This window comes from Glycine soja, chromosome 20, assembly GCF_004193775.1.
Source record: "Glycine soja cultivar W05 chromosome 20, ASM419377v2, whole genome shotgun sequence".
Taxonomy (NCBI): domain Eukaryota; kingdom Viridiplantae; phylum Streptophyta; class Magnoliopsida; order Fabales; family Fabaceae; genus Glycine; species Glycine soja.
Genome location: NC_041021.1, coordinates 27780784 through 27924962, shown reverse-complemented (window position 1 = coordinate 27924962; position 144179 = coordinate 27780784). Strand labels below are relative to the sequence as shown.

Sequence of the window (144179 nt, the reverse complement as noted above, 5' to 3'; positions counted from 1 at the left end):
TGAATGATTTTTAATTTTTCTTATATCAATCCTTCATTTTTTAAAATTTGAAATTAAGAAAAAACTATTTTATGTCCTATTTATGTTGTGTTAATCCATCTTTATATTTATCCGCCACACATGTAACGATAATAGGACAAATTCATTGGGTTGATTTTTTTTTTTTAAATCATTTGTTTTATTTTTATGTCAAGCACTCTTATATATTTATATTTAATTTTAATCTATGCATCTTTTATATAAATGGCATTTATATTTTTTATAAGGAAACATGCTTCATTATTTATAATTTGAAAGTTTAAAAGTTTATATTTTAAAATAATTATATATTCTATTTTGCACTAATTCATTTTGATATTCATCATTTGCACAGGTAACTAAGACAAATTTATGTCGATTTTTTATAATAATTATTTTTTTATATCAAGAGACTCTTATATATTTACATTTGAATTTAATGTATACAACTTTTATTTGAATGATGTTTAAATTTTTTTAAAATCAAATCATCCTTCTTCTGCTTTTTTAAATCTGAAAGTATTAGAAATTATATTTTTTATACAATTATATATCCTTTATTTATGTTATTGTAGTCCATCTTTTTATCTATTTGTCACAAGCTTAATCATATCATTGAGATGATTAATTTTTTATAACTATTAAATTTTTATGTTAAGAGACTTTAAATATTTATATTTAATTTTTTATATCAAAATATCCTTCATTTTTTTATTTAAAATTATAAAAAAATATTTTTTTCAACGATTATATATTCTATTTGTGTTGTTATACATATTCATATTTATATTCATCTGTCATACATGCAATCATACTATAACAAATTTATTTGGGTGATTTTTTTATACATTGATTTTTTATGTCAATAGACTTCTAGATATTTATATTTAATTTTAATGTATATAAATTTTATATGAATGATGTTTGAATTTTTTTGTATCAAAACATCATTCATTGTTTTTTTTAATTTGAAAGTATGTAATATTATATTTTTTAAACTATTATGTATTATATTTTTATTGCACTAATCCATAATTATATCCATGCATTGCATGAGTAACCATATACTAGGGCTAATTGATTTGAGTAATTGTTCATTTTTATAATCACGAATTTCTGAAAGGATGTTACAATATCTTTATGTATAAAGAAAGTTCCCTAAAGAATTTATTAACTAAAATTCACAAGCCTAAAATTTAATATTTTTTATATAAAAATAGTAGTTGTAAGAGAGTAACTATAAGACAAATATGTGAAAATACACTATTTTTATCAGCTCAAAATTTTATAGTGGAGTATTAAATGTGATGATTTTATAACATATATCAAGTTTGTTCTATATTTTTCTTCTAGGCAAATAAATCAAGACATTTAATCATTGCAAAAAATGAAAGAAATAATTAATGAAGTTTTTTTCTTTTCAAAACTCTTATGAGTTAAAATTCATAAAAATAGTTAATTTTGAAATAAAGTTAATCATTTTTTTAAAATATACAATTAATATTTTATATTTTAAAAAAATGATTACAACTAATATTTAACTAAGTGATTGGACACAAGTGGTTAATATGTTGAAGTTAAGGTTGAATCATTATGATACTATTCGAGTTCGATCCTTAATGAAAATAATTCTTAATTAGACTTTACTTATCTCCTCGTCTAATTCCGGATTAGTTAGGGTTCCTTTTTCGAGAGAACCAGAGGATTAAGAACGAAAAATATACAATTAATATTTATTTTTAAATTATATAGTACTACATTTGTTATTACATAAGAAACAAATGATAATCATTATTAAAAAGCAAATGAAAATATTTTTTCTTCCTAATTACAAGAAACATATGACCACTTATAAACTAATTTATGGTGAAGTCTATAAACGAGATATCATCATTTCCTATAAAAATGTATTTGAAATATTTTCTTAATAAATATTGTTCAATTGTTCACTTTCATGAAATAAAAGTAAATGTATTTAAGATAAAATGGTGTATCAATTATATAGAAAAATAAATAAATAAAAGTTAGCGTAAATAACCACTTTTGTCCCTAAATGTGTAATTTGTTGACAAATACGTCTTCGAAGGATAAAAATATAAAATTTAATCTCTGAAAGTATAAAAAGTATGACAAATATATCCGGCCGTTAACTTTCATTCATCATTGTTAATAAAATAGCCTACCTGGCACAATGGGACAAACAAATTTGTTAGTGAAATGATTGCCAACGTGACCATCTCTAATTGTCATCATATGAACATATTTGTTTTATAATATTTTTGTGACTTTTCATCTTCCCACTCTACCGACAAATATGTCTCTGAAGAAAGTATAAAAAGTGCGACAAATATATCCAAACGTTAATAGTAGATTGTGACTAATTATTATAATTTGAAAAAATTTATAATGATTGCGATAATTTTTTTTAACAAACTCGTAAATTAAATTGAATCTAAAATAAAAAAGAATACTCGTTTTATAAAATATAAATAACTTTTTACACTCTCATGCTTGATTAAAGGTTCAAGTAAAAAAATGCTTATTGTAAAGCATTATAATTAAATTAGATCTATGAATAATTTTTAGGGAAAATTATAATTAGAATGACACTTTTAATTTGTAAAAAACACTTTCCTCCTTTGGAATGATTTTTTTAAGGTTATGATTTTTTAAATGATCAGTCAATAAAAAATAACTGTGTATAATTTAAAAAAAAAATTAAAAATTAACAAACTTTTATTATAATTTGTAATTTGATGTCATTGCATATACTAATAGACATTTATATTTTATTATCAAAATTTATAAAAAAATAATCAAATAAATAGTGTTTGATTAAACAGAAATAATGTTTTTTCTTATCGTTTTACGGTAACATTTTTTTTACTGAGTTGATAACATTTATTCAAGAGTTAACAACCAAATGATTGATTTTTTTTTTGTAGTTGAAGAAAAGTAAGAAGAATTTGTCAAAACAATAAAAATTCATTTCCATTGATAATATTTTATGCATGTCTCAACCGTTGATGAAGCTTAAAAATTATATAACGAAAACAAACAATTACCAGTGTGATATACCTCTTCCAAAATTTTGTCGCAATAATTATAAATTTTTTAAAATTATAATAATCAGTCACAATCTATTATTAACGTCCGGGTATATTTGTTGCATTTTTTACATTTAAGACTAAATTTTACATTTTCATCTTTCAGGGACGCATTTGTCAGCAGAGTGGGAAGACGAAAAATAAAAAAAAAATATTATATGACAAATATACTTCTTTATTGGCAATTAGAGATGATCACAATGAGAATCATTTCAGTGACAAATTCGTCACTCTCTACCCCATAAGTTATTTTATCAACTGTGACAAATGAAAATTAACGGTCAGATGTATTTGTCGAATTTTTTACACTTTTGAAAACCAAATTTTGTATTTTTATCTTTTAGAGATGCATTTGTCAGCAAATTACACATTTAAGGAGAAAAATGACTATTTATCCTAAAAGTTATCATATTCTTTGATAGACATTTATGTCTATTTTTATGGTTAAATAAAAAAAAGTTAAATTTAAATAAAAACACTCAGAATGAACATGTAAAAATCTAGTTGTGTCTGGAATTAGATGTTTGACCTCATTTTAAAGGTCATCCCATGACGTCATCTTTTATCAAATTATTCAACTTGAAATTGTTGAAGATTTTTGTACTGAGAAACTATTCAACTCAATATACTATTAATCCAACTACCATATTGTAAGATTAATGTTGGTATATTATATATTGTTTAGCTGTAACTGAATTAATAGTTTTTTTTGGTAACAAACTGAAATTTTGAATAATATTATTAAAATTTTCGAATAATCCTACGAGCAGGGATTTTAAATTTCTACAATTTCATTACCTTTCTATTATTAAAATGATCATATATTAAACTTACTAATTTTTCATTAAATAATTTTTTATATTGGTTTTTTAATTCGCTTAAATTTTGATGAATACAATTTTTTTGAAATATTAAACAATGTCTTGCGAAAGCTAAAAGTAAATACACAAAGATTCAACGTAGAATATCAATACATAATTAAAATACAAAAAGATACAATAATCGTTGCAAAGAGGATTCATTCCAGCTTTCACTGCTATAAAACAAAGGATCTACATCGGTTAAAATCGAAGTTCTACGTCGGGTCAGGCACCGACTTTGCTTCAGATGTCGTTGTATGCCGACAACGATTACGACGGGCAAGCCATACCCGTCTTTGTAATAAAAGAAGACAACGTCACGTCCACCCTATGACAGTCGTCATAAACATCAAAGCAACGACGGGTATTCCGTAACAGCCGTCGTTGTCTTAAGCATTCAACGTCGCGAGTTAGGTTAAAGCCGGCGTTGTATTCATGATATCAACGTCGTGGATACGTTAACGCCATCGTTGTATTCATGATATCAACGTCGTGGAATTCGTTAGGCTGTTGTTGTTGGGCTCATTTTCAACGTTTGTCTATACGGCCCACCGTCGTTGACTTCGTTCATGTCAACGTCGGGCGGATTATGAACGTCGTTGAATTATGGCAATCAACATCGGGGCGGTTTGTGACCGTCGTTGTATTCACGACATCATCAGATAACGACGGGTCTCTTTTTGACCGTCATTGAATAATAGTCCCTGCATAACAAAATTTGGATTAACCCGTTTAAGCAGAAAACATAATTAAAATAGGAATTTTCTAAATAGGTAAGTACCCAATTAAAACCACCCTATTATGACTAACTACTTTCTAAATCTCAAAGGTAAATAATGGAGGGAATCAAAAGTATGCTTTAGGACCTGTAGCACATAAAATAAGGCAACATCAAATATAATATAAAGCTGAGAACATAAAATAAGGCATAAGCAAAACTGCATTAAGGAGAATGAACTCACCTTCATATTATAGTCACATCCATATGTATAGTGGATGATAAACTTATTCTCAACATTTAAGTCCCAAGGTGGCTGAAACATTCCAATGATGCATGTCATTGACTTGTGTATAAATTCCTTAAGTAACAAATACAAAACAACACAAGCAATTCAAACCTGAACCATAAAGTGTACGATACAATTTAAAATCATATTTATCATGATCTTTTATTAGTAGATCGCATAAAAAATTTAAATTGGCAGTATTTTTTTTTTGTGCCAATATATGGAAACTATCTTTTCTATACATGATAATTCAATTTTCCGGTAAGATAAGTATTTTCTAACGATTGCTTTTCTATAAATAGAATCTTCAGGTGTCCAGTTAGCGTAATCGTGTTATTGTTATCGTTGAGAAATAGTAGTGCTTCGCTATTAACAACGCACAAACAAAATAATTGGTAGGGTTAGTAGGGTGGGTAAAGAAAACTGCATTTATCCATGTGTTATTGTTTATCCAGAAAGGTACCTAACTGAAATTTGAATCCTGAAAACAAACAAACGCGTACGTTACATGTCGTACAGTAACATCTGGCAGTTACAGGAAAGTCTACTTAAATTACACAATATCCTATCATCAATCTCATCCACCAAAATGCTTTGCAAAGATCAATGATTATAATAAGCATGTTTCAAAGTATAGGACCAAGGCACTTACACAAATGAGCAACCAGACCTTCTATGACTTTTCTTCCATGCCATTTGTTTCCTCCTTGGAGGTTCCAGAACAACCTTAATTGCAGTGTCAAACACTGCTTTGACATTCTAAATCATGAAAATATAACTTTATCAAACTCTGCATAAGCTAAGTTTATTGATTTTAATAATAAATATTTAAAAGTCATATCAACGATAATTCTTAGTGATAGACGGTGTAAAATTGTATACACTGATAGTGCATCAAATTTAAACTCACTACCTGTTGATTCTTTGAACTGCACTCAATGTAAGCAGCTGCACCAATTTGTTTCCTCATTTCTTCCCCCTATTAGCAATGTGCCATGATTGATAAATGATATCCTTTTCTTTACTTATATACGTAATACATAAAGTGCTTCATACTTATCAAATAAAATAAACTGAAAGAAGCTAATTTAAAGAATAGAAACCTCAGCAGATGTTATGACATTAGATCCCATGTGATCAGCTACATAACCCCGGTCTTCACGAAGATGCAGAATCAATAAACTTATACTTTATGTCAATAACTTCTTCTCTCTATTCAATTAGCAAAACAGCATAATAATAAAATTACAAAAGTTTGCATGTGCTACTGCTTACCTAACTTCGTACCAACAAGAACAATTGGAACATTAGGTGCAAATCTACGCAATTCCGGCATCCCCTGAAACAGAAAAGAGATAAAGCAGAAATCAGTAACTCCCAATAGAAGGGTTGCCTCATCAATTTTGTACTTTGTGATTATTCTGTTGGGCGAATTAGAGGATGTGAAATTAACTAGGTAAGGAAAAGATCTACTTTAATTTTCTAACATTTCTCAACCCCGTTATAGTCGATTAATGGGGTTGGATATGTGGAGGGCATCTGGGTAGGTCCTATGGACTTGCTAAGTGAGAAGAGAATTAATTTCATACAGAGCAGAAAAATCATACCTTACTAACTAGGTTTATAGCTAGCTTCACTTTATTAGTTGAATTTTTTAGGTGCACAATAAATCTCAGCTTAAAAGAATTCAGGCTATATAGTTCTCTCCCTTGAAGTTGTTTGTGGAGCATGGATTGTGTGTCTTTGTGGTAGGAATAACTGATACAGAACTGGGTTATGTGGTAATACCGACTTACTTGTTGGAATTGGGTTAATTGGCAGGCAAGAGCTTTGGGAAATTTGGAGAAATCGCAGTTCACAGGCATTTATGGAATATGCTATAAATTAATAGACAAAACTTGTGATCATATGGAAGAGTTTAGATCTATAGATTTGCAAGTTGGGTAGACTAGATGTATTTTGTATTGTCAACTGCTTGGTACTCCTTGGACTAAATCTGATCTTGTATTGGGTCAATTGAAAAATTCATACTCAGTTTTATCATGAATGATCATTTTAATTAATAAAGAATGGAGTGAAGGGAATCTAAAAGTGAAAACTAGAGGGACTAAATCTGATCTTGTATTGGGTCAATTGAAAAATTCATACTCAGTTTTATCATGAATGATCATTTTAATTACCTTTTTGGGGTGAAGGAAATCTAAAAGTTAAAACTAGAGGCAGAGAATAAGCAGAGATAGCAGAGGAGGAGAAATGGTGATAAATTGTACATAAATTCCAGAGTCGAGAAAATATGCAAGCAGTTTTTTTTCTTTAATTGCTATATTTTATGCTTCATGGTTTTCAGTTCCCTATAAGGGTTGATAATATTGTTGGTTATTCATGTCTGTTCTTGTATCATGCATTTTCCTTTTAATTTGTTTTATTATATGGTACAACTAGTATGTCCTTTTATACTCTTATCTTGAGGGTTGTCTTTATAGATCCAGCACGGCAAAGTCCTGTAAGTCAGACTTCTTTGCAAATTGTCCTAGTACAGGTCTAAGGGATTAATAACAGGTGGTTAAGTGAATCATAAAAATAATTTGATTATACTCTTATTTTTGTTCTATTTTTCCAAAACAGGTTGTTATAATTCAAAGGTTTGATCGATAAAAATCATATCACATTAAAGCTATTTATTGGATCAATGTTACTAGTGTAAACCAATAAACCTATTTCTCCTTATATATATCAAGTAAGAGTGTGAGACATTATAAGATTTAATCTTTGTTGGATAATCAAGATTAGTTTGACGTAAAACAAATTTTGATCATAATGTCTTGTCTATGTATTAATACCATGAAATAAATTTTTGGTTGGCAGTATATCGGAATAAAACTACTAATAAACTTGTTTGCTACTATCTTGACAGTCTTAATACTTAATACTGATGCGTAAAAATATGTATGATGCAGGAACAGGGGGATAAACTTTGTTGCTATTGATCTAAACAAGCCACTACCAGAACAAGGTCCTTTTCATATTATGTTGCATGAGTTAGCTAGTAAATAGCTCAGGATCGAGGTATAATGCTGGCCTAGTAAAAAGCTGCATAGGTACCAAATTCACAGGTCAATTTGGGGATTTAATTGCTGACTTAGCCATTGAAGCTACTACAACAGTAGGTGTTGAGATTGACCAAGGTTTGACAGATATAGATATTAAAAATTATATTAAAGTTTAGAAGGTCCCAGGTGGGCAGCTGGAGTATTCGAGAGTTCTCAAGGGAGTCATGATAAAAAAAAGATGTGGTTTCCCCTGGCAAAATGTCCAAAAGGTTGTTAACCCACGCATCATTCTTCTTGATTCTCCCCTTGAGTACAAAAAGGGTGAAAACCAAACAAATGCCGAACTGCTCAAAGAAGAAGACTGGATTCTCTTATTGAAGATGGAAGAATAATATATTGAGGAGCTATGCATGCAGATATTGAAGTTTAAACTGGACTTGGTTATTTTGGACAAGGGTCTGACTGATTTGGCAACCCATTATCTCAGCAAGCATGGAGTTAGTGCAATGAGGAGGCTGAGGAAAAGTGATAATAATAGAATTGCAAAGGCTTGTGGTGCTGTTATTGTGAACAGACCAGATGAATTGCAGGAGTCTGATGTTGGTACTGGTGCTGGGTTATTTGAGGTTAACAAAATTGGAGATGAGTACTTCGCATATATTGTTGATTGCAAAGAACCCAAGGCTTGTACTGTTCTACTAAGGGGTGCTAGTAAGGATCTATTCAATGAAGTTGAAAGAAACCCACAGGATGCCATGTCTGTTGCAAGGAACATTATAAAAAATCCTAAACTTGTTCCTGGAGGTGGTGCTACAGAGTTGACGGTGTCGGCTGGCTCGAAACAAAAGATTTCATCTATTGAGGGCATAGAGAAGTGCCCTTATGAAGCTGCTGCCGTAGCTTTTGAAGCCATACCACGAACTTTGGCTCAAAATTGTGGAGTAAATGTCATCCGGACTATGACTGGTCTACAAGGAAAGCATGCAAATGGAGGGATGGCAAGGGAGTGAAGGGACAAAGTGTTCGTGTATGCTTATGAGGATTGATGATATAGTGAGTGGGATGAAGAAGAAGCAAGCCCCTGGAGCTCCTCCTTCAAAACCCAAGGTTGAGACCGAGGCAGATGCTGACAGTGAGCAAATCCTTGCTGACTGAGAATCTCGGTTCAACAGACATTGTTGTTTGGTAGAGTTGATGATGTTGTGCTAGGTTCTTTATCTTCCTTAAATCTTATCACTATGCTTAGGAGTTTTGAGTCGTTTATTGGGATGTTGTTTTTTGTGCCTTCTACTGTTTGCAAGAGCAATTTGTGTACTTTGTTGATGTTAAACACTTAATTAACTGGCGTATGCTTTAAAAAAAAAATGATCTAGCAACTTAGGAAAGGAGACAATTATAAAAATAACCTAAGCAGACAATGAGTATTCATAGTACAAAAAAGTACCCCAAAATATATCAAAATTTCATTCTCCTAAATAGCTCAAATGAAATTATTAGCAATAACCAAAAAAATAAGTTTTTCTTCTACTCAATGCTGGAAATTAATACCATGCTAAAATTCTTAACATTAGCTATATGTCATCAAAGGAACGTTATTTCGTATTTACTACCATGCTAAAATTATAATGAAGTTTTGTATTGTAATACCTGTGGAGGAAAGAATGCGAAGATAGGTCTTGAATATAGTCAACACCCACGCCTTTCAGTCAAAAACCCTGCCAAAAAGCCTCTCAAACATCCTGGCAAAACACCTTAAGGAAAGCAAGTTAATGTCATACAAGTTAAAGGAGAAGGCTTTAGCACGTAGAAGCCCAACAAAACACAAGTGAAATCCAGATCATATCATATGTGAATGACTAGCTAATACTAAAAACAGAAGACCATGAAGTTTCAGCACATGACCATTATAGCAATTGTCATTGGTCACTGTATTAGTACCATCACTCAAAATTTCAAAAGTGCAGACTAAAAATAACAAAACCAATTGTCTGAAATACAAGAATAGAGATTAGTCGCTAGCTCATCATTAGCCATTTTTACACGCTGTCTTAAAAAAATATCTTGCCCATTTCTTTCGAATTGTTGTGATGTTGTCCTTGTCCAATGGTGTGTCATCACCAAACCACTACATGTATTAATATTTAAAAGTTAGTACTGCAAATAACAAATTTCAGTTTGAATGATACCGAACACTCTTAGAAAGTCAAGTTTATGTATACCATGGACCAATCACTCTTGATGTCGCTGGTTATGATGTTCCACATCCAATGCATCATGTAATATCCACATTCATAACATCCGCTTTGAACGTGACTCTACAATGGAAAGAATTTGAATATTGTAAACATTACAAAATTAAATGATTATCAGTAGACAACAATAACACATGGTACATATCACTAACCTTAACTTCAATCCACTTAGGTGCAACTGCCTTACTTTCAGGAGATGAACTCGTCTTTAATTTGGTCATTACACTGGTTTAAAAAAAGCATATCAACGCGTATAGAACAACAACATATTCAATGATGACCATTAAAGAAGGCATGGAAAAAGTAATATGTTAAGAGTTAACCTATTAATTGCGGCTTTAATATGCATATCAGGTTTCCTACGCAACGAACACAACCAAACAACAACATGTTGCCTAGGACACAAAAGTAGGAGCTGCCAATGTGCCCTGCATCTCATACACATTACATACATATAGAGCCAAACATTGGTTAAAGTATTATTGTTAAACATGACTTACTGATGGAAGTAAGGTCCAACGTACACCTCTCGGTCAAATTCCTTCAGCCATCTTTCAAGATATTCTTCGCATTCGCCATGTGTATCCTTTGAAACCACCAACGACTGTGGCTCAAGGATGCATAGTTGGAACCTTGACCCAAGGTTTCACTCCACTCATGCATATACCTAATGTCATCATTTGAAATTTTTGGAGTGGATCATGATATACAATGAATGACGAACAAATAAAATAAGGATTTCACTTACATCAACCATAATTGTTGTACAAATATGTTCAAACTTTTGTCTCCTGCTATTATTTCACTAACATCAGAATATGTTAGGAATATCGATGTAGGTGCATCTACAATTCCAAATTTACTCTCATCAAATTTGAATTCCACTGGTTGTCGTAAATATCATAGCTGTACTTTATCAGGCCACACATTGGATCATCTGCGTCCACATTAGCCGGCTTATCTCCATGTGCATCCACTTTGTGCTGAATAATTTCTTCATCCTACATGGCAAATGAATGTGGGTCAGTGTTTCATGAGTAATGTACGAATGTCTTAATTCATGTATGTGAAAGCAAAGGTGTTACCTCATCTAATACAAGTTTAACAAGGTCTGTGGGCCAAGCTACAAATGTATGAAGGGCCTGCTTCACATACTGCATAGGGGATCTCAGCGTCAAGATCGATAACTGTATCCACACTTACCCTTACAACATCATCTGCACAAGCCACAGTGTGTATCACTGAATCCCCATCCATTATTTTCCCCATGGCCACCAACCCTAGTGTACCATCCTTACACTGCACATACAGTCCCATCTTTGGTATCACATCACCATCATTTTCCCGTGAAGGCTGGGCATTGCTTTGAGCATTACTTCCCTTAGTGCTGACACACGCGCCTAATTGTTGTATGCCCGGCTGAATTATTAGTGACTCTGGGGATCCTTTATGTGACAACTCTATTTTAATAGCCTCTTTCAATGTCATAGTCATTCTTTCCAAGCTCCTTTTATTTTCCTCTTCTAGATAGGTGCTCAATTCTTCCTTAATCTGACTCCTCAATTCTTCCCTAATTTGACCACTCATGTCTTCCCTAAGCCTTGCAACAACTTCATCTAATTATTGTTGAGTGATGGATGTGGATGAGTTGCTGCATGTCCTTGATGCCCTTCTATAGTACTGAGTAATAGTGACACCTGAGCCCGCTGCACGAACGCGACCCCTATGGTCAGGTCGCCCAATGGCAGTGTTCAGTATGTCTTGCCGACCATGGGGTACAAATGAGCCCTGCGTAACCTGCTCTTCTAAGGAGTCCTATGCAATACAAGCCACAAAGACAAACAAAACGTGCGGTGATTGTGATTACAACATATTACTAGACATATGAACAGTGCACCATATTGTTCAACTTACAATTTTATTTGCGATTTCCTGTGCCGACTCAGATGCCATATTGCCAGAAGCCCTGGTCTGAGCAACCTTCCACTTAACATGTCTTTTAATTGGAGATGGGGGGTCGTCAACACTTGCTGAATTTTCACTCAACAATGCTTCCTCTTGTACTCTTTTTCTCTTCTCGTCTAATAATTTCTTCTCAAGCAAATCATATCCCCCACGTGAAAGTAGGTGAGGGCAGTCGTTGTGTTTTTGAATTGCTTGTGCTCGTTTCCTAATACCCTGTAATGTGGCATACATAATTTCAACATGACATTCACACTTGATTAATAGTAAGATTATCAAATCAAACGTTTAAAAGAATACAAATAAAAATAAAAAAATCAGTTTTGATGCATGCATTTTGATCACAATAAAACTCAGGTATCAAGCAAAATCAAGTTCTAAACTGAGAGAAGAAAAAACATTAAAAAATATATAATATCTTTACCTCAAACAACAACTATCTACATGCTATTTGTACGTAAATATTTTAATCAAAGTGTTATAGTCAAGGATCTATTTAGCGCAATAAATGCTGACAGACCACAGAACTATACTGTGTACATTCAATTGAACAAATATATGCATATCATTTGTGCTAATGTGTGTGATTTCTCCTGCCTTAGTTGATTTTGAGAAGAGAGATTTAACAACATATAACAAAAGCAATTGGACATGAATAATTTAATTATTTTTGTCTCATTTTGCTTCTCTCTCTATACATATAATATAAATCATCATGCTTTATTTATCAAAAAAAGGGTAGGGCATATAACAGGAGCCTGCACAGTGCATATAGACAAGAGTAGCAGTTGCAACTCAAACCAAATAGGAATAGGGGATCAATTAATCATTCTGTTTCATCACAATCACATTATAGTTCCAAGGTCTAGCTTTTTTTATTTTTGGTAAAAACATGTTATACTCCATACTATGTCAGCATAATGGTTTTACTACCTTACATTGTTTATCTCATGCATGCCCACTATACCCTTATATAATACATTGTAACTTGATTCCATTTTCTTCTGCATTTGCAATAGTTGTAACAAGTGCACAACAGAGGTGAAATCCCCTAATTTGAACCTAAAGCTAAAGGTTTCACCTGCTAGCAAAAGCTAAATTGCACATCATGCACTTTGAATTATTTTAAAAAGTATATATTGATTTTTTTAATATAATAAATGGTTTTACATTAAATATCATTGTATAATTGCTTAGATTGATTTCTACCAAGGTTGACATTAGTTGGTTTAAGAGGATATAAGAGTTTGAATTTTTATGACTTTATTCCTTTGAGTGGGTTAACGTTGGAACTAGTAACTTTTACTCAATTTAATTTGACACGTTCATTTCGGCACTTGAGTGATGCTATAATAAAGTGAATGGGGTAAATGTGAATTCACAAGTGCTTAAAGATTTGGAGTTTTTTTTTAATGCTTTTTACAGATACTGTGACACCCTCTACCCCTCACATATATACTAATAAGGAAAAATACAATTCAAATATTAATTAAAAGTATTTTTAAAACATTTTTTTTACAAGTCTTTCAAAGGGGAAAAAGACTCACATTCATTTTCTTCTACATCATATTCAAACTTGTCCAAATAAATAATAAAGTATTCTCGACTCAAACAAAGTCGTCTAAGCTTCATACAATTAATATAGAACCTATATCCTAATGTCACATCCTATCAGAGCGTTGTGTTCCCGTGTCCTCTAGCATGAGGTTCTTCATAGTCATCCACCTATTCATCTGCTCCCCCGAACACAAGTTCAAGATCATCATAGGATCCAAACACAACAACACACAGGGAGTGAGTTATCACATTCCTAGCTAATAGAGAAACAAGACAATTAAATATACATATTATATAAATGAGATACCACTTGCTTAAACATAGCTCACGTAACTTCACCACTTCGTCATTCAAAATTCACTTTTCAATCATCAATCACATTACACAAGAATCCCACACTTCGATCAAGATATAATAACACATCAATTAGCAAGCATATGCAACAGTTATGCTAAGACTCAATCCTATATGCAATGTGGTACCATGTTAGTGAAAAACCACCCTGGGGCGCTTAGGAGTACATAACAAGACACACCACACCATGGGTTTGTCAGGTCACTCTCACTAAGTAAGATCATAGGGAGACCAGTCAGGGTCACGATGTTTTGCAAGAATGTTCCAACCATATGGGATCAACATAGGCTTAAAGGAGCACTCAAACCCGATGACCCCCAAGGCCTACACTCCGAAGAGTCCGTCAGGGCCTCTCCCTCCTGATTCAGGTCCAACCCCTAAAATAATTTTTGCATGCAGACACTGCTCATGAATTATACAATACCCATGACCTTACACCCGTGTTTTAAACACGTTCAACACAATTGCGCTACGATTTAACACTGGTTCCTAAATAGGAAACCTACATTTTCTCTTTAACACTGCACATCAACGCTTTTCTCAAGATAACGATGGTCGGGTTATTGTACAATTCATAGCTTACAACACAAGTGATTTCACATCAAGTGTTAACTACACATTTATCCACAACTAGAACTCATTCACAATTTCACATCTCATAGTGTCACAATCCACCATCACATGTTTACACGTATCTCACAAATTAACACATGTTCAACTTTACACTTATACTCAATCTCAATAGCAATATTATAATCTCAAAGCAATATGTTATTCTATAATTCATCACATACTCACAATTTGAATCATCATTTCATATCCTCAATATAACAATTTATATAAAAGACTATCACAACATGAGGACTAAAACCCCTCAAATAATATTACACAATTATATCAAAATCATAGGTCGAAATATACAAATATCAAGAACACAATTTATCAAGCAATTTTCATTAGGACATCAATATTTTATTTATAATCATAAAGGAAAAATTGCAATTTAACAAACATCCCAAAATAAAATCCCAATTTAATCCTCTAAGGATCCCTACACATGTTCTCACTAATCCCCAACTGTGAATAACTCATCACTTACCTCTAAGCGGACTCACATGTCTTCCGATGGCGATAGTAGCATTTCTAGCGGTTCCCTAAGATTCCTTCAGTTTCTCCTCTGATAGAGTTCTCAAACGTCAGGGAAACGTAGAAGGGATTGAAGCCTCCATTTGAACTATCTTCATGCGATCCCTTTTTCTCTCTCCACGAACATCATCTCAAATATCCCAACGGTCAAAGCGTGTGCAATTGAATTTCGAACAACATATCCAAATTTCACAACAATCCAACGGTTAACGAAACCGGGATCGTAGTTTTACCAAGACAGCTCTGGGTTTCTGCGGGAAAGAAAAAGGCTACAATGCGAAGGGTATTTCTCTCAGTTCAGATATGATATCAAAATTCCCAACGGTGAGAATACTTGGAATTGGGTTGCGAACATGGTGCTCAAATTTCACGACGATCCAACGGTGAATGAGTCCAAGATCATCATTTTTCTAAGACAGGTTGGGTGGGCTGCGGGAAAAAGAAAGGGTTTTGAGAGGGGAAGGGAAAAACAAAAATGAGAGAAAGAAGAGACAGCGTCAGTGTGAAAACTGACCTAACACTATTTATATCTAGGTTTACTCTATTTATTTATTTATTATTTTATAAAAATAAACTCTATTTTATTCTCTATCAAACAAATAAATAAAATACCTCTTTTATTTTCTCTCAAATCATTATTTTAATTAATAATTATATCTCCTTATTTATTTATTTATAGAATCTCATCATTTTTCTAAAACTCTATTTATTTATAAATAAAAATTATTTTTTTAAAATTAGCTTACGAAAAATGGGATGTTACAGATACGAGTTTGATTTTTTTTTAGGCTACTAAAATTTTGTTTGGTGATGGATAAGCATTCTCAAGAAAATTTTCTGGTGCATTCAGATTAATTGATTATGTGTAGGTCAAATGGTCCTACACCTACACTAGGCCCGGTTATACCAGAGGATGTGTCCGATCTTAACATAGATCTTTTCAGGTGCATATTAATGGCTATTAGATCAACTTATGTGCTCCCACCACAGCTTATTGGCGAAGCTCTGCATGTCTATGCCTGTAAGTGGCTACCCAGCATCACAAAGCTTAAAAGTTCATTCAATTCAGCAACACAAGCAGAACAATCTAAAGCTGTGAGCCGAAAAATTCTGGAGACAATTGTCAGCATGATTCCTGCTGATAGAGGGTCGGTTTCAGCTGGCTTCTTGTTAAGGCTTCTCAGCATTTCAAGCCCTCTTGGTGTCTCCCCAGTGACCAAAACAGAACTAGTAAAGAGAGCCAGCATACAGTTTGAGGAGGCAACAGCGAGTGACCTGCTTTATCCTTCAACATCCCCTTTGGACCAAAACTTTTATGACACGGAATTAGTCCTAGCAGTGTTGGAAAGTTACTTAAAGTTTTGGAAAAGAATCTCCCCTGCTGTTGTGGATAACAGACACTTGATAAAATCAATCAGAAGTGTTGGTAAGCTCATTGATTCCTATCTTCAAGTGGTGGCAAGGGATGATAATATGCCAGTGTCAAAATTTGTCTCCCTGGCTGAAACTGTGCCAGCTATTGGCCGATTAGGGCATGATGATCTCTACCAGGCTATAAACATCTATCTTAAGGTGAATTTTCCATGACATACATGCAATGTCTTAAAACAATGTCTACACTTTTGTTTAACTTTCATGGTAACTTTACTGAATACATAACAAATGCTCATGAAACACAAGATACTTCAGCACCTTTTGAGGACCTTTAGATGCCAACTTATACACACTGTTCACATCAAAATACTAAAGTGACTAAATTAGCATTAGGCATTTTTGAATATAAGAAATTTAGGCCATATTTGAATAAACTTCTCGATAAGTACTTACAAGAGAAGAAAAGAAGAAGTTACAAGAGAAGAAAAGAAGAAGGGAAAATGAATTAAGTTTCTCCCATATATTTAACTACTCAAAAAAGCTAATTTTAAATTATGTATAAATTATTTTTAACTAACAAGAAAAGCTTATTGAAAATTATCCACACAGAACTTTAGTGGTCAGCTTTTATATTTTTGGTAATTTAGTTCTTATTGTGGTGTATTCATGATGTGACTTATGTTCATTGCATACAAAGGTGCATCCTGACCTAATCAAAGCAGACAAAAAGCGCTTGTGTGGGATTCTGGAGTGCCAAAAGCTGACCCCAGAAGTGCGTGCACATGCAGTCAAAAATGAATTTCTGCCACTGCGAACTGTGGTGCAGCTCCTCTACTTTGAACAAGAAAAAGATTCTAAGGAAACCACTAGTTCCAAGCTGCAAAAGTCTCATGATCTACTTCTAGGAGCAAAGAAGAGAACAGCCACTAGAGATAGCCATGGCAAGCGATCTTTAGTAAACAAAGAAGAATTCAAGAGAGAAGAAGTCACAAGAAGAATCTCCCATGCTGAAAGTAGAGAAAAGAGTCAACACAAAACTAAAAGATCAGATGGTAAGTTGGCATTGGACTTGGAAAAAAAGATGGTTATAAGAGGAGACAATGAAGATATAGGATCAGAAAAGTTAAGGGGAGCCAAGGAAGAAAGAATGTCAAGCAGCAAGTCAAACTTGGATGCTAAGAAAAACATACAAAGGGCAAGAAAGAATGTGAAAGGAGAAGATAGAGATAATAGTGATTATACCCTTGAAACACTCAGAGCAATCTTCATTTCCCTATATATGAACTTAGTAGCCTCTATTCTTATCATTTCTTTTTTACATGTGTCATAAATGTAAGCAAGGTATTGTCCTTTCTACTATCTGTCATTGTTAAAGAGTTGTGTTGATCAAAGATGTCATTGCAACAAATGCATATGACTTCTGTCTGATACTATTTTCAAATTCAAGTCATGCTCACATCATGGCCCAAAGTTGGATGTGTTTTTCCTAATTCACTATCCCTTGCCTCCTTCATTTTAGTTGTTCTCATCCAATTTTCAACTTGTGTTTCAATTAAAACTAACTCTTAAATAAAACACTTGGAATTGAATTCCAACACTGATATGTATAGAAAACTACTTCTCCAAAATTAACTTTTTTTTTTCCACACCACTTTGAAGGCTTGAAAGGAATACATTACTCAATCATATATAACAACTTATTTATAGCCTAACCTGAAGGACTGATTATGTCAGTTTTCAGTTGCACTGCTAGCTAAATCAGAAATTTGAACTGATTATTAAGCAAATGACAAGCTCTTCTAAAGAGAAAGAGGAAAACTATAATGTGGTGGATGTGCATTAATCACTGCTAATCAGTTTCCCTCACTGATAAAAGAATTCTATATGTTTTTCTTTCTAAAACTAACTTGTTGCTTGCTGTACGTTGTTCTTCTAAGTAAAATAGGTGAAGCTATGAAACAAAATGGAAGGAATAAAAATGCAAACAAACCTTAAAACAAGAACCCGAATGCTAATCCTCAGTAGTTACATGAAAACCTTTGTTCTCACTTTTATATATTTAGTGGTCAAAATTATCAAGAAACTAGGTTAGAAACATTGATAATAAAAAAAGTTATCCATTCTCTACGACCTCTACAAAGCCTCTATTTTCAATGTTGTAACTACCACCCTCACTGATTTAGAGTAGAGAAGCTGATAAAAGAATTTATGACTTGTATCAAAAAAGATAGTTATAGTTAAAATACCACGTGGACTAAAGTTACAGCAGAGGACCCTACATTAGCACATTAATTATAGTGGTAAAAGACTGACGGTGAACAGAAGGGGAGTGACCACATCTAATCTAATAATGTACATTTCCAAACATCTTATTTGTATTGGTACAAAGAAATTACATTTTATTTTGCTTGTCTCTTTGTATGAAATTACATTTTATTATGCTGATAAAAAAAAAAAAAGCTATTGGCTCTCCACACTTCAATCTTTCTCACCAAAATCTATACACATGCACACGCTTAATTAATTTATTTCTTATCATATTGTGAGGAAGGTAGACCAACACGAACAACTCAGTTCTTGGAACCAGAAGCTGGAGGATGAAACAACTGCTGATCATACAGGGAAGCTATCTTACTGTATGCATCCATGGTCACGGACTGCATGCATGCAGTTAATCCTTTTTAGCAATCACTAATTTTATATATAACTCATAGGAATTACTTATTATATGTAAAAAGTAACTCAATCATTACACTATTATCATATAAGCTAAAATACATATATACCTTAATGATAAAAAAAACATATTCAAAGCTCATGTGGATCTTTGACTGAGTCGACATTGAAGTTAGCCTTGCACATAAATCCCTCACTGCCAATCCTAGGTATTGCTTTCATATGGATGTTCAAAGCTCATGACATCATGCTCACATTATGCATGTCAACAATTAATTTAGAGACTTAAGTTTAAGGGCCAGAAGTTGATTATTAAATATAAAGTTTAAAATCAATTTTTCAAAGAATAAAAAGCAATTATATAAAAATACTATATTATAAACCCTTATTTGATATTTTTATTTATTTATAATTCTTATTATCAAATCATCTCATACAGGACCTATTAACTCAACCAATATCGTCTATAACACATAGAACAATATAAGAAAAGATCAGTAACATTGAATTTACTATATAAGATCAGTATATTTGTGAATGTCATGTTGAAAATAATGAAATTGTTGTAAAAATATTCATTTCAAGTTACGATGCCATGCAAAACTAACCTCCCAGTTAGGTGTCACTCGAGTTGCTTCAAATTGTTTCCAAGCTTCGGGATCTAGTCCATATTTTGTAACAACATCCTGCGTTTGTTGCCCTTCAGTGTTACCAAAGACAAATTTGCTAGTCAATGTGGACTTAAATTGTTGCCATCTCGTCGCAACCGTAGACATAACCTTCGTCTTCACCTTTGCGGCTTCTGGGATATCAAACTTTGCCTGCATACATACATTAGTTACTTTGCATTCTGTCAATGTAAAGATGGACTTTCAAAATATAACATGAAAATAAATCAAACACAAACATGAGGACTTACTAATATGTCATTCCACACTATCTCCTTAAGCGTTTCAGGTACATCTTTCCAATTGTTGTGGATAATGAGAACCTTTTCTCGTGCAACTACCCCTAGATAGCTGTGGAACTTTTCACGCATAGGTCCCGATGCTCTCCCGGTAGCGGGATCGACATAAACTGCCGGTCTGGGCTGATCCATGGTTCTTAATGTCAATGTTCTAAGCCGTGTCGTTGTTCTACTCCGCTTCAAAGTGGCCTCTGATTGACCATCAGACTATGGAGGAGACCTCAGAGGTGTGGCCATGATCATGTGAAAAAATAACATCATTAATATTACAGTGCAATGCAAAGAAAAAAAGGCGTAATAGTAAAAATAGTATTAGATTTAGACATAAAAAATGATTACTTTCAAACAATTCCTGTAGGAATGTTCTCCCATAAACCTTCATCATGGTCTACACGATTTGCATCTCCATCATCGACTTCATCAGGTTCATTCATTGGAGGTAGGTTTTTTGAAAAACCACCCATTTCACCGATGTCAAGGCTTGAATCATCATTATGGTAATTGATTCCAGTTGGTCTTCCTTGGAGAACCACAAACAAACTTGAATTACATGGATCGTCGACATAGAAAACTTGTCTGGCTTGTTTTGCCATAATGAAAGGTTCCTCCATATATGCCACCTTACTAAGGTCAACCAAAGTAAATCCCAATGGATCTTGATGCACACCCGTTGTCCCGTTGACCCACTGACACTTAAAAACAGGCACTCTAAATGCAGTGTAATCAACCTCCCAAATTTCTTGAATGACGCCATAGTAACACATAGATGCTCGAATGGGGTTGTTTTCCGATGTACTGCAGAAGTGATCTGAATCAGCATCAACACTGACCCCACTGTTTTGTACAGAACTTTTATCTTGCGACTTTGTGTAGAAGGAGTAATTGTTAATGTCATATCCCTTCCAAGTAGGGACATTTAGATTTGGGCCAATGGCTAACAATGTTAGTCTTCTGGAAACACTATTATCAGCAAATATTGTTTGTCTAAACCAATTTATGAAAGTTTTATTGTGCTCTTGCAACACCCTCATCAAGTTCATTTTGGGGTGAGTTTCTCTAACATGTTTTTTGTGAGCCTCTACGTACGGTAACACCTCTGTTGTGTTGTTTAATATATACAAATGAGCTTGTGACACGTCATGTCTAGTCATTGTCACAACATTGTATCCACGTGTGCCCTTCCCTACTTTTGGCTGGTCATGACGAGATGAAGGAAGCCCAACTGGTTTCAATGACTCAACGTACTGTGAGGCAAACTCAATACATTCTTTAGCAACGTATCTTTCCACAATTGACGCCTCTGGTCGATATTGATTATTGGTATAACCTTTTAAGACCTTCATGTACCGCTCAACTGGATACATCCATCTTAAAAACACAGGACCACAACACCATATTTCCCTTACCAGATGAACAACTAAGTGTACCATTATGTCAAAAAATGAAGGAAGGAAATACATCTCTATTTGACAAAGGACCACAACAACCTCATTTTCCAAATCATCTAACTGTTTAGGGTAAATGACCTTTGCACATATAGCATTAAATATGAAACAGAGGCGAGTAATTGCAACACGGACCTTTTCAGGCAACGTCCCGCGAATTGCCACAGGCAAAAGTTGTTGCATTAACACATGACAATCATGTGATTTCAAGCCAACCAACTTAAGCTCAGTCACAGACACAAGGCTCTTGATGTTTGAAGAGTATCCTTGTGGGACTTTCATAGTACGCAGACATTGACAAAAACTTCTCTTCTCCGCAGTTGACATTGTGTAACATGCTGGGGGGAGATATGTACGTGGACCTTTTGAGATAGGATGCAACACCTGACGTATACCCATGTCAACCAACTCTTGCCGACACTTCAAACCATCCTTTGTCTTGCCTTTAATGTGTAGGAGGGTCCCAATTAAAGAATCACAAACATTTTTCTCCACATGCATGACGTCTATACAATGTCTGACATGATGATCAGACCAGTATGGAAGATCAAAGAAAATAGACTTTTTTTTCCACACGTATGCATTAGATGATGGTTTTTTCTGGAACTTGCCAAACATATTTACAACATCCTTCACCTGGTCATAAACTTCATCCCCACTTAATGGATTTGGCGCTATTTCATGTTCCTGACTTCCATCAAATGCCTTCTTCAATCGTCGATACGGATGATAAGGTTTGAGAAATCTACGGTGCCTGGTATATACAGTCTTCTTTCCATGTTTAAGTTGGCGGAAACTAGTATTCTGCTCACATATAGGACATGCGTGATGTCCTTTGACACTATATCCACTTAAGTTCCCATAGGCTGGAAAGTCATTTATGGTACAAAAAACCATGGCATGCAACAAAAAAGACTGCTGCAGATTTGTGTCCCATACATGAACCCCTTCTTCCCACAATTTCCACAAACCGTCAATTAAGGGTCTTAGATATACGTCAATATCTTTACCTGACTGTCTTGGACCAGATATCATCATACTCAGCATTACATACTTTTGCTTCATACACAACCACGGAGGGAGATTATAAATGAACAGTAAAATGGGCCACGAGCTATGGTTAGTTCTTAAGTTTCCATATGGGTTCATTCCGTTCGTTGCAAGCCCAAGCCTTAAATTTCTAGGCTCGGCCCCAAAGTCAGGATATAGACAATCAATTGCCTTCCATTGTGGACTATTTACAGGATGTCGTAGCAATCCATCTGATTTTCTGCTATTTGCATGCCATGTCAGGTTTTTTGCATCTTCGCCATTAGCAAACAACCGCTTCAGCCTTGCTATTATTGGGAGATACCAATACACCTTTGCTGGATGCGGGTTGCCGGCATTTAGATGTACACTAGAATCCTCGTTCTTCAATTTGTACCTTGATACCCCGCACACAGGGCAGCAATCAAGTTCAACAAATTCATCTCTGTACAAAATGTAGTCGTTACAGCAGGCATGGATTTTTTCGTACTGCATCTTAACTGGACATAAAATCTTCTTTGCTTCGTAGTGATTCTTTGGCAAAATGTTATCTGCAGGAAGAATGTTTTTCAGCAACATCAGCAGCTCACTGAAACTCTTGTCACTCCACCCAAATCGTGCCTTCAAGTTAACCAGAGCTAACACAGCAGACAACTTGGTGAAAGATGTGCAGCCAACATACAAAGGCTTCTTCGAATCAATTTCTATGGTGTCATACAAGGCTGTATGTGCCTGTTGAAACCCCTCTTGCCCAAGATCGCGAATCATTTCTTCTATAGGATTTCCAATTTCTACATTACGCTCCCCAGCCTGTGACATGTCAGCTGTATCGGGGGATTCCCCATGCCATATCCATTTTGTGTAGCTACGAATTATTCCCTCACAAATAGGATGAGTCCTTATGTCATCAACTGTTTGACGCCTCCCATTTCCACACTTGACACATGGACAAAAATATTTTCCCCACATAGGTTGCCCTTTACTTTGAGCAAACTGCAAAAACTCTTCAACACCATCCTCGTACTGTTCACTGATACGTGATGCGTTCATCCAACTTCGATCCATGATACACGTTGCAGCAGAAAACACAGCAACATTGCACCTTTCATACAAAACACTGCAGTAGAAAACAAAGCAGCAATTGTAGTTAGTTGGAGCACAATGCTGACCACTTGAATGGTGCATTGCTATTTCAAGGGATTTGACATTTCTCACTTTGCTGTGTTGTATACTACAACTTTGGTACTTAACTGATTTTGGTATGTTGAATTGTAGCTCATGTCGTACCAATCCCCCTATTTGGATATAACAATTATTCCCTCTATGATTTAACACTATTTTCTATCTAAAAAAAGGGATCATGCAAAAATTGCTCAAATTATGGCCATCAAATGATGAATTCAGGCCCCTACCATATATAACATTTTATTTCTGTCACTACTTATATGAGTTCAAAGTCCAGAGGCTAGTGACATGAGTTCACGTCATTGGGTAGTAATTGAATGTTGCCTACAGCTAAGACATGGGCATTGAATTCTGTCAACAAATGACAGAGGTAAAACAACAATAACTTATACACCTAATGCAGTTACTACATATAGTACTGAAGAATACAATGTCCAATGCTTTGGTCCCATTCTTATAAGCATATAGGCAACAAGCAACGGGCTTGGTTTGTATATTGATTAAACAACATATATTTTAAAAAGGATATAAATGTCTAATGCATATGAACAAAAGTAAAAAACCTACGGAATGAGGTTATACAATTCATGAATGAATCACCTTACTCCCTACACGTTTCTGAGAAGCAAGCCTACTATGATGAAAAAACCCTTCAGCTTCAAAAATCATGGATGAAATGAGTATGTTCAGAATGTTCTTGCCATAAGTTACAGACCAATTTTCATGATTAAATGACAGTCTAGAAGCTGACAATAGTAATTGAACCTAGTGCCTCATATGACAGTCTACAAAACCATATGATGATCAGTACCACAGAGCAATCCTAATTTATAAGTTGGATCCAGTGACAATGTCAGATCAATAACTTCAACCAAACTTAAGTTTAATTAATCAAATATCATTGTATTGTGACTAACTTAAGTAAGTAAAATACAATGGTGTTTATGTGCGTATCAAGATGTGCGTATTCATGGGAATTTGTGTATTCATGCATTGGTATAGTTGTGGTAATGGTGTTTATGTGCGTATCAACATTAGTTATTTGTCCTCTACGGATTACTGATTCCTTGGTTTTTGTTTATTTTTTAAGCGATTTAATCTAATGTTGTTAATTCATTGTTCTTCTTTGACTTCTGTAGTTAAACTAGAATGATTGGATAATTTTGGATAAAGTATTTTTTTGAAGTTGAATGAGCCATAGTGCATGGCTGATATATGCTTGTTTGGTTTTTGTAGTAGATAGGAAACCGATACTATTTTCACCTTTATTTCAGTATTCCAACATCTTCTAAACTATTATTAGAATCATTATTATCTGGGGTGAAACAGAACTATAATAGAAACTCGATTTCTTGCCAGGTGGTTGGAAAGTTCCAAGTGCCCTATTTTGTTAGTGATTATCTATGTTTGGTAAATGTTGATAACTAATTATTTTCAATGAGATATGAATTTGATTCTTTTTAATTGTTGGGTATATAATTCTTTACGAGATATATGGGTTGAGGGAGTATGTTTTCATATTCCTGATGTTGAGTTTATTGCTTTTGTACAAATAGTTGATTATTTCATGGACAATGAACAATCAAGATGGAAAACCAGTCACTCAGCCTGACTAGAGCAGGATTGTCCCTATGGCAATCATATTTGTGGTGCTATGTGGATCTTCTTTCTATATGGGTATAATCTTTTGTTCTGAGAAGGACAAATTTTTGTCAATTTACAGTGAGAAATCAATTGAATCCCACAAGGAGTCATCAATAATTCCTCTGCAAATTAAATACATCAGTTATCCTAAATGCAGCATTGACTTTCAAGATTACACTCCAAGCACAGATCCAAGGGTAAAATTACTAATAATAGTCTTTTTTTTTAATGTTATAGGACTTATAGAAGAATGTTTCCTTATTGATTAAGTATACTTAAATTTTCAGAGATGGAAGAAGTACATCTCCTATCGGCATACTTTGTTGGAACGCCATTGCCCTCCAAAATTGGAGAGGAAAGACTGCTTAGTTCCTCCCCCGGATGGATATAAGCTTCCAATTAGATGGCCAAAGAGCAGAGATGAATGTTGGTACAAGTATAATTTATGTCTTATAAGTTAAGAAGATAAAGTTCGCTTAATTTAAATTCCCTTTAATTGATAGTTTGCCAATCCTTCATGTTTTCTGTTATGTCTAATTTCAGCAATGTTCCAAATGAGTGGATTAACAAGCAGAAGTCCAATCAACATTGGTTGAAAAAGGAAGGGGAGAAATTCATTTTTCCTGGTGGGGGTACTATGTTCCCCAATGGTGTTGCTAAATATGTTGATTTAATGCAAGATCTGATCCCTGAAATGAAAGATAGAACCATTCGAACTGCCATTGATACTGGATGTGGAGTGAGTGTTTTGTTTTTTTCCTTTTTCTTTTTATTTATATTGGGAATGGCTTGCAAAATAACCATTCTCAAAGTTCCTTCATTACTAGTTTAATTACACATGCTGATTCATTTAGTTGTTGGTTTTTAACTACTGCAGGAATATATTTTAAAATCATTTTATTTTGTACCCCAAGACAGAAAAACCAATTAATTTTAATTTTGCAAGTAAAATACCTATCAAGAGGGTTTATAGTAGGAAGCATAAGGATAGGAACGGGGTATTAAAAATACTTTCATTGTATTCTTCACTTACATCAATGTTCTTGTATCTTCCTGATACAAAAATAGGGGTTTGGGAAGTGCCGCTAATATATTTCCTATTTCTTGACTCTAATTCTGAACTAGTCCTATTACTCAAACATGTTGAAAAACAAATAATGTGTGGTTGTGCCAAATTTTCTTGAAGAAAAATCATCAATTAACTACAAAATGATGCCAACACTAAGATTGCAAATTGGTAACATTCCATTCCACAAAACTAAAGCAAGATCAATTTGACAATGAATAGTACTTGACTGATTTGTTTGAAAGTTTTTACCATGAAATTTATTTGGCATGGAATAGTTTATACACAAAATAAAGTGAGGAGGAAAATGATTTTCTACCAAAACAACAAATTGTGGCTAAACATGCTTTAGAAGAGAAGATGTGAGCACAAAATATGATAACAGCACAAGGCCTGGGCAGAATTCACAGTGTACACACAGCCGAATATGAATATATGACTTCAAACATTTGCAATAAGTACAAAAAATTAGAAAGCAAGTTTGGTAATAACCAGAGATATTCCCATGTACCTTTATGCGAAAATAAGGAGCTGCAACATGCTCTAATGAAAACAAAATGGGTGCGCTGAATGATGATGTCACAGGGTAAAGCTGTAAAACATGGACAAAAAACATAAGTTAGGTACTTAGGCATTAGAAAAGCATAGAAGAATGGAAAAAATCAAAATATTTTATACATATCATAATTAATACCTCGTTCTGTATATCTGGAATCTTCTCCTCTCCCAAACGCTCTACCACATATCCAATTGCACTGGTTCTTTCCTCAACTATCTTCAGGGTTGGATGCAAAGAAACAAAGTCACCATAGAGGCCTCCATTATACTTGTATTTGGGAAAATGAATACATCGCCAAAGTCCTTCAAATGCACCACAAACCTAAGGTTAGCCAATAAAACTGCCACTATCATTAGCTAAGGTGTAGGAGAAGCAGTTCACTTCATCATAATAAATCAGAACCACAACAACAACAAGAAAGCCTTATCCCACTAACCAACACAATTTGTTACATGGAATTAATCATGCTCTTGTTCTAAAGGAACCGAGGGATTAAATTAAAAATCTTATACAAATTTCGCAAGCAATGACCTTGTTATTATGGAGTAGTATAGACTGTGGACCATGGTCCTAGATCAAAGTGGATACATCTAGATGTAGGACTATACCAAAAGAAGGTAGCACCAGACCCTTCTTTCCCACAAACATTCGATCCCTCTTATTTTATGTCTCTTTATAAGCTTGGGATCCAAACAAAGAGGCCATTGGGATCAAAACACAGGGCAAAAGCACACCAAATCTAGCACTCAATACATGTACGCCCACTCTACTGAAAAGGAAGCTGCTAGCATACTAATAACAGGAAGCATAAATACACACACAGAGAGTTGGATGGGCTAGGTCCTGAACAAATGCACTGGGTATACCAAATGGCAACTGGCTTTGATTTAAGAAACTATGGGAGCCCAAGTAGATGTTACACTTGCAATGCCTAGCATAGGGGCTAAACCCTAAACACACAATACATGTCTAGGTATACCAAATGCGAAAGTAATACAAAACTTCTTCAACTCAACAATTGCAAGTGAACCCTTAATACTATCACTTCTTCAAGCAATACAAAACAACAAAACAAAAACATCTTACCTTCACGAACAGTTGCAAGTGGTGACACCACTCAAAGGGGCACGACTTCGGCAACGTGGTGGTGGTGGGACCAACACGACGTTCGGAGGTCGGCAAACGCGACAATGTCAGGGAAAGGGCACAATGTGAGGGTGGTAAAGAGGGACACAGTCGATGGGAGCTTTTGGTTTCGTCAGACAATACCTTTCTGGAGGTACGCCCAAGTATATAAATCATAGCCTTTACGACGGTGTATATCTAACACCGTCTTTGTAGGTTACTAGGTCAACGACGGTGTCTAGTAAGCCACCATCTTAGATAAGTTCCAAAATGCCCCTGCCCACGATACAAAGATGGTGTTTCAAACAAACGACGTTGTACAGTACATCCAGCACATAAAATAGTTATATATTTACGTAAATGCCACCGCGTTCACTACTACGACGGGTTTCATACGACCGACGTAGACTGTGCGATGTAAAATAGGGTTTTTTAGTAGTATTTTATGTTCTAATTCTTTTCTTTTTATCTTGCATTTATGTCTTGAATTTCTTTTGGGTTTTATTTGCTCGGGAGAGGGTATTTCCTAATAAGGATTTAAGAAGTAACGCATGCATCAGTTTTAGGGGTTATACGCTTGGAAAAGGGTAACACCTAATAGAACAAACTAAGAAAAGGATCGTCGGGCTAGCATTGCTAGGCATAGAATGATGGCCCAATGCCTATGCATTTAGCAACATCTAGAATTTACCCTTAATGCATTTTAATTATTGAATCTTCACAAAGGCATTTGGGAGATAGGTAGTTAAAATAGGTTTGTCATCGTGAGGCATCAGGGGTAAATAAAATTAATAGATGAGGGTAGAACTAATTCAACTGCATTGATAATGAACATCATAATTACATGCATCGTAGGCCAATTTGGTTTGTCCGGTCTTGGCATTTCCATTAATTATATTTCTAAACTATTTGATCTAGTAGTAGCAATTTACTCTTACACTTATTCTTGTTTTTACTATTTATTCCTTACTTGCAAATTGAAGAGTATTCAATAAAGTGCAATAAAATCCCTGTGGAAACGATACTCAGACTTCCGAGAATTACTACTTAGAGCGATTTGGTACACTTGCCAAACACCTCAACAAGTTTTTGGCGCCGTTGCTGGGGATTTTTTTCTCGCACTTAATTGCCATACTATATTAGTTTGTAAGCTCAATTCTTCTTTTCTTGGCTCATTCTTTTAGTATTCTTTACTTTCTCTTCTATCCTTTCTTTCTTCTCCCATAAATTGCACGGGTAATGCCTTTTTGTTTTTATGCGAAGTAGAACTGCATCTGGAGACGTTGTTTCTATTAACCTAGAAATTGAAGCTACTTGCCGACGTAACAACGCTGCAAGAAGAAGCAGGGAGCAAGACACAAAAGGAAGCAGTTAGACCTCACCTCCTCTTTCTCCAGATCACACTCTGATGGACGGGGAACCGGCACGAAGAGTCACACTTGAGGACTTCTCTAATATTGTCACTCCTCAGTTCTTCACAAGTATTGCAAGGCCGGAGGTCCAAGCAGCCAACATCTCCTACCCGTATTCTCTTATTCAGTTAATTCAAGGGAACCTCTTCCATGGTCTTCCAAGTGAAGATCCATATGCGCATCTAGCCTCATACATAGAGATATGCAACACCGTTAAAATCGCCGGAGTTCTAGAAGATGCAATACGCCTTAACCTCTTCTCATTTTCCCTAGCAGGAGGGGCAAAAAGATGGTTGCACTCCTTTAAAGGCAACAACTTAAGAACATGGGAAGAAGTAGTGGAAAAATTCTTAAAGAAGTACTTCCCAGAGTCAAAGACCGCTGAAGGAAAGATGGAGATTTCTTCTTTCCATCAATTTCCGGATGAATCCCTTAGTGAAGCACTAGAATGTTTCCACGGATTGCTAAGAAAAACACCAACACATGGATACAGTGAGCCAGTACAGCTAAACATATTCATCGATGGCTTGCGACCTTAATCGAAACAGCTACTAGATGCATCTGCAGGAGGGAAGATCAAGCTGAAGACTCCCGAAGAAGCGATGGAGCTCATCGAGAACATGGCAACTAGCGATCAAGCAACCCTTCACGATCGCACTTATGTTCCCACAAAAAGAAGCCTCTTGGAGCTCAGCACGCAGGACACAACTTTGGCACAAAATAAGCTGTTGACGAGGCATATAGAAGCCCTCACTGAAACCCTCAACAAGTTGCCTCAACAATTACAAGCAGTAAGTTCTTCTCACTTTTCTGTTTTGCAGGTAGAAGGATGCCCCACATGCGGAGAGACACATGAGCCTGGACAATGTGTAAGCCAACAAGACTCCTCACGAGAAGTAAATTATATGGGCATACCAAATCGCCATGGATTCCAAGGCTACAACCAGGGAAATTCATCTGGATTCCATCAAGGGGCAACGGGATTTAATCACGGGCCACCAGGATTCAATCAAGGAAGAAACTTCATGCATGGTTCAGGTTGGAGGAATCAAGGAAACCAATATAAGGAGCAAAGGAACCAACCACCATACCAACACCCTAGCCAAGGTCCGAATTAGCAAGAGAAGCCCACCAACATAGAGGAACTACTGTTGCAATTCATCCAGGAGACAAGATCACATCAAAAGAGCACAGATGCAGCCATTCGAAATCTGGAAGTTCAAATAGGCCAACTGGCGCATGACAAAGCCGAACGGCCCACTAGAACTTTCGAGGCTAACACAGAGAAAAACTCAAAGGAAGAATGTAAAGTAGTACTGACTCAAGGGCAGAGAAGAGCGCAGAAGGAGGGTAAGGTAGAAGGAGAAGACCGGCCAGAAGAAGGAAGGACAGAAAAGACAAAAGAAGAAAGGACAGAAGAAGAAGAGAAGGTGGCATCACCACCTAAGACCAAGAGCCAGAGAGCAAGGGAAGCCAAGAAGGAAGAACCACTAGTCCTTCCACAGGATCTCCCATATCCTACGGCACCCACCAGGAAGAACAAGGAGCGTTACTTCAGATGCTTCTTGGAAATATTCAAAGGGCTAGAAATCACTATGCCATTCGGGGAAGCCTTACAGTAGATGCCCCTCTACTCCAAATTTATGAAAGACATCCTCACCAAGAAGGGGAAGTATATTGACAACGAGAATATTATGGTAGGAAGCAACTGCAGTGCGATAATACAGAGGAAGCTACCCAAGAAGTTTATGGACCCCGGAAGTGTTACCATCCTGTGCACCATTGGGAAGAAAGCGGTAAACAAGGCCCTCATTGATCTAGGAGCAAGTATCAATTTGATGCCCTTGTCAATGTGCAGAAGAATTGGGAATTTGAAGATAGATCCCACCAAGATGACGCTCCAACTAGCAGACCGCTCGATCACAAGACCATACGGGGTGGTAGAAGATGTCCTGGTCAAGGTACGCCACTTCATTTTTCTGGTGGACTTTGTTATCATGGATATCGAAGAAGATATTGAGATTCCCCTTATTTTAGGTAGACCCTTCATGCTGACTGCCAACTGTGTGGTGGATATAGGGAATGGTAACTTGGAGTTGAGTATTGACAATCAGAAGATCACCTTTGACCTTTTCAAGGCAATGAAGTACCCACAGGAGGGTTGGAAGTGCTTTAGAATGGAGGAGATTGATAAGGAAGACGTCAGTATTCTCGAGACACCACAAACTTCGCTGGAAAAAGCAATGGTAAATGCTTTAGACTGTCTAACCAGTGAAGAGGAAGAAGATCTGAAGGCTTGCTTGGAAGACTTGGATCAACAAGACAACATTCCTGAGGGAGAAGCCAAATTCGAGATGCTAGAAAAGGAAGCTCCGTCTGAGAAGAAGAAGCTAGAGTTGAAGATATTGCCGGATCATCTGAAGTATGTGTTCTTGGAGGAAGATAAGCATGTAGTGATCAGTAATGCACTCACAATCGAAGAAGAAAACAGGTTGGTAGACGTCTTGAAGAAACACAGGGAAGCAATTGGATGGCACATATCGAATCTCAAGGGAATTAGCCCTACCTACTGCATGCACAGGATAATGATGGAAGAGGACTACAAGCCAATCCGACAACCCCAGAGGCGACTGAATCCAACAATGAAGGAAGAGGTAAGAAAGGAGGTGCTCAAGCTTTTGGAGGCTGGGCTCATATACCCCATCTTTGACAGCGCTTGGGTAAGCCCAGTACATGTGGTTCCCAAGAAAGGCGAAATAACAGTGGTACGAAATGAGAGGAATGGCTTGATACCAACACAAACTGTCACTGGCTGGCGGATGTGTATCGACTACCACAAGTTGAATGAAGCCACACGGAAGGACCATTTCCCCTTACCTTTCATGGATCAGATGCTGGAGAGGCTTGCAGGGCAGGCATACTACTGTTTCTTGGATGGATATTCAGGATACAACTAGATCGCGGTAGACCCCAGAGATCAGAAGAAGACGGCCTTTACATGCCTCTTTGGCGTCTTTGCTTACAGAAGGATGCCATTCGGATTATGTAACGCACCAACCACATTTCAGAGGTGCATGTTGGCCATTTTTTTAGACATGGTGGAGAAGAGCATTGAGGTATTTATGGACGACTTCTCAGTTTTTGGACCCTCATTTGACAACTGCTTAAGGAACTTAGAGATGGTACTATAGAGGTGCGTAGAGACTAACTTGGTACTAAACTGGGAAAAATGTCATTTCATGGTTCGAGAGGTAATAGTGCTGGGCCACAAGATCTCAGCCAGAGGGATTGAGGTTGATCGGGAAAAGATAGATGTCATTGAGAAGTTGCCACCACCACTGAATGTTAAAGGCGTCAGAAGTTTCTTAGGGCATGCAGGTTTCTACAGGAGGTTCATCAAGGATTTCTAGAAGATTGCCAAGCCCTTAAGCAATCTGCTGAATAAGGACATGGCTTTTAAGTTTGATGAAGAATGTTCAACGGCATTTCAGACACTGAAGAATAAGCTCACCACTGCACCAGTAATGATTGCGCCAGACTGGAGTAAAGATTTTGAACTAATGTGTGATGCCAGTGATTATGCAGTAGGAGCAGTTCTGGGACAGAGGCATGACAAGGTATTTCACGCCATCTATTATGCTAGCAAGGTCCTTAATGAAGCACAACTGAATTATGCAACCATAGAAAAGGAGATGCTAGTCATTGTCTTTGCCTTGGAGAAGTTCAGGTCGTACTTGATAGGGTCGAGGGTCACCATTTTCACAGATCATGTTGCCATCAAACACCTGCTCGCCAAAACAGACTCAAAGCCGAGGTTGATTAGATGGGTCCTGCTGATACAAGAATTTGACATCATTATCAAGGACAAGAAAGGATCCGAGAATGTGGTAGCCGATCATTTATCCCGATTAAAGAATAAAGAATTCACCAAGGAAGAACCAGAGGTAAAAGGAGAATTTCCTGATGAGTTTCTTTTGCAGGTTACCACCAGACCTTGGTTTGCAGACATGGCTAACTACAAAGCCACGGAAGTCATTCCAGAGGAGTTTAATTGGAGTCAGAGGAAGAAATTCTTGCATGATGCACGCTTCTATGTGTGGGATGACCCTCATTTGTTCAGGGAAGGAGCTAATAATCTATTAAGGAGATGCGTCACAAAGGAGGAAGCACGGAGCATTCTTTGGCACTGCCACAGTTCGCCCTATGGCGAACACCACAGTGGGGACAGAACAACAGCAAAAGTGCTACAATCAGGTTTTTTCTGGCCCTCTATTTTTAAAGATGCTTATGAGTTTGTGCGTGTTGTTGTGATAAATGCCAGAGAACAGGGGGGATATCTCGAAGGAATGAGATGCCTTTGCAGAATAACATGGAAGTAAAGATCTTTGACTGTTGGGGCATAGACTTCATAGGGCCCCTTCCTTCTTCATACGGGAATGTCTACATCTTGGTGGCTATGGATTACGTCTCCAAATGGGTGGAAGCCATAGCCACGCCGAAAGACAACGCCAGGGTAGTGATAAATTTCTGAAGAAGAACATCTTTTCCCGTTTTGGAGTCCCACAAGCCTTGATTAGTGATGGAGGAATGCACTTCTACAATAATCAGTTGAAGAAAGTCCTGGAGCACTATAATGTACAACATAAGGTGGCCACACCTTATCATCCTCAAACAAATGGCCAAGCAGAAATTTATAACAGAGAGCTCAAGCGAATCCTGGAGAAGACAGTGACATCATCAAGAAAGGATTGGGCCTTGAAGCTCGATGATACTCTCTGGGCCTATAGGACAGCATTCAAGACTCCCATCGGCTTATCACCATTTCAGCTAGTGTATGGGAAGGCATGTCATTTACCAGTGGAGCTGGAGCACAAAGCATATTGGGCTCTTAAGTTGCTCAACTGTGATATCAACGCATGCGGAGAAAAGAGGAAGCTACATTTGCTGGAACTAGAAGAGATGAGACTAAATGCCTATGAGTCATCCAGAATTTACAAGCAAAAGACGAAGGCATATCATGACAAGAAGCTACAAAGGAAAGAATTCCAGCCAGGGCAACAAGTACTACTCTTTAACTCGAGACTAAGGCTATTCCCAGGTAAGCTGAAGTCCAAGTGGTCAGGGCCGTTCATAATCAAAGAAGTCAGACCTCACGGAGCAGTAGAATTGGTGGACCCGAGAGAAGAGAACTTTGAGAAGAAATGGATCGTCAATGGACAGTGCTTAAAGCCTTATAATGGAGGACAATTAGAGTGATTGGCGACCATTATCTACTTGAATGACCCGTGAAGAAGGCCCAGTGTCTAGCTAAAGACAATAAACTAAGCGCTGGTTGGGAGGCAATCCAACATATTTTGTATAAATGTAGTCATTTTTCTGTATTCATTTTAAAAAAAAAAAGCCCAACAGGTGCAAATAGAAAATAGGAGCTGCAGAAAGTAAAGGCCCAGCAGGTGAAGTCAGCAATAAGAGGGGTGCCAATAGCAGAATAGAAGTGGGCTGCACGAAGCCACGCACTTAGCGCGCATCCAAGCGCTAAGCGCCCAGGTACATTTTCAAATTTTAAATTTTAAAAAAAATTGAGGGAAAACCAAGGGACGCTGCCCTTGGTGCGCTTAGCGGCCACTTGCGCGCTAAGCGCGAGAATCATAAATTGTTGGACAGTTTTCGAAATTGTCCAACCCCTCAGCTGCCTTTGTATTTTAAATTTTAATCACCTCATTTTTTTTTCTTCCCTTCTGTGCACCCCCACTCCTTATACCCTCTTTCTCTTTTCTAAGCTTACTTGCTTCCCTGTTCCTTTCTCACGCAGTTTTCACGCAAATAGGTAAGATTTGGAATCTGGACTGTTGATGTAATGATTTGCAGGTAGCATCACGCTAAGCCCTACACAGAGGCTTAGCGAGAATAGGCAGCAGGGACAGAAAGGAAGAAGAGCGCGCTAAGCCTGCGCCAGACAATACACAAAAACGCAGCACGCGCTTAGCCGGCACCTAGCGCTAAGTGAGCTCATACATCTCAGCGAACGCGCTAAGCGCGCGCCCGTGGCACTAAGCGTGTGCCAGCAGCACCAGGAGGAAGGCGCTAAGCGCGGGGCTGGGCCTTTGGGCCCGTTAGCCCTTGCGCTTTACTTTTTGCACCCATTTTTCACTAACTACACTCCCTTCTAAATTTCTTTTTGCACCCTCATCTTCACTAACTACACCCCTATTCTGAATTTCTTTTTGCACCCCCCCTGATTGCTAACTACAGCCTGTTTGCTCCTGTTTTTGTTTTTTTTTTTCAGATGGCTTCCCGCAAACGCCGAGTTGTGCCCACACCTAGGGAAGCATCAGGCTAGGACTCCTCCCGCTTCACCTCGGAGATCGCTTGGCACAGGTACCAGGACAACATTCAGCTCCAAAACATTCTTCCGGAGAGGACTGTAGAGCTCGCACTTGGGATGTTTGATGAGTTCCTCTAGGAGCTCCAGAGGTGCAGATGGGACCAAGTTCTGACCCGATTACCCGAGAAGAGGATTGATGTTGCTCTGGTGAAGGAGTTTTACTCCAACCTATATGATCCAGAAGGCTGCAGTCCGAAGTTTTGCAGGGTTCGAGGACAGGTGGTCAAATTTGACGCTGAGACGATTAATGATTTCCTCGACACCCCGGTCGTCCTGGCAGAAGGGGAAGAGTACCCAGTCTACTCCCAGTACCTCCGCACTCCTCCCGATCACAATGCCATCCTTTCCACCTTGTGCACACTAGGGGGCGTTTTGTGCTGAATGTTGATGGTGCCCCTTGGAAGCTGTTGCGGAAGGACCTTACAACACTCGCTCAGACATGGAGTGTCCTTTCGTATTTTAATCTTGCTCCTACTTCTCACACTTCTGATATTAATATTGACAGAGCCCGACTCATATACGGCTTGGTGAGGAAGATGGACCTGGACTTGGGCAGCCTCATTTCCCTACAGATCAGCCAGATCGTCCAGTCCAGCACTTCCAGGCTCGAATTTCCAGCGTTGATCGCGACACTGTGTGACATTCAAGGGGTTGTCTCTGATACCCTAATTTGAGTCACTCAGTCCTGTGATCAACCTTGCTTATATTCTGAAGAACTGTTGGAACCCCACAGACCCTTCTATCACATTTCCAGGAGTCCACCGTCCACGCACCAAAGCCCCAGGGTCAGCATCAGAGGCTCTTCTTCCTCCTCATCCCCCTTCTCCGCCTTCTTCCCAGGGACCGCGTCCTTCACTTGCATCCACCTCAGCACCCCTGGACTTGCATGGTCAGATGCTGAGGTCCATTCATATGGGACAACAACTCATTATGGAGAACATGCACAGGCTGTCCCTGCACCTGCAGATGGATCCACCGCTCATCACTCCAGTGACTTATCGTCAGCAGGTCGCCTGGCCAGGAGACCAACCCTCCATTGACAGGGGGGAAGAGCCTTCTGGAGCCACTACTGAGGATCCTGCAGTTGATGAAGACCTCATTGCTGACTTGGCTGGAGCTGATTGGGGCCCATGGGCAGACTTGGGCGGAGGCAGCACATGATCTTACTTTATGTTTTGATGTTTTGATGTTTTATGTCTTTATGTTTTCTTTTATGTTTTTATGTTTTAATGTAGTCTATTTGGGAATTTAAAAAAGTAGTAGTAATAATATTAGTATTCAGTATGTGTTTTCTGAGTAATAATTGCATGATAACTTGAGCAGTCATAATTCTTTAGCTTGTTCTGAAAGGTCCAACACTTGAGATGTTACTGATCCTTGGAGAAACACTGGTTCTGGAAGCACAAGTCAGGTCAGGAAATGGAACATGAATAACACAGAGTGGAAAAGATTAGCTTGATGGAACAAGGTAATAACTGGTACGCCGAATACTTACTTAGTCCCGGTGAGAGTGTGAACTTAATTGTGAGAGAAAACGCCTGTTATTAAGTTCCTAATTTTGTATCATTCTTAGACTGTTAGATTAGTTACTTTAGGTGGATATGATCAAGGCCATGTTTGTTTTGTTTAGCTACTTAGCCAAAAAGCCAACCCAACATAATTTTACCCCTTTCACCCATGATTGAGCCAACAGATTATTTTGAATTAACCCTTGAGCCAAAAAATGATAGTCCTGACCCTTTAGGATTTTAAGAGAGCAAAAAGGGGTTATAAAGGTCTTAATTTGGGGGATTTTGGATAAGTGGCCAAGACAATAGTACAACATATAGTAAGACACCTTTTACAAATTGTAGGCCCAATATAAAAAAAAAAAGAGAAGAGAATTCTTAAATAGAATTTTTAAATAGAGGGTAGAAAGAAAAGAACAAGAGAGGTGTCAAAAGAAAAGTGTTGTGGAGAAATAAACGGGCTAAGTAAAAGGCCTAGGCAGAATTGAAAATTTTGCTCTCTTATAATCCTAAGTTTGAATTTCCAAGAAAAACCATGATTCTTTTTAGCCAGGCCCCGATACAAGCCAATAAAGTCCTTAGCGATCCACCGAAGGTAACTAAAGTTAACTATAACTGAGATGAAATGTAAAACTCTGGAGTCTTACTTGCAGGTTATTATTAAATTGCAAACACTAAACAAGACACTTGTGAGTAGAGGGAAACACCAGCCTTGTGAGGAAAGTAAGGCAAGCCAAACTCAATTGAATTCCTGATGACTAACCGATTCAACTCTTGTGTTTTTATGCTTTCATTTTGAAGATGTTGACAGATGTGGAAGGGACTAGTCAAAGAATAGAGGAACTAAAGTCATTGATAGTGTTGGAACATTTAGAACTTGCTTGAGAATTTATTTGCTTTTATTTTTGGTTTGCTTGGGGACAAGCAAAGTTTAATTTGGGGGATTTTGATAACTGCTACTAAAACATAAAATTCTACATAAGACAAATCAAAAACTGAATTTAAAACTAATTTGATTCAAAACAAGACCTAAAGTTGACTAAAATGCCAAATAAATGTCACAAAATGCATATGAAAATCTGATAAATTTAATGTTTATCAAGACTACCTTACATAATGTGATTACTATCAAAAGTATGCTTAGGTGCTTTGAGCTCTTTTCGGTCCTAAAGGTGAATTTTCATAAAAGCTTTTTTTGGAGCTTTGGTATTGGAACAAAGAGTTTTGGAGAGCTATGCAAGTGCGATGAATTGAAAAATTATAAAGTTTCCTTTCATATACCTTGATATTTCAATCAATGCAAATCCTAGGAAGGAGGAGACTTAGGGGCTAATTGTGGAAAAAAATTACAAGGAGACTACAATCTTGGAAGCACAAAACTCTATCTTTTGCAGGAAGGATTTGCCTAATAAATTTGGTAATATCTTCTCTCCCTCTCTTTTATATGTCTTTTTTTTAGGATGCCTAGAGGTGTGATAAAAAAGATTAAGAGATTGCAAAAAAAATTTCCTTTGGGGTGTGAGAGAGTTTGAGAGGAAACTTATGTGGGTGAAATGGTCTACGGTTTGTAGGCCTAAAGGTCATGGTGGTTTGGGGGTGAGGGACTTGGCTTCCTTTAATGAGGCTTTGTTAGGAAATTGAAGATGAAACCTTTTTTTTCTTAAAATGAGGCTTTGTTAGGAGAGGATGAAACCCTTTTTTCTTAAAGTGAGGCTTTGTGGGTAAGAGTCTTAGAGTTTAAATATGGGGGATGGAGGGAACTAGTGGATGCTAATTCCTCAAAGAAGACATCCATTTGGTGGTGAGATTTGTGTATAGTGTGTGGGGGCAAAACCCATTGAAGTGGTTTGACTTATTGATGAGGTGGAGAATTGGTAGTGGTGGGAGGGCAAGGTTTTGGCAAGACAATTAGTTGGGGGATAATATTCATGCTTTTATTTTTTCCTAGATTATTTGCCATGTCTTCACAACAAATGGATACATTAAACAAGATGGAGGAGTGGAGGGGTGATGAGGGAGAGTGGAACATTAGATGGAGGAGAAATTGTTTTTTGTGAGAGGAGTCCTCGAGGGAGGAACTTTGTGAAAAGCTAAGTCATATTTCTTTAAAGAGGCACGGGGAGGATTCATGGCTATGGCTATGTGATTCTAGTGGTGTCTATTAGGTGCATTCGGCTTATTTGGCTATTACTGAGATGAAGGAGGGGAACCAAGCCTGTCCAATGTTCTCTTCCATTTAACAAGTTCAAGTTCTGCCAAAGGTACAAGTTCTTATTTGGAGGACTCTTCTAAACCGTTTACCTTCGAGAAATAATTTGGCTTTGAGAGGGGTTATGCTACAATCAAATCTTTGCCCCTTTTGAGTATCACAAGAGAAAACTAGTGATCATGTTCTATTCCTATGCAAAGAGATCTATAGGGTATGATACGCTTGTCTTGGTTGGTTTGATGAAAGCTCTGTCCTCCTGGGAACTGCAGTATCTCATTGGAGCTATCTCGAGCAATAAAGTAAGGTGAGAATGGTGGTTTGGGGAGCAACTCGTTGGAATATCTGGTGTGAGAGGAATATCTGTGTTTTTAGACAACAGGAATTTAATGAGCAAAGATTGATCCAAAATATTATGTTTTATTCTTGGCTCTGGATAAAAAAAAATTATCTCTGGTGATGTTCCATCCTTCGTTCTGTGGCAGCTGAATATAACCTCTTGCATCATGGGTGTTATGAATGGTTAGAAGCGGTGAGGGTTGGAGCACTTACTGGTTTGGGTTTGGTTGCAATTGGTTGTTATTGGCGGTACCTAGTTTCATGTGGGCGTGCAAGGGACCATTTTAATTGTTGTTCATGGAATTGGTTGAGTTGGGTGAGAAACGGGACAAAATCTTATGGTTTCGATTGGAGCAGGCTTCATTCTCCATGTCATAAATACTCTGGTCAATCCCGATGCTGTTTAATTGTTTCGTGCATGGATGCATAACACTTACTCGGTACATATTAGGGACTGCTGGTGTCAAATGTTATTGGGGATAGATCTGACCATTGGTTGGTATAATTTTCGGGCTGTTATTTTGTTATTGGTGGGTTAAGCCTTTGGTTACATGATATCTATTACAACATGTCAGTTTTAAATGCCTTGTAATCAAGGGAGTTGTTATGTACATTGACTCACTGGTACTTGTGGTACCTCTAATATATACAAAGTTGTTTATGCTTTAAAAATATATATTATAAAGGTCTATACTATACTATTATAATATTATTCTAATATAAACATATAAAAAAAGTAATAACAGTACGATAAAAGTCATAATAGTATGCTGTAAGAATTAGCCATGACTTGTAGATATATAAATGACGTATCAATGAAGAAAAAAAGATTTATAAACCAAGTATTTCCTAGAAGCAATTGAATGCTTCCAATTAAGCCAATCCTTGTTTTTTTTTTTTAAAAAAAATTACCTTCTAAAAGGATGACATTTTGATAAACTTCAAAATAGTTTAAAATGTTATTTAAATGCTAATGGTATATCTCATTATTGAAAGACATGATTTGTTCGAATACGAACCCATAATATTTAATTCTACCACGTCTAGCGGTAAAATTATATATCAAACATATTTAGTTTGGCAATCCCCACTGAATAGTACGAAGGAATCCCCACTGAATAGTTTAAAATGTACTTTGTAAAAAGAAAAATAATAATAAAGAAAGAAAAGAAAAATTATCAGACACAGTTATTTGCAATCCCCACTGAATAGTAAGAAAAATCCACGCTGAATAGTTTAAAATGTGTTTCGTAAAAAAAAAAACGCGGAAGCAAAGATAAAATTACATTTGTCATTGGGGACGTGGCCACCCAGTTTTTATTTTTAAATTTAAAAGGTACTTTAGTTAAATTTCAGAAGATCATGAAGGGTAGAACATGATTTATTTTATGGCTTAAAGAACAGATAAAAAAATTTATAAGGTTCAAACAATTTTTTAGTTCATGTAAAATATATGATTTTTTATTCTAATCTTTTAAAGATTTTTATTTTGATTTCAGTTGCTGCAAAAAAAAAAAAAAAGAGTTTTAGTCTTTTAAGTATTAGAAAAAGGATTTATAATGACACTCTAAAAAATTTACACATTCAATCAAAACTCATAATATATGAAACTCATAATATATGATAAATTTATTGATTCTTAAACTAAATATTTTAAAATAACTTAAATGATGATTTATTATTGGATAAGCTTAAAATTACTTTTATCCGTTCAATGCATAAACATTAAATTTTTTAAACATAATTTTGTATAATGGTTGTACCAATGTTTAAACCTAGGACCTCATGCATACTACCCCAAATCCCCCACCATTAAAATAGTATTTTCAAATTCTCATTTGTTTGAAATAATTGATGAAATAAGACTAATTAGTAAGGATTTAAAAATATAATTTATTAAAAAATAATATTAAACGAGTTAAATTCTTTGATAATGTAATAAGTCAATTTACCGTCAACATTTGATTAAAACACAAAATTAAATTTTATAGGAACTACAAATATATTTAAAAAATTAAAATAAAAAATATATATTTTATAAGAAGTTAAGAATCAGAAAGGTTAGTTAAGCCTATTTACAAATTGTCTATTAACAAGTTTGAATTTCACATGGGTAGTTGAATTTGAATTTATGTCACTGTGAGATATGAGAATCATTTTTACTAACCAGACCAATTTTTACTGGCTTTATTTTTAATTTTAAAACATAAAGTTTCAGTTTCAAATATTCATTTTGCCCGCAGAGAAATTTTATGCTTGCTTTGCTCATGGGATTGTGTCATATCGAAAATGAAATTTTCAGATCATTCTTAAAAAGTTTGGATATTCTATTGATTACTGTTTAAGCTTAACTTTCCACGTCCTCCTTATTTAACTTCATTGGAGTCCACCTATATACAACTGTGAACACATCCAGTCATGCCCTAACCAGGATAGGGCTTTCGAGGATTCTCCTTTTGGCTGTATTGAATCATCCCCCTGTTGTATGTTATTACATCCAGTCATTTTATAAGCATTTTTAATCTCAACCAACAATAATATATAATCCATATATTTTTTTTACTTCAAATTAGTGTACGGGAACAAAAAGTGTATGAATAAAATAAGTGAAATTATATTTTAGTCCCTTTACTATTTCATTTCTTGAATTTAATTTCCTCATATTTTTCATAAATTTGTTTCTGCTATTTTAATTGTATAATTTTGATCGATTTATTAATTTGACATTTGATATTAACATGACTGTGCAATAAAGTTTTGCTTTAACATGACTTTAATATTATTGGAAACGATGCTAAAGATCACGGTTCAGGGGCATATATGACTACTGTCTTATATTACTTATTTATGGTATCTCATGCAAGTCTTTCAGGATATCTTTCAGGATATGACAGAAACTCCTCAGATACATTGACGCTACAAAACTGGTAAGGATTAAAACTTGAATCCAGGAATATAGAAGAATACAAAGGAGGAGAAGAGAGGATTTTTGTCGATGTGTCTAAAACAGCGTGAGGAGAACTTTTTATATAGAGCGTTAGGTAGCATGTAGCCATTGGATAACTAAATAAAAGAATTGCATATTAAGACCGTAATAAAACATAATTGATATGTTTTTTAAACGATAATAATAACAAAAACGTAAACCCCATAATTGATAAAAAAAAAAAAAAGCATTAAGGCCGGAAATCCCGTAATTGGACCTTATTGAAATATGTCACATTATTAAAACCAAGAATTTTCCGGTAAGCTTTTGAATTTTAAAATAATCTCAAAAAGAATTTTATTAAATCAGTAAAAGGATTGCACAACCCATGATCATTTTTCTCTCCACTTAGTTACTTCTTACCAAAGAATAATTAATGTTTGAAAAAAGAATAATATAATTAATTAAGGGTATATATTATATGATAAAATAATTCATACATTAAACTTTTAGAAGAGGGTCTTATAAAAAAAAGACAACTAATAAAATGAAAAATATCTTATGTATAAAAATAAGGGTAATATAAACTAGCGAGTCAAAGCTATCAAGAAAATATCAGACTTTGTCTTTTATAATTCCTATCAAAACTACAACAAATGTTAACATACTATTGCATTAGAGATTTAGAGTGTTAACTTGGTATTGCTATTATATATTAATATCAAGTTAATATTTTGAAGGGATTAACATCAAATTAATAAGTTGACGAAAATTGTCCAATGAAAATAATCAGATCAAATTTGGAAGAAAACAATGGAGAAAATTAATAGAAATAAAAAATTAAGCCAAAAAGTTCACCAGAAAACACATTCCCATAAAATTTGGCTGAAATAATAGATACGTTTTAACAAGTTAATGAAGAGGTTTATGTTGAGGTTTCAACCGTAAAAAACTAGATTTTAAACTAGTGTTATAATTAATAATTATATATATATATATATATATATATATATATATATATATATATATAATAGTTGTGTAATACCTGTATAAAAATGTATAAATTCAAAATGAACGTAAAAGTATTTAAACACAAATATAATTATTAGTTATAAAATAAATTATTAGTTTTCAAAACGAACGGATTTACTCACAAATATAATTATTAGTTTTTAAAACCTTTTAGTAGTATATAAAATGAAATTATATTAAAACTAAGAAAGATGATTAGTTAAAAAATATTAAGCCTATTGAAATTTTGTTATGTTCTATATTATGTCCAACTAATAATAGTTATGTAATACCTATATATAAAAATGTATAAATTCAAAATGAATGTAAAAGCATTTAAATTTGAGTGATAATTTTTGTTATTGTGGATATTATGTTAACATGTGCTTGATTTTTTTTTGTAATTAATAATTTTAAATGTGTTTATATTTAATATTAAAATTGTTGAAATAGTATGATTTTTATTTAATAGAATAATAGATGTAGTTGTTAATAATTTAAATAATATTATTATTATTTTTAAAGATATTAATTTTAATTATGTAATAATAAATTGAGCACTCTTGATTACAATAAAATTGAGCTATTATTGTTATTATTATTAACATTGTTATTATATGTTTCAGAGCTTACAATTTAACTTTTTTTTCCTCATTTTATGTAAATATAGTTATAAATAATTTGAGTATACAATAATAGTGTAATTATTACTGATAAAGATTATATAAATGGTCGGTGGTTATGTAGTGTTAAAGTAGTGTATTGGTTCTCAATCTTTATTTTTCATTCATCACAAAATTCATTGAATAATGTATTGTTGTAAGAATTTTCTCCTCTTACCTACACAAAAAAATATCACAGCTAGTTGTAAATAACTAAGATAGAAGTGTGCACTATTAGAAAAAACATTTTCTACGGCACCAAAATGAAGATGGATCCTCAAAAACCGTCTTAGAATATAGGTGGTGACAGTTTTGTAAATACGAAATTTGTCAACGAGGACGATTTTACGAAAACTGTCTTAGAAGATTGTCATTCTAAGACGGTTTTGTAAAATTTGTCAACAAAACCGTCTTAGAAGGTTTTATGCTTTTTTTGATATTTGATGTCTAGCTCCCTATATTTTTTCATGCTCTGTATTCTCACTCTTTAACTCCCCTCTAGGGTTCTCAAGCCGTCGCGAGAGGGACCAAGGTCACCTCTCCATCAATGCCTCCAAGACCAGATTCATTGTGATGATGTGCTCGTGTTGAGCTTGCACCGTGCTGCAAGATCATCCAAGACTAGATCCTCAAGCTTCACGCGTGCTGCGAGCTCACCGACGCTGAAATTGATATGAACCTTCATTGCACAAGGGCTGACCTAGGATTGTCTAGGATTAAACCTTGATGGAAAATTCAGAAATTGATTAAGAAAAGGATGGGAAATTGGCAAGACTCAAGGGTTGGGCAGTGGCTAATTTCCTGGGTCTTAATTAGGGGTGGGAATAGGTCAGGCCAGGCTTTAAAAGGCCTGAGCCTAGCCTATGATGAATTTTTTAGGCCTGAGTCTGGCCTATAGCCTATCACATGTTTTTATTTTGGTTCGGCCTGACCTTTTTAAAAACTTAGCCTGACCTGATAGCCTTTTTAAAAGTATTCTTCACATTAAGTCTTTAATATTTATTTCATAATTGTTTTTACCAAAAAAAAAAAAATAACACACCTTCTATAATAGGCTAAACAAAGCCTTAATATATAATTTGTCTTAATTTTTAATCTAATATTAATTTAGTTGATAGTCCTACAAATATATGAATAATATAAACAGAGATTACCAGATGATATAAAATAATTCAAAATAAAAGAAAACCTCTTTCTTTTAATTTAAAATATTATAAAATATAAATATCATATCACATACTTTTTTAATTGATTTTTAAAATTACTTATTTATTAAATTAAAATTTTTAATTTTGTTTTTAATTTTTTTTAAAGAAAAATACCAATTCATATCATTTAAGCAAAAAATAACTATTAATTAAATATCTTTAAAGATATTTTTAATATATTTTTATTATCAAAAATAGCTCATATTTAGCCGTTATTAGTATCTTTTGGATATTTTAATCTTTTCTTTTCATATCTGCACAAATAATAAAAATATCAATTCATATCACTTAAGTCTAAAATAACTGCTAAATAAATATTTTTAAAGATATTCTTAATATATTTTTATTTAAAGATATTTTTAAAGATATTTTCAATATAGCATTTACTACTCTTTGAAATTTTATGTCTATTGTATAAGATAAATGTATAAATTATTTTTTTACTGTATTTTTAGTTTATTTTAATACTACTAATTAATTTTCTTATGGAGCAGTAATGCGTAATCAAAGTTTGCTAGTTTTAAAAAAATATTAATTGTACCCAAAAGATTATATATATATATATATATATATATATATATATATATATATATATATATATATATATATATATATATATATATATATATATATATATAGGCCGGCCTACCAGGCTTTATGTAGGCCAGGTCATAGGCCCCTGTAGGCCGACCTGGCCTATTCCCACCCCTAGTCTTAATAAGGTGGATCTTGGCATAAAATGGATGAATGAGATGGTAAAAACGTAGGTTAAGTGGTGGCTGAACAGAAATGTAGAAATGGTTATAACTCAAGCTACAGGACTCCAAATGAGGTGATTCCAAAACGAGGTGAAAGATCTCGTTTTGAATTTCAATTTAGGCTCACGAATAACTTAATTTGAATGGGTAAACTGAGAGTTATGGTCACGAGATAATTCTGGGCAAAATTGGATTTTCTGGAATTGTGGTTTGAAAGAACAAGGTTGAAGATGAAATGGTGGAAGGAAAGAATCACTCTTTCCGATGAGGGCAACACACAAAGGATGTGAAAGATCTTTGATATAGCTAGGGTGTTCTTGAATCACTCAAGAACTTAGGAGAATCACTCTCACTAAGATAGAAAAGATAAACTCTAATTTTTCTAAATAAAACTCAACTTGTCTTTATTGATAAAATGGTTCAGCTTATAAAGATGCTTTACCATCAGATTTTACATATGTTTCATTAAAGGCAATTACAATCCACTTAGATTTAGTAATGATCCACTAACCTAGGGAATTAAAAGAACTTAATGGCTGAGTGTAACTGAAATTGTGGCAACCAAAAGTCACCCCAAAATCCATCGAGCCAATCACCATTTGGTCTCCCAAAGGTTGATGCCTAAACTAACAACTGGGCCCTTATTACAACTTGAACTAAACCAAACTAAAGTCCCTTTAGTTTATTAACCCAAAACATATTTTTGGTCAGCCAACTTTACAAGGATTGAGCCATTATTTAGACAAACTAAACACTCTAAAATTGGGCCATTTTTAGTCCTCCTCCATTTGGGCCATGATACAACTCACAACCTTGGACTTTTCTCCTTGAAACTTGGGCTTGTATTCAAATAGTATGGACAACACTTGTTGAAGATCTTCCTTTGCTTTCCTTGCTCTAGCCCTTGTCATAGGTCCTCCAAGTCCTTCAAGTGGATCCTTGCCCTTGCTCTTGGTCATGTCCTCATCATTCTCTCCCTCTTGAGAAGGATTTGTCCTCAAATCGGATTCTCCATCTGCATCAAAAAGAGATAAGTCAGATACATTGAAGGTGGAACTAACATTATACTCACCGGGTAGCTCAACTTTGTAAGCATTGTCATTGATTCTTTCAAGCACTTGAAATGATTCATCTCCCCTTGGTTGAAGCTTTGATTTCCTTTGTTCTAGAAATCTTTCTTTTCTCATGTGCACCCAAACCCAATCTTCGGGTTCAAAGACAACCTTCTTTCTCCCTTTGTTGGCTTGTTTAGCATAGCTTTTATTTTTCCTCTCAATTTGATCTTTGACTCTCTCATGAAGCTTCTTCACATAGTCCGCCTTTGCTTGACCTTCTTTATGCTTAAAAACAGAAATATTGGGCATAGGCAAAAGATCAAGAGGAGTTAGTGGGTTAAAACCATAAACAACTTCAAAAGGAGAACAATTAGTAGTGCTATGAACAACTCTATTGTATGCAAACTCAACATGGGGTAAACAAGCTTCCCAAGTTTTTAAGTTTTTCCTCAAAACTGTCCTAAGCAAAGTTCCCAATGCCTTATTAACAACTTCCGTTTGCCCATCGGTTTGCGGGTGACAAGTGGTTGAAAATAATAATTTAGTGCCCAACTTGCCCCACAAAGTCCTCCAAAAATGGCTTAGGAACTTAGAGTCCCTATCACTAACAATGCTCCTTGACAAACCATGGAGTCTCACAATCTCCTTGAAAAACAAATCAGTCACATGGGAAGCATCATCAACTTTTTTACATGGAATAAAATGAGCCATTTTAGAAAACCTATCAATGACCACAAAAATGGAGTCTCTACCACTGCTTGTTTTTGGTAGCCCCAAAACAAAATCCATGGATAAATCAATCCAAGGATACTCCGGAATTGACAATGGAGTATAAAATCCATGAGGCTTTACCTTTGACTTTGCCTTTTTACATACAATGCAATGTTCACAAAATTTCTGCACATCCTTTTTCATATGAGGCCAATAAAAATGTTCTTGTAATGTTTCTAGAGTCTTTTGGACCCCAAAATGCCCCATTAAACCTCTTTCATGTGCTTCACAAACAAGCAAGTTTCTTGTAGAACATTTAGGCACACACAATTTGTTTTCTTTGAAATGAAAGCCTTCATGTCTAAAGAAACCATTTTCTGAAAAAATTTCACAATTTTTAAAAATTTCACCAAAAGTTTCATCACTTTCATACATGCTTTTCAAACATTCAAGACCAATCAATTTTGTTTCAAGCATAGAAAGTAGTGCATGACGCTGAGAAAGAGCATCAGCCACAATATTACCTTTTCCCTTTTTATGTTTGATAACATAAAGGAATTGCTCTAGGAATTCCACCCACTTGGCATACCTTTTATTAAGCTTGCCTTGTCCCTTGATATATTTGAGGGACTCATGGTCACTATGAATGAAAAATTCCTTGGGATAAAGGTAGTGTTGCCATGTTTTCAAAGCCCACACTAAGGCATATAACTCCTTATCATAAGTTGAATAGTTAAGAGTAGGACCACTTAACTTTTCACTAAAATAAGCAATTGGGTGGCCTTCTTGCAACAACACAACCCCAATCCCAACATTTGAAGCATCACACTCAATTTCAAAAGATTTTTGAAAGTTTGGCAACACAAGTATGGGGACATTAGTTAGATTTTGCTTAAGAACATTGAAAGCTTCTTCTTGTTTCTCTCCCCATTTGAAACCCACATTTTTCTTGAGCACTTCATTGAGAGGTGCTGCCAATGTGATAAAAATCCTTCACAAATCATCTATAGAAACTTGCTAAGCCATGAAAACTCCTCACCTCGGTCACAGACTGAGGTGTAGGTCATTCTTGAATAGTCCTAACCTTTTCCTCATCAACTTGCACTCCTTTTGAACTCACAACAAAACCAAGAAACACAGCATGGTTAGTACAAAAGATGCATTTTCAAGATTGGCATACAATTGTTCTTCTCTAAGCACACACAAGAAAAATTTTAAATGATCAACATGCAAATCAAGTGAAGTGCTATATATAAGAATATCATCAAACTCTCTCAAGATATGGTTCATTAATCTCATGAAAGTGCTAGGAGCGTTAGTTAGGCCAAAAGGCATAACCAACCATTCATACAAACCATATTTGTTTTTAAAAGCGGTTTTCCATTCATCCTCTTCTCTAATCCTAATTTGATTGTATCCACTTTTTAAATCAATTTTAGAGAAGTAACATGCACCATGCAATTCATCAAGCCTAGGTATAGGATGCCTATATTTAATGGTGATGTTATTAAGGGCTCTACAATCAGAACACATGTGCCACGTCCCATCCTTTTTAGGGACCAAAACCATCGAGACAGCACAAGGACTCATACTATCTCTTACCCAACCTTTGCTAATTATTTCATCCACTTGTCTTTGAATCTCTTTGGTTTCTTATGGATTACTTCTATAGGCTGGCCTATTGGGCAAAGAAGCACCCGGAATGAGATCAATTTGATGCTTAATTCCCCTCAAAGGTGGTAGTCTACTTGGCACACTTGATGGAAACATGTCTTGAAAATCCTACAAAAGGGATTTAACACTAGAAGGCACTTCAAAATCATCAAAAGTGTTAGTGGTCAAAATCTGATTTTTGCAAAAGCAAGATGTATAGTGACTGTTTAGCATGAAACAACCTCTTGACGTCACTTTTTGTGGCTAAATAGCTATCCCTCACTTCAAGTGTTTCATTCTTCTTTTGTTCACTCTTTTTCCTCTCAAGTGTTTCCCTCTTTTTCTCACTCTCAAGTGTTTTGCTCACTTTTTCTTTTTCTCTCTTCTCTTGAAGAAGTTTTTCTCTCATTTTATTTTGTTCCTCACACACTTCTTGTTAGACAAGTGGCCTCAGATATCTTAAGAAGGGGGGGGGGGGTTGAATTAAGATATTCCAAACTACTTCCCCTAATTAAAAATCTATTTCACTTTTTATTTAAGTTATGAATTCCCTTAATGACAATCTTCTTAAATATTAATTCAAATAAAACAATTTGAATATGAATATAAAGCAATAATAAATAAAGGAGATTAAGGGAAGAGAAAATGCAAACTCAGTTTTATACTGGTTCGGCCACACCCTTGTGCCTACGTCCAGTCCCCAAGCAACCCGCTTGAGAGTTCCACTATCTTGTAAATTCCTTTTACAAGTTCTAAACACACTAAGACAATCCTTCCTTTGTGTTTAGAATTCCTTTACAACAAGAGACTCACAGTCTCTTAATTCCTTAGAGAATGAGTAGAAGAAGAAGAATGAATCTCTCTAGAAAGAGATAGATTTTTACAGATTGAGCGCTCAAATAATTCCTTAATGAATTGCAATTGAATTGGCCAAGGAATTCTTAAGAGGATAAAATGAATTTGATCTCTGAGAGGATAAACACTTTTTGTTCTAAAAAACTCTGTCAAAATCGTGTCTCAAGTCACACATATATAGGCCTTATGAAAGCCATTCAATAACCACATGAAAGGATGTGACTGCTGGGAATGTTTTCTGAAAAACTCCTCTAGTAATCGATTACAATAAGTGTGTAATCGATTACACTCTTTAAAATTTGAATTAAAACATTCAGAAACTGCTGGTAATCGATTACCATATATGTGTAATCAATTACACAGTGCAAATTTTGAATTCAAATTTTAATAGCTGTTGTAAATCAGTTTTGGCCACTGGTAATCGATTACATCCTCTGGTAATCGATTACCAGAGAGTAAATTTGTTGAAAAACACTTTTTAGCTTAAAATTCTTGGCCAATACCTTTTGTTAATCCAATTGGAATTCCCTTCCATTTTAATATCCTTTCTAAGACTCTATAGACTGTCTTGATCATCCATCTTGATTAACTCTAATTTGCTTTGTCTTGAGTAAATCTTTGAGAAGCATATGATTCATGTAATCCTTTGGCATCATCAAAACTTTCAGCTTGATCCTTTGTCTACAATCTCCCCCTTTTTGATGATGACAACACCTGAAATCAAGACAAGCTATATACAAGATGATAGCACGTTCTCACAACCCTTACTCCCCCTATCTTTTGGCATGTATGCCTAAATTTTTCTTAACGATAAATTTCTAATTGATTTCTAATTGATTTCTAACCCATGTTCTCTCCCAAGTTCTCTCCCCCTTTGGCAACATAAAAAAGAACTAGAGCAAGGCAATCAATAGCCAAACATTAACACAATAAATATCCAAACACAGCCAACCATGAAACCAAAATAAAAACATACATTTGCAGAATCAACAAAAGCAATGTCTAGAAATATAATTATAGTGCAAGACTACGATAACTAGAGCAATAAAAAGCCAAATACACGGCGTTAAAACAGAGTACTAATAATACTTAACCACTAATAATACTTATTCTTAATAACATATAATCTAAGAGGATGATGGAGGCGGTGGTGGTGGATCAAAGCAAGTACGGATGAAGGAGACATCTTCTTCAACTTTGGTGATCCTTGATTCCATTGCATCAAACCGCATGTCGACTTGCAATTCCATATTATCAAACTTGTCACCAACAAAAGTTTGAAGACCATCGAACTTTTCCAAAAGCTTTCAAAGAAGAGAGGAATTATCTTCAACTGGTTGGTTGCCTTCATCATCAGCGGGTGGAGCACCCTTTTTGACCCAAGAGCCATCATGCTCTTTGCGGTAACCAAAAGAAGCAATCACAGCAGCACCAATTAAAAAGGATCTCTTGATTGGAACGTAAGGTTCAGAATCAAGAGGAATTTGAAAATGGCGGAAAAAGAGTGACAAGCTGTGGATATGGTAGTGGAGCATTTAATCGCAATGCCTTATGCATGCGATATCTGACTAAGTGTGCCCAGTCAAGTTGACGCCCTGTATGAAAGGCCCACATGATAATTAGATCTTCCTCAGAAACCTGGGCAAGGTTGGAAGACCGTGGAAGCAAAATACGCACAATTAAATAGTGAAGGATGCGGCTTTCAAAAGCCAATGACCCGGCAAGAAGACGTCCGATCATATCCGCATTGTTGGTGCAAACCAACTGGCGGGCATCATGGGCAGAGAAATCAAATTTCCAGTCATCATTCAGTGTACCTTCAAATGGTACACCGTCACTGGGTAATTTGGTTAAGTCATGGAAGAGGGACTGGTCAATGACCATTTTTATCCCAAAAATTTCAGAAATCAGAGTGCTGTCCTGAATTTCAAGATTACAATAAAAAGCTTTAACCAATTCAGGATAAATAGGCAATTGTAATGACATAAAAGGTAGAAGACCTAAGTTCTGAAAGGCTTGAATGCAATCAAAGGTTTCAGCAAAAAAGAATTCCATATCAATAAACTTAGGGTCGATAATGGAACGAGATGAGAAAAGATTGGAGTACCGTTTCTGCTGTTCATCGGAAGAAAACACTGGGGAAGAGGACAATGATGGTGGAATTGGTGCTGTGGATGCGCTAGTGGCTCCGGAACGATGAGCTCTTGAAGCCGAAGCGGAGGTGGAAGAACCCTTTCGTTTCTTTGACGATTCTGCCATTTGAAGGAGTTTTTGCAGATTTTAATCGGTGAATTCAAAAGAGAAATGAAAAAGAAGAAGATCGCAATTTACGGGAGTTGATTTGATGGAGAAATGAGTGAGATACGAAGATTTGGAGGTTTGGGAATGGAGGAATGTCGTGAGAGAAAAGGGGCTGCGCAGGGATTTCTGGAAAATGTGATATTTATAGAGCAGGACGTGTGGTAATCGATTACAAGTAATGGTAATCGATTACAGGAGGAGGCAGCCTATTGGTAATTGATTACATGAATACTGTAATCGATTACAGGCTATCTGTTCTAGTGTAATCGATTACAGTATAATGGTAATCGATTACCAGAACAAAGAATAGCCTTTTTCTAAAAGAAAAACTTATTTCTAAGTCTAAAAACTTATACTATCTTAATAATTAATTATACTAACAAAAAGTAAATTAATTTAAACAACACAAGCGTTATACTCAATCACAACACAATCAATCATTCATAAAAACAAGAATTCAAACAAGATCAAACAAACAAAATAATCTATACACAATAAATAAGAGTAAATCAACCAATCAAACAATCAATCATCCAATCAATTCCTATTTTTCTAAATCTCTTACGTCTAAGAGACCTAACTCTCTTCTAATAGAGAAGAACACTTCCTTGGGGAGAGGTTTTGTGAAAATATCAGCAAGTTGATTCTTAGTATCAACAAACTCTAATACACAATCTCCCTTTAGGACATGATCTCTAAGAAAGTGGTGTCTAATCTCTATATGTTTAGTTCTAGAGTGTTGAACTGGGTTTTTGGATAGATTTATGGCACTAGTATTATCACACTTAATAGGTATACGATCAATAATGATGCCATAGTCAGATAATTGTTGCTTCATCCATAAAATCTGTGCACAACAACTACCGGCAGAGATATACTCCGCTTCAGCGGTAGATAAAGCAACACTGTTTTGTTTCTTACTATGCCATGAGACAAGAGCCGATCCAATGAATTGACAAGTTCCACTTGTACTTTTTCTATCAGTTTTAGATCCGGCAAAATCAGAATCAGAATATCCTATTAAGTTACATGTTGAATTCTTAGGATACCATAATCCTAAATTGATTGTTCCTAATAGATATCTCATGATTCTCTTTACTGCACTTAAATGTGATTTTTTGGGGTTGGATTGAAACCTAGCGCACATACATACACTAAACATAATATCAGGTCTACTAGCAGATAAATAAAGAAGAGATATGATCATACCTCGATATTGTTTCATGTCTATAGACTGACCAGATTCATCTTTATCTAAGTAACAATTAGTGCTCATCGGTGTAGACATGTGTTTTGCACTATCCATCCCAAATCTTTTGATCAATTCCTTGCAGTACTTGGATTGATTGATGAATATACCTTCTTGAGTTTGCTTGATTTGTAATCCTAGAAAGTACTTTAGTTCTCCCATCATTGACATTTCAAATTCACTTTGCATATCAAGGGAAAACTCCTTGCATAATGAATCATTAATGGATCCAAAAATTATATCATCAACATATATTTGAACCAACAAAATATCATTATGCTTTCTCTTTATGAACAATGTGGTATCCACTTTACCTCTGGAGAAATCTTTTTCTAGAAGAAAATTGCTTAAGCGTTCATACCACGCCCTAGGGGCTTGTTTCAAACCATAAAGAGCCTTTTGTAATTTATAAACATGGTTTGGTTTATCAGGAATTTCAAAACCAGGGGGTTGTTCAACATATACCTCTTCTTGAATTAAGCCATTTAGAAAGGCACTCTTAACATCCATTTGATAAAGTTTAAAATCCATTATGGATGCATATGCCAATAGCATTCTAATGGCTTCTAATCTTGCAACAGGAGCATATGTTTCTTCATAGTCTATTCCTTCTTCTTGATTATACCCTTTCGCTACTAACCTGACTTTATTTCTAATAATTATACCATGTTCATCTAATTTATTTCTAAAAACCCATTTTTTTCCTATGATAGGATAATTTTCAGGTTTTTCTACTAATTTCCACACATTATTTCTTTCAAATTGGTTTAGTTCTTCTTGCATGGCAATGATCCAGTTATCATCTACTATGGCTTCTTTTATATTTTTAGGTTCAATCATAGATACAAAAGCCATATTATTGCATAAATCCTTAAGAGAATGTCTAGTTGTTACCCCTTTTGAGATATCACCAATAATGTTGTCGAGGGGATGATCTCTTGAAGCTTTCCATTCTCTTGGGAGTTCATCATTGGATTTGACTTCTTCTGGAGGATCTTCATTGTTTCCTTTGTCATTTCCTTTGGAATCTTGTTCATAAATGTTCATATGTTCTAAAGAATCTGCAATGTCATCTAGCATATTCTTTCTTGACAATATAGCATTAGATTCATCAAAGGTAACATGAATGGATTCCTCTATATTCATAGTTCTTTTATTATATATCCTATATGCTTTGCTTTGTAATGAATATCCAAGAAAAATACCTTCATCAGATTTTGCATCAAATTTTCCTAGATTATCTTTACCATTATTAAGCACAAAGCACTTGCAACCAAAAACATGTAGATGAGAAATATTAGGTTTTCTACCATTATACAACTCATATGGGGTTTTCTTTAAAATGGGTCTTATCAAGGCCCTATTCATGATGTAACATGCAGTATTGACAGCTTCAGCCCAAAAATACTTTGGAAGAGAAGTATCATTTAATAAAGTTCTTGCAATTTCTTCCAATGACCTATTTTTCCTTTCAACAACTCCATTTTGTTGAGGGGTTCTAGGTGCAGAAAAATTGTGTTCAATACCATGTTCATCACAAAATAATTCAAAATCTTTATTTTCAAATTCACCCCCATGATCACTTCTAATGGATGCAATCTTAAGATTTTTCTTGTTTTGTATGACTTTAGCTAGTTTTCTAAATGCTTGGAATGAATCACTTTTATGTGTAATAAATAATGTCCAAGTATATCTAGAGAAATCATCAACTATAACTAAAGCATAGTAATTTCCTCCAAAACTCATGATTCTAGATGGACCAAATAAATCCATATGCAATAATTGTAAGGGTTGAGTGGTTGAAACAACATTTTTAGGTTTGAATGAGACTCTTGTTTGTTTTCCCTTTTAACATGCATCACATAGTTTATCTTTTTCAAATTTCAATTTAGGCAAACCAACTACTAAATCTTTTGAAATTAATTTATTTAAGTGATCCATGTTTATGTGAGCAATTCTTTTATGCCATAACCATGGATCTTCATCTTTACTAAGAAAGCAATGATTGTTTTCATGTTTTATGCTTAAGTCTATCATGTAAACATTATTGACTCTATGTCCTATATGCTTTATATTAATGTCATGCTTATGTTCTATAAGACATTTTTGAGAATCAAATGATACTAGATAGCCTTTGTCACATAGTTGACTAACGCTAAGCAGGCTATGCTTAAGTCCTTCAACAAGTAGAACATTTTCAATGGAGTTTGAAGAATTTGTACCTATTTTACCCACTCCAAGGATTCTACCTTTGTTGTTGTCACCATATGTTACATGCCCGCTTTTCTTTGGAGAGATATGTGTAAAATTTGATGCATCTCCAGTCATATGTTTTGAGCATCCGCTATCTATGTACCACTTCTTTCTCAAAGATACCTGCATAATTAAGTTTTTGACTTAGGTACCCAAATTTTATTGGGTCCTTGCATGTTAGTATAAACTGAGGATCCTTTTGGGACCCATATCATTTTAATGTTACTGTAATTTTTCTTGAAGTAGCAAGTTGATATGCCATGTCCTCTTCTTCCACAGTAAAAACAAGTGATAGAATTAGAATTACATTTTTGTGTGGAAGTGGAAAAGTTTTTATGAAACTTTTGTTGTTTATCAGATTTATACCCTAGTCCATTTTTATTAGACACATATCTTTGTTTACTTAATATAACATCTAAATTATTTTTACTATATGAAAATTTTGAAAGTGAATTCTTCAACTCTTTAATTTCTTTTACATATTTATCACAACAACTACAAGAATCTGATATTTTCTTGTCAGAAATAGTGGAGATATTAACTTTTTCATTTGTTTTAGAAATTGAGACTTCATTTCTAAGAAGATCTAATTCTTTGTTTAATTTTGAAATCTCATTTTCTAAATTTGAAATTGTTTTCTTTGAAGATGAAACTAATTTTGCAAGTTTAATTGACTCTTTATGCAGATCAGCAAATGCATCTTGCAATTCATCAAAAGAAATAGATAAGTTATTCGAAGATGTTACCTCTTCATCACTTTCGTAACTTTTAGCCATAAGGCAGAGATTTATCTCTTCATTTTCAGAATCTTCAGAGGATTCCATATCATTTTCATCCCATGTAATGTATGCTTTCTTCAGTTTCTTTTCACTATGATTTTTCTTCTCAGATTTTTCCATCTTTTTCTTGAAGATGGGACAATCAACCCTCAGATGTCCAGGTTGATTGCATTCAAAGCATTTTAGAGTAGAGGATGAATTTTCTGTCCTTCTCTTTGATTTAAAATTTGGTCGCCTCTGATTTCCTCTTACTTTAAGAAACTTGTTGAATCTTCTTACAAAAAGACTTAGATCATCATCATCATCTGGATCATTATCCTGATCACTTTCTTCTTGAATTGAGGATGATGCTTTAAGAGCAATTCCTTTCTTTTTCTTGTCATTTTCTTCATTTTGGTGCAATCTCAATAGTTCCATCTCGTGTTCCTGCAACTTTCCAAATAAAGTGGCAAGAGACATGTTAGACAAATCTCTTGATTCAGAAATGGCCGTTACTTTGGGTTGCCATTCTCTACTTAAACATCTTAACACCTTGTTTATAAGATCCTCATTTTGAAATTCTTTGCATAAGGCTGCTAGATGATTTACTATATGTGTAAATCTCTTTTGCATACTTTGAATATTTTCATTTGCATTCATTCTAAATAATTCATACTCATGAGTTAGTGCATTTATCCTAGATCTTTTAACATTTGTAGTTCCTTCATGTGTTAATCGAAGAGTGTCCCACATTTCCTTAGCACTCTTACAATTTGAAACCCTGAAATATTCATCCATTCCTAGGGCAGATGTTATTATGTTTTTGGCTTTTAAGTTGTATTGTACTCGTTTTCTATCCTCTTCAGACCATCTATCTCTAGGTTTTTCTATGGTTATGCTTTCACTTGATGAACTACCATCTATTGAAACTCTTTCTACTGTGGTGGGTATATAAGGCCCTATTTCTATGGCTTCCCAGATATTTAGATCTATTGCCTCGATAAAAATTTGCATTCGGGTTTTCCAGTAGTGGTAACCCTCCCCATTAAAGATTGGAGGTCTATTGATAGAATTCCCTTCTGGAAATAAGGAATTTGCTGAGGCCATCTTTTTCTTGAAGCTTCTAAACTTTATACAAGAATGAAGCTCTGATACCACTTGTTAGACAAGTGGCCTCAGATATCTTAAGAAGGGGGGTTGAATTAAGATATTCCAAACTACTTCCCCTAATTAAAAATCTATTTCACTTTTTATTTAAGTTATGAATTCCCTTAATGACAATCTTCTTAAATATTAATTCAAATAAAACAATTTGAATATGAATATAAAGCAATAATAAATAAAGGAGATTAAGGGAAGAGAAAATGCAAACTCAGTTTTATACTGGTTCGGCCACACCCTTGTGCCTACGTCCAGTCCCCAAGCAACCCGCTTGAGAGTTCCACTATCTTGTAAATTCCTTTTACAAGTTCTAAACACACAAGGACAATCCTTCCTTTGTGTTTAGAATTCCTTTACAACAAGAGACTCACAGTCTCTTAATTCCTTAGAGAATGAGTAGAAGAAGAAGAATGAATCTCTCTAGAAAGAGATAGATTTTTACAGATTGAGCGCTCAAATAATTCCTTAATGAATTGCAATTGAATTGGCCAAGGAATTCTTAAGAGGATAAAATGAATTTGATCTTTGAGAGGATAAACACTTTTTGTTCTAAAAAACTCTGTCAAAATCGTGTCTCAAGTCACACATATATAGGCCTTATGAAAGCCATTCAATAACCACATGAAAGGATGTGACTGATGAGAATGTTTTCTGAAAAACTCCTCTGGTAATCGATTACAATAAGTGTGTAATCGATTACACTCTTTAAAATTTGAATTAAAACGTTCAGAAACTGCTGGTAATCGATTACCATATATGTGTAATCGATTACACAGTGCAAATTTTGAATTCAAATTTTAATAGCTGTTGTAAATCAGTTTTGGCCACTGGTAATCGATTACATCCTCTGGTAATCGATTACCAGAGAGTAAATTTGTTGAAAAACACTTTTTAGCTTAAAATTCTTGGCCAATACCTTTTGCTAATCCAATTGGAATTCCCTTCCATTTTAATATCCTTTCTAAGACTCTATAGACTGTCTTGATCATCCATCTTGATTAACTCTAATTTGCTTTGTCTTGAGTAAATCTTTGAGAAGCATATGATTCATGTAATCCTTTGGCATCATCAAAACTTTCAGCTTGATCCTTTGTCTACACTTCTTGTGGACTCAATGGTTTGAGCACAATCTTTTTGTCTTGGTGCATGAAAGAGATCTTTTTGGTGTAACCGTCATGATTGGCTCTTTTATCAAATTGCCATGGCCTCCCCAAAAGTAAGTGACTGGCCTCCATAGGAACAACATCACAAAGTACCTTATCATTGTATTTCCCAATGGAAATGTCCACTTCAACTTGCTGCCTCACTTGCACCCCCCATCCTTACTAAGCCATTGAAGTTTGTATGGCCTAGGATGTGGTTTAGTAGCTAAATTTAGCTTTGACACTAATATAGCACTAGCCACATTGGTACAACTACCTCCATCAATGATCACCATGCACACCTTGCCATTGATTAAACATCTAGTGTGAAAGATGTTTTCTCTTTGGCTCTCCTCCACAGGCTTCAATTGACCACCAAGTAACCGCCTAATCATCAACAAATCTCCCTCCGGAGTCTCCTCTTCCTCTATGTACTCACTCTCTTCTTCCTCTTCAACATCGGATTCACTTATATATTCTCCATCTCTAAGAACCATAGACCTTTTGTTAGGGCACTCATAAGCATAGTGTCCTAGGCCTTGGCACTTGAAACACTTCACATCTCTACTCCTTTTAGAGGGTTCCTCTTAGGACTTCGAATGAGTTTTTGATGGGGTAGGTGTGGAACTACTAGAAGTAGCAACCCTATCTTTCTTGCCTTTGTCTTTCCAACTAGAAGAACCAAAGTTGGTAGAACTCCTCTTAGCCACTCCTTTCCTTTTTAATTGTTGCTATACTTGGATTGCTTTGTGAAGCAAATCATCCATTTCAACAAACTCCTGCAACTCAACAATATCACGGATATCATTAGTCAAACCATTAAGAAATCGAGCCATAGTTACCTCCTCATCTTCTTCAATCTTTGCTTGAATCATGAGCACATCCGTTTCCTTGAAATACTCCTCAACCCCTTTGTTTCCTTGGGTTAGTTTTTGGAGCTTGAATTTCAAGTCCCTTGAGTAACTAGCCGACACATACCGCTTCCTCATGATCCTTTTCATCTCTGCCCATGTATCAACCATTGGCTCTTCATTTCTTGCTCTCTCATTTTGTAGCTTGTTCCACCACACAAGAGCATAGTCGGAAAACTCCGTGGTGGCAAGCTTAACCTTTTGGTCCTCCTCATAGTTGTTGCATGAGAAAACATGCTCTATTTTAATCTCCCACTACAAGTAGGCCTCCGGATCATTCTTTCCTTTAAAGGGAGGAATGTTGAGTTTAATACCATCAATTTGGTTTTATCTAGGAACACCATCATTCCCTTTTCTCCTCCTTTCTTCTTCATTATGATCTCTATTCTCCATTTGATCCAACCTCTCATGGAGCGCATCATCTCGTTGCTTCATTAACCTCTCCAAATGTTGTGTCAAAGCTTGCATTTGAACTTGTGAAAGCCCCACTCCATCATTAGGATTATTACCTGCCATCTCAAACAAACAAATCAAACGTAACAAGACACTTATAGTTGTTGTTTGAATACCTCACCCACTCAAGTGTATCACACAATTATGGCTTTTCTCTAATGATAACACTCTTGCCTTTTACCACTCTAATTCTCCTTGAGTTCTTAGGCAATTCAAAAGATTATGGCCACAACAAAGAACAATTCACCAATATGTGTAAGGTAAGGCTAGAGAGACAAGGAAAAGGTTAACCAAGAAAAAGGCTAACAATGTTTTTAGGCACAATTGAAGGAAATAAAATTCAGAATTTAGGAATTCAAGTAACAATCCTTCATACAATCAATATATTACCCTAAAGAGATTTTTTTTTAAAAAAAGTTCTTCAAGCATGAACCATTCAGCCCAAATTTTCTTTTATTTTTTTTTTAATTTTGCTTATACGAATTTCTGTTTTTTTTATATATAACAAAGAGATCAAAAGGCTTACTTTTGCAATGGTTCAGCCTAAAAGAAAAAAAAGAACATGAACAAGAAGGTAATATAAATGGCAAAGAAAAAATAAAGAAGGATGTTACCCAATATTTCCAGCAAAAGAAGTGATGATCCTAGAGTCGGAGCTCTGATAACCAAATGATATGAACCTTCATTGCATAAGAGCTGACTTAAGATCGTCTAGGATTAAACCTTGATGGAAAATTTGGAAATTGATTAAGAAAAGGATGAGAAATTGGCAAGATTCAAGGGTTGGGAAGTGGCTAATTTCCTGGGTCTTAATAAGGTGGATCTCGGCATAAAATGGATGAATGAGATGGTAAAAACGTAGGTTAAGTGGTGGCTGAACAGAAATGTAGAAATGGTTATAACTCAAGCTACAGGGCTCCAAATGAGGTGATTTCAAAGCGAGGTGAAAGATCTCATTTTGAATTTCAATTTAGGCTCACGAATCACTTAATTCGAATGGGTAAACCGAGAGTTATGGTCACAAGATAATTCTGGGCAGAATTGGATTTTCTGGAATTGTGGTTTGAAAGAATAAGGTTGAAGATGAAATGGTGGAAGGAAATAATCACTCTTTCCGGCGAGGGAAACACACAAAGGATGTGAAAGACCTTTGATATAACCAAGGTGTTCTTGAATCACTCAAGAACTTAGGAGAATCACTCTCACTAAGATAAAAAAGATAAACTCTAATTTTTCTAAATAAAACTCAACTTGTCTTTATTGATAAAATGGTTCAGCTTATAAAGAAGATTTACCATCAGACTTTACATATGTTTCATTAAAGGCAATTACAATCCACTTAGATTTAGTAATGATCCACTAACCTAGGGAATTAAAAGAACTTAATGGTTGAGTGTAACTGAAATTGTGGCAACCAAAAGTCACTCCAAAAGCCATCGAGCCAATCACCATTTGGTCTCCCAAAGGCTGATGCTTAAGCTGCCAATTGGACCCTTATTACAACTTGAACTAAACGAAACTAAAGCTTCTTTAGTTGATTAATCCAAAACATATTTTTGGTCAGCCAACTTTACAAGGATTGGACCATTATTTAGACAAACTAAACACTTTAAAATTGGGCCATTTTTAGTCCTCCTCCATTTGGGCCATGATACAACTCACAACCTTGGACTTTTCTCCTTGAAACTTGGGCTTGTATTCAAATAGTATGGACAACACTTGTTGAAGAGCTTCCTTTGCTTTCCTTGCTCTAGCCCTTGTCATAGGTCTTCCAAGTCCTTCAAGTGGATCCTTGTCCTTGCTCTTGGTCATGTCCGATTCAGAAATGGAAGCGTTTGCGAAGAACTATAAGTGATTATTAAAGGTCTCTTGCGAGTCATTCACGCTAGGGTCAAGCCTTTCTCTAGACCCTTAACTTCCTTTTCTATCTAACATACACTCTCTCTCATAGGGTTTTAGTTTTTTTCTCTTTCCTTATGCGTTTCGTTTTGGTTATTGTGGTAGGTTTCGAAGGATTCTCTAGGAGAGATGAAAAGAAAGAAAGGAGATATGATTTTGAGAACCCCGAAGATGAATGAAGAACAAGAATTGGATCTCTCAAGAAGAAAATGATCAATGTGTCCTCCAAGTTTAAGCATTCGCTAAAGAAAAAGAGCAACAAAAGGAAAAGCAATGGTCGAGTTAGCTCAGTTTCGGTCGAAGATGTTCAAAATTTTGAGGAGTAGTAGGGCGTTGATGCATTTTGCCAAGCCTTAATCATGGAATAATTGCTTCTTGAGAAACACGATGATTACCACGTCATGTTAAGGTGTGCCGCCTTTGATAATTTTCTTCATTTCCTAAAATGGAATTTTTGCTTCATTTTTTTTTTATATTTTATCGGTTTCTGAAAGTGAGGAAGTTTGATATTGAAAGAGATCGTAAAGCATATGTGGGCTGATATGCTACAATGGAGGAAGGACTTATTGAGGGGCTTGCTCTAAATTTTGTGAAGGACCAACAGAGGTAGTTTTTACAATCTTCAACCATGTAAAGGATAAAGATTATAGTTTCTTAATATTTACTCTCAATTGTTCCAGAACAATTGGATTTTCATCAAGAAATTTGGTGAGCTATGTATGAGAGTAGTTGTGGTATCATGGCCTGCAACCAATAGAGTTAATTATATTGTCCTTCAATTGTTTATCTTTTTCTCTGCAACCAACAGAGTTAATATAGTTGTGGTATCATGGCCTGCAACCAACACTTAAGTTAATTTAATTTGTTAAGATTTAGTCTTATCTATCTCGTTTGTTATCTTTCTCACTTTTCCTCTATAAAAACACATTAAAAGAAACACTTGCACATTTAGAGTTGTTCAGAATAGAAAGCAGCAAGCAACATGTCTCTTTCTTTTAAGATTTTTCTTATAACCTGCTTCATAGTCTATTGCTTTGCAAAACAAACTTCACCCTTGATTGTTGATGCTAAAGGACCTACAATAAAAATTCCAAATACTTTCCTTGGAGCATTTTTTGAGGTAGTCTAATTACTTTTTATTTTGTAGATTTTGAACAATTGTTTTTTGAAGTCCATGAACATTTTAGTTTGTTTTAATGCATTTAAAAAATTGTTCAATCTTTCACACGAGATCAATCATGCTGGTGCTAGGGGATTGTGGGCTGAGCTTGTGAGGAATAGTGGTCAATCTTATGTTCTTAAAATTTCCTTCATGTTGTTTGGCCATTAATGCGCACGAGATTTAGACATTTTTCTAAGAAAGTTTTATTTTTGTTTATTATAAATTTCTTTCTTAGGTTTTGAAGCTGGAGGCTCTAGTGATCCCTTAAATATTTATCCATGGTCTATTATTGGAGATGATTCAACCATATTCGTCTCAACTGATCGTACCTCTTGCTTTGAGCGAAATAAAGTCGCACTAAGTATGAAAGTTCTTTGTAATGAATCTAATCCTTGCCCATTGGGTGGTGTTGGCATCTCAAATCCTAGTTATTGGGGCATGGTAAGTAAAAAATATTGTTTAAAGAGTGAATAATATTTCTTATCATTTCTAATTATTGTAAACAAAATATTGAGAAAGGGTAGAAGTACAAAGTAGTCTTCTATGCTAAAGCAGATGGTGCAATTAATCTAGACATTTCATTTGTTGGATCGAAGAAAGGTGAAAAGTTGGCTTCAAATAACATTAGGTAAGTTTCTCAATCAATTAGAACATATACAGTTAAAACTCTATAAATTAATAATGTCAGGACCGGAGAAATTTATTAATTTAGAGAGTTATTAATTTATCGATAAATTAATAATTATTAATTTAAAGAGTTTTTAAGTAATTATACTGTACATACCAAACAAAAAGGCAAATTAGTCTATGCCTCTTAGAATTACGTTGCAGCGAACCTTGAGACTCAACGTAAATTAGTAACTACTGTGTTCATATGCATTGGAAATCAATAATGACTTTTGAAGTACAATAAATGTAAACAAGAGGAACAAATGTGTTCAATGTATTCTTAATCAAGTTTGGCATATATAAATTACATGAATGTGTTGGAGTATTCAAACCATATCTCACAAGATGGCTTCTCATCTAAAAGGTGTTGCAAAATCAATTATGTTAGATCAAATACGTAAGGAGTTGTGTGAGTACAAGAGAGATAATCCTGCAAGCACACAAAAAGACTTGCAGAGATGGCTTGAGGGAAAATTTGAGTTGAAAGTTAGTCAAGGAACAATATCAAACACACTTAAGCGGTCAGATGACTATCTCTCTGCTGAAATAGAAAAGGGAAGAGCAGAGATCAAAAGACACAAACCAGCAAAATATCCTGACATGGAGAAGGTTGTTTATGAGTGCTTTCTCCAGCATCAAGAACGTGTGAATATCACAAGAGAATTAATTTTGCAGAAGACAAGAGATACAATGAAACTCGTGTACCTTCATGATGATTCAGATTTTAACTTCTCTATAGGATGGCTTGGGAAATTCAAGCACCGACATGGCATAAAGTCATTTCGTCGTTTTGGCGAGAGTGGGTCTGTTGATGTACATGACATGGAGCATAAATTAGTATTGATTCGGGAGAAAATTGATCAGTTCCCTATGAAAGATGTTTTCAATATGGATGAAACTGGGTTGTTTTATAGGCTACAAGCTGATCATTCACTGGCAACAAAACAACTTGAAGGAAGAAAACAAGATAAAGAAAGGCTGACGGTAGTTATTTGTTGTAATGAAGATGGCTCTGAAAAAATCCCTCTATGGATTATTGGGAAATATGCAAAGCCTCGTTGCTTCAAGAATGTCAACATGAATAGCTTGGATTGTCAGTATCGAGCTAACAAAAAAGCATGGATGACTAGTGTGCTTTTTGATGAATATGTTCGTTCATTTGACCAAATGATGCATGGTAGAAGAGTTCTACTTGTGGTGGATAATTGTCCAGCACATCCAAGAAATATTGAAGGGCTAAGAAACATTGAGTTGTTCTTCTTGCCACCCAACATGACATCAAAGATTCAACCTTGCGATGCTGGGATAATAAGAGCTTTCAAGATGCATTACCGTAGAAGGTTTTACCGCAAAATATTGGAAGGTTATGAGGTGGGACAATCTGATCCAGGGAAGATAAATGTCCTTGATGCTATCAATTTGGAAATCCTAGATTGGACGATAGATGTTCGAAAAGAAACAATAGCGAATTTCTTTCGACACTGTAAAATTCGTTCAGCTAGTGACATTGCAAGAAATTTGGATGAATCCACTTTTGATGAAGAAACTCAAGACCTTGAGACTATGATCAATCAATGTGGCTATCGTAATAAGATGAATATCGACAATCTAATGAACTACCCAGGTGAAAATGAAGCATGTTTGGAGGTTTAGAGTTTAGAAGATATTGTGGGTACTATCATTGAGAACAATGCAGAGGATGATGGCGAAGATGATACGGTGTCTTTGGAGCCTATTACGCGAAAGGAAACACTCTTCATAACTTTATGATACAATACAAAAAATACAACACCTGAGCTATTGGATGCAATAAGAAAAGTTAGAGATGAGCTCCAAATAGACTTGAACTTTAAAGGAAAACAGACAACTATTGAATCATATTTCAATAGAGTGTAATATATTTTTTTTAGTTTCTATGAATTATTAATTTATGATTTTCTTGGGACCGAAAATTATAAAGAGATCTCACGAAAAATTATTATCTTATTATTTTATCGAGTTTTTCAGTTTTTTACATTGGCCCAAGTCGGGACCGGACAAATTTATTATTTTAGAGAGTTTATTAATTTATCGAGTATTAATTTAAAGAGTTTCTACTGTATATAGAGACCACATTTGTATTTATAAAACTAATTGATCGATTAATTATTGGTCAATCGTGGTAGGGGTTATGGACATGATAATACAAAATGGAGAAGGATGGAGACTATGATAGAAGCCAATGCTGCTAATCATAATGCAAGTCTTCAAATAACAACAAGCAAAGGTGGAGTTATGTGGTTAGACCAAGTGTATGCACACCGCTAGAAAAAAGTCGTTCAACGTCAGTCCTTGTCGGTGTTCAACGATGGTGCACGACCGTCTTTAAAGGCGACGTCGTCGTAGACCTACGGCCCATCTACGACGGTCTCTAAACATCGTTTTAGAAGGACGCAATTCCTGCGACGAAGTTGACTTCACGGTCGAAGTTGCAGCTTCGCCTTCGAAGACGTTGTCGACGTCAGCAATGACGTTGAAACGTAAGCTTTTAAGGTCGGGCTATGGCGGAACTGACGTAGTAATATATAACGTTCAAAGACGTTGTCGACGTCAGCAACGACGTCAAAAGGTACCCTTTACTACGTTGTTGCACCGACAACGATCGCCGTTGAATGCATGGCCAACTACGTCGTTGCTGTCGTAATCACCGACATAGATTTTTTTTTCTATTAAAAATGTTGATTATTGTATTACAAATTAAATATAAACGTAATTAATATAAGCTCGAAATTTATAAATTATTATTGTCAACAAATTATTATGATAAGTAAATATAATTTTTGTGTTATAAATTATGGTTTTACTTAATTTAATATTATATAAATAAGCAAGATAATGATAAATCATTATCAACCAGTATTTGAAATGTAACCTGATGAGATTAATAAATAACAATAATTAAACATAATATAATATAATAATAAATAAAGTAAAATCTACTAATAAGTTGAAAGTATATAAATTTGTGTAGTATATATTATCATTTTACTTAATTTAAATTTATATTAATCTTAATCAACAAAATGATAAATAATGATTATGAATACAAATAGTCATTTAATAGTTGTTAAAATATTGTAACTTAATTATATTAACAATTAACAATAAACATAATTAGATTTAACAGGTAACTTAATTATATTAACAATTAACAATAAACATAATTAGATTTAACATGTAACTTATTTATATTAATAATCAACATAATTATATTTAACAGGTAACTTTTGTCACACAACCTGAAGAAAGGTTAAGTTAATTGATCATAATAATTTCTATCCTTAAATATTGTTTCTTTTTAAACAAAATCCAAATTGTGTCAGCACCTGCATTGTCCACAAAAAGTAAAGCTCTTCTATGTGGGGGTGGTTTCTTGTCCCCAGTTCCTAACATTCTTTGTTTAAAGGCATCAAAATCATCCACCTGAATGGCAAAAAATTAGGTCAGTATTCAACTATCAAGCATGCACGAGATCAATACCCTCATCATGAATACGTTGAACTACACCTACTCGCCAAGGTCTCTGCATTTTGTTGCGACTAATTCTGTAAATTTCAATTATAGTTCCTTTATGATAGAGATCCACACATGCACGAGATCCCCAATAAAAAATGTTTGCAGCAAGAACACCTTCAATGAGAGTAAGTAGTGTTGTTTCCTGAAAGAAATGAGGCTTTCAGATTAATAACCAACATGATTTATGAGAAACTAGAGTGGCATAGGGGCGCTATTAACCAAAATGCAAAAAGGACTACTAACATATTGAATTTAAACTCTGCATGGCATCAAAATGAAACTCACTGGTACATTGTCACTTCTACTGACTTTACATATATTGACTTGAAAAAGGAATAATGTATTAGTTGCATATAGCATCTCATGTACTACACGAAAAGGAACAAATATTGACTCCTCCCACCATGTTAAATGCAAAGGATTATAGTAATAGTAAGGCATACCTCATCCATACTATCAAGCTCCATCTACAAATCAGGTAGGATAGCAAGTGATGCCTCATTTTCCCTATGATAGATATAAACACAAATAACAAATTTAAGTGATCAAGAATAAGGACATTCTGAGGATAATAATTGTCTAGAGATGACATGAACTACATTAACATTGATACAAGGGAAGTTCTCTTCTTTTTGTTTTAAGAGTTGAGTTGTGTATCTAAAGCTTGTATCTTTTATGATGAAGCAGCCAACAAGTATTTTTCACTAGGTGAGGCTAGCTGCATAAATCAAAAGACACCATTGGTTTCTATCTTCTACTAAACCCTTTGCTAGTCCATTGAGATAAAATATAAACATAAAAAAAAATCCAGGTAACAATGTCTACTCTAGTCATGATGATCAGCATTTGGGTAATGAAACACAAATAACTGTTAAATTTTTTGGCTGGCTGGATCAATTATGCTTTTGGCTGGCTGGATCAATCAATTTATACCTGCTGTTGCTGCTAGGAGTGGTCACTGGTCAACCAGTTCTTCCACTATTGAGACTGAAGCAAAGGGGATCAGTTAGCTCTAGGTGACTCTGCCATCTAACCAATTGCCATTTCCACCAGTCACTGGCAAATACCAATACTCCATTTGCCACCTGCATAACTCGAAACTGCGGAATTCCAATGCTTAAATTTGTACATGTTTTCTGATTGAGTAAATCATTTTCCACTATGCATCATTCTATATGGTTTAGTTATTTCATTTGGCTATGAAGCCTAGCTGAAGAATGGGACTAAAAGACAAACAAACCTGCTTTTAAATATTGCATTTAGGTAATCATCTTAAGAAACTGATATAAACCACATACCTTTGTCTTTCCCATGCTTGTTTCTATTTTCAGCATATTTTAATTGGATAGCAATACTAATATTCAAATCTCCTAGAAGAAAAATGAGATCATGACTTATAGTTTTCACATGAATGAATCAGAACCAATAAATATAAAATTTGGCATTTGCTTTCAATGGGATTTTGAAATATCTAGTGTAATCCATCTACTGGGTTAAGAGTTTGACTGAACCCTTTGCTAGTCCATTGAGATAAAATATAAACATAAAAAAAAATCCAGGTAACAATGTCTACTCTAGTCATGATGATCAGCATTTGGGTAATGAAACACAAATAACTGTTAAATTTTTTGGCTGGCTGGATCAATTATGCTTTTGGCTGGCTGGATCAATCAATCAATTTATACCTGCTGGAAAATGAGTCAGCGTGTTTAAGTGGACTGGCCAAGGACCTGGTTTTACAACACAGCCCCTAATAATGGCTTCTAACGTGGCTTAATTGGAAAATCCAAAACTTAAGCCAAGCCTATAAATCTTACGCAACTAAGCAATCAACACAAAATTGGATTTAAGCATATTTGCACACAAGTACTTTGAAGCACTTAAATGTTCTACCTTGATGGTCTCTGCAGTAACTACTGTATGTTTGCGACCTCTCATACATGAAGATAGCACCTACAAAGACATAATCCTACATCCATTTTTTTCTAACAATACCAACAATGTGAAAGCTTCAACAACCATACAATTATGAGTGAATAAAAGAAGATTAGAAAACAAGAACAAATGTAAAGAATATTATGAAGCAGACTGTCAAATCTAGCAAATTACACATACAAAACGTACATGAAAATTAACCATACCTTACATTTGGTGCTTCATATCCTGTAAAATAGCAAATGAAAATACAACGCGTATACTTAAGTGTTTTGGAGCATACAAAAATGAAATTAAGACATTCATATTTTAATTGAAAGATAATAACCATTAAAGGAGCAACACTATTCAACCCAACCAAAACAATTACATCAGTAAAACAAAGTTCATGCCCATTTTTTTATGTAATGTTGTGATCGCCTCCGGGTCTAGTGCCGAGCCATCACCGAACCATTACACATTGTCAAACACAAACAATTAATGAAAATGAGTTTAAATGAGTCTACATATGGCGATTTGCCGTCAATGTTTTTGGACTACATTATTTACCACACTCCAATCACTCTTCAACTCTGCGCCAATTATGTTCCACATCCAATGCATCACATAATACCCACACTCATAGCTTCCACGTTGAACGTGAGTCTACCTGAAGAACAAATTAACTATTGAATGTAGGGCTGAACATGATTAATAACATTTGAAGTTGCAAACATTGTATGTAGTTCGACTAACCTTCAGTTCAAGCCACTGGGGTCCAGTTTTAGGAACTTTCCCATCAGCAGTCGTGTTTAATTTCTTATATGCACTGCATTGGAAGATTAATATGATGTTAATATAATGTTCAGAATCGCAGCCTCCAACTTTAAAATAGGTTAAACGACTAAAAATATATTACTTAACTTGTTAATTGCATTTTTTATATGAACATCAGGCCTTCTACGCACTGAACAAAACCAGACCACCACATTGTCTTTAGGACACAACACAACCATTTGCCAATGGGCGTTGCAATTTGCACACCAGTTATGTATTAGTAGGACAAAATGAGTTACAGCATTGCCAAAATGAATTTGACTTACTCATTCAAATAAGCTCCTATGTACAGTTGTCGTTGCAATTCCTTAAGCCATTTTTCAATATATTCTTCACATTGCCCATGTCTGTCCTTTGCATTGTGTATAGACTGAGGCTCAAGGAATCCATACACCGATCAATGGCCCAATCCATTACTCCACTCATTCATATACCTAATTTGCACATGTCATAAAATAACTGAAGATCACGCAAATGTCATAGCAATATGGATTTCATAGTGACAAATGGATTTTACTTACATGGTCCACAATTGAAGTATGGCTATGTTCAAGCATTTGTCGCCTGATGTTATTTCGCTGACATCAGTATACGTTAAGAACAAAGATGAATTTACATTTGGAATCCCAAATTCAATAAGATCCCACACAAACTCAACAGGCTTGTCGTAAATCTCAACAAAGGTCTTAATCAACTCACGCAAGGGGTCCTGTTTAGGAACATCATTGTTTAATTCGGCAGCATTGGCCCAGTGATTTCAATCCTTGATGACCCTAGTGTTAGTAGGGTCATGAGAGAAGCTGGTTTCTCTAGCACCCTTGTGAAAACAAGGGTTGAACAAGCTGTTTCAATGGAAGTTTGTTCACAAAAGGCTTCTTCTGATAGGAGCCATGCCAAAGAAAATATCACTAAGCCCCATCATGTTGTTCTTGGTGGTAGTAATAATGTGTCTCCATCATCTGGACCTTTTGGTCAAGTTGCTGCTGGCTCCTTCACGAAGCCTAATTTAGACCATGTTAACAATAATGATGTAACTAGTGTGCTGAGTGAGTTGGTGAGGAGGAAAAACACAGTTATTGTAGGGGAGGGTGTGGCCAATGCTGAGGGAGTAGCTAGGGAGGTGATGGAGAGGTTTGAGGTAGGGAATGTTCCTGAGGACTTAAGGTATGTGCAATTTATGAGCCTTCCTCTCATGTGCTTCAGAAACATTAGCAAGGAGGAGGTTGAACAGAAGCTTATGGAGATTAGAAACCTTGTGAAGAGCTATGTGGGAAGAGGGGTTGTTCTTTACTTGGGTGATCTAAAATGGTTGTTTGAGTTCTGGGCTAATTTTTGTGAGCATAAAAGAAACTACTACTGTTCTATAGAGCAAATGGTCATGGAGCTTAAAAAATTGGTATGTGGTAGTGGGGAGTCTAGTAGATTGTGGCTTATGGGGATTGCAACTTTTAAGGCATACATGAAGTGTAAAATGTGTCACCCATCCCTAGAAGCTATTTGGGAGCTGCACCCCTTCACAATTCCTGTTGGCAGCCTCAGCCTAAGTTTAAATTTTCACGGGTAATTAATTAATTAGTTATTCTTCTATATTTATAATTATTAGTCTGGTTTAGAATTTTTTTATGCTTTTCAAATTTCTCTCTTTCCTTGTCCTATTGTGTGCTTTGTTGTAACTTAACTTCTTTGTTGGGTCACATTTTTCAGTGATTTTCAAGCTCAAGAGAGAAGCAAGGTGTTTTTCAAGGATGTGGCTTTTGAAGATAGAACAGGAGTCAGAAACCATCTAACTTGCTGCAGGGATTTCTTGATAAATTTTGAAAAAGAAGCTCAGAGCATAACTAACTGTATAAGCAATAAAGTTTGCATTGCTAGTAGCTTGCCAACGTGGCTTCAAAATTGTAAGGAAGAGAGAAGTGACATAATGGAAGATTAGGTTTGTATACTAATAGTCACATTTGACTAAAAAAAATATCTATATTAAAAATTATTTGTAACATTTCTGATTTTTTTTCTTCTTTCTTAAACAGGAAAATTCAATGCTTGAGTATCTATGCAAGAAATGGAATTCCTTATGCAATTCAATACACAGACGACACCCTTCCATTATGGAATTCTGTTATAGACCCGTATGACAGAGACATTTAGCTTAATATTTATAAATGCTTTGGGAATTTGGTTTATTTTTAGAAAATGAAGAAATACCCTTCTGGTAATCAAACTTCCATGGGCATTATGAGAGAGTCCCCATGACTTTGTACTTTAAAATTATATATTAGTTCTATGATTTCATGTTATGGTATCCTATTCAAACACAATAATTTGGCCATCATTATTCTAGAATATTGTCTGTTGTTTTGCAGCCACGAGATTGTGCTCTTGGATCTGACATTAAAATCAACATGGTTACTTCAAAAAAATCTTGTCCCAAATATGTTAACTTGCTAGAATCTATATCAGTGGGTAAGTTCAATATTGTTTCATCTTTATACTGGTATTTCTATATTGTTGTTTCAGTTTCTCTTAACCACCAAAATAGTTTGCTAAAAGTTACATATTAATGACTGATGGATTAAGGATGAAGGGATGGTTTGCACTTCATTCTAGTTAGCATGTAATGAAGCATATGTTTGGAAACTGGTTACAATTATAGTGAACTTTGTGGCTAAATCTGAAATTGGTTCACCTCAGACATGGAAGTGGTCAGATTAATTTAATGTCAATTGATTTAAACTATTGAGTATTTACACTTGGCAATGGCAGGTGGACAAAAATTGATTTGTTTATATGGATTTTCTTCCTTTTGATTGATTAACAACATGTGCACTTCAACATGCTGATTATGCAGAACCAAAAAAAAGAAACATGCTGATTGTGACTTGATTTATACAAATGGTTGTCCTTTGCAAGTGGAACATCTGAGCAAGAAACTTGATATCACTTTTCCACCAACATTCTAGATATATGTAGTAATGACAAAGAAAGCAATTTTTTTTGTTGCTTGTGACAGAAGACATTTCATTGAAGAGAAAAATAGTACAACTAGGGGTGTGATAAAGAATCCTCCAAATAATGCTCAAAGTATGAAGCAAGGCTTCCCCAGCCTTGAAAATTCAAGATTGCAACACCCTTGAAGCAATCCTGTACATAAAACAACAGGAAGGCAAGAAACTGTTTTGGGAGCAAAGAAATCACTTTAAAACAGTTGTGTCCTTCTCCAACTGCCCCAGAATCCTTACTCTCTCACGGAGATCACCTGGCTGAAAAATAACTAATAGAATTGGAAAGTTTTTGGTTGGTATAATACTATAATAGCAATCATGGTGGTTAGTTTGAATACTGCTCAAATTTGTCAATACTAGCTCAAGCCTACTAAAGGATTGGAGTGAGAATCTCGGGGCTGAGGAACATGCCTGGTATATATCTTCGGAATTCGAAGTTTAATGTTTTAAAATTGCTAAGTATACCTAACAGCAGGGGTTTAACTCATGGCCAGGTGTAAGGGGACTAACAATATGTCTAACAGGAGGAGAATCCTAAATATCCATGCATCTTTTACATGTCTGGGATTCTAAGATGGTGTTTAACTTAATTGCTAAATAAATTTACCTCTAATTCAAAATCATAGTGGAAAATAGATCGACTTGTAGGTGATTAGAAAGCTGATCTTTTCTTTAATAGAAGGAGCTGCTTTTGTTTTTGTTTCAGTCTATTTAGTCTGTAATTGGTAATCTGCTGCTATTTTATGGTTGTCTACGTTACTGCCTATTGCTAAGTATTTTACTTAGTTTTTGAGATTTCTGTTTTGTTTGAACATAGTTTTTATTATGATAATTTTATTATCGGGTGAATTTGTCAGAAAATTGTGTGAAACAATAATCATTACATTTGATTACAAGAATCCATTGCAATTTATAAATTTGATAATTATCTCTGCTTCTGTAGGGCACAATGGACTTCAAAGTCGGGTCTCTGATGATGTAGCTCTTTAAGGTTATGGAATTGTGCTTCTATTTGTAAATATCTGTACCTTGCGAATAAGCAAAGTCGCACGAATAAAGTCATTAGGATGTGGTACCATTTATCAATTAGTGATAAATAAATAGAGTGAAGAGCTGGACATTTGAATTGGGATCTAGACCTACTAAAGTTTAGCCAGAAAAAATGGTTGAAAGTATTATTTGGGAATTGGGAGCTGTCTCAAGCCTGCTGCCATGTATTTGGAGTCTGGGTTTTATCATTTTCTTTATTATTGGAAGAATGTACAACTGTATAATGCAATTATAAATTCTCCCATGCAGTGATGCAATGCAAAAATTTATATGTAACTGATATTATTATGTAACTATAGCATATTATAGTATCTTACCTTAAGTTGTTCCTTTTGTACAAGCTTATTTTGGCAAATCCTGGGCCAGCAGTGATAGACAAGCTTTATGAATCCAGTTTTGCCAACACGATTGGCGAGCACAAGATCTTCCTCACTGTTGCAGAGGTTGTTGCATATTGTTCTCCAAAGCTGGCTGAGGACCCTTGAAAAATATATATGAATTTTGCTGTTGGTCTACAAAAAAATAAATGGGGACCCATATATAGATGAAATGTTGTGGGGAATAGAAATAGAGACTAGAAGTTTTCAGTTTACTTGAGTTAGCTAGTGAACGATATATGAAGAAGAAGGTGTGAAGGATGAGAATTCAGATGACATTGGTCACTACAAAAAGCTATAGTAGAAGAAAGGGGCCTATCCGATTCTGCTACTGTCTGTTAGTGCTACTACTAGCTCCACCATTCTTATCTTAAAAGTGTTGAAATTAAATACAACAAAATAAAACAGAGATAAAGTTCAGGTGGATGCGCCACATAGGCATCAACTCGTTCGCTTGTTGTCCTTAGAATCTAACTCAGGTCTATGTTGTGTGAAGAATGGTCTCCTACGTACTCTCCTTTTCACTAGGGATCGAAGTTGTTGTAATGTTGTTCTTCTTCATGACTGCTACCCCTCTCAATGAGCCATTGTCCCCTCATATAAAATAGTATAGAACAGTAAAAAATTTGTAGAGTATTTATTGTTCCATTTTACCATGTAAATGGTTTCAGGTTCGAGACATGGTCAAGATTAAAACCAAACCAAACTAGGGAGCATAAACACAAAAACATTATCTTAATGGGTTCCTAAACGCATACATTCAAACATTACTTTGTTAGGGCAAGGAAACATTTGCACAACAACCTAGTTACAACAACATTCCAAGTTCACTAAACCGTTAATAATTACTTCTTCAACACCAAACAAGAAATTTCAAACATTGACAAGCTTACCTTGAAGACAAGTTGTAGGGCACGACAACTCTGAAAAGGAAAACTCATTGGCTTGTGTGGTGGCGCCACAAGACGAGATGCCGGACACGCGACAATGCACTACGCCCTTCGGCCGAGGTCACGGGGGTGCGACGGAGATGCAGTCAAACGACAGAGGTCATGGCGAGGTCACGGTAGATCGAAATTTCAGAGAAACAGGGAAGCGAGAGCTCGAGCGCGAGTGTTCATGAATTAGCGCAAAAAACCTTATAAACCTCAATGTTAATGAGGGTGGCTCAAGAACAACGTCATTGACATTCAAAATTTCAACGATGGTGTTTTCAAAAGCACCGTCTTAACTTACCTGCTGCGCAACCTACAAAGATAGGCACCCCGGTCAACGTTGTTGAATGTGTCACGCGCCATGCACATGGCACATAAAATGGTAACATATTTACAAAATTGCCACTACTACTCCTACAAGGACGGGTATGGCGGGAACGATGTGGATAGCGCATCGTAAAATGGCTTTTTTTTAGTAGTGGCAATGCCCTTAGACATGTATAAGGTATGCATGATAGTATTGGCAATGTATTTTTTTTCATTCTTTTCTAATAAGGTTTCCACTTAATTAATTAATCTCCTCTTGGCACAATGTCATGGTTTCCGAAAGGATATTTTCCAAATGATCATAGATTTGAAACCAAAATTTTTAAGATTCCCTAGTACATTAAGTTTCTGTTTTGATTAGGTGGGTCTTATGTTGAAGGAGACTAATTAAGAAATGCATTTAGATGGAAAGACATTATTGGACTCTGGGAAGAGAGACCGTGACACTTTGGAGATATATGGAATTATACAAATGCTAAGGACATGTTTTCCAAGTCTACTAAGCTCAATAATGTATCACGATATGGTCCAAAGGTTTGATTACTTAATGATTTTTTCATTAAAATATTTATACATTGCATGTATTGCTTGTGCTCTAATAAATGCCTAACATTATATTTTTCTTTCTAGGCATTTGTTAGTGAGTACGTTGTTTGGCAGGGTGATGTCGGAAATGGAACACTTTTGGCTGCAGTGGCTGAAGCTGCACTCCTTATTGGATTAGAAAGGAATAGGTTGGATTATAGTTTTAGGGGATTTCAATTTCAAATCTGAAATGTGTTCATTTTATTTTGTGAAGGTTTTTAGTCTTTTTTCACAACAAAGGGATCTTTATGAACAAGCTATTACTCCGATAGTTAGTGAAGTTCTAGAGGGATTTGATTGCACTATATTCGCATATTGTCAAACTCGTACGAGAAAAACCTACACAATGGAAGGGGAATGCAAGAAAGCCAAGGTATGCTTTAGTGTTTTGATGTTATGCACACGCAAATTAACAAGTTATGTTAGTGACTTTATTTGAGTATTGTACTACAGAGTGGTCCCAATGGAGAGTTGCCTCTGGGAGCTGGAGTTATTCATAGGGTTGTCAAGCAAATTTTTGAAAAAAAGATATTTTAAAACGGTTCTTTGAAAATTTGTTTTAGAATGTCTACATTTTAAGACGATTTTTTTAAAAATCGTCTTAGAATCCACAATTCATTTTAAATTTTTTTTGTAAAAAAAAAAACATTCTATAACAATTTTTCAAAAACCATACATTCTAAGACAATTTTTTGAAAAAATAGTCTTAGAATCTTCAATTTATTTTAATTTTGTTTAAAAGAAATACATACTAAGACGATTCTTTCAAAAATCATCTTAGAATTGTCAATTTTTTTAAAATACATTCTAAGACGGTTATTTTTCTAAAAATCGTCTTAAAATTGTAGCTTTTGTAAGACTTTTTTTTAGAATCGTCATGAAAAGTCAAGACGTTGACTTCAAAGATGGTTCAAAATCGTTTTTATATTATCCAAAAAACCATCGTTGAATCCAATTTTTTTAATAGTGGTGATTCCATTTTTCTCATATTGAGCAAGAGCAAAAGGTGAAAAAGAAAATGATAAACCCACTACTAGAAAATAGGGTTTTAACATTGGTTATTAAGGACTTTCAACATCGGTTATTAACCGATGTTGAAAGTACCGACGTTGAAAGTAATACCGTTAATATCGGTTTTGTAAAACCGATGTTAATATAAAAATGACAACATAGTAAAAATTATAAAAAAAAAAAGTCATATATCTTCATATCAATATCAGTTTTTAACAAAACCGATGTTAATATATACATACAACATCGATTTTTAGTAAATTCGCAGTGACCAATTCCTAGTAATTTATACAAGTTTGTATGTTCAAGTTGCTATCACTAGCAATTTCAGACTTCAAATTTTTTTAAGCATGGTATATTGATTGTCATAGGCTTACTTTCAACTTTCCTATGTATGTTAAACTCACTAGGCTTGTTTACCACAGTTTTAGGAGTTCAACATTCACTTAGGATCAAAATTTCAGTCAACAATTCAATCACCAAAACTCAAAATCAAAATAGACACAATCATAAGAAAACCTAAAAGTTCAAGAAAAGGTTCACAATCAAAGACTCTCTAAGAATTATTCATGAACATGTTAGAGACTAATTAACATGCAAGATTTGACTCAACTCAAATAATAGGCTAAAAAAAATTTCATCCACTCATGAACAAATGAGTTAGACAAAGAAACAAGAAAATAAAATTCAACACAAGATAAGGGATCTTATGTGACAAGTTTCATGACTAAACATGACTTCTATGACAAAACTACAATGAGTGAACATGTCACTCTAGATTTTTGAGGTTTTATTCTACTTTAATGTTTTTTTAAGAATTTTATGGTTTAGGTTTCAGCCACAAAAATAGCAAGACAAAACTCAACATAATTCATGGTTCAAGAACAAGAACAAGAAATTTGAGCCATAGAAAATCAAATCTAGCTTCTATAGCAAGTTTAATTGGTGGAAATTCTAAAGAATCATGTTAACAACATTCAACACAAGACATGCGAGGAAATACATGGAGAAAAAAATGAAGAAACAATAATGGAGGAGAAGGTAAAGCTGAAAATTAATGGAGGTTTAAGGAGCACCTACTTGAAGCTCTTGTGCTCTGATACCACTTGATGAAAGCTTGCTTGAGAAACTTCTATGGGGACTGGAGTTGCAACGGAAGATAAAGGAAAAGAGGTGATAGGAGGCGTCATCCACTAGGGAATAAGCCGTGGAAGAAGAAGCTTCACCACCAAGAGAGTGTCTTGGATAAGAAGCTTAGAGAGGAAGCTTCAATGGAGAAAGAGAATGAGAGAGAGAAAAAGTGGCGTAGGAATGAAGGAAATATAGGGAGAGAAGTTGAACTTTGAAGTGTGTCTCACAAGACTCTCATTCATCAAAGTTATAAGAAATGTTGCACATGCTTCTATTTATAGCCTAGGTAGCTTCCTTGAGAAACTTCCTTAAGAAGCAAGTGTTACACCCCTCCAATAGCTAAACTCACCTCCAAGCCAAAATACATGAAGGAATAAAGCTTCCTTGAGAAGCTTCTTTAGGAAGCAAGTGTTACACCCCTCCAATAGCTAAGCTCACCCCCATGAGAACACACACCCCTCTAATAGCTAAGCTCACCCCCCCTAAAATACATGAAAATACAAAAAAGTCCCTATTACAAAGGCTACTCAAAATGCCCTAAAATATAAGGCTAAAACCCTATACTACTAGGGTACCTTTAACTTGTAGGATAAGGTGTCCTTAATTTGTTGGGTACCCTACAAACCTAAAATGACCAAAATACAAGGCCCAAAAGAAAGAAAACTTATTCTAATATTTACAAAGAAAAGTGGGTTCATACTTAGCCCATGGACCCAAAATCTACCCTAATGCTCATGAGAACCCTAGGGCCTTCTCCTGCATCTTTGGTCCAATTTTCTTGGAGTCTTCTATCCAATGCCCTTGGGGGTAGGATTGCATCACATACTCAGTGCTTCCTTTTTGTCTATTCCACTAAATACATTATGAAATTTAGGTATTCAATGTTAAGTACAAATTAGTCTACACAATATTAAAATATAACTAGAAGCATTGTTTAAATGACTTACTTTAACAACAATCCACCTAGCAGCAGCCTTGGATTTACTTTGTGGAGTATCGTCAAGACCTTTCAAAGAATTGTTCAATACAAACATGGATGCATATTGTACAATTAAAATATTGATGTTCCCGACTAGTGCTAATGCAAATGTATTGAAAAATAGAACTGACTTGTTAATTATTCCTTTGAGGTAGTTGTCTGACCTATTATGCAACGAACAAAACCAAATGAAAACATTTTCCTTAGGCAAAATGACGACCATTTGTCAATATGCACTGCAGTGGAGAAAAATATAAGTTATTATACTATTATACATTACTTAAATTCATTTGTTCAATTTAACTTACCCATTCAAGTAGGCTCCTAGGTACACATCTCTCTTTGATTTCTGCATCCAGTTCTTAATATAACTTTCTGATTCAAATTGCGATTGCCCAGATCTCTATATGAACTATGGCTCGAGTAATCTATACACATCGATATTCCCTGCTCACATACTTGTCTCAATCATATGCTTATTGTTGTTAAAATAAAGTAAATTATGTATGAATTTAAAATCATAAGTTAGGTAATAAACAATAATGTAAACTAACTTACAGAATCCACAATTGTGTAACAGAGTTGCTGAGACATTGACCACCGTGTGCTATTTCAGATAGATCTTCATGCTTTATGTACAAGGGGAAATTTTCATTAAACACCCCAAACACAATAACATCCCACATAACCTGCAACGACTTAAGAAAAAGTTGTGCGATGGTCAATGTCATTAGATATAGGGGATCATCGACATCATGATCCGGCCTATCTGGAGGTTTCGCCAGTCCCATAGCTCCCTGTTTATCCAACACAGGTAATTAACATAATTTAATTATAGTGAACACTTTAATTGAAAAAAAAAATTAATGATAGTGAAATACTTGTTATGATAAACGCTTGACAAGATGTGTCAGCCAAGCAACGAAGGTGTTAAGTGTCTGCCCCACTAACTGAACCTCTTCAGTGGGTACAGGAATGGGAGCATCTGCATCTCTAACTTCCTTAACACCAACCTTGACTTGATCATGGTGCAAAGGGATGTTGTGAATGGTTGTCGATCCTTCATAAAGTCTTCCTAGGGCAACCAGACGGGGAGAATTTTCTTCGACGTACAACCCGCATTTCTCTGAGTCACCCATGTCTAGATTGTTCCCTGAGGAATCAACACAACTCTCTTTTATGCTGACACGAGCAGTTGAAGGACCAACCTCAGACTCAGGAGGCAATGCGAGTCCCTGTGATTGTATCTACGATTGAAACAAGGGTTGCATCTTGCTAAAGGCCAACATTAGTTATCGAGTCACTTTTTCTGTGATTGACTCCTCCAGCTGGTCCATGATTTTTTGTGTCAGCTGCTCTAGGTCTTCAGGAGTCATGGATGAAGATGTGCAAGAGGTCCTTGGAGCCGGTCCAAAGTATTGTTTGATCGTGACATCGGCTCCAACAGCACGCACACAACTAGGGTGTTATAGTCGCCCAATGGCAGCAGTCTGTATATCCTGACGTCCATGGGCGACAAAGGAACCCAGTGAGGCCTGCTCCTCCAAGGAATCATGTAACAAACACATTTATTCATTTAGTCAATCAAACAATAAACATAAATAATTGCAATTCACAATTGAAAGTGACTTACAATCTTGTCAGCAATTTCTTTTGCTACCTCAGAAGTCATTTGCCCAGTTTTCTTGGTGCGGGTCATCTTTCACTTCACGTGTTGTCTGATGGGAGATGGAGGATCAATGACAGTGTCAGTAATTCCAAATTTAGAAGCTTCCTCCAGCTTTTTTCTTTTTCTTCTCCTCCATCAACTTGTTTTCTAGAAATTCATAACCCCCACGAGATAACCCGTGAAGGGCAATGTTTTGTTTCTAGATGGTCTGTGTCTTCTTTCGCACATCCTATAAAAATTAAAGATTATCGAATGTTATGGTTACTTACAATAATAAGTAAATTTAAAGTTTAAAACAATGAAAATCACAAAGTTACCACCCACGAAGGGTCTCTGCGGCTTTGACAAAATTGGGTCCAATTCTCCTTGCTAATGTCGTACTTTTTGCATACAGTGTCATCGACATTGTCCTTGTCAACTGCAAGTGCCCAATTCGACGTCAAATCAGACTTAAACTGTCTCCACCGCTCCCCCACAGTTTGAAGTATTTTCTTTTTTGTCCTCATATTAGATGCTTCAGGGATATCAAACTCATCCTGACAAACGAAAATTAAATTTTATTGTTAATCAACAACATGCAACACTTAAGTAAAATACTTGAATATCTTCCCATATCAAATCCTTCCGGGCAACAAGGACTTGTTTCCAATTCTCATATGTCACATCCACATTATCACGAGCGACAATCCTCAAATATGTTCTTAACTTCTTTCTATGGGGACCATCGGTTTTCTCGGTCACAGGATCCACATGGACCAGGTGTCTCTTTGCCCTAACTGGTCTAGTAGCCAATGATCTCAGGAGTGTGGCTTTTCTTGTCTGCTTTAAGGTAGGGGAATGTGATGTTGCATCAGTAGGAGGAGGAGGAGGAGAGTTGGGTGGTGTAGTCATTTCCCTATAAAGAAAAAAACATTAATTAATTTTCAACATTATCACAAAACTCAATAGCTTATGTAATTTAATGGACTGAAATGAAGTACATAATAAAAAAATTACATTAGGTGATGTTAATTAATTCTCCTTCATGGTGATCATTACGATTTGCATGAACGTCATCAGCTTCTTCTTCTCTGACGATGTTAGGCGACATTTGTGTGGACAAAGGACTAACATAAGTATCAATGTGTGAATCCCGTGTAGAACCACTGACCACCTTTCATCACAAGGGTCTTGAACATAAAATACATGTTTAGCTTGTTCTGCCATGATGAAAGGGTCATTTTGGTAAGCGAGTTTCTTAAGATCTACTATCATAAATCCTACATCATCAGTTTGCACACCGGTATTGTTGTCAACCCACTTACATTTGAAAACAAAGACAATAAATTTGACATAGTTAAGCTCCAAAATTTCTTCTATGAAACCAAAGTAAGGGATGGAAGCTACACAGGGATTGTCATCATGTACACTAGCGAAGTGTTGAGATTTAACCCTTAGGGTAACCCCACTGTTTTGCATTGTACTTTTCTCATCTTGTCCTTTTATATAAAAGAAATACTTGTTTATATCATATCCTTGCCAAGTGATAATATTTCTTTTGGGCCCATCTGCTAGCTTTCTTAACCAAAGATTGTATCTTTAAACCAATTTAGGAAAGTCTTGTTATGCTCTTTCAACACTCTGTTCTTTGATATTTTTGAATTACTTTCCTTCACAAAACCTTCATGATGAAGCATGTATGACAAAACTTCGTTACTGTTATTCGATACATACAAATGAGCTACTTGCAAATCTTCTAAACTTGGAGTGATAGTCCTCTTGAACCCTTACCTCTCACTTTTTCATCATGGCGAGACTTAGGAAGCCCAATAGGTTTTGCCTTTTCTAGGTACTCTGAATAAATTTCAATAACTTCTTCTACAATGTACCTTTCCACAATAGAAGCTTCCAGATGGTGTAGATTCTTTGTATACCATTTTAAGATCTTCATGTATCGCTCAACCGGGTACATCCACCGCAAATAAACAGGACCACAACATTTGATTTCTCTGACAAGATGAACAATTAAGTGAACCATGTTGTCCAAGAAAGCAGGAGGAAGATATATCTCCAACTGACACAATATAATGGCAGCCTCATTTTCTAGCTTGTCTAACTTGACAAGATCAAGGACTTTGCTACATATGGCATTGAAGAATAAGCGCAACCGAGTTAACTTTGTCAGGAAAAATGTCTCATATGGGCACAACTAACAATTGTTGCATCAAGACGTGGCAATCGTGAGACTTTAAGCCTACCAACTTAAGATCTTTCAACTGCACATGACTCTTAATATTTGAAGAGTATCCTTGTGGGACTTTTATACGATGCAGACACTGACAAAAACTCATCTTCTCCTTTCTGGACAAAGTATGACAAGCTGGAGGCAGGTATATTTTTTTACCATCAGACCTTGGGTGTAACTGGGCTCGTATACCCATCTCAGCTAGATCTCGATGAGTATTCAAACCATCTTTTGTCTTGCCTTGAATGCTAAGTAGCGTCCTAATGAAACTATCACAAACAGTTTTCTCTATATGCATAACAACAATACAATGTCTAACATCTAGGTCGGACCAGTAGGGAAGATAAAACAAAATACACCTTTTCTTCCATATGCACCTCTTACTTTTATCCTTCTTTTGGGTCTTTCCAAATATAGTATTCAAGTCTTGAACCCAATGAAAGACCTAGTGACCAGTTAACGGTATCGGCGCAGTTTCATGCTCTTGACTTCCATTAAATGCTTTTTTCAATCGCCGGTAAGGGTGAAAAGGTTTCAAAAAACGTTGATGCCTAGTGTATACTGCTTTTCTACCATGTTTTAGTTGTATATAGCTTGTGTCTTCTTCACAGATGGGGCACGCACGATGGCCCTTAACACTAACCTACTCAAATTCCCATATGCTGGAAAGTCATTAATGGTACAAAAAAGCATTGCACGCAAATCATAAGTCTCATTTCGAAACCCATCAAACACTGAAACCCCCTCATCCCACAACTTTGTCAAGTCTTCAATCAACGAACCGAGATAAACATCGATGTCATTTCCTGGCTGTCTTGGGCCTGATATCATCATAGACAACATCATGTATTTTCGCTTCATGCACAACCAAGGAGGCAAAATTGTAAATTACTAGCAAAACTAACCACAAACCGTGTTGAGTGCTTAAACTGCCATATGGACTCATTCCATTAGTGGCAAGTCCAAGCCTAAGATTTCTTGCCTCTATGTCGAAATCCGGATACAAACGATCAATCTTCTTCCACTAGGAGGAATCAGTCGGATGACGAAGCATTCCATTACAGTTTCTCCCATTTGCATGTCATGTAAGGTCTTTTGCGTCATTTCCATTAGCAAACAGATGCTTAAACCTTGGAATAATCAGAAGATACCACAACACCTTTGTTGGGGGGCCGTTCTTTGAGTTTTTGTCACTACTACACTCGTCATCATCCTTCACTTTGTACGGTGATACCCCACACCTAAGGCATCTGTGCATTTCTTCAAATTCATGTTAGTACAGTATGCAATCATTGGAGTAAGTATGAATCTTTTGATACTCCATACCCATCGGACACAATATCTTCTTGGCCTAATAATAACTTTTTGGCAACATGTTTTCGTCTGGAAGTATATCGTGCACTACTCGAAGCAGTGAACTAAAGCTTTTGTCACTCCACCCATATCTGGCCTTCATATTAACCAGACTTAACATCGCTGACAACAACGTCGAGGAATTGTTGCACCCCGGATACAAAGGTTTCTTTGAATCAATTTGCAATGTATCATACATAGGGGCATGTGCTTGCTGAAAATACTCTTGTTTAAGATCATGAATCATATCCTCTAAGTGATTTCCCATTTCTACATCAAATGGTTCAGATTGGGACCTACTTTGCAAGTCTATCAATTCACTATGTCATATCCATGTTGTATAATTTTTTCTTAATCCCATCACACAACAGATGCTCCTGTATGTCGTCGAGTATTTGTCATCTCCCGTTCAAACAATTTATTCAAGGACAAAAAAAAAATCGTCCTCATCTGGTCGACTTCTTTCAAAAGAAAATTGCAAGAATTGTTCCATGCCTTCCTTATATGCAGGGCTCATACGAGTTTCATTCATCCAACTTCGATCCATCTAAATAGTAATTCTATGATACTCATAAAGTTATTTGATGCATGAAAATTTGACTTTTTCATTAAAGGTGTGGCCCTATCCCATTCAGGAATATATTTTTTATGGTAGATTTATACGTCAAGGTTAAGTCTCTTTTGTTAAATTTGACAAAATTTTGACAACATTTCGCATTGATCTCCAAGTACACGACATGAAAGCGGTGACATTAACTACCTGACAATCAAGTGTGCACTCAGAGAACAACTAGAAATGCATTGTACCAAAATTTCATCAAATTCAACAAAATAATCTTAACCTTAATGCATGAATCTACCATAAAAATATGACTCTTCCCAAACTGTCCAAACAGACAATTCAAGATTCAATACAACAATTAATGCAAACTGTTTGTAAGAATCATTGTATTCAATCTCAAACAGGAATCTAAGATTCACTCATGATGAACAAAACTTGTATTAAAACACTGGTCATTAATCATAGACAACAACGTAGAAAAGCATTAGTAACAAAAATTAGCATCAAAAGTTTATGAAAAACTTTCGTACCTGTGATGATGATCAATATAATGTCCAACAACGAATGTCGTGATGACGATGCAAACAACAACACAAATAGTGCATACAATTTGAATGGTAAGTCAGATATATGAGAAACTTGTATATATCAACTTGGTCATGCTCATATCTAAAAAATAGTTAAATCAAAAGCTTGGTCATGGTTATAGCTAAATAACAGCTAAAAAAATAGTTAAAAACGACTTGGATATATCAACTTGGTTTCTTCAGGGTCAGCCTTAACTTGGTTGACATGGTGTTCACCAAGTGAGACCCCGGGATTGCGGACAATTATAACAAACTCCTAGTGTCAGAGGAACTGTGGCCATTTGGCAAGTGATTAATGTCTATGTTTGAAAAAACCAAGAGCCTTCTCCTTCAGGTATTCAATTATTACTTCTATAGGCTCCATTTCTATACGTTGATTCAGCATTTTGTGACTGTCATGCCAAGGCTTAATGGTAACAAAATGTTGATTTCCAAAGTTTCTCATGAACCTCACATTCTTGGCCAATGCATTTTTGGACAAGCTGTGCTTAATTGTAAGTACTGATATGTGGTTCTTGGATAGAAAATATAAAACAAAAACAAATGAAAGAAAGTAGTGGTGTATTAAACTAGAAATGCTAATGACATATTCTTTAATAGTCTTTCATTTAGATTATTTTTTATTGGCTGAATTTCATGTGGCTTCCACTAGTTTGAGAGTAAGACTCACTACATGTGGAATGATACTCATGGGAATTTTACTTGATAGTAAATTGTATGTAAGAAAATGTGTTTCTATTATTTTTCATAAGACAACACTTCGATTTTGTCTCATTTATATATTTGATTGGTGCTTCTGAATAAGATAAATAGCTATAGTAACTTAAAAAGTATAAATATGATATGTAAAGTACTACAATATGATTTTTGTCTCTCATATTTGGTTGCATTTACACTAAATAATAATGCACCCATAAACAGGTTCATGAGCAATTTCACTAGATCTACTGATTCTAGTACCTCAAAAAGGACAATGGCTATCAAATCAACATTTAGCATACCTCGAGTAGGACTGAGTGAATATCTTTCGTTTCCTTACCAAACCAATTTAGGCATCAAGTCTTACAATGCAATAACAACACAACAAACAATTGACATTATGCAAATGAAATCATAAGTTCATAGCATGAAAACATATTATAAGCAAAAAAAGAGTCCACATTGGTGATTTGGGACAATAGCCCTTGTGCAAGAAGTTATACCAACCAGGCCTATTTTGAAGGTCAATAAGAACCAGTTTGATCTTGTCTTATAGTCCGTACAGTATAACCAAATCAATTATGAAAGAGAACAACCTCAGTCTCAAGATACAGTAACACTATCTATTATCATTATCATGTAATAAAAATGGATTTTGGCTTATGCCAGCCAGGATTTTAACTGGATTCTCTTTTGTTTGATGTTATGGGTTTCTTATATTATTTCTCATAGGGATTAATGTGTCTTCCAATTTTAAAATTGATGGGGCAAAACCCATTTTGCTCGATGCTCTATAATTCTATTGCATAGGGAACAACCTATCTGAATTTCACCAACATGTAGCATGTGAGAAGTCAGCCTTGAAGGGTGTGTATGTGTGTGCATCAATGCTTGGTCCAAAAGTGACAAACTTCGTGAATGAAAATATACCATTTGAATCTGTTCCAATGCTTGAACTTGTTTCTGCTAGATTAGCACTAGTACTGTCTTACAGAACTTTACCAACAAGTGCTTGCCAAGGCTTTAGCTCACTACTTTGAGGCAAAGTTGCTTCTGTTAGATTTAACTGACTTTTCACTGAAGGTGGGTATGAAAAGTTTTGTTGTCATTTAATACTTTCTCAAGTCAATTATGTCCATAATGGTTGGTTTGTCATCTGTGTAGATTCAGAATAGATATGGTTCTGCCAACAAAGAATCTATACGCTCTTTTTAGTTTATCTTTTATTGCTTTTACTTCTAAGCATTATAGATGAGGATGTCATGCTTTTTTTTACTGAACACTGGTATTTGATTCTTTTTCCTTTGTTTCTAATTGCAGTCTTCCAAAAGGTCTACCTTAGAGACAACTTTGGAGCAGCTATTTGACCTATTTGGGTTATTTTCAATCTTTCAACAGAGGAAGGTGCTTAAAGGTACAAATTGATGAACGTTTTCTGATCTAGGGGGGAGAACTTGATTGTTGCTCTAGCAAATCTATAATCGAACAACTTTATAGTCCTAATTTACTTTCCTTATATGGTTAATATATATAGGTTACTACTATTTGTGAAATGTGATGACAACAACACTTTTCTCAAAGAATGGTTTGCAATTTGGGCTAGTCATAGTGGACATTGATTAGTGATTAGTATAGTTTATTCATGTATGGGAGATCGATACCATTGATATTTTGTACTGATGATGGCTGCACATATAATTTAACATGATGGCTAGGTACCAACTATATATAATATCAAATTAAAACACTTAATGTCAACATGCTGAATCTTATCAAATTAAAATACTGCATATAAGTCATGAGTATTTAGGGCTACCTATGGATATTGATTTCAGAGAATATAAAGATGATGCATGAGGGTTTTGATCAATTTGTTGGGACTGTACTCTAGTGGAAAAATCTTCAGGAAACAAACTCCTAAGTGTTGTTTGAATGCCAACTTGTATATTAAAAAGAAATAGGAAATCAAATTTCAATTTACAATGTCTCATATCTAAGAGTACACAAATGCAGCTAGATGGTCATTTGGAGGCCATTGTGGAGGAAAGCTAGACATGGGCAACAAAGCATGAATTGATAAGCTTCAATTGTAGTTACCCATTAGAGTGGATTGCTTGGGTAGAGCAATTCTTTGACCTGCAACATACAAAAACATTGGCAAACAAGTTCTTCAAAGAGAAAAAATAGAACTTGACACAAGAAGGTCTACCAACAAGGCAACTAGTAACAACAGTGGGGCTTCAAAGAATGGGCCTTAAAGAAAATGCTTCATTTGACTCTCTGGCTAGTAAATAAGCCTAGTTCCACTAGTTGAGCCACAAAAACAAGTTCTAAAGCCTAAACATGTCATTGCACAAAAGTTTCCATTCCCTAAACATTGCTACTACAGCAACTCTAGCACATTAACCTGCTAAATGTTATTATCAGAACTCAACCATGTGGCCACCATAGTTGAGGCCATGCCATGCCACTCCGCCATGACACTTGGCAAAAACTCAGCCATGCGAGGTGAGCCAAACTCACCCATGGTATTCAATACAATATGTTTCAGAGAAGACTGAGTCGCGAAAAGTAAGGTTGTAGAAAAATACCTGGGTACGGTGACGAGGTGTCACGATGGCGATAAGGTTGTCGAGAGAGAGATACAGTCGCGAGGAATAAACTTAGACGGAGAAGAAGCGAGCGCGAGCAAAATAGGGCTCATGTTCCAATATTTTTAAATGTAGGTTCAACATCGATTTTCTATACAAAACTGATTTAACCAAATGATGTTAACGTTAACATCAGTTTTCTGGAAGAAACCGATGTTAAAATATCATACGTTAACATCGTTTTTTATGAAAATCCGATGTTAATAAACTAACGTCAACATCGATTTTTTAAAAACTTGATGTTAATGAACTGACATCAACATTGGTTCTTGAAAAACCGATGTTAACATGACTTCATTAACATCTGTTTTTCAAGAACCGATGTTAACGGCAGTTCATTAACATCAGGTTTTCAGAAAACATATGTGAACAAATACACATTATTTATAATTATGTCACCGCATTTATGTTCACATCAGTTTTGTCAAAATTCAATGTTAAGCTGACGATGTTAAATCTACATTTTCTAGTAGTGGCCCAAAAAAAAATTGGTGAGAAAATAAAAACATGGAAAAGTATGCATGTGAGAGAGAACATAGACATGATGATGATTCAATTTGTAACACAATAATAGAATTAATTAGACCTAAAAACAACACATTAAGCTTTACAAAGTCAATAAATATTATCTATCAAAAGTAGAGAAACCATGTTAAAAAATGATGACCTCATAATCAATTGTTAGATGTGTGTTGAAGTATGTATTGGTTGTCAATCTTCATTTTCCATCTTGCGTCAAGATGATGCATTGTATTGATGTAAGAACTCAAACATGCCAAAAAAAAATGTCATTTAATTGGTTGTAAGTCAACGAAGACAAATTGAGGGAGTAGAACTGAGAAAGAGAAAAAATGTTGGAGGCAAAATACATTGAGCTTACAGGAAGCAAAATTCATTAATATTGTGATGAGCAATAACAGAGCTTAAATAATAAATCGTGATATATTCTATTTATGCAAAACATTGAATTGATAAACCTAAACAAATTCTGTAAAAAGACTAAACAAAGTAATTGAATTATATATAAATGTAAAAAATGTAACTGAATAATACCAAAAGAAACGCAATCAGATTTGTATAAATGGAAACCGTTAATTAAAGTCTAGTAAATTGGTTCCTAGTTTATTTTTGAGGAAAAAACTATTTTTAATAAAAATAATAATAATTTGAATTTAATAAATTTAGAATTTATAAATAAATATATATATATATATATATATATATATATATTATTCATTAATAGTTAACTTATTTTCTTTCTGTAAAACAAGTTAACTTTTTTAAGTTATTACTCAATTTTTTTATTATGAATTGAATTTTTTACTTTTTCTTTATAAACTAAATTATTAATTATAAAAATCAACACTCAAATTTAGTTTTATAATATAGTCTGAATGAATCTTAAGAGATCGGTATACCATACATTTTGATAATTCTATCGTGTTTGTATTTTGTTTGATATACATCTGCAACGTCATGATGATCAGACATGGCAAGAAAACTCGTATCCATGAGTACCCGTTTGAATTTGTCCCACTTTGACGGGTAATATTTGAGTTGACTAGGTATGGATATAGGTTCGGGTTCGGATATGGGTTTGGGATTACTACATCTACCCCGACCCCGAAACTGGACCCGCCCCGCCACTTAAAACTTTTGTATAATTTAATCAAAAGGCCTAGAATTTTTATTACTAGTTAATTTTATTTTAATTTTTTAACATAATTTAATATTCTTTTCTTAACGATTTTTGTAGACACATGCGTTATAACAAATTTATTGATATATAAGTAGTTAAAAATAAATATTTAACAATCAATTTTTTTCTAAATTAAATTTTTACTATTTTCTTTACAAAAAAATTATTTTTCTAATTTAAATCGGGTACAGGACGGGGTCGAAGATACTCGATACCCAACGGGTACGAGGATAGGATAATAAATTTTAATCCGTCGGGTATCGAGTATATGGATATATTGGGGAGTCGGGATCGGGGATTGGGAAGACAATACCCGTCCCCGTCCTCACCCCGTCCCATTGTCATGTCTAATTGCAACTCGGTAGAACATAATCATAGAAACCCTAGATTAGATACAATGTAGAATTTAATTTAATCATATTTAATGGAGAATTGAATTTCTCACCTTAATGCTATTTTAAATGTACATATATAAGATATTTTTAAAATGGTACTGTTGTACATATTTAACAGAAAAAAATCACTTAATATATGATTAAATTGCTCAATTTAAACTAAATATTTTTTGGTTAAATATTCAATACTATTTAAACTAAATATTTTTGGTTAAATATTCAATTTGTTCCATAGTTTTGTTATTTTAGTACATTTACACTTTTTTGGTATTTTCGCAATTCTCTTGTATGCCTCGATAAAGTTATAATAATTCATGAATTTTTTTATATATTTTATTTTGCATTAGTTTAAAATGTAGTATAATATAATATATAAATGTGTTATTTAATAGTAACAAAATAAAACCGCTTTATGAACTATAATAATTAAAAATATATTTAATTATTTGTGGGTTTTAATATTAATTAATTGATTGATGTTTTTAATTATTATTTTAAATTTGGCCTGGTTAGGCACTTCTAGTACAAAACTAAGTGATATCAATAAAATATATTTTCCTTCCTAAAAATATCATTTTAAATTTAACTAATTATCGATAGAGTAAATTAAAAAAAAAACTATACTTTTTATGCACACGTAATATTTTATTTCTTGCAATTTTTATTTTTAATTGTTAATTAAAATAAAATATTATGACTTCTTTTAAATTTAGTCACATATTTATAAAATTATTATTTTTAATTATTATTTTTCATGAGATAAATTTGAAAGTATATTAAGACTGTTCATGTAAAATATAATATTATTTCTAATTATAAAATCAACGGACGTAAATTTGGTTCTTACGTTATGTATAACTTTTCATGAAATCAACAGGTGTTGTAGGATTATAAACAAATTTTTGATGGTTCTAAAATGATCAAATATTTTTTTACATATAATATATATATATATATATATATATATATATATGTATATGTGAGTATAATTTATTTTTTAAATTAATTTTATTCAAATTAAAATCAATGGATGGTGTCAAATTAAATCCTGATGTAATGGTTCACAAATATTCAAGTCTCTTTAATCAACTACTGTTGTTAGATTAAACTAAACTAAACTTTTGATCTAACCGCTCGAGACGGGATATGTGTTTCTCATGCCATAATCAATCTTATGTTCAACTACGTGTAAAAAAAAAAATCGTAAAATAACAAAGTATTTAATTATTATAAATTTAGCAACAAGTGATTCAAGTGATTCAACTAATTCAATTCCTTAAATTACTTATCAAAAGTGTAATTAAACTTTATTATATTTTCGGAGCTGAGTTTTGAGTTTTAAACTACAAAACATTCTACCAAGGGTTTAGTTTAATTGGGTAAGCATTGTGTGAGTGTAAACTCCTTCATACTTGAGTTGGATTACATGAATAAAAAAATTAAAAAAATTACAAAGATAATGTTTAACAAAATTAGTTGAAATAATTAATTAAAAATTAAAAAATTAATTGATGACTAAAATTCTTGTACTTGATAGTTGAAAGTTGTTAACTTAACATATAAGTATTTGATAAAATTATATTTGGAAGTAGCTAAAAATATAAAATGACAACAATGAACATTTGTATGTGATTTTTTATATATTTCAATTTTGTTTTACAACTAAAAATATATGTTGTGGGCATTTATTAATTTAATTTTAAACACTTGTAATTATTATTTTCAATTATTACTGTTTTTACCTATCATTTACTAAATAGTCAAACACATTTCCAAGTAATAAATATGTTAGAAATAGAGTAAAAAAACTAATTGAAATGCTTGGTAAAACACAATCAACTAAAATATTCTACAAATCATTTATAATTAAAGGGAATCATATTATGCATCCACAAAAAAGAATGGTATATGCATGTTGATATCAAATCTATAATAATAATAAACTTGAGAATCTAAATATAGGTCTAGAGTAAGAGGTTTCACGTTAGTAAGAGGTTTATAGTGATGATGTACGAGCGAGTGGTGGTGGTGATGTTGTTGTCGTTGTTGCATTTTGCGTCGGTGAGTTGTGACAGGACGTGTTCGACCGACAAGTCGTTTAGGTGCAGGGAGCAGAACTCGTGAAGGAGTTGCATAGTGCTCTGACGACGGGCTTCCACAACGACGTCGTTTGCCTGTGGAAGAAGAGCTTGGTAGCCATTTGGGTTTTGCTTTGGTGGAGATGGGAACACTACCATTGGGATATCAACACTACCATTGCTTTGGTGGAGATGGAAACAGAGGATATCAACGAGGGTGGAGAAAGGAAGGACTTTGGTTTTGAGTGTGTGGAAGGGTAAGAAAAGCCGAAAATTTACAATGTGGGGCATTGGGATAGAGAGTACTGAGTGAAGATGAATTGGACAAGGGTTTGGTTGCGCCAAAGTTTAAAAAGGATTGAGCTTGTGCAGCAGCCAGGAATTGGACGAGGGTTTGTGCAGCAGCCAGAATTATACGCTTCCCTTCAGTGATGTACTGCGATGGGAGTCGTTTTCAGTGCAGGTGGATGTTTCAGATATTCCAAGGCTGAAAGAGGTGCTTAGTGCATTTCCAGAGAGCGAGTACCAGAAACTGTGCCTTTCGTTTTTTCTTCTTAATTTTTTTGTTTTTTCTCTATTTTTTTTAATGTTTAATTACACCATTCAATTTACCGAGAGGCTGTACTTTTTTCCATTTCTACTTGATAAAAAAATAATTATTTTTTTAATTTTGAAAACTTTATTTTAAAAATAATAGATTGACATCGTTGGAATGCCAATTCCAACATCTTATATTTATAAACCGTAATTATTATTTTTAAATTATACATTTATAATATGATAAATAATTTCTGTTTTTAGATTAGATGTATGGTTTAGAGTTTATAAACACATAATATCGTTACCATAACTTTAAACTTAAATGCATAATAAATTCAAAGATTATTTTATTTTGTTGGTGTAAATAAGTTGCCCCAGAAGTATAATTTTTTTTATCATATTTTAATTGCTCTCGAGTGTTGTATTCTATAGGATAGTTTATTTTACTTTTTACAGTGGTTGCTGAACAAAAGCTTTTTCTATTGTGGCCTTCATCTAGAGCAGAGAGTCCATTGTACACTTATTGATTGAACATTTGCTTGTTGATGCTTTTTTTCTTCATATTTAGCAAATTTGTGCTGGTTATATAGCAGTGATTAAACATGGCAATATTCTTTGATATCAGGAATTATCTGTATTTTGTAATTTGCAATGATATTTGGTTCTATATTGTGTCTATCCGGCTAAAATAGTAACGGTTGGACTATTTTTCTTTGTCATGAATTGTTTCTGCAGGTACTTGAAAAGGGGTGTGAATGATCGGGGGAGGGTTGGTAATGATGTTGAGACAGAGCAGATTGTCCTTGATGAAGAATCAGGCTCTTGCAAGGGGAAGATGAGTTCAGTTGTGCAAATACGTGGATCAATAGCGCTTTTCTGGTCACAAGAAGCATCAACATTTAGCCCCAAGCCTGACATAATTTGTATGAAAACAGTTGAGATTAATATTTATCCTGTTCATTATTAAATTTTATGAAGTTATAATAGATCTAGCTCTCTTTTAATGTCCCCCGCCCCCCCTGTTTTGACTTCCAGTGCAGAGGTATGATCCAACACACCAAGCAACAAAATTGCATTTTGAAGACCTAGCTAAGAGATATGGCAATCCAATTATTGTTCTTAACTTGATTTAGGAGGTGTAGCTAGTGAAGCGCTTGATTTAACTGGGTTTTACTACAGTGGTAAAACCAACATCATTAAGAGAGCCAACAAGAGCAATAGAACAAGCACAGGGAGGTATGTCCATCATTGAAATTATTACTTAACATTCAAAACAGCCTTTTTCTTGTTTTTTTCATGTAAGTTTTAGTTGAATCATAACTCTTAACTTGAAAGAAAGCAATGATATGAAAAATGAGGGGTCTGTGACCTTTTCCCCCTCATAACTTTTGTTGTGAGGTTTGACCACCTGCTGTTATAGAGACATACTCACTGTTATGTATGCTCTTTCCACAATTTAGGGAGATATAGAACTAGTAGTCTCCGTTAAAATCATAAAATGATTGAATAAGTTCATATCCTTTCTTTTCATTTTTTGATCTTATAATTCTTAAGATTTCCTGTGTTATCTATTTTTGGACTTTGAACTGGAAGATTGCTTTGGATGATCAGTTTTAGATGATTGAGGGAAAACTTGACTTAATCTGTAATGAATAATGATGATTGCTGACAATAATGGACTGCTAGGTATTCGTATCAATGCTTCCCAAGAAATAATAGCATCATACCAGTCGTCAAATGTCTATGTTATCTCTCCTATTAGGGCATTTAAGACTAGGCTCCATTTTGCGGGGGAAAATGTAATTTAGAACTGTAACTTGATTCTGGTTTTATATTTGTATTGCACAAGGATTTATAAAATAAATTGTAATTCTACATTTAAGTCTATGTTGTTGATTAGATGTATGGTTTAGAGTTTATAAACACATAATATCGTTATCATAACTTTAAACTTAAATGCATAATATAATTCAAAGACTATTTTATTTTGATGGTGGTAAGGTAACAACACTTGTGGCTATTTCAGTAGAGGCTCTAGTGAAAAATGGAAAATGTTAGAGATTTAATAAAAAATCATTGATGCCAGTGTTATTTCCGGGTGATTTTTTTTTTTTACTTAATATTATTGCAGTTCTATTTTATAATTGTAAAAGTGCAAGATTTAGAGATAGGAAGTTCTATTTTTACTTTCAACTCATTGTGTATTTTTAGAGGGATACTTCACTGAGAGATGAGAGCTAGAGCTAGTTCTGGGGATCTTGTGAGGATTGGGAACAGTAATGAAATGCTAAATTCTGTGGTTAATCAAGACAAAGAGACTGAAATGAACCATCAGAATAAAAAAGATAATAATTTAGTAGTGATGCACCACATTTTCAGAGTGGAGTTCTCCGCACCAACTGCATTGACTGCTTGGACCGTACAAATGTTGCCCAGTATGCATATGGTCTTCAAGCTTTAGGACGCCAGCTCCATGCAATGGGTTTGACTGATGTTCCAAAAGTGGATCCTGATAGTAGTATTGCTGTAGCTCTACTGGATATGTATCAAAGTATGGGAGATGCTCTTGCTCAGCAATACGGTGGCTCTGATGCTCACAATACTGTAGGACATATTTTCTGGGATTCTAAATTTATTTAATCTGCCGACAAATATCTAATCTGCTTATTTGCATCTTCTTCTGCAGCTGTTGTGATATATGTAACATATATTTAGGTGAATGACAGGTGTTTCCAGAGAGGCAGGGAAAGTGGAAAGCAACAACACAATCAAGAGAGTTTTTAAAATCTATAAAACGATACTATAGCAATGCTTACACAGATGGTGAAAAACAAGATGCAATAAACTAGTATTATTCCATCCACCTATTTTATCTCAATAATTTTCTTTTCCTTTCCTAGATGGAATTCATAGTTCATCTTTAGTAAGATTTTATATTTTTAGGTTTCTAATGTTCAAATACTCTTTCCCTTAATTAATCATGTCTTGAATAAATAATAAATAATTTTAAATATTTAAGACATTGTTCCATTGCCAGGTTTTTAGGTTACTTCCAACCACATGAAGGGAAACCTGCTCTCTGGGAGCTGGATTCAGATTATTATATCCATGAATCTGGGATTGGGGATGATCTAATTCCTGAGAAGTGGTGAGTCCTCCTTATAAAAATGGCTGGTATTAAAATTGGTGACATGCTACTATGATATGTTACATTCGGCATTGGTTTTTCTAATTTTTTGTATGTACATATATTTTTATTGTTTACTTCCCTATCAATCTTCAATTTCTTCCTGAATTTTGCAGTTCTGAACCAAATATCAGTCCTTCTGGAAGAGGTGGAATGGTATTCATGCCTATACCAGCTTGTAGAGATGACTTCTCTCGCATAAAGTAGACATCATTTGACAAGTTAATTGAAAAGACCTGCAGTAAAATAAAAAATGTAAGACTATGTTGTGAGCCTGATCAGAGACCAGGTGGGGTTTCTGGAAACAGTGGTGTAGCACCTGATGCAGCGTAATTTCTCTTTTCTGAGTTGTTGTTTAATTTTTTTACTTCTGAATTTTATTTCGGTTTAATTACTCTTCAGGTCCCTGAACTTTTACCAAATTTTTAGTTATGTCCCTACACTACATAGTTTTTCTTTGGTTGTTTTCCGCTTGCCTATTATATTTTGTAATTATGAACAACTTGCAGTGTGTTTGGCTAAGATTTTCACTAAAACAAACAGGGAAAACTTTGATTCCCAATGCACTTTTCACACTTTTTCAGTAGCATTTGTAGGAGCTTATTATTCCTTTTGCTCAACTCCCACTGGCTTTGAACAACATCTAATATAAACAAACCATTAATTAGTTTGTTACTTTCAGTACCATGATTGGTAGAAGATCTCTCTTATCTGTAAGGTTAGAGCCTCCTTTTATAGATCAATGTAAATTCCTTGCTTAAACTTAGTTGCTGTGTCAGCCACCCCTTCCACCCTAACCGATAACCATGTATATTCTCATTTTGGATGGGAAAATGTGGGCAGTTTGGCTGACTAGTGTGAAAGCAAAAGCTATTTTGTGCTATAGGTAACTTGAGGTAATTTTGTTGAGTAACTGATTGTTTGTTGATTCCCAGTGAGATACAGCTCAAAAGCCCAAATTGGCTTTTCGGCCAGAGAAAGTATGAAGAGGGTTCCTCTGCTGCAAAAGTTGCTTCTCGTGAATCTGACGTTGAAGGATCTCAAGCTAATGGCTTTTGTGACTTGAATTGGCTTTCCTCTGGCAATGATATGAATGAAGAGGATGTTTTCCAAAGGTATGTATCTGAAAAGTGCATTATCCTTTCAAGACTTTGATGCACGTTCCATTTTTTCCTTTGATGTTCAGTATCCTATTTGGTCATTTTTCTATCGGCAAACATTTTCACTTTAGGTCACCACTAACTCATTTGTATGTTTACTTAGGGCATTGTGATTTGTTAGCTTTAGACAGAGCAGAGATATGCTGATTAACTGACCAAGCTTAGTGCATTCGAATCTGATCTGTTAAGTGGAGCTAGAGCTGTTAAAATTTTAAATGGCTATATATAATTCTAAACTTAGTTAATTTTCTGCAATTAGCAATAACCATGTTACAGTTGATTTAAATTATGATTCATGAAAGAATTTCCTTTAAAAGTTTAGTAAGTGCAACTCTGGGATCTACTATATTCAAAACTTACCAGACAACAAAATTGTTTTATTACCACTAAATATTTTTAATCGGTTGAGAATCCGGTGGTGTCCGTTTGGAGGCATATGGCCACTGTAGTCCCACATTCTTCATTCTCATTTGATGTTTTTAGTTTTTTAAGTTTACAGATGATCCTCCTTTTATAATCTTGATTTTGTAGGTACCTTACAATGACCTCAACAAATGAGGCCAACGGTTGGTATGGAGGTAGTCTCCTAGGCGATCAAGATGAAAGCAGTGAGATATATAAACATTATGCTGAGTTATGTCAGGTATGCAATTTAACATGAATAATGATAATGCATACATTACTTTGAATCTAGACTTAATTGAAGAAACACACCATTGCTTGCTTCAAACAAGGCACTATAGTAGACTCACAAACCTCTACTTTAGTTTAACTACCTGTTGGGTTAATTGGTATGTTATGTTTTTAATAGGAACTGAAACTTCTATTGAAATGATATAGGGAAGTCGGTGAACAGAAAATTGAGCTTTGATTAAATGTAATGAGCAAAAAATTGTGGAAACTGTAAAAGAAAGAAATATCTAGAAGAAGAGAGACTACTCTGCCCAATGGCAATTGTCACCCAGAGCGACAAAATACCCCCCTCTCCCCTTCATACTCGCGCTCTATCACGATTAAGCGGTTGAAGTTAGTTACTAGGAGTTATTAGAAGTTAGGTGAATAGTTACTTAGTTATGATAGTTACTTAGTTACTAGAAATTATTGAAGTTAGTTACTAGGAGTTACTAGAAGTTGGTTACTCAAGTTGGTTATTCTCTATATTTGTATAAATAAACCACCTTTGTAATACTTTGATGAATGAATTCGAAAACTATCGCTCATTTCTTTCATTCTTGATATGGTATCAGAATTTTTTGCTTCCGTACCTCTTTCTTCCTATTGAAGTTATTTATTTTTTCTCTCATGGCCATGGCTGCCATTGATGATTTTAACCCCTTCATTCTTCATTCTTTCGACCATCCTGGCATTGCCTTAGTTTCTCATCCTCTTATCGGTGACAACTACAATTCTTGGAAGAAAGCAATGCACATGGCTCTTCATGGGAAGAACAAATATGGGTTTGTCGATGGTTCAATTCCTGAACCTGCTTTGGGTCACTCCACTCATGCTTTGTGGCATCGCAACGATAATATCGTTTCTTCCTGGCTCCTTAATTCTTTATCCAAAGAAATGCAAGTCAGTATCTTACATTGTTCTTCTGCCAAAGCAATCTGGGATGAACTTCAAGAATGTTTCGAGCCACGAAATGGTCCTTTAATTTTTCAACTTAAGCATGAATTGATCACTCTGCAACAAGGTTCCATGTATGTTTCCTCTTTCTACTCCAAGCTTCGTTCTTTGTGGGAGTCATTATCAAAACTGAAGCCCTCACCTAGTTGCACATGTGGAGCAATTAAACCTTGGCGCAATTTTGAACAAATGGAGTATGCTATGCAGTTCTTGATGGGGTTGAACGAATCCTTCTCTACTATTAGAGGTCAAATTTTATCCATGGATCCCTTTTCCTCAGTAACTAAGGTTTTTTCCTTAGTTCAAGAAGAAAAGCAAAAGGAAGTTGGTGCTTCCTCCTCTGCTAGTGAAGTTTCACATGCTTTTGCCTTGAAGGCTTCTTCTGTTGCACGCAATCATCCTACCAATTGCTTCAAAGGATCTTCCAAGAATCGCCCCTTGTGTGCTCATTGTGGTATGCTGGATCATACTCAGGATCGTTGCTTCAAGTTGCATGGCTATCCTCCAAATTATAAGAGGACTAGTTTTTCCTCAGAAGTCAAGAAACATTCTTCATCTTCTGAATCACCACACAAGGTTGCTCAAGTATCTGTTGATATGTCTTACTCACCATCTTCCTCTGGTGACTCGGGTTCCCAGTTTCAACTTACTGCCCAACAATATAGCCAATTGATGAATCTTTTAGAAAGTCATGCTTCCAATGTTGTCATCCCTCAAGGTGTTTCTTCTGCCAGTGGTATGATCCTTTTTACATCCACTTCTAATTTTCTTCATGATTGTTGGCTTTTAGATTCTGGTGCCAACATTCATATTTCTTGTTCCCTTCATCATTTTCGATCTTACCAACTTGTTTATGATAAAACCGTCACTCTTCCTAACAATGATGTTATACCTATCATTGCCATTGGTTCAATTTGCTTAACCAATACCTCACTCTTGCATAATGTTGCCTACATTCCTAAATTCAAATTCAATTTAATTTTAGTTAGTGCTCTTCTAACCAATCCTTATTTGTCCATTTCTTTTTCTCAAAATGCATTTGATATTCAGGAGAAGCAAGCTTGCAAGAGGATTGGTAAAGGGGCTTTCATCCAAGGCCTTTATGTCTTAGATCTCAAGGACACTCTTGATTGCAAATTTACTTTTCCTATTATCAATTCCCATTCAAATTCCATTCCTTGTAAAAATGCTCATATTTGGCATTCTAGATTTGGTCATATCTCAGACAAAGTTTTCAAACATTTGAATAATAAAATTGGTATGCACCTTTCTCCTAATTTCTCTTCTTCTAATTGTTTTGTTTGTCCTCTTGCTAAATTTAGAAGATTATCTTTTCCTAACTCTAACCATTTATCTAAATTACCATTTGATTTAATTCACTGTGATATATGGGGTCCCTATGCTCACCCTACGAATGAGGGAAGGAGATTTTTCCTTACATTGGTTGATGATTGCTCAAGATTCACTTGATTATTTCTGCTTAAGAACAAATCTGAAGCTTCAATCTATGTGCAACAATTTTTCACCATCGTTCAGACTCAGTTTGGTGTATCTATCAAATGCCTCAGGTCTGATAATGCTAGGGAACTTGCCCTCACTCAATTTTTGGCTTCCATGGGCACTCTTCATCAATTTTCCTGTGTTGAAAGGCCATAACAAAATTCAATAGTGGAAAGGAAGCATCAACATCTGCTCAATGTAGCAAGAGCTTTGTTTTTTCCGTCTAAAGTTCTTATCTCATTCTGGGGTGATTGTGTTACCACTGCATGTTTTCTTATCAACAGAAACCCTTCACCATTACTGCAACACTGCTCACCCTACAATATTTTGTTCAAAAAGGAACCTGACTATCATGCCTTAAGAAGTTTTGGTTGTTTAGCATTTTCTTCCATTCTTCCATCATCAAGGAACAAGTTTTCTCCTCGAGCAGTGCCTGCCATTTTTGTTGGTTATCCCCAAGGTTATAAAGGATACAAATTGTATAGCCTAGACACTAATAAATTTTTTGTGTCCAAAGATGTTGTTTTCATGAATCCATTTTTCCTTTTCAAACCATTTCATAGCCTCAAGTCATTCCGGATCCTTTACTTGATTTGGTTATTCTCAATCCCATAACTAATACCTTACCTAACCTTGACCAGACTAGTAGCCAATCACCACAACCAACCAATCACTTTAACCATGACCCAACTGATTCATCCTCAATCCCTGGCTCAGATCATCCTCACACTTTTCCCTCTGTCACCTTAAGAAGGAGTACACGCCACTCTAAGCATCCCTTATACTTGTCTGATTATGTAATATCACAATCTCAGGCTGCATATCCCATCCAACATCATTGTTCCCTATTGCCTCTTAGCCCTCCTTACAGAACTTTCATTAATCACATCTCCTTTATCTATGAACCTTAGTTCTATCATCAAGTTGTTCTTTATCCTGAATGGCGTCGAGCAATGCATGAGGAAATCCAAGCTCTTGAAGCAAATTCCACTTGGACACTTGTTCCATTACCACTTGGTAAGCATTGTATAGGATGTCGATGGGTGTATAAAGTTAAAAACAAAATGGATGTCTCTGTAGATAGATACAAAGCTCAATTGGTTGCCAAAGGTTATACACAACAAGCTGGGAACGATTTCTCTGATACATTCTCTCCAGTAGCCAAACTTACCACTGTGAGAGTTCTACTTTGTGTTGCTGCTGCTAGAAACTGGTGCCTTCTACAATTGGATGTTAACAATGCTTTTTTGAATGGCGATTTGTTTGAAGAAGTTTATATGGAACTTCCCAAGGGATACAAGTCATCCAATCCTTCATTGGTATGCAAATTGAACAAATCATTATATGGCCTAAAACAAGCCTCTAGACAATGGTTCTGTAAGTTCTCCACTACTCTTCTTAGTCATGAATTCCATCAATCCAAACATGATTACTCCCTTTTTACCATTGGCTCAGGCAATTCCTTAGTCATTTTACTAGTATATGTAGATGACATCAACCTGTCAAGGCCCAATATTGCCTCCGTACAAGCTGTTCAGACCAAATTACAGTCTTTGTTTCAATTGAAGATCCTTGACCCTTTGAAATATTTTCTTGGCTTAGAAATAGCCAAATCCAGCAGAGGTATCTCACTATCCCAGCAAAAGTATGCTCTATCTCTTTTGGAAGATACAAGTTTCTTGGCCTGCAAACCTTCCAATTTACCAATGGATCCCAATCTGAAACTCAATCTTCATGATGGAGACTTACTCTCTGATCCATCAATGTACAAAAGATTAATTGGTAGATTGCTTTATTTGACCATCTCACGGCCTGATATCACCTTTGTTGTGAATCAATTAAGTCAGTTTATGAAAGCACCTAGAGTTCCTCACCTACATGTTTGTTTTTCCCTGCTCAGAACTTTCTCAACCTCACTGCCTTTGCAGATGCTGATTGGGTCAGTTGTGTTGATACCAGAAGATCCACTTCTGACTTTTGTGTCTTTTTGGGAAACAACCTTCTTTCTTGGTGTTATAAGAAACAACCCACTGTTTCAAAATCATCCATTGAAGCTGAATATCGTGTCTTGTCTTCTGTTACTAGTGAAATTGTTTGGTTAAGCAAGTTACTTCTTCACTTTGAAGTTGATGTGCCCTCTGTGATGTTATTTTGTGATAATAAATCTGCTATAAGTCTTGCTTCAAACCCTGCTCATCATGAACGATCCAAGCAGATTGACATTGATCATCATTTCATTAGAGAATATGTTCAGTTCAAAGTAGTCAAGTTTGTCCATGTCAAGAGCCAACACCAGGTTGCAAATGTTTTTACAAAAGCACTTCCAAGCCTGATTTTTGGTAAATTCATTGTCAAGTTGGGAATGATTAACATCTATTCGCCAACTTGAGGGGGGTATCATGATTAAGCGGTTGAAGTTAGTTACTAGGAGTTATTAGAAGTTAGGTGAATAGTTACTTAGTTATGATAGTTACTTAGTTACTAGAAGTTATTGAAGTTAGTTACTAGGAGTTACGAGAAGTTGGTTGCTCAAGTTGGTTATTCTCTATATTTGTATAAATAAGCCACCTTTGTAATACTTTGATGAATGAATTTGAAAACTATCGTTCATTTCTTTCATTCTTGATACGCTCCTTTGCATCCATTCTGTTAGAAGCCTCCACTGACTCTCAAAAAGAGTTCCTATTCCCAATTAAGCACTAATCCTTTTCTTCTTTCTCTTGTATACATTAATTGGAGTCCCAGTTGTTGTGGGCCCATCAGTTGTCTCTATCTTTTTTGTTGCAGATCATGTTGGTGGGGGTAAAAACTCAGTTGTGTGACTGATCAACCTATTGTATACTGTACAGATGTCTTATGTTATTCTTGTCTATGCATGTTTGCTACCAAAATGTAGTTTTTACCCTCATCATCCTTGGCATACATGCAGGGACCTACCTTGGAACTTTTCCAAAATGACCCTGAGAAGGAGCAACAAAATAAAATTGACAAAATAAAATGATAAACATAATCTATAAATGATAAACATAGCTTTAAATGATAAACATAGTCTATAAATGATTAACATAGTGTTCATGCGGGATCCATGCGCCGCCTTCATTACGACCTAACATATACATTGCCATCCATAGTGACACTCCTAGCAATGCGTATACAGCCTTGCATCACATCATGTGCTTTTGTGCCTTCAGTGACTATCCTTAGGTTGAGCAATCGTTCCAACCTTTCTACAATTGTTTGACAAGCATCCTATGACATTAACAACAACGGATAAGGTATTTCCATATTTCATAATTAAATGAAAATAAATTAAGAATAACATGAATTAAAATGTTACTGCTGCATGTCTAGGCTGCTCCACATTAGAAGGTCCTTGTGCAAGTGCTTCCTCCACAGATGTTGGCGCCACCAGGATCTTAGGCATCTCTGGTTCCACATATGTCCCATCTTGCATGATAGGTGGATGTCTGGGTGGATCACCGGGCTATGTCGGCCTCTTGAATGGATGTGAAATTAGGTAGAGCCATTCCATGTAGTCGTCTGCACATTGTCCAAGTACAACACAAATTTGGCCCACCGGTGCTAGGTAGTTAGAGAAATGCATCAATCTATCATCAATGTCTTCAAAGAACAATCTTGGACACGCACAGTGTGGAGGAATCGTCTGAACATATCCAAATTGTTGCACCACCCTCTCTGGTCGGTGTATGACGATAATAGGACCCCATCGGATATGTCCCGAAAATCATGAAATGAGGTCAAACTCCTGAACTGCACGGTGGTCACCGTAAGGCATCCAGCAAACATTAGCAGTCGTCAGTCGATCAAGCCGCTTTCTATACATTGATCAAGCCTTCAATCTCAACAGTAGACCTCCAGAATTTATGAACCTTCCTTCCATGAGAGGATAACTTCAATTCAAGACGTTCCTAAAAAAAATAATTTTAACAATAATAACAAATACTTGTTGAAATAATATTTATTAAAAACTATAAATACCTCTCCATTCCAAATAATGATTGCAACGTGATCAGCATAGGCAGTCAGCACTAATGTGTCACGATGCCCGGCTGGAAAACCCTCGGCATCATCAACAGTTTCTTCAGCATGTTGGAATAGCTCTTCAGTTGTGTTATCCACGTGAGGAACATTCTCGGCAACAGCGGCAGTTTCCCGTTGCCTATGTACGGATGCTGTGGGCCTTCGCCACTAGGGAACATCATCAAAATCACGATTATCCCCTCTCCCAAAGGCTCTTCCTATAACTCTGCCTAAGACATGCCCTAAATCTCTAGTTCTAACCATAATCTGCAAATTTCCACATACATATATTATTTTTGTCAAAATTCAAACAATACTTAAATCAATTACAATACAATCATTCCTAATAAAAAAATATTTTATAGTTAAAAGAAAAACAAATTCATTGTATTTAGAATTAAAATAATTAACTATTTAAAAACATAATACAAAATAAAATATTTATTTATTTATCTAATAAACAATAACTATTTACAAACAAATAATCAAGTAATATATTTATATTTCATACAAATAAAATATTTATAAACAAATACAAAATTAATATATTTACAATTAAAATTAATAACTATTTCATAACTTAATTCAATATAAAGTATTTTTGTTTAAAACACAAACAATACCTATTTTTAAAACTAAACTAACAAATAAACTAACTATTTAGTTACATAATTTTTCAAACAATACCTATTTTTAAAACTAAATTATATTTTTATATTTACAATTACAAATAAATTAACTATTTAAACACATAATTAACAATAAACTATTTATTATTTCAAAAAATAACAATAACTATTTACAATCAAAACATAATAATATATTTATATTTCATAAAAAAATATTTAAAAACAAAAACAAAATAACACTTTTTACATAAATTTTTTTCTATTACAAACTAATTTTCATTTTTTTAATTAATTAAAAAAATTACATACGGATGGGATGATCCTTATGAGTCATACGGATCAGATGATCCTTATGACTGATACAGATCATCTGATCCGTATGACTCATTTGGATCATCTGATCCGTATGTGTTACATAGATCATGTAATGGATACAGATCATATGATCCGTATGAAATCAGAACACCCCAAACACCAGAAGTAGCCATTAACGAAAATAACGAAGACCACAAAGCTTACCTCGACAACGGAAGCGGTAAAGATGAATGGAGACGTCCTCAATGCCGACAACAGAAGCACTCAACAACGACGGAGGAAACCACGAGGAGAAAAGCAACAAAAAATGAAGAAGAAGCAGGCGCGATGTTAGCGGAAAAGGAGACTACGCTCCTCAATGTTTTGTTTTTTTTTCTAAAATGATTATTTGCACAGTCGATAATTAATTAAAATAAATAATTATATGAACGTCCAATGAAACATGTGTTAATTATCATATTACATGATAACCCTATAAGTTTGTTACAACTATGCACGTTACAAATATTGGCTTAATAGTAACTAAATGTTCAATCTTCCCCTAAATCAACAAAGTGTGTTGTCAACCTTATCAAATTTGTATACAATTGCATTCTACTAATATATGATGTAGACCACTGCTTTGCTTGATAATGACAATGTATAGACCATAACAAAGCCATTGGCAATAAAGGACAATCGTCTCTTAGAAATACCTGTTACATAGGGGCATACACATTTAAATTATCATAACACATTTTATTACATAAATTATACAAACAAGATGATCATGATTTTACCTGAACAAAATGATTGTCACACACATGGACGATACATATAACGCGATGTACAAAACAATCTCTTGGTGGTTGACTTATAAGAGGAAAAAACATCATGCTTTGTTGGAGAGAAAGAGAAATAAGGATGACATTATACCTTGATGCAATTACATATCCCATGTCGGTTATATTCATCCATTTATCCATGGTAACCTGCATATAAAAGTTTTAATTACATTTATTTAAGGCAAAATTAATCATGAAAACGTAATAAAAAAACTTATATACCATGGATAATCCATCAACAAGTAGCAACCGCTTTAATTCCTCAAATCTGTCTATGCCACCAAGCAGGTTGATATACTCATTAGACCATTTTGCAAGTTCTTTAAGCAAATGGTTATGAAAGACAATGAATTTTTAGCCATACCTAATAACGTAGCAATTGCATGATATCCACAGTTACCATCAAGTTTGACATCAACAATATTTTCAATGAAATCATAAGTGCATGGATGAAATTGATCCAGCATCGACATGTTCCTTGGTTTTGGTTGTTCAAATGATGATGCATTACGTTTGACTAAAGAATTACTATTTTGCACAAAATGTAATGCATCAATATACTCTCAGTAAGATAGATCACGCTTTGTTGATCTTTGATGTTTGGTCATTGATTTCTTTTGAGCACCTTTTGTTCAAGGTAAGTAATTTCCGAAAGTTTACTCTTTAGAGTAACTTCGCCACAAACATCAAGCTCTTCAAACCGTTTGGATATGGTTTTCATCTCTTCGGTAATGCTGACTTCAGGCTCAGATAACCCTTGGTGTGAAAAACTTAGCCTCCGCCAAAACATATGAGTTACGTTAAGTGGTATACTACCGACAACATATCTAGCTAAGTCACATGCATAAGGAAGATCGTGAGTAGTTCTCATTACACATCCACAAGGAAAGCTGCCAATACCAACATAATTTACACGCTCAAACTCAACAAAAATTTAGTTTAAAAGCATACCTTGATACCATGCCAAGTAGTTTCTTGTATAAGGTAACTTTAAAAACATGTCCAACCACATGTGTACTTGTCTCAAAAGATGTCTTAATTTCAGTGTGTTGTAGTGTGATTATGTTGTTCATGGCTTTCCAAACACTGCATAGGTCTCCAAGACTATTTTGCAGTAGTCTCTTTAAGACCCAATGATCAGACTCAATCCTGAATTTGAAATACACAAACAAGTAAACAAACCCAATTATTTTTATCCATTAAACCTTAAACTCTAACACCAAAATATATTTACAATTTTCATACTTGTTAGTTGTTGTGTTTCCTAAATGCATCACCTTATTCGTCCAGGCTATAACAAATATTTCTTTATAGGGAATCAACCATGTTTGCTTCACGTAATCAACATGCATTGGCCATAGTGAGCAAGCAATTTCAAAATTCATAAGGCAGTCATCAAACTCTTGCTCAGAAGGACAATCCACCAGACTTCCTTAGACTTCCATGACATAATCCCACACTTTTTTTTTACCAACAAGGGTTTTACATTTTGCCTTCACATTCTTATCAATGTGAAACCGACACAACAAATTGTTTGACTCGGGAAAAATAGTTTTCATTGCCTTCATCAATGTTAGATCTATGTTGGTAACAATAACTCCAAGGAGTGCATCACGTATTAGAAAAATACCTTGAAACCATTCTAGAGCCCAAACAACATTATTTAGACGTTCTCCCTCCAAATAGGCAAAAGTAGTAGAAAATGTCATCCCTGTTGGTGTCACACCAACAATGTCAAGTAACGACAACCTGTACCTGTTTGTTTTGTATGTACTATTTATGAGAAATACCAAATTATATGCATTGGATAATTTAACTGTATCAGGATGACTCCAAAATATATCACATACAACATCTTCATCCTTCAATCTATGCCAATGAATATACTGATCCCGTTCAAGAAGTTTCATTAGTTGTTGAATTTTAGTATTATTGCCTCTTGTAGAAGAACAGTATACATATCTTGCACTGTATACTTACTGGATTGTTGTCATTGTGCTTCTTCAATGTTAAAAGAATATTTCTTGATTTGACCATTGACTTTGGCGTATCACCAATAATAATCTTCATATCCTCAGTCAGTTGACTGACATATGGATGTCCAACTAATGACTTAACCAATGCATGATTATGATCCCCACATATTAACTTCAACATCCATCATTCACCTCCCACCACTGGTTTCACTCACAGCTTAAAGGAACACCTACATTTTCTACTGTCAATCTATTTGTACTAAATCTTTCTTTGTGGCCCTATATTTTTCACTCCTTTCACAATCAATTAAAACAAATGAGATCCTTTCTTTAATTCCAGTATTTGTGTTTGATCTCATAATCACTGCCACAAAACTAATATCATACGCAACAAGTCGAGCCTAATGCAAAACATCATCAGGGGTAGCAAACACCTGTAATGCAATTCATACATGTTTAGTATTCAAGGGACATTCATTTACTTACTTTAACAAAAAAAATCATATTAATACATGAGAAGTATTGAAGGCATCCGAACAATCAACATGTTGATGCACACCAGGTTTCTCTCCATTTTCTTCATTCACACCAGGTTTCTCTTCATTTTCTTCATTCATATCAATTTCTTCAAACATTATGTTATCATATATCCACTAATCTTCGTACATCTTAACAAAACATTAAAAAATTCAATGACAAACAAACGACCCCTAACAACACCTTACATATACTATCACACAATTTTTTTTTTAATTTTTTTACTGCATTTAATAATATATTACATTAAAATTCATAACCACATATATTAAAATTTAGACATGCATAAACTAATATGACACAATATAATTATTTTTTGACTTCCAAAAAGTAGTTAACTTAATAATATTTACACAAATATTATAAATGTTTAAATATTCATCAAGTATTAGCTACCAAAAAAATTATCAACTCTTTTAGGGACTTACATTTTAGTCCTTGTTACAAAAAATATAAATAAATAATTACCTACAAATTAGTTATAAATATCAACTTTTTTATTACAAATTTATTGCGATAAATTACCTACGAATGTGTTGCTAATATTTTTGTACTTAATTGTAATTCATAAAATTATAAGGACTAAAAAAATAAATTTAAAATAAAACGACTAAAATAAAATAAAAGTATAAATTGTTTAAAAATAAATGCCACTCTCAACCTATAAAAACTAAAAGGTACAAATTATAAAACTACATGTATTTTAAAAACATTTTAAATAATAAAACTAATTATATTACAAAAAAACAATAAAACAAATTTTTTAAAAAATTGAAAAAAATGTTCTTACGGAATGACAATCCGTAAGAACTATATGAATTGGTAATATGTAAGATTCTTCCGAATTGACAATCCATAAGAATCATATAGATTGTCAATCCATAAGAAACATACGGATTGTCAATCCGTTAGTTTCTTATGGATTTATATTCATAAATTTTATATAACTTACGGATTATCAATCCGTAAGTTTTATACAGAATGCAAACTAGATCGAAGTTGTAGTATCTTACCTCTATCGTTAACCACCACACCAACCACCACTATAACCAATGCACCTTGACCAAAACGGACACAACATCGAAGGACCACCTCTCACAAAAATGAATGAATGCAAAGAAGAAAACAACAAAATGAATGGTGCGTGAAGAAAGCAAAAGGAAAAAGTCACCAGGGATATTTTTAGAATTTCAAAAATTTACTGGATGCACAAGATAGTTGAGTGCACAAAACAAAGCCTAAGGTAAATGTAAATTAACTAGTCTTGCTAATGAGAACTATATCCGTAAATAGCTCCATGTCACCATTCCCTATATATACCCTTAAATTTCACCACATAATTCTCCATGGATATAGAATATCTATAGACTTTATGGATAATCAATCTTTATTAGAGAATCTAATTGATAACCTTTAATAATTTTTTTTCTTCCTATCACATTTTTTTCCATTCAACTCAAGACTTTACATTAAAAAAAAAATCGAATCCAATACTCACCAACGACTTGATAACAAGTCTGCTTATTGAAATAAACTTCATAAAAATGCTAATTAAAATATTTTACTACTCTGTTAAGCTTTCTGATCAAAGTTTTGAATAAATGCTTAATTATATGGTTCATCTAATCGCACTTTCATAATTCATAGGGTGAAATGATGTGGCAGTTTACACAGTATAAGAGGAACAGAGAAAAAAAGTTGCCACATAACATAATTCTCGGATGAGAAAGAAAAGTGATGAGAAGGGGAGATACAACATCAACTGCAAGAACTGGTTATGCATTTTGCATAAATGATTTTTCGTTTTCCAAGCATGTTTTTTGTTTTTCAAACCTTTTGGGAATTACATTGAAGTTGAAAGTCCTCAAGACAAGACGAAAAAAAAGAGGGAAAGAACTGGGAAAAAAATTGACTATTGCTTGTTTTCTTTGTGTTGCACTCAAAATTTGGCTAGCACATCATACATAATCTATTTATCCATCTTACAACTTTTCAACTCCCTTCATAGTGGAACTTTTGCATGAGACTTTTCAAACTACAATTCTCAATATTCGACCTGTGGCCTCCTTTGGAAACCACCTTTGACTTTTGTACTACATACTAAAATTTACAATTAAAGAAATCAGAATTTCTGTACACATTTGCATTGAACATCAACACAAGGTTTCCTCTTCCCAATATCATCATCAAAGATGCCCTGAAGAAAGAATATAAAACAGAAATTCACGTGAGAGAAATAGTCCAATGCAGTGGTTAGGTCCAGTTAAGAAGGCACATAAATGCACAGTGTATATATTATATCAATCACTAGCATATTTTTTTATGGCTGCATGTAATGAAGATCACATTCTCTACCACGTGACCTTAATACAGAATTTCAACCATTTGGCAGTATTATAGAAATGAAAATGACCAATGCAGAAAATATGCTCTATTTAGATGCAAGTTGCTAGAATTTTGTGACCGGTATCTTAAGATTTGGCCATATCCTGTACCTGCAGGAACCTTGCAAATAGCATGGCTTCAAGGGACTAAACTAAGATTATCATGGACAAGTCATTGACATTCCCTAGGATGACTTCCAAGTCATCACAATAGTTTCATTAGATGATACAAAGAGGTTATATGTTAGACATCGGAATGTCCATGGGAGGTGGTCGAGTGTATGTGGCAGGGGTGTGGGCTAACGAAAGCACCATTGCCAAGTAAGGGAAGAGCTATTCTACCATTACTCCTAATTTTACAACTAAAAGAGATAAAGATAGTATTTCTAATTGTTCATTGATATCCTTTCATGATGATTACATAGTATATATATATATAGAGATACTCACAGTCTTCTCTAATAGAATTATAACAAACTCCTAGAATCTACCTGAATGAAATACTACTATTATCCATATTTATCTAATATTGTTAAAAGAAAAATAAAGGATATTAATACTAACAATGGACCTAAGAGTGCACAACACTATTAATACTCTATTGGGCCACATAAAACTATTTGTAACAATACTATCCCCGTCCAAAATCAACCTTGTCCTCAAGGTTGTAGAGGGACTTCAAACCATGGTTTCAAGGAGGCTTCAAAAGTAGGATCTGGATCCATAGCAAGAAAAAAGGGTATCGAAAGTAATTGGAGAGCAAATTTAAAAGGATAAAGTTTGAGAATTGGGCTGGGGAATTATTGTAGGCTATGTGAGACTTGGACTTTTTTGTTTTTAAAGGTGCAAGAGAGATGAAAAGGCACTTGCAAGTGCATGTGCAACGTGCTAACAAAGTGGGATCCAAAGGCATGAGAAAGTGGGTATTGAATGATGTAGATGGAGCTTTGGAAATTTGGTGGGCATTGGAGTGTGTGGTCTCTGTTGAGGAATAAAAAAATAAAACGTGAAAGTGTGATTGGAGGAGTGAATGGGGTTAACGTGGCAAATGGTGATTGGAGGATTGGATTGACACAGACTGCGCTTTAAAGCAACGACTGAGATTCAAAACAAGGGAAGATTTCAAAAGCAAAGGACGGAGATGATGTCGTGTGGGAAGAGGTGCACCACACGAACACTGTGAAGTTGGACGACCCTCGTTTGGAGAAGGATGTTGTAGAGGGCTTATCCCCATGATTACGACGGCGATGGCGAATGTGACCCCAATCATGGCGGGTGCTCTTACGCGCATAGTAAGGATTCAGAGTCATGCAAGGCTGTTTGTGATTCCAGCGGATGCAAAAGAAATCTGGTTGATGCTATTGGAATGCTTTTGAAGGACGAAAGAGGTATTGTGGGTGGTTTTCTGGACGACTCTGACAACTAGGGCAATTTGAAGGCCATTGGCGACACCGAAGAAGGGGTTGTAGAGCACATCGTAGAAGTGGCGATAATTTACCATGACGACTCTGACAATGGTTGTGACTTCATTGGAGTGAGTTTTGCCGCCAACTTCTTCTCTAAAGATATTGGCGGCATGGTTTCTGTACTTTGATGCTCCATCGTTGTCGTTGTCGTTGTGGAAGCCATAGGTGACCTTTGAGATTCATTTGTTGGTGGGGACTTCATGGTCTCCACAGGTGGCAGATTCGTGTTATTGACGTGTAAGTGAAGCGGGAGTGATTTGGGAGATGATGGATGAAGAGTTTCCACGATACCGAACAAGCTTAGCAATCGGTTCCAGGTGCTCTAAAAATCAACCCCATAGTATAGAGCTAGATGTACATAAGAAGAACATGGGTGCTGAAGCGAAAGGAATGGGTCACAGTAAGCATTGAACGGAGAAGGTAATGATGGGAGTGGGCACAATAGCGCAAGGAAAAGGTGTTGCAAGGGTGGTTGGTGGTGGATAGCTGTTTTGAGAGGCTGCAACGGCGATTGTGGTGGCCACCAGGGAGAGAGGTGGGAAGCAGCCACGAGAGGTAGGCAGGTCAGACCAATTGTTGGACATCGGAATGTCCATAGGAGATAGTGGGGTGTACCTGGGAGGGGAGTGGGCTAACAAAAGCACCATTATCAAGAGAAGAGCTATTCTACCGTTACTCCTAATTCTAGGACTAAAAGAGATAAACATAATATTTCTCATTGTTCATTGATATCCTTTCGTGATGATTACGTAGTATATACATAGAGATACTCATAATCTCTTCTAACAGAATTATAACAAACTCCTTCTAGAATCTACCTAAATAAAATACTATTATCTACATTTATCTATTATTGTTAAAAGACAAATAAAGGATATTAATACTAATAATGGACCTAAGATTGCATAACACTATTAATACTCTATTGGGCACATAATACTATTCCTAACATTATAGGTGAAATTAAAATGCAAAATAAAGATCCAATCTAAGGGCCTCTATTGATTTTATTGCAGGGAAAATGGACTCATTACCCTTTAGTTTTTAAGACTTGTGATTTTTTTATTGGGGGCCAGGGGTGCCTGTACACGATATTTCTTTGGTAATTTCAGTGAAACATAGGACTCCACCTCAACATATACAGTATTCAGTTTTTGTTTTTTTTTTAAAAGAAAACTAGAATTATTCTTTATCATGTAAATAAAAACAAGAAAGATGTTATAATCAAACTCACATTTGCAGCTTGTCTGATCTTCTTTTATTATAAGAGTGGTAAAGGTAACATACTCATAATTTTGCTCACATTTTTTAATTAGCTAAAACTGGTGGTCCCAGTCTAATTTATGCTAACCAAATTTGTGCATAGCTGTACTAAAATCTAGTAATTATATGAGGCAGGAGTAACCAGGGAGAAAGTGACTTATATGACATTACAGAATTTTTCTGTAGGATTCTCTTATTATTATATTAAGATCAAAGTTACTACGAGACAACTTGTCCCATGTTCCAACTAACTGAAAGAAACCTTACATTATGAATAGAAAGACAGGATCACACAGCATATCAGGAACAACAAGCATGTATGTACCCCATGTAACAAACAAATGGTGAACATCTTTTAAATGAACATCTCCCTATTCGGATGTTAAAAATTCTCCTTGGTGTCTTTTTCTCTACTAATTATTGAACCACGCCTCTTCAGGCTAGATCATGACTGGCAATAAAACAAATGCTCAATACCTACCCCATCACTAATCTTAGATCTCAATCACACCAACAAAAACACTTTTTTAGCCACAAAGTAACCCTTGAAAAATTAAATAAGGTTCCCCTAACCCATTACTTGTAACAAACATGAAAAGCAAAAATAGAGAATGAGTAAAATTGGTCACATCACAGCAACCAAGTACCAACTATTCAATATAAATTATAATTGATAACTGGATCAGTCGTGTCTAACATACTCCCCTTATGGCTTTCTCCAATAAGTATAATTAGTGACCAGCTTTTGCCACTAAATAAAGTAATATTATTCACACAATTCTACAAGAATAAGAGTTGATACCTTAAAAGACTTGTTAATTGCTATCTATCAAACTATAAGGTTCTACATTCTGAATCACTTCAAATTAATTGAATGTACATTGCCCGACCATGAAAGCTTAATAAAGCTAAAATGGTGGAACCAAATAAATTGTGAAGGAGTTGACTGGAGGGGTTTTACTAAACCACACTGCAGGTCACATTAGTCAGTTAGGTAACCCTTAAACTTCAAAAACTTATTTGGATTGGATAAAAATCTGAAGAAAAACTGATCCTTTTCTATTTTTATATATACACCATACGGCTCCTATTGAATAAAACATTAATTCAATTTTATTTCTATTGAAATCACCCTAAATATGATAATTTAGGTAATTATTGTAGAAATAAACAATTTTATCTAACATTACAATCTATTATTAGATGACAATATAAAGAAAATATTTACACTTTCAATAAGTTCTAATTACATTATTTACTCTCTATGAGTCAATTTATTCTTGACATAAGGATAACGTATTTTACTCATAAACTTGGTGATGGGGGTGCCTAATTATACACTATAAACTACTCCGTAAACAATTACAAGAAAACAACAACAAAATCTTCTCCCACCAAATGAGATCAACTACATACAGTAAAAGAAAATAGAAAAAATAAAAAAAAATCTGAACTTTCATAAAATCAACCTATGCACATAACTTCTCTCATCCTATTTTTTCAAAAGTTAGAGGTACCAATTATTCAATTTATTTTACTTTTTTTTCATTTTCTTCTCATATGCTTCTAGAGAATTTTATCAATAAAGGACCTATGTTAACTAACTAGACTTCAGTCTAAATACACTTTTTAGAGGAATAATAATTATTATTGTTATAGAAACTAATAATTTTCAATAGTTAGATGTTTACCCTATTCCAACTAAATTATTATCCTCTAATACCATGGCCAACTTGATAAGTGGTGTTAATTTCAAAATCCTAATTGAAAATTTCCTCCTTCCCAGAGCAAAGTTGAGAGTTGAGATATACATGACCCCTACACTCAATCTCGTGGAATTTCCCTTATCCCTTCACAAAAATGTCAAAGATAAAATTATAACCAGCGAAAACCAAAACCCAGCTAAAGTTCTACAGCGACACGACATCACCATAAGGCATAATTAAGGTCCATAAAAATAAAAATAGATAAAAAAAAAGGTTTTTTTCCTGCTTTCCAGAAAAAGAAAAAGTGACGTCACTGTAGAGTGTGTGTTTAGAACAGAAACCAGAAAGTAAGTCCTCACTCACCGGCTCACTCTCACTCCCGGAAAATGACGTCATCGGCGATCTCCATCAACGGCCGAAGACACTCAGGCGCGAACTTCCTCGCGAAGAGATACAGGTAGCTGCTCGAATTCGATTCCCTCAGACGGCGAACCAGCTCCGGAGACACCTCCGGAGCGGTGTACAGATGCGGGTGCCCGTCCCAGCACCCGGTCCAGTTGACCCGGGTCAGTGTAAACCCGCTACACCCATTCGGATCCTGCATGGACAAAAGGGTGGGAAAATAATGCTCTTCGGGGTAACAAGGTTCTTCTGTGACACACGGAAGCCGAAACTTGTTCCAAAGCTTTATATCACGCACCACCGTGCGCGCGTGGCGGCGAGTGAGGATGAAGAACTGCGACCCCACGCGGAAGGAGGAGAAGGGTACTTCTGGGAGCATCGCGTGTTCGCCACGCGCGGTGTAGCGGTCGAAGAGGTTGGGTTCGTTGGAGAGAATCTCAATGAAGCTTTTATGTGGGTGAGTGGGGTTTTTGAAGAGAAAGTTGTGAGTGAATTGAAGGGAGTGAAGAGGGATGCAGTGTTGGGAGAGAAGGGCGAAGTAGTGGTTGAGGGGGTCGTCGAGGAGGGCGGCGGCGAGGAGGCGGCGGGCGGCGGAGATGAGGGAGGGGGAGGCGCGGGCGGTGGGTTTCGCGGGGACGAGGCGGGAGCGGTGATGGAAGACGCCGCCGCCGGGGAAAGCGATGTTTTGGGTGGGATCCGCGTGGATGTAGATGTTGAAGAGGCGGTGGTGGTGGTCGGAGGAAGAGAAGAATTTTTCCCAGAGGGGGGAGAAGGTGAGATTGGAATTGGTGAGGAAGAGGAAGGCGATTTTAGGGGTGGCGGAGAGGTGGGAGGTGGTGTGGGGGGCGGCGGCGCGGCGGAAGAGGGTGAGGTCGTCGGCGTCGGGAGGGGACAAAATATGAGGAGATAGAAACAACAAGAGAGGGAGAGAAAGGAAAAGAGTGAGGGATACTAGCAATGGAGATGAAACCATGAGTGCAATACAACGAGAGAAATGTTTGCTTTGGTTTGGTTTGGGATTTTCAGTTTCTATTCATTTTGATGAAACTTGTTTACTCCTAGATTGTATAACAATTGGTATAGTCGATAGTCGATGGTACAATTTGATTATCGACTCATATGATTATAATAAAGTTGGTTGTGCTCGTGCTTTCGAATTTGGTTTTGGAATTTTAGTTTCTTCTCATTTTGATGAAACTAGTATGGTAACGTGCGTTCGAATTTGGTTTTCAGATTTCTCTCATTTTTTATGGTGGTGGGAGAAGAGATGGAGGAAATTGGGGATGGAGAATGGGGGAGGAGAGGATAAGGACAATTGTTGTGTCGATGAGAACATTGGTGATGATGGTGTCAGTGGGTCTGTGTTTGGACAAGAAATGACGTTTTTGCTGAATCTGATAGAATGGAGGGGGACTGAAGAAGAAACTGTAGGATAGGATTTTATTTTTGGTGCAAAACAAAAAAGGTAAGATTAGATGCTTTATAATGTCAATTTAATTGTGGATTTAATTACATTTTTTTACTTCTTATTACAATAAAAACTCAAGTTTTGCTTCCTTATTTTTTATGTATTTAGTTTATTTATTACTTTTCATTGTTTAATTTTGACATATCTACCGCCTCAAAAAAATTGGATATATTCACTAGTTTGATGTTCAATACTTTGATTTATTTATTTTGTCAAAAAAATTTATTTTTTAAGATCAACACATGCCAGATTGAAATCGAAGGACATTTTGAGTCTTAAGTTCTCATTTTAGTCATAAGTTCATTCGTTTTTATTTATTTATTAAATACTAGTAATTAGATGTTAAATTACTAAATAGACTAAAATTACAAAATTAAAATTATGGAGATTTTAAATTTGTGAGGAAAAAAATTAAGAATTCTTTAAATTTTGACTACAAACAATTTTATCTTTTTATTCTAAAGATTAAAAATTTTCTTTTAAAAATTATTTATCAAATTATTAATTTAGTTCTTAAAATAAATAAATGGTATAATGTATTAAAACTCTAAATTAATTAATTTAGTTCATAAAATTATAATAACTAATCAAATTAATTCCTAAAATTAAAAAGACTTGAAGCATTAGAATTTATTAAGTTACTTTTTATTCTTAGAATCTCATGTCATTCATAAAAAAATTTATATACAATTTTATTTCAATGATAAGACAATTTTGTTTCAATGATAAGAAATTTAAAAAAATTCATACTTTTATATTTTTTGAATTATTAAATAATTAAACACAATGATATTAAAGAAAAAATAATTAGATAAATATTTTTTTTTATTGATAAGAAAAATTTTTTGTAAAAAATATAAATTTTATTTTTGAAAAACCCTCATTGTCATGTAGATTTGTTCTAATGAAAAATAAATTATAAAAATCAATTTTTTCATTTAAGAAATCGTCCAAAAAAATTTCACATGCTCTTAATTAGTTTTTAAATTTTGTAAATTTTATCTAATTTTTTTAAAATAGGTAATGTTACCTAAGAAAAAAAACCGAAATAGGCATTAATGCTAAAAACTGAATTAATAAATTCATTATCTCGCTTACTTACCCTCTTGCAGGAAAGATTGCAGTTATAGATTAATCAAAAGTTGTCAAAATTAAAGCTAGATTCCTTTTTTATAATGTAAAAGCAAAATGAATCAATGATGCTAAATTAAAGGACTAGATTAGATTAGATTAGTCTTTCATCCTACTGAACACCGCTACACGGATTCTTTTTGGAGAAAATTTATGGGTAGTAGGAGTGCTGATTTTCAAAGATATGATGCAGTTTTACTAGAATAGTGTTACCATAATGCACATAAATCAAAACAGGACCACAATTATTCTAGGGTAAGTGGATAAGTGTGTTGGGGTGTACGAATAAAATAATGATATTGGGGAACCAATTAGAATAATGCAAGGGAACAAAGTGTGATGAATATATAAGACACATATATGAAGGTGTTGGGATGAGAGAGAGGAGTAAAATAAGGAAAGTTTTCTTTATAAAAGCGTGAGGTTCTGCTGTGTCTCTGTTCTCTCTTTTTTGCTTTCTTGGAATAGAGAAGTGAAATGCAAGAAAAGAGTGTGGAACGACAAGAACAAGTGCTTTTTTTTAGCATGAGTGACAGGAAGGGAAAAGGGGAGGAGGGTGGTGGGCAGTTGATAGTGGGGACTGAGATGGAATTGATTGGTGCTTTAGAAGAGAACGTATTAAAAGGAAAGAAATTAAAAAGTAGTCAATTCGTTTTAAAAATATGAAATTATTAACATGTTTTTTTTTTTTCAGTTCTATTTTTTTAAAAACAATTCTGGTTGGTTGAGAAAGGCTTAACTATTAAATATAGACATGCTTTTAAGGAGTATTCATGTGTGGCAAAAGGAATCATGTTAGTCAAGATTCTTCCCATAAAATAGTTTGAGTTTTAAATTTTGAATTTAAATTAAATACCAACTTCTTCTTCTATTTTTTTTTTATCATGGGGTGCTGATTATTTTGGTTAAACATGATGCGTATATTTTCATTAAACAAATAAAAATATGATGCATATGTTATTGTAAATCTCTTGAAATTAAGTTTTCACTGGACTTACGTTTTGTTTTAGAAAATTAATTTGAATTAAAACTCTTTTGGCTCACCCACTATATTCTGAAGAGGAGTTTTTGGTTTTTGAAGTGCGGAAGAGGAGTTTAAAACACACTCTTTCACACAGATTTTTTAACAACATTCTTCCGATGGTCAAAATTTATTTAGACTTAATAATAAAGATCTATATATACAAGAATGTATTAAAAAGTACTATCTCCGTTTTTTATATCTTTCTTTTAAGGTTATTATGTAAAAATCAAGAAATGTAATAATTTTTTGGATTCTAATAAAATAATTATGAAATGTTTTATTTTATTCTTTTCTTTTTTTCACTCCACAATAAGTGATTTATAAATTAATTAAAAATTAAGAGAGAAATAAGTGATCAATAAAAGATTTATTAATGTGATTTTCACTTTGCAAATGAGAGATAAATAAAAGAAGAAAAATTCTCCCAAAATTCGCCAATTACACACAACGAAAGGAATATATTATTATTATTATTATTATTATTATTATTATTATTATTATTATTATCTTTATTATTATTATTTATTTTTCCTCCTCTTAACCCCTTATGCTAGAACTAATCTTGTTGGTGTTAAAAAGATGTTTTGTACATTTAATCTTACATTATTATTTGATAATGTTCAAAATAATAAAATATACTTCTAGTAACAACAAAATATAAAAAACTTAGATTTTATTGTGTTTTTCTCTCAAAATGCATGACTTTAGATATGCCATTATATAAATCTTAAAAATGCAAATTGAATATCTAATTTTTTTTTTTCCTTCTTACTTTTCGACATCTTTTGGGTGCTATTAAATTACTTAATTATAACCAACAAAAGATAATTAATTAATTTTTGAAAAAAATTAATCATTAACAAAATTAATAAATATTTTATATCAATGTCATTATGTTGTTGTAATAAAAAAAAAACAAAAAAAAAACACTCAACAATATATGAGACCCCTTAAATAAGCCGCTTACTTTTAAAAAATATTACTGAAAAGCAGGGGCAGTTAGCACTCGGGCATAGAACAAAATCAATGCTTTAACAATCACACATGGATAAAAATATCGTTTTTCTTTGTCAACTAGTATCTTTGAAGAGTTACATAAAACGGATTCCATTCTGCGCAAAGGGAGGATTCCATCGTGATATTTTTATTTCAACATTTACTACTCTACCTAATCGTGGAAAGAAAGCATCTCATCATTTAACGTTTTTAAAGTCTTCATTGAACTTTATAAAGTAAAATATTTTGGTCAATTTAGTAGCAGTTTTTCTTTCTTTCTTAATTTAAACCTTTTTACAGAATAAAAAAAAGGTTTTATAACGCATATATATTATTTAATTATATTCCAAATTGCTGTGGTATTATATTGGGAAACCTTTATTAATGATAAGTACTTAATAAAATTTAATGTCATTTATCATGAGAATTATAAAATGTATACATCATCTTTTGAAATACGTGAATAAAATATATGTGAAATTTGTATATATATATATTTTTTTCTTTTTTTTGTGAATATGAAATTTTTATATATAACTTTTAACTGCTAAAAGAATCATGTAATTATTGAAGGATGGAATAACAAAAGACACAAACACTATTAATTATTCCGGAACAAACAATGTAATTGGATTGTTTGTATTCTAAATGGCATTGTTCATGACACTATTGATTTAAGCATTCTTTCTGGGATGCACTGTTCTGTCGTCATATTGCAATTGCCCTTTCCTCCCTCTGCCGTTTCCTTTTGATGCTATATTTTCAACTCAACGTATGCTCTTTTCAGTGTTCTTCTCTTCTCGAGTGATAAAGTACGAAGTAAAAAACATGAGCGAAAAACACAAGGAAAAGCCAAGTCACAAGAGATGCATCCTTGGGACGATAATTGCCAAGAACAATACGGCAGTTTCCCCACCTCGGGTAACTGTGGTGTTTAAAGATGTGTTTAATAGTTAAATTTTGAGAAAAGAAAAGGAAAAGAATTTTCTTAATAAATTATTGCAAATTTAGTATCTTATTTTTTCTTAAGCTTAAATATGTTTTTGATATTTATAAGTTAATATTTTTTTATTTTTTTATTTTTGTAAGTTTGTTTTTTTAATTTTAATTCTAAGTTGGGATTTTCTAATTTTGATCTTTGTAAGATTTTAATTTTTTTCATTTATAATTTCTATAAGTTTGTGCTTACCAAGGACTAGAAATTTGAAAAAACTTAAATTCATAGGGATTAAAAATGAGCAAAAAATCTTATAGGAACCAAAATTAAAAAAACACACATTTACAAGGACTAAAATTAAAAAAATGAAAAAAAAAATGCTAACTACTGAAACCAAAAATATATTTAAACCTTTTTCTTATCTATTTTTCATAAGTATTATCACTCTTAATTTAAAAGTAAAACAATTTGTATTCTTTTTTTCCTCACCAAAATTTAACTCCCATACTTTAAGTTAGTTTCATTAGAACTAGATCTGTCGTCAATTTGGTTGGATACTAACTTAATGAATCACTAGTCAAACTAGATAGTTACTATTTTAATTGTCATATATAAACTAAATAATTATTTAGTTCAGGGGATGGAGATTCGATCCAAGAAGAGATGATGGTCTAGGAATGAACCCTGATGGCAATTCTGACGGCGGAGCACGACAACGTCAAGAGGCTCCTACAATAGCGCAGGGGTGCTTGCATACACTCTGACGCTCAAGTTAGCCAATGCTTAAGGTGGAACGAAAGTGAAGTAGAGTTAGTTATCATATCAGTGTTTGGCGTGTTTTATGCCATGATTATGGCTGGAAAACCAATTATCCAGCTATCATCACGCAATGCGTGTGTCCCTAAGTGAGGTGTTATGCATCCAACATGACCACCTTCCCATTGTAGTCAAGAAACTTGTCACCTCAGCCCAAGTACTAGGGTTCTCGGGATGGATCAATAGGTTGGGATCGAAGATTCGACATGGGTGACCCAAGTTATATGAGTATTTTAGTTCACATGGTGTTGAGATCCTACTTTCAGAACAATTGCCCCCAAATCAATTGTTTCTTTGTAAAGGTTGTCGAACTTACATGCTATAACAAGACATTGGACGATTCGCCTGACTTAGTCCTTATCCTAATATCAATGTTCCAGAACAATAACCATTTTGGCATAGTGGTATGACAGTGCTAAAATGGGGACTTCGGTTTGATCCGTGAAGTTGAGTTTTTTTTTTTTTGACATTATCCTTGAAATGAGATTGTCTTCTTGCACTTGATAGTACCTTAGGCATGTGACAAGTTGATAGCTTTTAAACTGGTTGGGTTCTAAGGTGGGAAGCATTTTAGGTTGTGTAGTGGAAAGTGTAACTCCATGATCGTGAGCTTTAGTGCCGTTGCCAATGTCACCAGTTTCAGAGGAGGATGGTTGAATGGACTATTGTCGACTTTAGTGTGCCATTGATGTCGCCATAGGACGTCAACAAATGTTACGTGGCCTGGAATGTGAGAGAAGGAAGTAGGGATAAATTATGAAAGACAATAATAAAGAAAATAAAAAGGCAAAAGAAAAAAAATATATATATACCCTTCATTTAAAAAATAATAAATCTAATGGAGGAAACCCCTAATCCTTAGGTGTTTTGATTTTTTTATCATGAGATTGTGTATTTTGTAAAAATTTATAATATTTTTTTGTCTATAAAAATATCATTTTTCTTTGCTCCCACTAGAGAAATTTTATGGATCCAACACTGGTGGTTGGGTGGCGATGTGATGGTGAGTTTGGTGTGGTGTGAAGGTGGCGTTGGGTGGTTGTGGTGGTGGTGTTGGGTGTGTTGGTCATGAAGTTTTGGGGGAGAAGCAACTAGGTTTGCTTGGAAGAGGAAAGGTTAACCTTTTAACATTAAAAGGGAATATTAAGAATATTAGAACTACACCAAGCAAAAAATTGGGTGCATTAAGTAATTGTCTACAACCTTGCATTTATATGGGCTGACTAAAAACAGGCTCGTGGTTGACGGCTAAAATGTGCCAAGAATTGCTAGGGGCACCCAACAAGATTGCTGGTGTACCCAACAAATTTTTATAATTCCCAAAATACCCCTTAATGTTTCTGCGGAAGAACCTTCTTCCGCAGTTAATGTTACTGTGAAAGATCCTTCTTTTGTGCCATCTCACGGAAGAACTTCTTCCGCAGGAAGCCACAAAAGAAGGTTCTTCCGTAGTTGTAAATTACAACAGCGGAAGAAATTCTTGTGGAAGAACTTTTTCTGCGAGATGGCACGGAAGAAGGTTCTTCCACAGTTGTAACATTAACTGTGGAAGAATCTTCTTCCGTGCCATCTCGCGGAAGAACTTATTCCGCAGGAAGCCACGGAAGAAGGTTCTTCCACTGTTGTTATTTTCAACCGCGGAAGAACCTTCTTCCGTGAGTTAATTTATTTTTTTGGTTTTTAAATTTTTGGATTATTTTGTATTTGCCTATGTTATTTTGTATTTTACTATTACAAAATTTAATACATATTTAATTTGGGTTATTATTACAAAATAAAAAATATTTATTTAATATATATTAAATTTTGTAATAGTAAAAAAATTTGTGATAGTAAATATTTTTTATTTTAAAAAAATATATACGGATTAAATATTTTTTATTTAATCTGGGTTACTATTACAAAATTTAATGTATACTTAATTTGGATTACTATTACAAAATTTAATGCATTAAATATTTTTGTATTAGTAGTCCGAATTAATGCATTAAATATTTTTTATTTAATTCGGGTTACTATTATAAGATCTAATGCATTAAATATTTTTGTAATAGTAACCAGAATTAAATATGCATTAAATATTTTTTATTTAATTCGGGTTACTATTACTAAATTTAGTGCATATTTAATTCGGGTTATTATTACAAAATAAAAAATATTTATTTAATATATATTAAATTTTGTAATAGTAAAAAAAATTTGTGATAGTAAATATTTTTTATTTGTAAAAAATATACAAATTAAAAATATATAGGTTATTAGCACAACGCTCTAACCAACTGGAATAATGAACCAATTAGGTTATAAAATAAATAATGTTACTATACATATCACTACAATTTCTAATACATATTTAATGCGCATGTAAATTTAAATAATAAATTTTGTGATAATTAATTTTGATATAAATCATACGAATTATTTAATCCGTATATTTTTTTAAAAATAAAAAATATTTACTATCACAAATTTTTTACTATTACAAAATTTAATATATATTAAATAAATATTTTTTATTTTATAATAGTAACCCGAATTAAATATGCATTAAATTTTATAATAGTAACCCAAATTAAATAAAAAATATTTAATTCATATTTAATTTGGATTACTATTACAAAAATATTTAATGCATTAAATTTTGTAATGGTAACTCGAATTAAATAAAAATATTTAATGCATTAATTTGGGTTACTATTACAAAAAATTTTAATGCATTAAATTTTGTAATAGTAATCCAAATTAAATATACATTAAATTTTGTAATAATAACCCAAATTAAATAAAAAATATTTAATTTGTATATTTTTTTAAAAATAAAAAATATTCACCATCACAATTTTTTTTACTATTACAAAATTTAATATATATTAAATAAATATTTTTTATTTTGTAATAATAACCCAAATTAAATATGCATTAAATTTTGTAATAGTAAAATACAAAATACAAAATAACATAGGCAAATACAAAATAATCCAAAAATTAAAAAACTAAAAAAACAAATTAACTCACGGAAGAAGGTTCTTCCGCAGTTGAAAATAACAACAGGGGAAGAACCTTCTTCTGTGCCATCTCACGGAAGAAGGTCTTCCGCATGAATCCACATAAGAAGGTTCTTTCGCTATTGTTATTTGCAACTGCGGAAGAACCTTCTTCCGTGGCTTCCCGTGGAAGAAGTTTTTCCACGAGATGGCACAGAAGAAGGTTCTTCTACCGTTAAAAATAACAACAACGAAAGAACTTTCTTCCGTATGAAGGTATTCGCGTTTTTTAAATAAGGGCAATTTTGCCCATTCACATAATTGTTGGGTGCACCTAGCAACTCCCAAATGTGCCAACTCATAGACTATAACATATATATATATATATATATATATATATATATATATATATATATATATATATATATATAAACTCTAATTGTCACTGTTTGTAATTAGAGGCTCGCTTAGGGGTTGCTTGGTTGTAAGTAGGAAAGAGAATAGAATAGGTGCGAAGAGAAAAAAAAAGAAGAAGATAAATAGATAAGAAATATGATAGAAATAGAAATAATTTGGTCAAAGAGAAATATAGAAGAAATAGAATGATATGATTTACGAAAATAATCATTTATCTTCATAAGATTGATGTTTTATTCTTTTAACTGTAAATCCAATGGCTGTTATTTTACTATCCCATTGACTCCGTCTTGGAGGATAGACTCCCTTGTGTGGTCTTGATCTTTTTGCCTTTTTTTGTCACTTTTTGCTCTCCTTGTATTCATATTTAATTTATATAAAAAAGATGTCATAGTTGATAGTGGTTCTCTTAACAAAATAAATATTGGTAGAATAGATACTAGAAAAATAGCATTTAACTCGTTAAATACAAAGATGAGAATAAACAAAACACAATACCTAACATAAAGAATAAATCTCAACAAGATAAACCAGTTTTGTTGTAATGGTGTCAAAAAATATGTTGGACCTTGTGGCCTCAATAATCTTAAGAGGGATAGGCTTAGAATGCAGAAGAAGCAACAACAATCAATTTAACAATGTTCTTTAAACATGCAAGACACAATTGATTGCAACAAAATAAATAAGATAAGGGAAGAGAGAATGCAAACACAATTTTATACTGGTTCGGCCACTTCCCGTGCCTACGTCCAGTACTCAAGCAACCCACTTGAGATTTCCACTATCTTTGTAAATTCCTTTACAAAGTCTGAACCACACAGGGACAATCCATCCCTTGTGTTCAGATACTTTACAACAAGAGACTTACAGTCTCTTAACCAATCTCATTGAATAAGAAGAATGGAAGAAGAATTCTCTCTTCAAGAGAAGAATATTACAATGAAGATCATGTAAGAATCCTTATAGATTTTGCAAGTGTTTGGTCAAGGATTTCTTTTGAGAGAGCATTTGACAATGAAGTTCTTTTGGAATCTCTCTCATTGTCTTTTGAGAGGATAAGACATTTTTGCCAAGCAAAACTCTCTCTTCAATTTCGTCCCAAGTCACACATATATATAGGCCTTTGATGGCCATTCAAAATCCAAATGATAAAATGTGACTGTTGGCGATATTCCTTGAAAATCCTCTCTGGTAATCGATTACAGAATTAGTGTAATCGATTACACAGTTGTTTTTCTTGAACAGTTGTGACCCTTCATTTAAAATTTGAATTCCCAACATTCAGAGTCTCTGGTAATCGATTACATATGATGTGTAATCGATTACACACTTTCAAATCATTGGTAATCGATTACATGTATTGGTAATCGATTACATGTGCCTTGAATGACTTGAAACCTTTCATTGTGAGGCAAGGCTTGATCTTGAAGAAATCTTGAATCAAGGCTTTGTTTGTTGAAACAATCTTGTATTAATCTTGAAGCAAAATGAGTCTTGTTTGATTCTTCTTTTGACATCATCAAAATCATGTATACATACATTCACAAAATAGAAACAATTTCACCACTAGAGTTTGCTTTCACTAGCAATCAGATCTGCCTATGCACACAAAGTGCAGATTCCATCACGACATCCATCGCCATGGTGGATCTCAACGAGGAGGAGGAGTTACACAATTTGAAGGCGTCCGACGACAATCATGGCATTCGTCACCGTGGTGGATCTCAATGACTACGAAGAGTTGCACGTTTTGAAGGCGTTTGATGAAAAGAAGGAAGATTCCAATGATGGAATGACGAACCTCGACGCAAAAGAGAACTTGCATGGATGAAAAAAGAAATGAAGAGAGAGAATGGGAACAATAAAGTAAAAAGTTGTATTTCTCCACAAATCCTCTCATTTGAGAGAGGAAGATCAAACTGATAGGTCGTACGTGATTTTCAAAAATTTCTTCACTAAATCAACGAAGTTCACTAAATTCTTTGGTCTTTCGCGCCTCTCCTCCCTTATTTGAGTGTGTTGAAGATATACTTTTGTAATTGCATAATATTTTATTTTTCAGTTTTTAAAATAGGATTTAGTAAATAAGTTGGTTTCCTATATTTTAGGAGTAAGTCAGTTTTAATGGATTAGCCTAGTCAATAAGTGGTTCCTATCTTTAAGGAGCAAGTTAGTTTTAATATTATGTTTTGCTAATATCTTGTTATCTAATTAGTTTATCTTTTGTTATTTATTGTATCGCTGCTGAGAACAATTTGAATTAGAATAGAATAATTCTATTTCCTCCGCATATGTATTGTCTCTCTTCTCTCCTCTGTTTTTTTATAATTTCCTCCATAAAACCAACAATTGGTATCAGAGCCTTATTCTTACGGGACCTGTACCATGGAAGGTGAAGCAAGTTTTTCCCACATAACTCTTCTAATCTTTGATGGAAAGAATTATGATCTTTGGGAAGTGAAAATGCAATCCTACATGGAGTCTTTGGGTTTGTGGGATGCTGCAAGTCTAAAGATCAACTAGCTGACATGTTGGTTGATTGATAGTGGTTGTACGAACCACATGACATATGATAAGACTCTATTCAAGGATTTGAAGCCAACTATTGTCTCAAAGGTTAGAATTGGGAATGGTGGCTATATTCCAATAAAAGGAAAAGGAACTGTTGCAATTTCGATGTGTTCAGGTATCAAATTAATATCAAATGTTCTTTATGTACCTAACATTGACCAAAACTTGCTAAGTGTAGGTCAATTGATTAAAAAGGGATTTAAAGTGTCCTTTGAACATCAACATTGCTTTATCTATGACATTGTTGGTCGGGAAGTTCTAAGGGTTAAAATGAAAGGTGAAAGCTTTTCATTTGATCAAGCAGAGGAGGAGCATACAGCCTATTTCACTCAAGTCACACCCATGGAACTCTGGCACAAGAGACTTGGTCATTGCCATCTTGAAAGAATGCTAAACATGAAAAAAGGAAATACGCAAAAGAAAATTTGAAGAAGTTTCAAATGGAGGAATGCAAATCTGTTAGCACACCAATGACTAATACTCTAAGTCTCTAATCTCTAAGAGTATCATTATTATAGAGTAAAAAACATTAAACCTTTAGTTAGAGTTTTTGTTAAGCGATTAGAATATTAACTTAACAATCATTTTGTTGAACGATTATCTTGCTAATTTTGCTTATTTATGATTTGAGTTTGGACAAATTAATGTTATATTTATTTGTTTTAATATTATATATGTATGCTTTTAATGTTATGTTTAAATTATTTAAAAATAAATTTTTACTATAATTATAGTAATTGTTTTAATTAAATTTTTTATTGATTTATTATCATTAACCTTATATATAATGTGAGTTGCGGATGCAGATATATATATATATATATATATATATATATATATATATATATATATATACACACACACACACACCCACGTATCCAGTAAGTATGAAAATTAGAATTAAAATTATTGCTCAACACAAATAACTCATGATATTCACGCAAGTATAAAATATTAAAGTAAAAAAAAAAAAAAGAGAATAGCTGACTCTTACATTTATATATGTTCACATTGAACGCAAGGAAGGAATTGTCCAGCCTCATCTCCATCAATTTTCCTTTGGCCACAAATCCCACAATGACATGATGGACAAAAACGGTCACCATTAGGGATATCCTAAAGAAAAAGAAAAAGAAAAAGCCGAAGGAAACAACTCATAAATGATGCCGTAATAAGTTAAAACACAAGATATCACTAAATATAACATGTTTGAGAAGGAAAATGGTTAATCTACCTCCAAACCAAGGCATGTCTTATAAAATGAAGACAGACATTTATCACATAAATAAGTTCACCACCATAGTGGCAAAAAAACAAATGTAGTCATTTTCGGCTGGAGACAAACTACTTAGTGATTTTTATCTAGCAATCTAAGAGTGATTTTACCATCTTCCAAAAATATACTAGCAGAGGGTCTGCGGGTACTACTGCTACTAGCATGATTTTCAAAGCCAACAAAATTATATATTATCATGCAATAGTTACACTTGATTCCCTCTCGAGTTATTTTGGGGAGAAATGTATATTATTCCCCTTTTCTTATTAGTTGGAGGTGGATAGTAAAAAATCCATCCTTCTGTTAGCAGATGGTTCTTTGCTTTCAGTATCTATTGTTTTTTTATCAGTCTCACTCATGTTGGATATATAAGAGCGATAATACTGCTCAACAACCACAATTGGAGGAAAGATATTTGGATTCTGAATGGATTAAGATGCACATCTGAAAGATGATAGTCAACTGTAGGATCAATTATACTCTGATCATTTTGGAGCTGCGAGGAGTACGTTCACATTCATGTTGGGGTCTTTTTCCATAACTCTACAAACTTCAATGAGTGAAAGGTAAAGCTTTCGGCCCTTTTTATCAGGAACATCATAACCGTAACGTTTGACATTATTTTTATTTGACCACTCAATTTTCCATCCAAGACATACAAGATGTTTTTGTAATTCTTCCATCCATAATGCCCTATTTGCTTGCTTGGGAGCAAGTAGATATTCCTTAACAACAACATCAGGGCATAATTCAACTTCAGACAACTTCGTAGGTTTCAAATAGTTGAACCTTAAATAACTTGAGGATCAATTTTCTCTACTTTCTTCAGAACAGACTGCACCTGAAACTACTTTACAAGTACCATAGGGGCAAATTTCTTCTTGCAACTCAGGTGAGATCTTTTTACCAGGAGGAACAGGTTCTTTTTGCACAACAATTTTCTTATCAGGCAAGGTCAAGCTTAAGTCAACACTAGCCATAACTTTAATAGATTCCATGCCAGCTCCGGTGTTTCATTTAATAAACTCCATGGAAGGTTTAAGACTGAGATAACTTCTTTTACAGTAAGAGATAAGTAGTCATTAACTACCTCCATTACCAGATTTCTCCACAAGTACTCCACAATACATGTCCACTCTCTAATCTTCTCAAATCCACTTTTTGGCGGCGTTTTTATTTGTCACGAACCTTTACTCTCCTTTGGAGTTATGTTGATTTGATACTAGGGCGAACACCTAAACCTACTTCGAATGTTGACGTGCTATTACCTACACTATCGTAATCAATATTATTTTGATATGTGTCACATTCGTTCTCAACAATCATTTTATGCAATATGATGTATGCATATATGATATTTTTCATTTTAACAGTATCCCAAAAACGTGTCGGACCATGTATAATTTCAAAGCGAGATTGGAGCACTCCGAACGTTCGTTCTACATCCTTTCTTGTCGATTCTTATCGTTGTACAAATAATTTATGTTTTTCTCCTTGTGACATTGAGATGATCTTAAAAAAATTAGCAAAGTTTGGATAAATGTCATATACTAAATAGTATCCCATATTATATTGGGTTTTATTCACTGTGTATTGCATTACGGGCACATGTCCTTACAAAACTTCATCAAACACATTAGATTCATTTAACACAGTAATGTCACTATTTGAACCCGTGGTGCCAAAAAGTGCATGTCAAATCCACAAGTCTTGTGATGCCACGACTTCAAGAATAATTGTTGGGTTGCAATGATCACCTCGACAAAATTGACCTTTCCTTGCAACTGGATGATTTTTCCATTCCCAGTGCATACAATCAATGAAACCTAACATACCTAGAAATTCGTGTGTCACTCCTATTTGTAGTAATCGTTCGGTGTCTTTGGTATTTGGTCTCCTCAAGTACTAATTTCCAAATATGGTGTAGATGCTTGATACAAATCGCGACAAGCATTCCACTGCAGTTGTTTCACCAATTTGAACATATTCATTCACATTGTCAGCAGATGAGCCATAAGCCAATATATGAAGAGCAGTTGTGCACTTCTGTAATGGAGATAGGCCTTTTCGACACAGTGCATCGACCCTCATTTGAAAGTACTCATCATGATTGTTTAGCGTGTCTACAATTCGAAGAAACACATGCCTTCACATACGAAACCTTTTTCGTAACTGAATCTCTGTGTACACCGGATTTGCTAAGAAATAGCCATTGAACAATCGATCATGACCTGTTTCACGATTCCGATGTACCACTCTTCTTCTTTGCCTACACCTAGTGGTGTTGCCATGTAGTTGTTGTTGGCTCTCAAGTATCAATATAATGATTTCTTTGTCAGGGTTGTCTTCCAATTCCTCATCTATCATTTGATTCAAAACTTCATCTAAATCAATGTTTGGATCCATTATATGGTAACTGAAGTGTTTGAAATCAGAGAGAAATATTGCGTAATTTGTATGAGAACATGCAAGGATAATGAAATATTGGACATCTATATAGCTTCATTCATAATGACTAGTTTTCCAAAGACTAGTTTTATAACAACTAGTTTTCCAATGGCTGGTTTTATAGCGGCTAGTTTTCGAATGGATAATTTTATAATTGCCAGTTTTCCAATGATTAGTTTTATAACGACTAATTTTATAATGATTAGTTTTATAACGACTAGTTTTACAACATAAAATTATGAATTTAGGATACAACAATGACCTACACTGCTAAAGTTAATTATAAAACACAACATTAGCATAACATTCGTACATAAGAACTAAACATTTAGTATCCTAGTTTTTTTCCTAATATGGTCACAATACTTTTCGTGGTCTTGGTGATGCTATTTGGACATCTTGGATGTATTCTTCATGAGAATTTCATATTTCATACGCCGCTCTTGTTCTTGCAGACACCTTTCCTATGCCTCCTTTACCTGAATAAGTTTTGATGTGTTCACATTTTTGTCCTTCATTACACTTTCCATGTAAGATAAATCGAGAGTGTTAGAAGCTTCTTTTTCTTTGCTCTTCCTTTTTGCTGCTTTTTGTCCAATTGGGCGAGACATTGGTGATGACGTATCATATTCTTTGACTTCAATGGGTGTCTCTGGGTTAGAAGACAATGAGTAATTTCCACTAGCAGAAACATTTGTTCTTTTTGAACACTTTGACATAAATTCTGCATTGAATTTTGGTTGATCTTTCAACAACAACCAAGCATGCTCAACCTCAAATTTTTTACCAAGTATCCTGTAAGTAAATCATATGAGCATCAGCCAAAACATCTTTCTTTGAACTTCCACTTCTCCTATTTTTATCTGCTTGTTTGTAGTACTTGTTAAACTTTTGAATTGGAGGGTAGATCCTGTTCCGCCAATATTTCATTTGAGTCCAGCTTCTTTCAAAAAATTTCTCACTTTGACACACATCATCATTGTTGTACGCAATTTTTATCCTTGCCCAATATTGCTTTGATGTTTGGTCGACTCCTATAATTGAATCCTTTGATACATTGAGCCAAATTTATAGTGACTAACGTCTCTAACGATAAAAAAACTTTGTATCCACAATGATAATATTCTCAACGGTAATTGCATCCCCCAACCCATTTATCTTTTCTCTCTTCAACATTAATATTCTCAAATTTTTATCCAAAATTTTCCTTCTCCGCAACACGTTTAGACTCTACATTCCAATTCTCCACTTCTCCACTTCCCAATATACCAAATTTTCAATTGCATTTTTTTTCAACCTTCCCGATACACAACTTCTCCACTTCTCCACACACTTCTAGAGCCTTTCTCACTTCCCCACGTTCAAAATCCCTCTTTCCCACACCACTTCTCTAGACTCCTCTTTCTTTTCTTTTCTTTGTCGAATCTCCCCTACTCCTCACTTCCCTTGTTCTCTTTCTCTTGGTTTCTTCATTGTGCCACCACCATCACACCATGCACCACCATCACGGCCCTTCCCTCGCACAACCACCGTTGCCCCTCGAGCCACCATTGCAGCCCATCCCTCGCACAACCACTGTCACCCCTCGAGCCACCATTGCGGCCCTTCCCTCGTGCAACCACTATCACGACCCCTCCCTTGTGTCCCCAACATCGTGACCCTTTCCTCATGCAACCACCGTCGGCCCTTGAGCCACCATTGAGAGTGCTCCCTCGCGCAACCACCATTGTCATCCCTTGATCTGGTAAATTTGGTTTGTGATGTTGGTTTGTATTTTAGATCTAAGATGGTTCTGTGATGTTGGTTTGTATTTTAGATCTAAGATGGTTCTGTTTTGTTGGTTTGTATTCAAGATCTAAGATGAGATTGTCTTTTGTTGTGAATCTAGATTGTTTTTTGGTACTGTATTGTTGTTGGTTCTTAATTTTTTTTCCATTTTGAGATGAGATGTATTGATTTTTCTTCTTTCCGTTGTTTTCCCTTTTTTACATGGTGGTTGCACTACTCAATAAACAATTTTTTATGACAAGCATTCGATGAAGGTTTCCAATAACCATCTTAATATGTAAGGCAGTGACAATAATGCAAATATGATATTTTTAACAAAGACGGTATTACAAAAACCGCCTTTGAAGGTTGTCACTCTAAGACGGTTTTGTAAGACCGATGGATATTTAATGACCCGCGCGACATGTCTTTCCCTCTACTCTCTCGTGCTTAGGGTTTCCAGCGAGTGAGTGATTGGAAAGATGCAAACTGGGTCGCAACACTCTCTTGCCCATGCACAAACTCGTCCACCGCGACGACTTGGAGGATGTCCGACGAGAGGTGTACATCATGCACCTTACACCCTTTTTTCACATCGATAGAGATGAAGTGAGAGATAGAGAAGAAACAATTTTCATTTCTGAGAAGCCATTTCAAAATTGGATCTACGAACCAAAAATGTCTTTGAAAGAGAAGGGCGCTAATGTTCAGGTCCTCCTCCGTTGTAGGTAATTCTGTTGTCCTTCGTTAATTTTCATGTTCCGGAACTCCATTTTCCTCCCTTACAAGTCGATTTTTCGCAGTCCATTTAGTGGTCGTGTTATAGAGCATCGCCGACAAGTAGGGGTGGAAATGAGTGTAGAAGCAAGCTTCATGATGTTGAATCAAGATTAATTCAAGTTGTTTTGATGATAACAAAGATGATGACAAAAAGCCCAAGAGAATGATTTCAAGATTGAGTCAAGAACAATTCAAGAATCAAGAGAAGTTTGATTTCAAGATTCAAGAAAAGATGAAGTCAAGTTTCAAGAGAAGAAATCATGAAGACTTCACAAGGGAAGTATTGAAAAGACTTTTCAAAAAACAAACATAGCACATTTTTTTTTCAAAAGAGTTTTTCTTAAAATTTTCTAAGTTACCAGAATTTTTACTCTTTGGTAATCGATTACCAGTTTCCAGTAATCGATTACCAGTTGCAAAATTTTGTTTTTAAAATCTTTCAACTGAATTTACAACGTTCCAATTAATTTCAAAATGGTGTAATCGATTACAATATATTGGTAATTGATTACCAATGTGTTTGAATGTTGAAATTCAAATTCAATTGTGAAGAGTCACATCCTTTCAAAAAAAAGCTTTGTGTAATCGATTACAATGATTTGGTAATCGATTACCAGTGATAGGTTTTGAACAAAAATCAAAAGATGTAACTCTTCCAATGGTTTTAAAGTTTTTCTAAAGGTTATAACTCTTCTAATGGTTTTCTTGATCAAACATGAAGAGTCTATAAAAGCAAGTCCTTAACTTGCATTTTTAAGAACAATCATTACAATCCTTTACAACCTTTGAATCTCTTTGAACATCTTCTTAAATTTCTTCTTCTTCTTCCTTTGCCAAAAGCTTTCTAAAGTTTTTTGGTTTTTCCAAACCTTGAAAACAAAAGTGTGCTATTCATTTTCTTTCTCTTCTCCCTTTGCCAAAAAGAATTCGCCAAGGACTAACTGCCTGAATTCATTTTGTGTCACTCTTCTCCCTTTTCCAAAAGAACGAAGGACTAATCGCCTGAATTCTTTTGTGTCTCCCTTCTCCCTTGTCAAAGAATTCAAAACGACACAGTCTGAGAATTCTTTTGATTCTTCCCTTTCCCTTATACAAAAGATTTCAAAGGACTAACCGCCTGAGATATCTTTTGTATCCCCCTTCACAAAGTTTCAAAGGACTAACCGCCTGAGAACTTTGTCTTAACACATTGGAGGGTACATCCTTTGTGGTACAATTAGAGGGTACATCTACTTGGGTTGTTGTAACTGAGAACAAGAGAGGGTACATATCTTGTGGATCAGTTCTACTGAAGGGTATATCCACTAGGTTGTTCAAAGAGAACAAGGGAGGGTACATCCCTTGTGGATCTTTGCTTGTAAAGGATTTTACAAGGTTGAAAAGAAATCTCAAGGACTGCAGGTCGCTTGGGGACTGGATGTAGGCACGGGTTGTTGCCGAACCAATATAAAACTCTTGTGTTTGTCTTCTTCTTCCCTACACTCTTTAATTTCCGTTGTGCACTTTAATTACCGCTTTTACTTTTGGTTAAGTTTATATTTCTGTTCTTTACTTTCTTAACAACATAGTAAAAGCCTAAGAAGGGTAAATTTTAATTAGTAAAGGTCTAGTAATAATTAATTCAACTCCCTTCTTAATTATTCTGAGACCACTTGATCCAACAATGAGCCGAGCCAAGCCAAGCTTTACTAGGCTTGAGCTCGGCTTGAGTTGAATATGCAAGGCTTGAGCTTGACTCATTACCTATCATAGGCTTTTTTAAAGGCTCGACTTGGCTTACATAAAAGCCTGGCTTGGCCTACGAGCCTATTTAAAAGCTTGCTTAAAGATGTTTTTGATCAATTAATTATTTTAAACCTAGTGAAATACTAACTAAAAAAACTTATAAAATTTCATATAAGTAATGTACAAATCCAAAAATAATTGATAAATAAAATCATATTGAATTCAAGTCGTTAAAATACAAAGTATATCAAAAGAAAATGAAAAAACAGAGCATAATATTAAAAAATGTATGGATTATAGATGATTTATACTAATATAGTCAAACAAGAATATTTAAATTGTTCGAAAATGTCTTTACAAACATTCTTTTCCTTGGAAGTATTAATCTAATTGCATTATCCTTTTAGCTTGAGTCTCTTTCTTTTTGAAAATTTTCCACATGCAAGTGAACTCTCTAAGCACTTTATTTTCTATTTATTATTTTATAAGAATCTGAAGACTTTTAAAAGTTTTTATTTAATAATAATAATAGTTATTATTATTATAATAATTATTATTATTACTTAAACAGGCTGACTTGTCAAGCTTAACAAGCTTTTTTTATAGTTTGGGTTTGGCCTTTTTGTCTAAAAAAGCTTTTTAAAAATCTTGAGCTTGACCTTTATAGTAAACAAGCCAAGCGAAGTTGAGCCTTAAATAGGCCGAGCCAAAGGCCCTTGACAAGCTGCTAAGCTCATTTCCATCCTTACCGACAATCACATCGATAGGGTTTATACCTTCGATAAGGTCCTTCTTCTCACTCTTCCTCACGCTCGATATGTTATAATCTCCAAACTTGAGTTTACAAAAATGGATACAAATAGTGGGATGTTAAGTTAGTTTTAGGGGGATTTCAATTTGAAATCTCAAATGTGTTCATTTTATTTTGTGAAGGTTTTTGGTCCTTCTACACAACAAAGGGATCTTTATGAACAAGTTGTTATTCCAATAGTTAATGAAGTTCTAGATGGATTTTTATGCAAGCCATGCTAGTAATCTTGCCACTCAAGCAGACCAAGTTGAGGTTGAGTTGACTATTATTTTTTTTCATTGTTTATACTCTTGCTAATTATATTCTTTTGTTTGTTTCCATTTGCACTTGGAAATTTGAGTGCAAAACATATATGGACTGACATGCTACAATGGAGGAAGGAGTTTGGTGCTAATACTATTATGCAGGTAAATGTAGTTGGAATTTGGGGCATTTGTTTGGCTTCTATTTTGGCAGGTTTGAGTACAAGGAACATGACATGCTTTTGCAATGATTGGTTGGCTTACCTACTGTTTTTTCTTCAAGATTTTGAGTTCAAGGAGTAAGTTGATTGAAATTTTGAAGTAAGTTGATGATTGTTTTTATAAGCAGAGGGTATAGAAAATGCAAGGTGTTTATTCTTGGTTTTAAAATACAAAGAGCATATTCTCAAAGCCCAAAAGGCAAAGGCAAACTTCAAAGGAAAAATAGAGTGGAGAGTGAAAAAAAATGTTTAGAAGGAGGAGGAAAGTGTGTGAAAAAATGGTGGTGGTGAACTCTGAGGTCTCTACGAATAACTCTTTCTTCTTCACTTTGACTTTGATAAGCTCCATTCAATTGTTTTAACTTTTTGGCAGGGCAATGGTCAGAAATCGAGTTTGGAAACATTTCAGTTATTCTCTTCCTTGGTTTCCGCCTTTGGAATCTTCGATGATGTTGCACAACAAGTTCCTCATATACCTCCTCCTCCCTGCGTTGAAGTCCTTGCATCTGAGGTATTATTCATTCTTCCTTCATGAATCATGATTCTTTGAAACTGTGTCGTTTTGAATATTCCTGCATAATTAGGTTCCTTCATACATCAAACACAATGTGGACTCTGTAAATTTGGATGGAGTTACTTTGTTAAAGGTAATGTTCCTTTCTTTGTCTTGGAGTTCTTTCAATATTTGAATGTTTATATTATTTTATGAACAATTCTCAGGGGTGGGTGAATACCCAACAAGTGTTTGGTTTGCCCAACTCCAATTTAGTTCCCGGGAAATATGAAGGTGCTGAAATTTTCTGTTTATTCATTCATTCCCATCTTGTATGACTAAATCAGTTGTAACTTTGGTTCCCTTTGGTCTATAGGAGGACTTAAGTTGTGGGAAGGTTCACTAGATCTAATTAAAGCCCTTCATTCAGATATCAAAAATGGGCTTATCTCATTTAGTGGGAAGTGAGTATTATAGGTGAGTTTCTTTTTCTCTGTGATAAATGATTGGCTGCCAGGTTGTTTAGTTTTCAGGGGAACAAGAATTATGGTTGTTTAGTATAACTTATTATTAATTGGGTTTGAGTGGAAATTCTAAATCCATACATGGAATTGGAAGCACAGTAGCTAGTATGCATTGATGTATTTTATATACAATTTTTGTTCTTTTTATACCAAAGATAAAATTGCATTCAGAACTTGCACAACCAAAGGTGTGCAATTGTTGATATAGCTATTAGAGTGGAGTCCTGATCATAATTTTTCACGTAGAAAGATACACATTGCATGAAGCACTTGCACCTTGCATAGCACATCTGAGACTGTTTCTTATCAATATTTTGTTATTACACTACACTTAACATGGACATTAACATCACCATACATTGGAGTTCTTAATGTATCTATATATATATAGGTAGAAAAGCTGTCTGTCTATCTCTCAGTTTCAAACTTTCAATATTTGATTTTCAGGTAGGATCTTTTCATGGTCTGCCTGGAATCTTTGCATTGCTTAAGGTGAAACTATGGTTCATTGGCTTTGCTTTAGATCCTTAACTTTGAAAAATATAATGATGTGCTTATTATGTTTGCTTTTGGGGGCAACTGCTATACATTTTCAAGACTTCAATGCTGAGGTCCTACGTTGCCTACAATTCCTAATTTAAATGCAAATCTTTCTGGAGATTCTCAACTATCATCATCCAACTCCATAATTTGTGACAAGGCAGAAGTTCACTTTTTTGCTGGTGACTGGAGTGGAATTGATAAATTGCTCCCTCATGTCAGTACAGATGCAAAAAAAATCAAGGTGATGGTTATGAATTTATTGTTATGGCAGAGACAGTTTACTCAATCAACAGACTCCAAAATCTCTATGATCTTATCAAGAAGGTATTGTTTTGCTCATAGACAAGCAAAATTATATTTCTATGTTGAGTCATTACATTTTGTTAAAAATATATAATACACAGATAAATGTACAATTATCTATGTATTATAATGTGTATTTTTAATTATAAAAATATTGTTTTGCTTATCTATTGAAGTGTCAATGTGCAGTGCTTGCAGCATCCTGATGGAGTTGTGTACATGGCAGCAAAGAAGTATTATTTTGGTGTAGGTGGTGGAACTCAATGATTTCTGTCTATGGTAGAGAAGGATGGTGAGCTAGCACTGACATATTTGTTTCTCTGTATTTTAAAAAATAAGATGGTTTTAATACAAGGTAAGAAATTTTATTCTTGGGAATCATATTTCCAACAATATCATGCTTGAGAATATTATTCTGATGAACATATTTGTCTGACGATAGTGATTTCAGAAGAAAAAAAACATTTAACCAAAAATAAAAGTAAAAAATAAATAAATGTGGACAAATAAAATCAGGATAGGTAGTTATTGTAAAAAAATAACTTTCATTCTCATGAGAATTCAATTTACTCATTCTTCTTCATAAGAATAAGAAACAAGACAATTATGAATATTTTATATTCCTAAAAATTAACCATTTCTTGGAAAGTTTTTATAAAACTTGTATTAAACATGAGAATGTGTTACTTTTAGGCGCACATTCTTGGAAATCTTGCTTGATACCTTTAAACAAATTGCTCGAGGTGTATTTATTATTTATTAACTTGTAGGGCATACATTATGATTATTTCATGTTAATTTAAAACTTATTTTTATAATTTTATATTGATGTTGATAGTAGAACCTTTCTCATTGTTGGTGTACTTCATGTTGGATCAAGTGGCCTCGGAATTAATTATTAATGTGTCTTGACTAATTAAAAATTTATCCTTCTTAATGTTACTAGATTCAACTAGGCTTTTACTAGAAAGTTAAGAAAGTAAAGAACAGAAACAGAAACTTAACCAAAAGTAAAAGCGGCAATTAAAAATACACAACAAAAATTAAAGAGTGTAGGGAAGAAGAAGACAAACACAAGATTTATACTGGTTCGGCAACAACCCATGCCTACATCCAATCCCCAAGCAACCAACGGTTCTTTAGATTTCTTTCAACCTTGTAAAATCCTTTACAAACCAAAGATCCACAAGGGATGTACCCTCCCTTGTTCTCTTTGAACAACCAAGTGGATGTATCCTCCACTTGAACTGATCCACAAGAGATGTACCCTCTCTTGTTCTCAGTATAACAACCCAAGTAGATATACCCTTTACTTGTGCCACAAAGGATGTATCCTCCAATGTGTTAAGACAAAGAATTCTCAGGCGGTTAGTCCTTTGAATCTTTGTAAGGGGAAACAAAAGTATCTCAGGCGGTTAGTCCTTTGAATTATCTTGAAAGAGAGAGAAGGGAGACACAAAAGAATTCAGGCGGTTAGTCCTTCTATTCTTTTGGCAAAGGGAGAAGAGAAGAAAAGATAGCACACTTTTGTTTTCTGCAGAATTTTCACTTGCAGAAAAACAAGGTTTGGAAAAATGAAACTTAGAAAGCTTTTTGGCAAAGGAAGAACAAGAAGAGAGATGAGTAGAAAAGAATTCTTAAAAGTTCTCAAAAATTGTTAGAGTTGTAAAAGTTCTATTGAATGCAAGTCAAGGTCTTACTTTTATAGACTCTTCATGTATGGTCAAGAAAACCATTGGAAGAGTTATAACCTTGAGAAAATCATGTCAAGAGTTACAAATTTTGACCTTTTATTCAAAATTTATCATTGGTAATCGATTACCATAATCATGTAATCGATTACACAATGCATTTTATGAAAAGTTGTGACTCTTCACAATCGGATTTGAATTTCGATGTTCAAATACACTGGTAATCGATTACCAATATAGTGTAATCGATTACACCATTTGAAAAATATTTTGGAACGTTGCAAATCAATTAAAAACATTTTGAAATCAAATTTGAGAAAACTCTTTTGTAAAACAAAATTGTGCTATGTTTGGGTTTTTGAAAAATACTTCCCTTGTGAAGTCTTGACTGTTGCTTCTCGATTCCTTCTCTTGAATCTTGAAATCAACTTCTCTTGAATCTTGAATCTTGAATCTTGAGTCTTGAATCTTGATCTTGATTGTTCTTGAATCTTGAAACTTAATTGTTCTTGAATCTTGATTCTTTGAGACTTGATTCTTGAAGCCCGATTCTTTGGAACTTGCTTAACTCTTGATTCTTTGGAATCATCAAAATAATCTTGGAAGTCATTGCTTCCACACTTCAAGGTGCAACTCAAAGATTAACTACATTGAAAAAGAATTTGGAGATTGTTAAATCAATTGGAGCTATAGAAAAAGCTAATTCCAACAGGGTGAAGAAGTACTTCAGGCTAGAGGACGTAACATCTCCACATCCTGGTATCAACAAATGAGCTCTACAATTTTATTGGTTGTATTATTATTT

At 34.5% G+C, this 144179-nt stretch overlaps 6 protein-coding genes and 5 pseudogenes across 7 annotated transcripts; 6 read left to right on the top strand and 5 right to left on the bottom strand.

Annotated features, from left to right (window-relative positions):
• Positions 1-5640: 5640 nt before the first annotated feature.
• LOC114401958 (rac-like GTP-binding protein ARAC7) lies at positions 5641-6857 on the bottom strand. Its single transcript, XM_028364522.1, has 5 exons — positions 6789-6857; positions 6268-6331; positions 6096-6148; positions 5906-5971; positions 5641-5751 (listed from the first exon to the last, which is right to left on the bottom strand). The coding sequence occupies exons 1-5, from the start codon at positions 6855-6857 to the stop codon at positions 5641-5643; spliced, it is 363 nt and encodes a 120-aa protein (XP_028220323.1).
• Positions 6858-6944: 87 nt separating this feature from the next.
• On the top strand, positions 6945-9407 carry LOC114401957 (annotated as a pseudogene). Its single transcript, XR_003664376.1, has 4 exons — positions 6945-6970; positions 7950-8005; positions 8106-8177; positions 8281-9407. The product of XR_003664376.1 is annotated as a T-complex protein 1 subunit gamma-like (transcript).
• Positions 9408-16174: 6767 nt separating this feature from the next.
• LOC114401956 (BTB/POZ domain-containing protein At5g47800-like) lies at positions 16175-18039 on the top strand. Its single transcript, XM_028364521.1, has 2 exons — positions 16175-16885; positions 17385-18039. Exons 1-2 carry the CDS (start codon positions 16175-16177, stop codon positions 18015-18017), a joined length of 1344 nt encoding a protein of 447 aa, XP_028220322.1. The 3' UTR covers positions 18018-18039.
• A 2632-nt stretch (positions 18040-20671) lies between these two features.
• LOC114401954 lies at positions 20672-23989 on the bottom strand. The gene has a single exon (XM_028364520.1). It carries the CDS (start codon positions 23987-23989, stop codon positions 20672-20674), a length of 3318 nt encoding a protein of 1105 aa, XP_028220321.1.
• A 1631-nt stretch (positions 23990-25620) lies between these two features.
• Positions 25621-29792, top strand: LOC114401953 (probable methyltransferase PMT20). Its single transcript, XM_028364519.1, has 4 exons — positions 25621-25830; positions 25921-26063; positions 26177-26372; positions 29685-29792. Exons 1-4 carry the CDS (start codon positions 25621-25623, stop codon positions 29790-29792), a joined length of 657 nt encoding a protein of 218 aa, XP_028220320.1.
• A 35577-nt stretch (positions 29793-65369) lies between these two features.
• On the top strand, positions 65370-66968 carry LOC114402983 (annotated as a pseudogene).
• A 1356-nt stretch (positions 66969-68324) lies between these two features.
• LOC114401952 (pantothenate kinase 2-like) lies at positions 68325-69161 on the bottom strand. Its single transcript, XM_028364518.1, has 3 exons — positions 69029-69161; positions 68581-68727; positions 68325-68492 (listed from the first exon to the last, which is right to left on the bottom strand). The coding sequence occupies exons 1-3, from the start codon at positions 69050-69052 to the stop codon at positions 68325-68327; spliced, it is 339 nt and encodes a 112-aa protein (XP_028220319.1). The 5' UTR covers positions 69053-69161.
• A 17927-nt stretch (positions 69162-87088) lies between these two features.
• On the top strand, positions 87089-105679 carry LOC114401951 (annotated as a pseudogene).
• A 7102-nt stretch (positions 105680-112781) lies between these two features.
• On the bottom strand, positions 112782-119653 carry LOC114402611 (glycosyltransferase BC10-like). Its single transcript, XM_028365260.1, has 2 exons — positions 118168-119653; positions 112782-113182 (listed from the first exon to the last, which is right to left on the bottom strand). Exon 1 carries the CDS (start codon positions 119177-119179, stop codon positions 118178-118180), a length of 1002 nt encoding a protein of 333 aa, XP_028221061.1. The 5' UTR covers positions 119180-119653; the 3' UTR covers positions 112782-113182; positions 118168-118177.
• Positions 119654-132311: 12658 nt separating this feature from the next.
• Positions 132312-134232, bottom strand: LOC114401950 (annotated as a pseudogene).
• A 5866-nt stretch (positions 134233-140098) lies between these two features.
• Positions 140099-144147, top strand: LOC114401949 (annotated as a pseudogene).
• The last annotated feature ends 32 nt before the right edge of the window (positions 144148-144179 follow it).

Coding starts and splice junctions, on each gene's coding strand:
- LOC114401958 (XM_028364522.1), bottom strand. CDS start 6,857: ATGCCTGTGAACTGCGATTTCTCCAAATTTCCCAAAGCTCTTGCCTGC. Junction 5,972..6,095: donor ATGTCATAACATCTGCTGAG/GTTTCTATTCTT, acceptor CATTGCTAATAG/GGGGAAGAAATGAGGAAACA. Junction 5,752..5,905: donor GCAGTTCAAAGAATCAACAG/GTAGTGAGTTTA, acceptor TTCATGATTTAG/AATGTCAAAGCAGTGTTTGA.
- LOC114401956 (XM_028364521.1), top strand. CDS start 16,175: ATGTGTAGGTCAAATGGTCCTACACCTACACTAGGCCCGGTTATACCA. Junction 16,886..17,384: donor CTATAAACATCTATCTTAAG/GTGAATTTTCCA, acceptor TTGCATACAAAG/GTGCATCCTGACCTAATCAA.
- LOC114401954 (XM_028364520.1), bottom strand. CDS start 23,989: ATGCACCATTCAAGTGGTCAGCATTGTGCTCCAACTAACTACAATTGC.
- LOC114401953 (XM_028364519.1), top strand. CDS start 25,621: ATGGCAATCATATTTGTGGTGCTATGTGGATCTTCTTTCTATATGGGT. Junction 25,831..25,920: donor CTCCAAGCACAGATCCAAGG/GTAAAATTACTA, acceptor TTAAATTTTCAG/AGATGGAAGAAGTACATCTC. Junction 26,064..26,176: donor AAGAGCAGAGATGAATGTTG/GTACAAGTATAA, acceptor GTCTAATTTCAG/CAATGTTCCAAATGAGTGGA.
- LOC114401952 (XM_028364518.1), bottom strand. CDS start 69,052: ATGGAGCTTGATAGTATGGATGAG. Junction 68,728..69,028: donor AGCTTGATAGTATGGATGAG/GTATGCCTTACT, acceptor CATTTCTTTCAG/GAAACAACACTACTTACTCT. Junction 68,493..68,580: donor AAATGCAGAGACCTTGGCGA/GTAGGTGTAGTT, acceptor TTTGCCATTCAG/GTGGATGATTTTGATGCCTT.
- LOC114402611 (XM_028365260.1), bottom strand. CDS start 119,179: ATGGTTTCATCTCCATTGCTAGTATCCCTCACTCTTTTCCTTTCTCTC.